The sequence below is a fragment of the Daphnia pulex genome, chromosome 9, assembly GCF_021134715.1.
Source record: "Daphnia pulex isolate KAP4 chromosome 9, ASM2113471v1".
Classification (NCBI taxonomy): Eukaryota; Metazoa; Arthropoda; class Branchiopoda; order Diplostraca; family Daphniidae; genus Daphnia; species Daphnia pulex.
In genome coordinates, this window is record NC_060025.1 from 4,669,780 (window position 1) to 4,808,034 (window position 138,255).

At 39.4% G+C, this 138,255-nt stretch overlaps 15 protein-coding genes, 5 long non-coding RNA genes and 1 other non-coding gene across 28 annotated transcripts in view; 10 read left to right on the forward strand and 11 right to left on the reverse strand.

Annotated features, from left to right (window-relative positions):
- Positions 1–260: 260 nt before the first annotated feature.
- LOC124202367 lies at positions 261–956 on the reverse strand. The gene is made up of 3 exons (XM_046598712.1): positions 819–956; positions 558–755; positions 261–481 (listed from the first exon to the last, which is right to left on the reverse strand). The coding sequence occupies exons 1-3, from the start codon at positions 923–925 to the stop codon at positions 325–327; spliced, it is 462 nt and encodes a 153-aa protein (XP_046454668.1). The 5' UTR covers positions 926–956; the 3' UTR covers positions 261–324.
- A 10,791-nt stretch (positions 957–11,747) lies between these two features.
- LOC124202948 lies at positions 11,748–13,628 on the forward strand. Its single transcript, XM_046599470.1, has 7 exons — positions 11,748–11,759; positions 12,145–12,301; positions 12,545–12,703; positions 12,763–12,861; positions 12,931–13,005; positions 13,068–13,313; positions 13,397–13,628. The coding sequence occupies exons 1-7, from the start codon at positions 11,748–11,750 to the stop codon at positions 13,546–13,548; spliced, it is 900 nt and encodes a 299-aa protein (XP_046455426.1). The 3' UTR covers positions 13,549–13,628.
- Positions 13,629–15,272: 1,644 nt separating this feature from the next.
- Positions 15,273–19,015, reverse strand: LOC124202949. The gene is made up of 6 exons (XM_046599471.1): positions 18,994–19,015; positions 16,198–16,356; positions 16,040–16,138; positions 15,896–15,970; positions 15,588–15,833; positions 15,273–15,504 (listed from the first exon to the last, which is right to left on the reverse strand). Exons 1-6 carry the CDS (start codon positions 19,013–19,015, stop codon positions 15,353–15,355), a joined length of 753 nt encoding a protein of 250 aa, XP_046455427.1. The 3' UTR covers positions 15,273–15,352.
- An 18,313-nt stretch (positions 19,016–37,328) lies between these two features.
- On the reverse strand, positions 37,329–41,711 carry LOC124202617 (opsin-2-like). The gene is made up of 4 exons (XM_046598969.1): positions 41,347–41,711; positions 39,569–39,699; positions 38,287–38,706; positions 37,329–38,211 (listed from the first exon to the last, which is right to left on the reverse strand). The coding sequence occupies exons 1-4, from the start codon at positions 41,631–41,633 to the stop codon at positions 37,406–37,408; spliced, it is 1,644 nt and encodes a 547-aa protein (XP_046454925.1). The 5' UTR covers positions 41,634–41,711; the 3' UTR covers positions 37,329–37,405.
- Positions 41,712–42,773: 1,062 nt separating this feature from the next.
- LOC124202607 (innexin unc-9-like) lies at positions 42,774–46,937 on the forward strand. Of its 2 annotated transcripts, none has more exons than XM_046598966.1 (5): positions 42,774–43,000; positions 44,427–44,505; positions 44,617–45,452; positions 45,560–46,025; positions 46,083–46,937. In XM_046598966.1, the coding sequence occupies exons 2-5, from the start codon at positions 44,431–44,433 to the stop codon at positions 46,284–46,286; spliced, it is 1,581 nt and encodes a 526-aa protein (XP_046454922.1). In that variant the 5' UTR covers positions 42,774–43,000; positions 44,427–44,430; the 3' UTR covers positions 46,287–46,937. The 2 variants fall into 2 exon arrangements, with proteins under 2 accessions (XP_046454922.1, XP_046454923.1); XM_046598967.1 differs by having other exon boundaries at positions 42,774–42,940.
- Positions 46,938–48,300: 1,363 nt separating this feature from the next.
- LOC124201637 (H/ACA ribonucleoprotein complex non-core subunit NAF1-like) lies at positions 48,301–50,035 on the forward strand. The gene is made up of 4 exons (XM_046597802.1): positions 48,301–48,497; positions 48,559–48,695; positions 48,842–49,277; positions 49,341–50,035. The coding sequence occupies exons 1-4, from the start codon at positions 48,384–48,386 to the stop codon at positions 49,983–49,985; spliced, it is 1,332 nt and encodes a 443-aa protein (XP_046453758.1). The 5' UTR covers positions 48,301–48,383; the 3' UTR covers positions 49,986–50,035.
- Positions 50,036–50,824: 789 nt separating this feature from the next.
- LOC124201638 (NEDD4 family-interacting protein 1-like) lies at positions 50,825–53,468 on the forward strand. The gene is made up of 5 exons (XM_046597803.1): positions 50,825–51,038; positions 51,313–51,408; positions 51,480–51,771; positions 52,188–52,373; positions 52,430–53,468. Exons 1-5 carry the CDS (start codon positions 50,997–50,999, stop codon positions 52,531–52,533), a joined length of 720 nt encoding a protein of 239 aa, XP_046453759.1. The 5' UTR covers positions 50,825–50,996; the 3' UTR covers positions 52,534–53,468.
- Positions 52,729–54,772, reverse strand: LOC124201639 (rab-like protein 2A). The gene is made up of 6 exons (XM_046597804.1): positions 54,591–54,772; positions 54,363–54,472; positions 54,157–54,235; positions 53,958–54,070; positions 53,766–53,863; positions 52,729–53,696 (listed from the first exon to the last, which is right to left on the reverse strand). Exons 1-6 carry the CDS (start codon positions 54,701–54,703, stop codon positions 53,601–53,603), a joined length of 609 nt encoding a protein of 202 aa, XP_046453760.1. The 5' UTR covers positions 54,704–54,772; the 3' UTR covers positions 52,729–53,600.
- Positions 54,773–66,867: 12,095 nt separating this feature from the next.
- On the forward strand, positions 66,868–67,771 carry LOC124202511. Its single transcript, XR_006878197.1, has 2 exons — positions 66,868–67,540; positions 67,619–67,771. It is a non-coding gene; the product is annotated as an uncharacterized LOC124202511 (long non-coding RNA).
- A 3,310-nt stretch (positions 67,772–71,081) lies between these two features.
- Positions 71,082–71,719, reverse strand: LOC124202616. Its single transcript, XR_006878266.1, has 3 exons — positions 71,662–71,719; positions 71,198–71,322; positions 71,082–71,138 (listed from the first exon to the last, which is right to left on the reverse strand). It is a non-coding gene; the product is annotated as an uncharacterized LOC124202616 (long non-coding RNA).
- Positions 71,720–91,583: 19,864 nt separating this feature from the next.
- LOC124202365 lies at positions 91,584–92,371 on the forward strand. Its single transcript, XR_006878054.1, has 3 exons — positions 91,584–91,699; positions 91,762–91,821; positions 91,879–92,371. It is a non-coding gene; the product is annotated as an uncharacterized LOC124202365 (long non-coding RNA).
- A 626-nt stretch (positions 92,372–92,997) lies between these two features.
- LOC124202364 lies at positions 92,998–94,647 on the forward strand. Of its 2 annotated transcripts, none has more exons than XR_006878052.1 (3): positions 92,998–93,260; positions 93,323–93,616; positions 93,687–94,647. It is a non-coding gene; the product is annotated as an uncharacterized LOC124202364 (long non-coding RNA). The 2 variants fall into 2 exon arrangements; XR_006878053.1 differs by having other exon boundaries at positions 93,003–93,260; positions 93,323–93,510.
- Positions 94,648–94,659: 12 nt separating this feature from the next.
- On the reverse strand, positions 94,660–95,399 carry LOC124202366. The gene is made up of 2 exons (XR_006878055.1): positions 95,221–95,399; positions 94,660–94,944 (listed from the first exon to the last, which is right to left on the reverse strand). It is a non-coding gene; the product is annotated as an uncharacterized LOC124202366 (long non-coding RNA).
- Positions 95,385–97,312, forward strand: LOC124202362 (DDB1- and CUL4-associated factor 7). Its single transcript, XM_046598708.1, has 7 exons — positions 95,385–95,691; positions 95,779–95,920; positions 95,983–96,081; positions 96,144–96,266; positions 96,332–96,613; positions 96,682–96,799; positions 96,910–97,312. Exons 1-7 carry the CDS (start codon positions 95,585–95,587, stop codon positions 97,083–97,085), a joined length of 1,047 nt encoding a protein of 348 aa, XP_046454664.1. The 5' UTR covers positions 95,385–95,584; the 3' UTR covers positions 97,086–97,312.
- LOC124202359 lies at positions 97,303–100,471 on the reverse strand. The gene is made up of 6 exons (XM_046598701.1): positions 99,750–100,471; positions 99,336–99,678; positions 98,573–99,252; positions 97,976–98,097; positions 97,696–97,832; positions 97,303–97,607 (listed from the first exon to the last, which is right to left on the reverse strand). The coding sequence occupies exons 1-6, from the start codon at positions 99,842–99,844 to the stop codon at positions 97,410–97,412; spliced, it is 1,575 nt and encodes a 524-aa protein (XP_046454657.1). The 5' UTR covers positions 99,845–100,471; the 3' UTR covers positions 97,303–97,409.
- A 1,324-nt stretch (positions 100,472–101,795) lies between these two features.
- On the forward strand, positions 101,796–104,424 carry LOC124202363 (exosome complex component RRP43-like). 2 transcript variants are annotated; one of them, XM_046598710.1, is made up of 7 exons: positions 101,796–101,931; positions 103,161–103,239; positions 103,299–103,473; positions 103,535–103,829; positions 103,896–104,016; positions 104,084–104,187; positions 104,246–104,424. In XM_046598710.1, the coding sequence occupies exons 2-7, from the start codon at positions 103,223–103,225 to the stop codon at positions 104,362–104,364; spliced, it is 831 nt and encodes a 276-aa protein (XP_046454666.1). In that variant the 5' UTR covers positions 101,796–101,931; positions 103,161–103,222; the 3' UTR covers positions 104,365–104,424. The 2 variants fall into 2 exon arrangements, with proteins under 2 accessions (XP_046454666.1, XP_046454665.1); XM_046598709.1 differs by lacking the exon at positions 101,796–101,931 and having other exon boundaries at positions 103,082–103,239.
- A 61-nt stretch (positions 104,425–104,485) lies between these two features.
- LOC124202357 (vacuolar protein sorting-associated protein 13B-like) lies at positions 104,486–116,530 on the reverse strand. The gene is made up of 13 exons (XM_046598698.1): positions 116,321–116,530; positions 116,082–116,259; positions 115,941–116,019; positions 115,689–115,873; positions 115,554–115,619; positions 115,458–115,495; positions 111,775–115,396; positions 109,933–111,714; positions 109,539–109,868; positions 108,762–109,481; positions 108,606–108,691; positions 105,706–108,523; positions 104,486–105,618 (listed from the first exon to the last, which is right to left on the reverse strand). The coding sequence occupies exons 1-13, from the start codon at positions 116,405–116,407 to the stop codon at positions 104,759–104,761; spliced, it is 10,851 nt and encodes a 3,616-aa protein (XP_046454654.1). The 5' UTR covers positions 116,408–116,530; the 3' UTR covers positions 104,486–104,758.
- A 359-nt stretch (positions 116,531–116,889) lies between these two features.
- LOC124202361 (protein phosphatase 1 regulatory subunit 3B-B-like) lies at positions 116,890–121,248 on the reverse strand. Of its 2 annotated transcripts, none has more exons than XM_046598707.1 (4): positions 120,835–121,248; positions 120,522–120,581; positions 120,010–120,467; positions 116,890–119,511 (listed from the first exon to the last, which is right to left on the reverse strand). In XM_046598707.1, the coding sequence occupies exon 4, from the start codon at positions 119,471–119,473 to the stop codon at positions 118,271–118,273; it is 1,203 nt and encodes a 400-aa protein (XP_046454663.1). In that variant the 5' UTR covers positions 119,474–119,511; positions 120,010–120,467; positions 120,522–120,581; positions 120,835–121,248; the 3' UTR covers positions 116,890–118,270. The 2 variants fall into 2 exon arrangements, with proteins under 2 accessions (XP_046454663.1, XP_046454662.1); XM_046598706.1 differs by having other exon boundaries at positions 120,010–120,464; positions 120,835–121,018.
- Positions 121,249–124,921: 3,673 nt separating this feature from the next.
- LOC124202360 (beta-1-syntrophin-like) lies at positions 124,922–128,572 on the reverse strand. 4 transcript variants are annotated; one of them, XM_046598702.1, is made up of 8 exons: positions 128,249–128,572; positions 127,334–127,683; positions 127,154–127,255; positions 126,299–126,596; positions 125,894–126,229; positions 125,635–125,822; positions 125,363–125,571; positions 124,922–125,287 (listed from the first exon to the last, which is right to left on the reverse strand). In XM_046598702.1, exons 2-8 carry the CDS (start codon positions 127,674–127,676, stop codon positions 125,195–125,197), a joined length of 1,569 nt encoding a protein of 522 aa, XP_046454658.1. In that variant the 5' UTR covers positions 127,677–127,683; positions 128,249–128,572; the 3' UTR covers positions 124,922–125,194. The 4 variants fall into 4 exon arrangements, with proteins under 4 accessions (XP_046454658.1, XP_046454660.1, XP_046454661.1 ...); XM_046598704.1 differs by having other exon boundaries at positions 126,299–126,572; positions 128,249–128,561; XM_046598705.1 differs by lacking the exon at positions 128,249–128,572 and adding an exon at positions 127,904–128,064 and having other exon boundaries at positions 126,299–126,572.
- A 4,779-nt stretch (positions 128,573–133,351) lies between these two features.
- LOC124202358 (ATP-dependent RNA helicase A protein-like) overlaps positions 133,352–138,255 on the forward strand; it is a 5,479-nt gene continuing 575 nt past the window's right edge. The window contains exons 1-13 of the mRNA XM_046598699.1: positions 133,352–133,877; positions 133,952–133,990; positions 134,053–134,223; positions 134,318–134,507; positions 134,585–134,625; positions 134,706–134,938; positions 135,302–135,475; positions 135,530–135,727; positions 135,793–136,053; positions 136,120–136,422; positions 136,480–137,150; positions 137,205–137,634; positions 137,698–138,237. Coding sequence (XP_046454655.1) covers positions 133,781–133,877; positions 133,952–133,990; positions 134,053–134,223; positions 134,318–134,507; positions 134,585–134,625; positions 134,706–134,938; positions 135,302–135,475; positions 135,530–135,727; positions 135,793–136,053; positions 136,120–136,422; positions 136,480–137,150; positions 137,205–137,634; positions 137,698–138,237 — 3,348 coding nt within the window. The 5' untranslated portion in view covers positions 133,352–133,780. The remainder of the gene's footprint in view (positions 133,878–133,951; positions 133,991–134,052; positions 134,224–134,317; positions 134,508–134,584; positions 134,626–134,705; positions 134,939–135,301; positions 135,476–135,529; positions 135,728–135,792; positions 136,054–136,119; positions 136,423–136,479; positions 137,151–137,204; positions 137,635–137,697; positions 138,238–138,255) is intronic.
- LOC124203364 lies at positions 135,005–135,121 on the reverse strand. The gene has a single exon (XR_006878528.1). It is a non-coding gene; the product is annotated as a U4atac minor spliceosomal RNA (small nuclear RNA).

Genomic DNA, 138,255 nt, shown 5'->3' on the forward strand with positions numbered 1-138,255 from the left:
TTCGCTCAAACTTTTTGGGCTGTGCGCACGAGGTTTTACACTCATTGAACCGCTTATTTCGCTATGACATCTAGCGGTAAAAATTTACACTTCTTTATGAAATGAGTCAAATGACACAATTGAATATTTGAATTATTGTTTTCTTAGACTACAAGTCTACACTACAACTCTACCAGCTTTCTTATTCTTAAATATTGAATGAAAGTATGACACGATTTAAAAACAACGTTTTTTATTGTTTATTAATGCATCGAGATCGAGTCACTTGTCAGTTGTCACATAGTATAAATCACCAGACAGCAATACGGTGATCTTAGTCAGCCGTTACCATTCCTTAAATACAGCATGATTTACTTTAAGAAACACCAACATTTCAAAGTTTAGGTCTGTTAGTTTTAAACGTTTGGGGGTGAAAATCAGTCCTCCCTGAATAAATAGTCGTTCAACTGCCGCCGACGAAGGAAGTGTTACGTTAAATCGCCTGAAAGAAAATGATTCTATTACATATTATAAAATAAAGATAGTGTTGGCTTGGCTTTCTATTATGTTGTACATACTTGTATATAGAAGTCATTGTTGGATAGTCCTGTAATTGATCCAAAGTCTGGCAGAAGTTCAAATATTTATTAAGTTCATCGTTAGTTATCTCTTTACTGATTTTCTTCGTTATTGAAGAAAAAAAATCATTTTTTCTACATTTCTCAGGGCTTGGGTCTGAACGAGACGATGACGTCCCATCACTACTGTCTTGCGATCTATTAAGAGAATTAAGAAATAAAATACGTACTTTTTTTGTTATGATAATTTAACACACTTACGAAATTGAAACTGCAATGCTTCCCTTCACTCGATTGAATTCATATATTAACAATGACTTAGCTCGATTGTACTGCTCCTCATTCTCCAACCACGACAGCTTGAACATTGGATTGGAAATGGTGGCTAATCGAAGCTCATTGTCGGTAAACATTTTGGAAAATCTAAGGAAGTTGAAATTTACAAAGTTAGAACAAGTAATCAAGCCATACAAATCAATAAAAAAATTTACCTCAGGTAAATAGCGTCCAACAGACCCGTTATTAACGACTGGCAGTGGATAATGGATGTGTCATCTTTAAGCGCTTTCAATTTATTTTTCAAAACAGAAAGAGTTGGGAGTAAAAAGCCCATCCCCACATTTTTCTCGCCCTGAAGAACGTCCAATGCCTCACAAACAGACTTCATTACTCTGACATATTCTTTCAAAAATTTTTCTTCATGAGGTGAAATGAAATCGATATTCAACTCTTCAAATAACTTTTTCATTTGACGGTAACTTTTCTTGAGTAGGCGGACGAGACAGCTAACTGCTGAATACTCCGAGTTCCATCGGGTATCGTTTTTTAAAACAAAAAGCCTGCCCAAGAAACGCATAATTATGTCGGAGCTTACCGAACTGGAGCTTTGCTTGTTCCACAGTTGTTGTAGTTTTCCGAAAACACTTGATCTCAGTTGTTCGAAAAAAGGATCTTGTATTTTGAGGATGTCGACTTTACAGATGAGGCTCAGAATGTGACATGCACATCTCCTGTGTACTGGAAGGGTAACGTTTTCATGTTGTGGTGTTGCGTTTAAGGGGAGATCAGACAATACATCGCCTATCTCAAAGTAGACCATGTCCTCGTCATCTTCTTCTTCTTGTAAATTGTCTTCCATTTCTGCATCGATTATGGCGTCGTAGTTGGGAAGTGAAGACGATGCACCGCTTTCTTTGAAGCACTTGAGGAAATTCGATCCACTATCTGTAGTGGCTCCCCTTAACTTGTCTGTAACGTGGTACTCATTGTGAATCGCTTCTATCAATTTAGACAGTACATCATAGGTATGACGTCCATGAATCCTTCGAACAGCCAGACATGCACTTTTTTTCTTCAGAGTTTTATTATAATATTAATAGTCCCAAGTAAGACCTGCGTCTACCTGTCCAAGCGTCTAGAGTTGAAGCTGCATTAGTGCAATTAAAAAGTGCATTCTTGAGTTGTCGTTTTCTTTCTTGGTACTTTTGAAGTAGCTTTGATGTGAAGAAAGTTCTACTTCTTATTTTCAAATGAGATGCCAAGCTTGAAACAAGAGCCTGGAATCCTGGCTTCTCAACAACTTGAATAGGCAGGACATCTACAATTATGAAATTCTAGAAAAAAAAGTTTACACAACGAATGCATTTGTGGAATAACAATAGTAACATACCATAATCCAATCATCTAAGTCACTTTGATGTACAATAAGCTTGACAGAAGGACCACGAGTGATATTAATTAAATTTTCTTTGCCAGACATCTTTAAGATAGCTACTCTCCATTTCTCTTCGTGGCCAAGGTTACCTGTGCGATCATGTGCCTAAACAAAATAACATTATTAAACTTGCACGATAAAAAAAAGAAGTAAACTATATAATACCATAATTCGCATTAGAATCTGGAATCATTTTTCACAATGAGGTGTTTTGGTGTGCCATCCTTCTTAATTTTTGGCTTGCAGCCTTCGAACTTACATTTGTAAAACCTAGCTTTCTTCCCCTGTACATCACCAAGGCATTCAAAAATTCAGCTGGAAGGTCTACCTTCTTATCACCATTACTATAAAAGGCACAAGTTAAAAAAAGTTAGGACAAACGACTTACACACTTTGACATTTTAACACGCAATCCAAAAACTATTTTTTTACCTAAGACTTCTGTCTGCAATTGGTGCCACATTTTCAATATCACTATCTCTTTCTTCAGAATCAGAACTAGACATTTTTAGTTGTCACTTCAATCAAGATACTTAACTATTAATTAATTTCAACACTCAGTGGTTTGACAGTTTCCACTTTTCAGGTGTATATGCTATAATTTCAAAATCCAATGCCACTGCAATGACAGCGTCTAAAAGAAATCTTTCTGTGTGAGGCCGCATGTTGGCGCTCATAAGTTTGGGCGGATGTTGAGCGTTCACAGCTCAAACTTTTTTGTTTGGCGCACCTTCCAAGCTCAAACTTAGTTCAGCTGTGCGCCGCTCGAAAGTTTGAGCTTGGGAGGTGCGCCGCACAAACTTTGAGCCGCTCGTTGCAAGACTGTCTTGAACCACCTCGGGTGGTTTATGACAAAGCATTTTTGTTTTGTCATACTATCTAAACATTTTATGTATCAGCTGATGGTTAAACATAACTTTTTGCTATATGTTAACATTTCTTCAGTATTAGCAAACCAAACTCCAGAGAATCCTGTCCAAAAACACAAAAAATTGAAATCCCTATAATGTTTAAAATTTCGAAGGTACAACATTGGGGAAAAATCAGGGGTGGTTGGGAAACAATTCCCCGTGTTTTTGAAAAAAAACTCTCTCTTTTGCAGAAGTAGATGGCAGATATTGGGTAAAATCTGGAAATGCTCAAGATGGGACCGGTCTTCCCTACACAGTATACACTACATGCACAGCATACACATATGTAGTATTCACAGTACACAGTACAATCGATTTATTTTTCTTTTGATTTGTTCTTGATATCTCTTGCGTTATTTGCGTTCTGTACCTGGGAAGCGTGCTATTACCAAATCTAAAGGAATGTAGAGCAAAAATCGATAAGAATAGATAATTAATCATAAAACGAAATGAAATGCCTATACCACATATATTCTCTAAGAGTACATTTTATGGGTCTCAGCATCTTTTTTATTATTTCCCCAACAACAACATATTTGGAGAGTATATCTTGATCAAAAGAACATTTCAAGCATGTGCGAGCAAAGAAAGAAGACTTGTTTTTCTCTGTTAGTTGTTTCAATTTTCCTGGACTCAGGTTCGGTTTGACTATAGAGATTTGACACACTTTAAACGATAACCAGGTAAAATAAATAAATTACGTACCACTGCACTCTGTACTTTTTTAAACCAACTTTCAGGCGCTTGCTCAGATTTGTAAGATTTGCTTATCGCATCTTCTTCTAGTTCAGGGAGTTCATTGAACAGTGGTGGGAGTTTCCGCCACTTTTGGAAGTGTCGGCGTGTTGAGTCGATGAACTGTATGATTGGTCTAAATATTGTTCCAAGCTCTTGCGAAATCATTCGTTGTAATAAGCGCCGAAACAATCACTGAAGATTTTCATTGGGCGTTTCTTACGCTGGTTCTGATATAGACGAAGATGTAATTTCACTTGTTTTTCCCCGACGTTCGATTGGCGTCTATTCTGATTCGTTGGTAATGTCAAGTATAGCATCGTGTTGAATTAAAACTTTTAATGTTGGTATATCTTTCGCTTAATGAGCACTGTAGCCATCAATGTTCAAGAGATCCACTAGAGCTCCATAATTGAGTAGTATGTTGGAACGTTGCTTCTTTACAATAAGGTGAATATAGGAGATCTATTTATGAGTTCTTTTGATAACGATGTATGGAAACTCATCTAGCTGCGCGAGGAGGAAAATGTCTGTATACTTCATTTCTGCGGATGACCACAGAAATAGGCCAGCTAACTTTTTTGGTAATTAGAAAATTTTGTGCTTTTGGTTTGAGGCTGAATTTGCAGTTGATACATTTTTGATCTTGGAGCCTTACAGCTCAAGTCAATGGAAACTCTGTGATGGTGAATAAATTTGATTACTTATGGTGAATAAAAGACTCAACGTCGCCTCTTTAAATTAATATCTCCGTTACGGTCATGTGATCTTGGGTCCGTATACTTATATACATCTTTAGAAATCAGGTCTTGAATTATCTGTGTTATGTTAAGCCGTACAACAATAACCAGTGCTGACTTATTTTGGGGGGTTTGATTCTGCAATGTTTGCAAACATCTCAAGTAGAATTGTAAAACATTCAAATGAGTCATGCTTCACAGCAACTAGTAGCCTTGTTTAGTGGCGAAAACGATTCTCAACGTCGTCAGGTGGTCGTCTAACGATTTAATCAACTCGCAATCACCGTTCGTTCATCAATACTCGTTCGTGCACTCTTGGAAGATCTTTTTCCATGGCATCTTTTTGCCATGGTGTAAGAAAATATCCGTGTGGTTTTCGGCTTCTGTGTACAGTCCGCAGTCCGCTGTAAAATCCTCTGAGTTTATTTTTGTGTTATATTATACAATATGCGTGATTAATTTTATGTAAGTAGACACGTGCTTGGTGTTGTATTAAAAGAACGTTGAGGTGGGTGCGATTTAGAAAACTATGGAATCGAGGCACTGTATCTAGTGGTGCACTTGGTGGTACGGTATAAGGATATATGTTCCCCCGTTATCATCACTTGTGGGGTCGCAGTTATAATAGGCTATAGTTGTTGTAATTCTTGTTGGTTGTTTCTACGTTTTGCTGTCTTTAAGATCGTCTAAGTCTAAATTAATCTACCAAGTTGGAAACGGGTTCACCCGAGTGAATATGTGCATTTCGAGGATAAACATTATTATAAAACCGACGGAAGCAAAGATAATGATTTTCAAAGCCATTCCGTGTGAACATGTCACCAAATAACTTAGTGTCCTATTTTTTTGACATTATCATGCCTGCCAAAGAATTGTCATATTTGTGTCTCCTCAATACGTCCGATTTGTTCATTTAACATGTTCAGTCTTTCTAGGCCAGCTATGGAATGGGAAGGATGTCCTTTAATAGCGTAGTCAAAATCTTTAAGAAGGAGTTCTTCGATTTCTGCAATTAGTCTTAGGATTGGCCTGTGGATGGAGGGTAGCTGTTAGATCCATTCGCCATTTGTCGAAGTCGACTTATTGTAGATTGATCGCTGATTTTCCTCCAGTGGGGTAAAGGGTTGAGCAGTTCTATTTTGTCTTATTTGGTCGAAGCAATGACGAAAAAGTTACAACATAATCCGTGCTACGACAGTCCAGCGACATCAGTCGATTGTGTTTTCCTTTTGACTTTGTCCAGATGTGAATGTTGTTTTTAAGTAGTAGCTTTATTTTTTTTTTCTTATGGAGGTTCTAATTCCTTTTATTTTACATAGTTACTTACCCTAATATCAATAGGGCCCTTGTATGTATAAGGGATTCCTTTTAAATAAATATCATTAGAATCAGTTTTTAACGCTGATTTCACACCATTTCTTTTTTAAGAGGGAATGCATAACCTCAGCAGTCCACCTTTTTCTACAAGTGATCGGCAATAATTTGCTCGTTTCGCCTTCACTGCCGGGAGTTTGGGTTGAACTCGTACACCACGTCGGCGGGAAAGCTAGGATTGTCACGACCCAACAGAAGATGATTCGGGGTCAGGGCTGCAAGGTCGTTTGGGTCCTACGAGCAACGGCCAATCTGGGGATTATTCATGATCGAATCCACTTTAATCAAAGCACAAAAAGAAGAAATTCGCCAGGAAATGCATGTTCTCGTAGAATGAAAAACGTTTTTTTGCGCTGATATTATTAGGCTTTCCCACGCTCCACCAAAATTAGGGGCGGACGAAGGGGAAAATATTCACTCGATATTTGACGATTTCACGATGGCTATTTGATTGAGACGATCCATTCCATTTTGCCAAGATGTAAGATTAGTGCCCTTTTTGGAATGTATTACATCTGTCCGGAATATTCTCCCATCTGCCAGAAAAAACGAGTAAGTGCCAAAGTAATACGTCATCTAGAAACGCACCACTCTGTTCATCAAACACGTAAAGATTATTTCCCACCTCTTCGTCAGCTGACAGTGGTCAGGATCGAATCAAAGTAATCTATTCATGAGGCGTAGGCGTGAGCCAAGTAATCTCAGGCTCATGAGTGGAATGACCGGTTTTGCCCGGAAGCGCCTGCAATCGAAACACTTCTTTAATGACGCGGTTGACGGACTTTCTGCACCACAGAATCCAATATTTTTTTGCACTCGTGCGTTTTCTCAACCGTCGCGTGCCCGAGGAGAATATGACATGAAGGATAAGATGAAGAAGAAGCCTATCAGATGAAGATCCCTATGGACGATTAATTTCGTTACAAGGTAGTCCACCGGCAATAACAGCGGGAGTATGATGGGTAGTGGAAAGTAGCAGTAGTACACCAAACGGCCGCATAGCAGATCAATTTTGCTCCACCATCGAAGAACGCCGTTAATGTGATGATTTAAGAGCCTAAGTCAAACTGTATTCCTTCGCCGATCCTTTTTTATTCGATTCCATACTCTTTACGTTGGGCAAGGCGAACAAGGATCGTTTTGGCTTCTCGTAGCTCAGGAATAATTTGAAACGGATTCAATTTTCTCTCATCGGCAGACCCAAATTTGTTTTGTATGAACTGCAGTACCCAAGTGACGATCCATTTTAATGAACAGAGATTGGAGCTCCACTGTATAACGGGAAGAAAGGGATGTGTACTTTAGGAGCGGGAAACGTTTCCCACCCATTTCAAGGATTTGATTTCAGGATCACCCGGCTGGACGAAATGTTCTGGAATCGCTGGCCAGCTACTCCAGGGATGGAGAAGGAAATCTGGGCCTGACCACCACTTATAATTTTGTGTCAGGTTGGATGCTTCAATACCACGGCTACAGTCGTCGACGGGGTTTAAAACGCTCGGCAATTGTCGCCATTACTGATAATTTTACTAACTCGGTTTTCTACCAGGTGTGGTACCTAAAATAAGTAGAATTAATCCAACGCTGAACGGTCAAATAGTATGACAAAAATATTTCAAAATCAATTTACAACCGAAGCTTGTTCTTGATGGTTTTAACCAGACGACCACTAAGTAGAGCGGCCGACAGTTCACTCTGTGGAATTCTTAGATGGTGGATTGAGGCGACTCTACACTTAGACATTACGAACTCTGTAGCTTTGGTTTTCGTAACAAGTTAGCCACCTCGCCGTAACTCGATTCACTTGAATAGACGACGGATAGATTGGTTGAAGACACCTTGCTACGGACAGCTACGGACGCAAAATGAAGATGGTCAGTGACTCATTTTCAAGTGTTTAACCAAAGAGTCCGGTTAAATTTCCTTCCTTAATGGTTTACATCGGCAAATATCTTGATGGAGTATTATCGCAGAGATAGGGACTGGGGTCTAAAACAATAGTGGAGCCATAATAGGCCGCAAATATCGCTCAAAATGGTCCTGTAAGTGTCGGAATGGGCCCTTAAATTCCACGTTGAAAGTAAAAGCGTCATTATTCTAATTAAGGGTGAAACCAAGCGTTTCTTAGCCAGAAGGCTGTCCAAATTTTAATTCAACTTCGGATAGGATCTGACTTCGCCTGGGTTAGATTTAAGCATTTTCCGCGACGTTCAGTGTGACACCTTGTTGTGTCCAGTGAAATCTGCCTTTCTTCAACCAACTTCGAAATTCTTTTCTTTCTTTCTCGATTCTGAAGGAGTCCTATTTATCGATGTAGCAGTTATTTTTTTTCGATTATGCTCGGAAATTCCTCTTCGTTGTTTGCAGCGACTCGATACAAGACGTATGGAACACACCGTAGAGGAAAACCCATCCTCGAATATTTGAACCTGCATTTCTTAAACGTCTAAAGGTCCAGTAAAGTCGGTAGGTCTCCAAAGGAAATGCAGTGCATGTTTACGCCCAGGCAAACACGTTTTTGGCGAAAAATCCTTTTTATGTCTCCGGAAATAACTACTGGTCCTTCTCGGAGGCCTAACAGCACTCCAACTAATGTGTCAGGAAGTCTGTGCTGGTCAGCAGATAATTAGTGTGGGAGGTTCCGTAAAATCCTGAAACACTGTCGAAAACCATCCGCCATTTTCCAGGCCTCGCGAATGGAATAAAGCCGCAAAACCCTTTTCTGTGTCTTTGGGTGGCGCTAGTGAAGCCCTGCCGCACCCAAAACGAACTAACTTGAATTCATAAATGATATATTTCAGTTTGATTTTTTTTTGTAATTTTTTTGTATCTTTTTAAACATTTAGCTGTTAATTCTTAAAGAAAAGGTAAATAAAGGAAATTTTATAATGGTTCAATTTTTAAATCTCTTTTTTCTTCAATCTTCCATTTAACAATTATTCCTATCATGTTCGTGATCGTATAAAATAACCACCGATTTTTCAACTTTCATAAATTCCAGAAACTCTCGTATATTCACAAATTCTTTTATTTTATCTCTTTTTTTATATAAATCTGGTTTAGCTTAAAGCAAAAAGGGGTGCAAATTGTAACTTATTTTTAAGTTTTGAATACTTAGGTAGGTTCAGACAGAAGCAATCTAGTAGTTCATTTGGTTTAATATAAAATATCTCTTGCTACAATTGGTTGGACAGAATCTGACGTCATGTGACCTAAGTCAATTGGTCAGTCAAGGCGGGGCAGGCTTTTGTGCAGACATCATCTTGACTAAAATGCTGCGTTGCCGCGATGGCAACAAATGTCAAAAAAGATGTCGAACAGCCCTTTAGTAGGGTCGTTGGGTAATGAAAGGGTGGATTGTTTTGATATGGCTGATATGCTTCCAAAAATGTTTCTTCATTTAGAACTAAGTAATATTTACAACATCTTTTCAATAAGACCCTTGAAGGGTCTGGAAGGGTCTGATTAAAGATTGCGGTCTGATGCGGTACCGTTTTATCAGTTCAAGAAGCAAAGTTTTTACTGTGCGCTCTACAGTGCAAGGTTCAGTAGGGTTTAAGTTCGTGAGATTAAGACATTGAACCGCAACATAGGATTTCAAATACCACGGGCATCTGGGTGGAATCGAACCACCAGCCTTCCGCTTTTTTTTATTATTTGAAATTATTTATTTTCTTAAGTATAATTTACATTGCTTTACATAAGTTGGAGCATTTGGGACATAAGTGAAACATGCTTCGGCCAAGAAGAAAAATTATGTAGATACAAATACATTTCAAGCCGGAATTGAACGAAGACAAATGATTTTGGTGGTAATGAAAAATAACAATATAAAATCTGGGGAGGGATTTAAGAATAATAATTTTAATGAGAGAACATTGTTGTAGGAAGATAAAAAGACATCTATGGAGAATTTAGGAAGGAATATTTAGGGTTTGGAAGCCGCTCTCTGAAAGGCTGACAATCTTTCTCTTGCTGCATTTTTTTTTTATAAAGGTGTATATTCGTCAAGGCGAATATTACCTGTATATTGACAGGAATAATATATGAGGAGGTACAACAATAAAACAACAAAGAGATAAGGAAGAACAAACAAACAAAGAGAGAAGAAGGATAAAACAGAGCTAAGATAAAATGTATGCAAATTACTATCCAAAATAAATATGCTGGTTGCCAGAGCGCATTGAAGCGTAATCAGATTCAATTAATTACACGAGTAGATTAGAATAGAGATAAGCATGTCGACAAGAAGGAAGACTAATTCCGAATCCAGCAGAAAAGCATACTGGGGCTGAGTGTACTCATCCAACCGTTCTGACCAGACTGACCCACTGGGTGGTCCGATTATTCGCAAGGCTGACTGGTTTAGGGCCAGACAAGCAAAACCTCAGACGTCCGTAATGGCCATGGTCCGATTAAGGTGCCCGCTATACGAGTGGGCGTCAGTGGGCGTCTCTTGCTGCATGGACCACATTTTCTCGAATAGTACTGACTACCATTAAGCAACCATTTAATAAGGGCTCCAACCTGGGTTAAACTCAATGCTAATCTAAAATCTATGAAACCATGCCAACAATTTACTTGACATCAATTGGCCACCAAAGTCCAAATCTAAAATGTTCACGATAAACAGTATTAATTATTTTTATCAAAAATAGATCAATTAAACTAAAGTGTGCGTACTTTTAACACAAAATAAGCGTCGGTATTTTATATTTACTTACGACATCTCGACGCAGTATTATGACAAGTATTCATGACAGATATACTTCATGTTGTCAAATCTGTACTTCATGGCCTTGTCGTCTGATACGCCTTCAGCTGCTTACGCTACCTATATTTCCCACCGTTACTATTGCGATAGTTTCGTAATGCTGTTTAATTCTATTGGACCATTTTATTACTGTCACATTTCTTTTTTAGACAAGAAGATAACTTTATCGAGCATCATTAACAGTTACAAAATTATGGCCTAATGTCTGGAAGTTTTGGAACTGTTAATAGGGAACGGCAGACGCCTTTCATTCCTAGTTGCTTCTTTTTAATTGCTAGTATGCCCGTAGGTGAGGGCGTAATTGTGCTTCTTCCGGTTGTTGTTTCTGATCGGACAACAATATACGGTCGTCTGACCATTTTTCCAAACTGTTCCTGGATCACAGCATTTTGTGCAACATGGTCGCGCACTATCTCGTCGATGCTTAGGAACGAATCGCGCAGTCACTTTTTCTAATGAGGAAAGTCGACTCTTATTGACTGTCTATAAGAGTCGACTTCTCCATTAGAGTGTGCCTTTTTGAATGCTAGCTTGTATTTTTGCTTTTTCTACTGAGGACAAGTCGACTCTTATCGACTAGTTTATAAGAGTCGACTTGTCCATTAGAGTGCGCCTTTTTGAATGCTAGCTTGTATTTTTGTAATGATTATTGTATTCAATCGTTTGAATCTAGGGTTTGAATGTGCATAATAAATTATTTTTAATTCTCGTGTATATTGTTGATGAACGCTTGATTTTAAAGGTAAATTTAAAAAAAGGCGATACTCTCATTTGGTGCTGGTTGCTGTCCTATAGTGATGCTTAGGATTAGGATACATTTACAAAATTGGTACAGGAATAGACATAACTGAAGCTTTATTTAATTAAAACGTAAACAGCATTTGTTAATAAATATTTAGATCTAATTTAATCTAGATTGTGCGAAAAATTGCTCGCTAACCAATGGAGAATGTGGTAATCGACTCTTATTGACTAGTCAATGCCTATGAAGTAGTCAATGCTTATGGACTAGTCGATGCTTATGGACTAGTTTGTATTCGGTTAATTGTTAATAATTATTATTACAAACTTTTAAACTAAATAAATACGGAATATTCTTTATAATATTTTGTAATATTATAAATTGATGTTAATTCTATAATTCTATAATAACCCCTTTCCGTTGCTCTTGGCAAAAACCATTGACGGACTTTAAACTTTGGCAACTCTGCATTGATCATCAAGAATTACAACAACAACAAGCACCGAATGATTCGAATCATGTTTCTTGAAATTAAATGAAAGCTGGAACATAATAGAGTTTACACAAAACGAAATAATCTACTTAAAAAAAAACTAGGTTAACCAGCTTGCCAGTGACGCCGGTGTTGAATTACTCATTTTTGGGTATTTCCCAAATATTACTGTGGGAAGTTGTGCAACATGGGCATTTGGTGAAGAGACTAAAAATAGTGTAACAAAACCAACAGCCCAATCTTTTCTTAAACATTGGAAAAGTATTTTCATTAAAAGAAGGTATATGGTGACAAATTTGTTATTCAATTATAGAGAGATAATAGAATTTTTTCTCCTAGATATACGTCAAAATCCAGCCAAGGCCAATGTTGATGTTGAAAATGAAGAACCACAAACTGAAAATGTTGAGTTAAACAAAGAAAAAGAAGTTGTCGGTGTTCATGTATCACACACAGGTTCAGAAGGTGAAAGTGTGGAGCCAACGAACAAAGAGTCAGTTTAAGCTGGTGGTGTGGAGTCATCGAACAAAGAGTCCTTTGAACCTGAGCAACAACATTTTCCATCACACTTGATTCCAGGAACACAGCATCCGTCCAGTACTGTTACCGTTACACTGACACAAAGTGAAGATGGCACATATTTCCCACCACCACATCTCATTGGTATTATGCATAAATTGTTGATTAAGTTGAGTAAATAGCAGCTTGACAATTATTTATAGATGAACTAGATGCCTGGGAATTGGGTGGGCCACCCTCACTCACGATTAATACACTTGCTCCACCATCATCAGGACAGCTGTTGCTTGAAATTGCAACAGGTAACACAATTTAATATCCCCTAGAAAAATTGAATTTCTTATGTTTTCTTATTGTTATGTAATTAACAGAATCGACATCCGATGGATTTTTCCGAACAGGGGCTTCAAATGAGGCTGCGTCTGAACTTCCAGTCCCAGTAAATGGTAAGAAAAAACGCCTAAATAATTCGCAAAAAAACTAAAAGCTAAAATTAAAGTTTCACTAGGCACAAAGTATAGGGTCCAGCAACAACTCCAGTTGAGTTCAATTCAACACCGACGCCATTTGGTCAAGCCGGATGAATTAACAACGATGACCGCTTCGAATCCTTCGTCGTTCCTTCCTGTAACTTTGAGTGAAACGCAAGTTCTTATCTCTTCTACTAGTCCGCCGGTTTCAGTTGTCACTATTCGCAGTGAAACACCCGAACTACCGACCCCTGAAACTGGACAATGGGGAACGGAAAATGGAGGTAAAGCAAGTTTAACTTAGTCTTTGTTTTTGTATTTTATAACCTTATTCTTGTATCATAGTCTATGATCCTTTTCAATGCAGTATTGGCGTCGTCGGATTCTGCATCCGCTTCAATTTTCAAGGAACAAAAGCGGAAGAAGTGTGTCGAAAGTGAAACAAGTACGAAAACAAAAACGCGCTGTTTCAAAAAATGTTGCCTCAACGATACAGCGGAAGTCAACAAGAACACCTAAACCAAAATTTTTTAACTGAGACGACTTAAAATTTATACAATCAATTATTGTACACTGAAATAAAGATAAATTTCACCAATTTTGTATATTTGTTCAATTGCTTTTCATTCATTTTTGCATAAGGTACTGAACTGATGGGTTGTTACACTTATAGATGATTGATTATCAATAGATGATTGCAGCCACAAGAAAACAAGTTCACCATTAATAAAGGTCGCGATTTTGGTTAGTTCGATACTACCGAAAAACTGTTACGACGTATCTTATATTTGAAGGCATTATAAAACCATAAAAAGCCCTAAAAAATACTCTACCTATTGCTCTCTCTCTCTCCCTATGTAGTTCTTTATCAAATCGTGGTCTGTTTATGATGAGTACTAAATCAATGAAATATAACGTACATTTGATTTCCTTGTATAAATGGTTGATTGATAAATTCATTAAAAAGATGAATAAAAAGATAACCTAGCCCTAAGTTTCATACTCCATTTGTAAAAACCGCGTAAAAAAATGGCCGTCGTCATGCTCGTCGAGGATTGGTCAATAGACATTTACAAATTAAACATAAAAAACACGTTATAAAATCCATTTCTTCGCATCAAAGCATTCTTCGTGACACAAGGATCTCAAAAATATAAATATTTACTATGTTTATTGGTGTTAAATGGGCAAACGAAGAGCCCAAAGTCTCGGTGTGTAAGCTTGTCTCCCCCCCCTCTAATAATGTAAAAAATTGAATCATTAATAACTCCTTCAATTGAAGTCGGAAAGTTTTTATTTTTACGGGAATCGAAAGATCTCGTTGAGCTCTTTCGATTTCTGTAAAATTTAATACGAAAAATATAAATGGAAAAAAGTTTCGAACAAGAATTTTATTTTCCGTTTTTTCGGTTGGATCCAGTTATAGTCCAGATCGAAAAACCGAAAAAGTTTTTCATGTTCGAAGATTTTTTTCCTTATAAATATTCGATATTAAATTTTACAGAAATCGAAAGAGCTCAACGAGATCTTTCGATTCCCGTAAAAATAAAAACTTTCCGACTTCAATTGAAGGAGTTATTAATGATTCAATTTTTTACATTATTAGAGGGGGGGGAGACAAGCTTACACACCGAGACTTTGGGCTCTTCGTTTGCCCATTTAACACCAATAAACATAGTAAATATTTATATTTTTGAGATCCTTGTGTCACGAAGAATGCTTTGATGCGAAGAAATGGATTTTATAACGTGTTTTTTATGTTTAATTTGTAAATGTCTATTGACCAATCCTCGACGAGCATGACGACGGCCATTTTTTTACGCGGTTTTTACAAATGGAGTATGAAACTTAGGGCTAGGTTATCTTTTTATTCATCTTTTTAATGAATTTATCAATCAACCATTTATACAAGGAAATCAAATGTACGTTATATTTCATTGATTTAGTACTCATCATAAACAGACCACGATTTGATAAAGAACTACATAGGGAGAGAGAGAGAGCAATAGGTAGAGTATTTTTTAGGGCTTTTTATGGTTTTATAATGCCTTCAAATATAAGATACGTCGTAACAGTTTTTCGGTAGTATCGAACTAACCAAAATCGCGACCTTTATTAATGGTGAACTTGTTTTCTTGTGGCTGCAATCATCTATTGATAATCAATCATCTATAAGTGTAACAACCCATCAGTTCAGTACCTTATGCAAAAATGAATGAAAAGCAATTGAACAAATATACAAAATTGGTGAAATTTATCTTTATTTCAGTGTACAATAATTGATTGTATAAATTTTAAGTCGTCTCAGTTAAAAAATTTTGGTTTAGGTGTTCTTGTTGACTTCCGCTGTATCGTTGAGGCAACATTTTTTGAAACAGCGCGTTTTTGTTTTCGTACTTGTTTCACTTTCGACACACTTCTTCCGCTTTTGTTCCTTGAAAATTGAAGCGGATGCAGAATCCGACGACGCCAATACTGCATTGAAAAGGATCATAGACTATGATACAAGAATAAGGTTATAAAATACAAAAACAAAGACTAAGTTAAACTTGCTTTACCTCCATTTTCCGTTCCCCATTGTCCAGTTTCAGGGGTCGGTAGTTCGGGTGTTTCACTGCGAATAGTGACAACTGAAACCGGCGGACTAGTAGAAGAGATAAGAACTTGCGTTTCACTCAAAGTTACAGGAAGGAACGACGAAGGATTCGAAGCGGTCATCGTTGTTAATTCATCCGGCTTGACCAAATGGCGTCGGTGTTGAATTGAACTCAACTGGAGTTGTTGCTGGACCCTATACTTTGTGCCTAGTGAAACTTTAATTTTAGCTTTTAGTTTTTTTGCGAATTATTTAGGCGTTTTTTCTTACCATTTACTGGGACTGGAAGTTCAGACGCAGCCTCATTTGAAGCCCCTGTTCGGAAAAATCCATCGGATGTCGATTCTGTTAATTACATAACAATAAGAAAACATAAGAAATTCAATTTTTCTAGGGGATATTAAATTGTGTTACCTGTTGCAATTTCAAGCAACAGCTGTCCTGATGATGGTGGAGCAAGTGTATTAATCGTGAGTGAGGGTGGCCCACCCAATTCCCAGGCATCTAGTTCATCTATAAATAATTGTCAAGCTGCTATTTACTCAACTTAATCAACAATTTATACATAATACCAATGAGATGTGGTGGTGGGAAATATGTGCCATCTTCACTTTGTGTCAGTGTAACGGTAACAGTACTGGACGGATGCTGTGTTCCTGGAATCAAGTGTGATGGAAAATGTTGTTGCTCAGGTTCAAAGGACTCTTTGTTCGATGACTCCACACCACCAGCTTAAACTGACTCTTTGTTCGTTGGCTCCACACTTTCACCTTCTGAACCTGTGTGTGATACATGAACACCGACAACTTCTTTTTCTTTGTTTAACTAAACATTTTCAGTTTGTGGTTCTTCATTTTCAACATCAACATTGGCCTTGGCTGGATTTTGACGTATATCTAGGAGAAAAAATTCTATTATCTCTCTATAATTGAATAACAAATTTGTCACCATATACCTTCTTTTAATGAAAATACTTTTCCAATGTTTAAGAAAAGATTGGGCTGTTGGTTTTGTTACACTATTTTTAGTCTCTTCACCAAATGCCCATGTTGCACAACTTCCCACAGTAATATTTGGGAAATACCCAAAAATGAGTAATTCAACACCGGCGTCACTGGCAAGCTGGTTAACCTAGTTTTTTTTTAAGTAGATTATTTCGTTTTGTGTAAACTCTATTATGTTCCAGCTTTCATTTAATTTCAAGAAACATGATTCGAATCATTCGGTGCTTGTTGTTGTTGTAATTCTTGATGATCAATGCAGAGTTGCCAAAGTTTAAAGTCCGTCAATGGTTTTTGCCAAGAGCAACGGAAAGGGGTTATTATAGAATTATAGAATTAACATCAATTTATAATATTACAAAATATTATAAAGAATATTCCGTATTTATTTAGTTTAAAAGTTTGTAATAATAATTATTAACAATTAACCGAATACAAACTAGTCCATAAGCATCGACTAGTCCATAAGCATTGACTACTTCATAGGCATTGACTAGTCAATAAGAGTCGATTACCACATTCTCCATTGGTTAGCGAGCAATTTTTCGCACAATCTAGATTAAATTAGATCTAAATATTTATTAACAAATGCTGTTTACGTTTTAATTAAATAAAGCTTCAGTTATGTCTATTCCTGTACCAATTTTGTAAATGTATCCTAATCCTAAGCATCACTATAGGACAGCAACCAGCACCAAATGAGAGTATCGCCTTTTTTTAAATTTACCTTTAAAATCAAGCGTTCATCAACAATATACACGAGAATTAAAAATAATTTATTATGCACATTCAAACCCTAGATTCAAACGATTGAATACAATAATCATTACAAAAATACAAGCTAGCATTCAAAAAGGCGCACTCTAATGGACAAGTCGACTCTTATAAACTAGTCGATAAGAGTCGACTTGTCCTCAGTAGAAAAAGCAAAAATACAAGCTAGCATTCAAAAAGGCACACTCTAATGGAGAAGTCGACTCTTATAGACAGTCAATAAGAGTCGACTTTCCTCATTAGAAAAAGTGACTGCGCGATTCGTTCCTAAGCATCGACGAGATAGTGCGCGACCAGCCTGATTTTGTGTTGGCTTATTCTAGTATAAGAAAATGTAACGAAAAGTTGCGAGACGTAATTAAATTTGTTCTTACCAAAGGAGCTTTGTGATTTCCAACCTCATAATTCGTGGACGTGGAAACCTTTTCATTTCGTTTTGTGCTGGGAGTCGTTTCTTCTTCAGAATCAAATAGACTAAGTGAAGAAGAAAGTTGTGATACTAGGCCACCAAAATCTGAACCTGAATTTGGATTTGAAGAAACCGTAAATTCTGGTACAACAAAGCAATGTTCAACACCGTCGTTGGATGAAACATTTTTAGTGATGGTTGGTAGTACGTCTGAATCAAGTACTGAGACGCGAGTCGAAGAAATGTTTGATTCTGCAGCTTTAAATAGATTGCGGCTGTCGAGTACAATTTCTCTTTTTCGCTTTCTGACAAGCGATGTCTTTTTTTTTAAAGTTGCATTACAAATAATTTGTTAATGAAATAAAATATGTCCAGTTATTCCGTTTTCAATGATTTTTCTTGAGATCACATTACATGCATGATGCATTTACACCAACAATAACTTCGTCAATGGTTTCGCCTGCTGTGTCATTTCCTGCGTATTGAGAGCAATCATCTGTATAGAATAGTCATCTGCAAGACATTCGTCAATGGGTTCAAGGATATTTTTTTCATATGTGTCCCCCACTCCATCAGCTTCCGTAGAGCAGATAAAGAGCCATCCCCCGAGCCCAAGAAGGAATAGCAGATTTTACAAAGCGATGCCTTGGTCGAGTGTTTGTCATCTTTAGCCGGGGCAACTGATAACAGATTGATGTCGCTGTCGGACAAAGAGATTAGCCGCGAGTGATTATTATTTCTCGATTCGCGCTCTCTGTTCAAGACGAGCTCCCAACTCGGTGAGTGTTGGCGGTGCTCCAAATAAGGATCGTGATCAACGTGCTATTGTGAAAGGACAACCAGGCACGTGAAGCACTGAGTGTGATCGCCCACTCCGCGATAGATAAAACCTGCCGACGATAACGCCTAAAGAGGACAAACCCAATCGATTAAATAAAACAATTAGATATTTAATGATTTTTATCTTTGTTGCTATATCCTCATCTGTCACTTTTACGTTACGTAAGACACGACTAAACATGCGAAAGTTCTCAGCTTTGGCACAGGCAAGAGGGATTTCTAACAGTCCCCCCTTATCATAAAAAAAACCAGATAGTCTACAAGAGGAGGCCAACATTGAAGTTCCTGACCTAATTTCCGCTTTAGTTTACTGTTACAAATATCAATTTAAAAATTATAAATACCTTTGTGGTAAAGGTATATCATTTCACTGTCATCTTCTGTATCAACCTACTGTTTAACCAATTTGGTATACGTCATCTTTTATTTAATTACATTTTTTTCTTCTCCTCTCCAGAAAGGAAGAAGTCGTGTTGATCAGAAGCTATGGTGCATTTCAGATATTCTCTGTATTTTTGCGTTATGCCACCATTGTTGGTGATTGATTTTTTCTTTGAATTCCGAATAGATGCCCTATAAAAATTTAAAATTTAAACAACTTAGAAATTGTACACTTATTAATTATTTCTTAATTTTTTAAGTCACCAAAAATTTTGAGAAGTTGAGTCTACAATGGCGCGTTCCTGAACCAATGCATGATGTGTCCTTCGATTACTCACTGCAGAAATTATTTGTTTTTTGCAATTTAAGGAAACTTTTCAGATTTCCGCTTTCCCTTAATTGATATAAGTTAAATAATTTTTTCATTCCAGGAAAAACATCATTGTCATCGCGGAAATACGAAAACCGCATCTAATTTGATTTTAACTTAAGTGATAACAAACAGAATTTTTTTCAAAAAGAATTACCTTTGCAACTACTTTAGTACCAGGACTGTGTATTCCAGCAATGGAAGGTCTCACAACTAAGTCTGTAACATTACGTTTTTTAATTGAAACGAAGTTGTCAAGTAAGAGTTCCGTAAATACACCAGCTATTGTTTGGCATTTCAGGTTTTCAATTTGAATTAACCATTTTTTCTTGTCTTCTCTTGCTGTCCTTTCCGCTTCCTCCTTCATTTCCCGTTTAATATACCGATTATGTTTTGTTAAATACTAAAAACTTGAAAAAAAATGTATTTACATACATTCATATCTTTATTTCATGCACTAATATATATCACGATCATTGAGCATTGATAAGCGACTTAAAAGATGGGAGTCTTTAAATTAATAATTTTTTCAAAAGTTTTGAATCGATATCTAATTTGATATGCACATTCGATTTTCACTTTGACAGAGTATAATTGTGCAAGGTGGGAATCGACATTTCTTAAAGACATACCAGTTTGCGTACACGCCCGTGGATCGCTTTAAGACAGAAAAAGTTGGATTACGAATCGGGGACAACAATAAAAACATAAATTTTCCCCGACTAAATAGAACGAAATGATTTATCGGATTGTGATGATTGAACTCAAACTAAAAAAGGTGTGCTTTGATATCACGACGTAATGGTCTTGACACAAGCATCGACTGGTTCGAAAATCGAATGTTCTGCTGGTAACGATTCTTGTAGTATTCTATGTAAGTAATGTCCCGATCTTCTTTCTTCAAATGCAATGTTGAATCCGCTCTGTATTCAAAAACCACGTCGTCGATCCGGCAGTGTGCCAGGTAATTAGATCGTCTAGCGTCATTCGTGCGTGGCTTTTTTGGTTCCCGAATCCAATAACAAAGTACGTAAATAACTTTTTGTTAATAGTTGATTGTTTTACATTCTAGTTAAATATACTGTTATTTTTAGATGCGCAACTCTTATTTGATTCTGGATGAAAGGGTAATCTGACATATAAGATTGAATTAATTAACATTATTTGTTCATTTAAATTTTCAGATGAGATTCTTTGATTGTAGGAAACGGGCCAAAAACTCCCTCACCGTCCGCGTTTTAAGGGTTGCTTTGTATTTGTCAGTGGATACAAATAGGATACAAATTCATATTTGAAAGAAAGTTTTACTCGTTAAAATTTTTTCTTACGTTTCTGTAACGGTTTTTCAATTGACTCTTTGGTACTAACGGAAGAGTCAATGTGACTGCTTTCGATATTTGGAAATGCAAATCCTCTGTCTTTTAATGTTCGTTTCCAATCGGAGAATGCCGATACTCTTGTATAAACACCTGGTTGTACAGCTAGTGCACAAAATTTCCGTCAACACCTGTCGAGATTTGGTGGCACATTAATTATGCACACGTACTTAATGTCTGAATCTATTTTTATTGCTGAATTTCTCCAGGAAACTACACACAAAGAATATAATAGAAAATCAGTTTATCGTTTGTGAGACAATGGCTTTTGCAGCACGAATGATTATGTCACGGCATTTGGGCATGGGCTCAAAAAATTCATTTAACCAAATCCCATTCAAGTCTTCTGGATGTCATGACGGGTTGAATCATACCTAGGCTGGGTGGTGATTCTTCAGATGTGGCCCCAACAAACAAACAGCTGCAGTTCTCTCAATAGCTCGGAATGGATTAAGGATTTTAAAATTTCACGCTTGAAAAGGGACCGGAAGAATTGAAAAAGTAAAGTGACACCAAGCCCACCTTGGAGCCGAGGTGGATCAAGACATTTATTGGTGGGTTCTCTCTTCATTGAGCCTAAAGGAATTTGTTGCGTTTTTGTTGAAGAGAAGGGCTAGGGTTTTGTTGAAAGGGAGTACGTGACCTATATGAACAAGTTGTGATAAAACATGTTGTTTAATGAATAGGACGCAACCATAAAAAGTGAAATGACGGTGTGTATGGCAATGTTTTTGATGATGTTAAACTGTTTTTGCCAATTGATTTTTCACGGTGGTTTTGGTTTCGGGAGAAAAAAAATTCCAAGGATTTTTAATTTTTCTACTTGAGTTATCCAATTATATGACGATGTACGTTTAGAAAATGTTTGATTTAAGTTTCTTCTATAATGAACGACTGCTACTACACCCACTGTGCAACTATGGTCTGCAAATTTTTATTTAGGCTCCAAGTGTCTAGACCAAGTAAATTTGTCTTTCCTCTTTTAATAGGTGCGTTCGTTCAGGCACAAAATTCCAGAATAATCTCGCACGCAAGGCGTACATTTTTCATTGATCAAACAAAAACTACCAGATCATCGGGAGAACTTTGATGCGTTTTCCACAGTGTGAATTCCGTCAATACCCCTTGACAAGCAAACCAAAAGTGGTTCAATATTGAGGGGGAATAAATGGACTGACAGAGAGCACCGGCACCCCTGCCGCACCGATTGCGCATTGTCCACAGTACCGACTCAATGGTCCAAAATGGTCCACAGTACCGACAATGTCATTACCGTTAAATTGGCATAGTTCAGTTATACTGTACAGTGTTTTTAACCAATAAAAAAACAGAGGGGAGAGTCCATGGCTGTCATCACTTCCCAGAGTACATCTCGATTGAGAAGGTCATATGCTTTCTCCAAATCGAAGGCGATAATGGCGGCTAGTTTGAGAGAAGAAACCTCTTTTGAATTACTACCTGTATTATCAATGACATCTCGAATTAAACATAAGCTGTCAAAGATATAGCGGCCAGGTACACCACCTCTTTGATGTGAATCTAGAGAATTTTGAAGAGATTTTCTCAGACCAACAGCCAATAATGACTCAATTAACTTGTAATCGGTATTTAACAATGAGATTGGTGGATAATCGGTGATTTTACTCGACGTTGGGATTGTTGAGACTAATCTAATTGCTGCCTTCCCGGCGACGGTTGAAGTTTTCTTTTGTCGAGGACGCAATTCATCATCTCCAAAAAATGAACACCAATAACGTCCAAGAAATGCTCGTTGACTTGTTCATATGAAAGGTAGATGGCTCTTCTTCGGCTGTACTTTGTACTCGTGAACGTATTGCAAATCCCCGCGATGCTTCTCGCTTCCAGGCTAGAAACTTAAGGTTAAACACCAACGTGCATGATTGAAATTTGCACTGTGCACAGTTTCTTTTAGTTGATGCTGGAGTAATTTCCGGAAATAGAATTGAAGTCTCCCCACCCAGGATCAAATCTTGAACCTCTAGAGTCGGGGACCCAAGTTCAACCAACTAGGCTACCCAAATTTCATTTTTCTCAGCTTCTTCGCTGAAGGAATGGGAAGAGGCAATTCGACTCACTTTTTTTTTGTTTTTGTTGGTCGCAGGATTCCCTCATCTCTTTCATCTTCTTTATTTTAACGAATTTAGACGCCACAGATGAAACCACACAGCTAGTGTCTTCTGCAGGAGCATCGTCGTCAGAAAATGTTTCAGCTCGGTTCAGCAGGGTTTCGAAATTGGATTCTCTGGGGTTTTACAACGAACGACAGCAATCACCTTCGTTGGCCTCTGGGCTAACTTGGAGAATGAATCTTCGTCAGTTGGAGCAATCGGTATTCTTCAATACCAATTGGGTTTGTCACCTGAGGTTTCCTAGCAGTTTTCCTAGGGCTATAGGGCAACTAGGGCACGATTTACTACTACACTACTATAAATTAAGTGTTCCAATGGGGCCTTTTGAATTAGTGCTGGTGGAGGTTAAACTAATGGGTTGTTTGTGGCAATTAGCTAAGACATGGGTGGGAGAATCGCACCTTTGCACACGTGTGCATTTGTTCTCCATAATAAACCATGGATGGGATTGGATCTTTGTAGTTTCCAAAGGGTGTAGAAGACGGAATGCCCTTGTGGATCTCCATTTTCACGTTGACAACTCCAGTCTTAATCTCGTTCCTCCTTGGAAGTTTCCTATCCTGATAGTGTCCCAAAAAATCGGAGACATGATTCCGTACTCGCGTAACCTCTTTTTTTACCAACAAGAAAAGGGGCAAAGAGACGGGGAAAAAACCAATGCATAAAAAATGGAGACAATAAAAATGGCGCTAAAAAACAACGATAGAAACAACGAAAGGAAAGCAACAATACAACAAAGAGAAAAAAAGGAACAAATAGTTTTTTACTCACAGCAAGAAGTCACCCTTGGGAGATCAGTTAGAAACGTCTAGCCACAGCCGAACGCACTAACCAATTGCGCCACAGAGGCACGTTCTATGGATTACGACACCCATGTTAAGTTCCACAGGGGAACCAAACATTATATTTTTACTATTGCCCAACACTAATAAAATGTTTGATTTAGTAGTGAGGCTTCCATAGTGTAATGGTTATCACGTCTGCTTTACACGCCGAAGATCTTCAGTTCAGCTCACTTTGGTCGTAGTTTACTCGGTTCGGTCCAACCAGTCAATCGTTCGGGTTGCCCATCACCGGGTGTCTCGTGCAGAAGGCAACGTTAACTTTGCGTAAATAAGAATGTACAAAGCAGGTGTATCCCAACGCCTGAATATCACAGCATGGGATGATGGAATAGGACCTCGGTCCGATTTTTTTTTTTTTGTCTTTTAATTTTGGACCCGAGGTAATGGTAAATAGAGACGGACGGGGGCATTCGTATTATTATTCCTGTTGTATATGGCCTAACACGCTGAAGGTCCTCGGATGCAGACGTGTTTTTAATTTACCCTGTCCCTTTGTTATCTAATACTTAAAGTGTTTTTGTTTGTTTTATTTGTTGTTTTTTTTATGTTATTTTTTTGTTAGTCGAAGTGTTTCGTTTGTTGAATTTTCTTTTTTTCCCGCTATCTGTGTTTTTTTTTGTTTGAAGTGGGGTCATTCTCCACCACTCTTACTTGGCTAGGGACGGATACCTTTTTTTGAAGGGGCAATGTCTGTCTTGAGGTTAAACTCTGTCGATCTGGATTTCGGGAATTAAACCTCGATATTGCCCATGCGAACGACACATGGGTTCGTTCGTACGCTTAACGTACCTCCGAGGAATTGCTGGGTTTGGTAGCTATATTGGACAGATGCAACCAGGTTGCTAGAGCTACATTCAAAAATTAAAAACTCGCACGAGAGAATATTTAAATAAGTTTGAAGGCACTACCAAATTCGTGACAGTAATGTTGAAGTGAAATGTGTTGGAATCGCTGGAATTCCACAGAATCTCGACTTAGGGGTTAAACAGACACGTCGGGAAATTGGAACAGTAATCGATATGCGTTGGGAACGTTACATTACCGTCGAGGGTGACGATGTTATGTACCCTGTCCTTGCTACTTGGATGATCGTCTGCATGACGGTGATAAAGAATATTCACTCATATATCAACATTGGCAGTTATCGTGCCATTTCAAAGTATGAGAGTCAACGTCCAACTTGCAGACTTTGCGATGGCAAATCCCACTTTAGAAAAACGCTCCAAAATCAGAGGAAATAGAGAGTTTGTCATTGTCGTGAACCCGAGAATCCTGACGTTTTCGTAGACAAGCCTCATGCTACCAACAATAAACAGTCGAGACAGAAATAGATGTTCCAACTTCATCTCCAGAATTGAACTTGAAAGAGTTGCCATCAGGAGGAAATGACACAAATAATAATGACTCTGGATGATGGAGACAATTAAAAAGGAAACGACACAGACGGAAAATGTGGCAACTTCACCGGAAATTCCGCTGGAAAGAATCCTCCTTTAAACTTTTCCCCGACAATAATGTCGGAAACATAGTTTGAACCAACTTTGCCACCCATTTACTCTATGGTTTTAACGGACTCCGAATCTGGGACCCTTGAATCTATGGAAACTGACGGTGACTCTCGAACGATAAATCCAAATTCAAACGACTTGAGAACATGGCAATCAGCCCCCAATAAGAGACCAAGAACACAACGATTCAAACCAACATTGACATCTAAGAACTCCCGGTCGTCGAAGACAGCTATAGCACCAGACCAAAAAAAAAATAAAATGACAAAACTTTAAGTCGTATCTATTATTACGGGGGGTTTAAAGTCAGTCAAGTGACGTCAACTTCTGAATTTGATATTGTGGGACTTCAAGAGTTTGCTTTTCATGTTTGTCCCATTATTGAAAGTAGCTACAACTTGTTTACAAATTTGGGTCCCAGCAAAAATGATACTGCCATTCTATTACCAACTATTCGCGACCTTTGCTAGATCCCAATGGAAGGCTGATCTCTATTGAATTGGAATCGTTTATATTTACCAAACATCTATGCTCCGTCGGATAAGCAAGCAAAGGAGGAACGAAACTATTTTCAGCGACGTATCGTCCTTGCTTATGCTCTTACGTAGGACTTCCACCTGTGTTGATTGGTGACTTTAACTGTGTGGACGACATCCAAGAAAAATCCCAAAACAAATCCCACCCCCGTCCGTCCCAAATTGTAAAAATTCCTTTGAAAGAGATGATTGCTGGAACTTTACAGACATCTGGCAAAAGTTAAAGAACGAGGAACTGGGCAACACTTTCCATCATCATGTCGGTTCATCACGACATAATAGAATCTATGCTAGTCAGACGTTTGCAGATAATTTTACAAAAATCTGCTAAAAACCTGTGCTGATTAGTGACCATTAGTCAATACAGTCCAAGTTTAAATGCAATCTGGATCTATTTGGTAGAAATAAGTCCAGTACTAGTTTATGGAAATTAAACACCTCCATACAACACCACGAATATTGTCAGAAGAATTTGGTCTGCACAAAATAACTCAATTCGTTTTACAATTCTCAAAGCATTCTCTTAGGGAAAGGAATGTAGCAAATTGGTGGGAGAGTGTTCTGAAACCATCAGGTATCTAACAATCTAAGACATTTCGATTGCTTACTAAAGGCAAAGGGCAAGGATGATTAAGGAGGCAAGGTCTTTCTATCAGACTTACATTCAAGAGATTTCACAAACAGATCCTTTTCACTGGGTTGACTTCCAAGAGTTGAGGAAATACATCGTGCATATATATCGTGCTTTGGTCATCTGAGTTTCCATTTTTTATGGTAGTTTGTGTCATTGTGATCCTGTTTATGTGCGATAAGTGGGACTTTTCGGTAACTATTTGCTAATTTTTGTTATTGTATTTGTCGGCCTATACCCCGCTCTATCTGCACTTTTCAACACTGCCTGAGGCGTACCCTAGAGCTAAACTTTTCTCTCTTTGTCTAAACACTACCTTCACACGCAAGAATCTCGGGAATGAGACTCTGTAAATTTTTAACGCACTGGAGATAAGCAGGAAGTGTGGTATGGGCTCTTGAATCTCAAGTCAAGTCAAGTCAAGTCAAGTCAAGTCAAACGTCCAACCCCTCGGGGTGTCCGAAGCGGGAAGGCGGCGAAGAAGGCGAGAGCCGAGAAAAAGTTTCTGCCTTTCGCCCTGATTAATGCTAGATCACTAAACAAGCGAACGAATGTCATCTGCCACCATCTCATCACCCATAACCTTGACCTACTGGCCGTGAAAGAGACTAGGCTGAACTAGGATAGTGGTGACGGTGACTTATTGAACGTTTGCCCGGCTGGTTACTCCGCCGTTCATTCTGTTAGGCTCACAAAGCGCGGCGGTTGCCTTGCTCTTATTCACCGCGACTCCATCCACTCGAAAGTGGTAACGAGATTCTCCTGCAATTCGTTTGAGCATATATGGTCGTCCTGCTGAGTCTTGACTACTGGATTTCATGTAGCTAAATTCATTGATGGTCTTACAAAAAAAGGAATTCTTTACCCATTCCAAAGGCTTAGTTTGTCAAAACAAGGCTTGCTTGGATACGAAAATTTATTTTAGGAAAAAAAAATGCAAAAAAATGCTGCGTTACTGGATACAAAACAAATTCTTGTGTGGAAATTTTCAGTTATTCTACCCAGTCCGTAGCCTTACGTTAAATCTGGTTACTTTAGTCGGACTACTTTCAAGGCATTCCAGAGGGTTACATGTTTCCACCAACTTATTCGTTCGACAAAGGGATGATCTTCAATAAAACAACGTAATTTCTTTTTTAATTTAAAAATCATGCTTTAAAGTTTATTGAAAATATTTTTCTCTATATAATCAAATTTTTTGGAAATATATACAACTGTTTGATTCAATATTCCTTTGAGAATCGTTGCGGAAGTTGCAGGCAATAGAAGTGCACATGACGAACCATGGACATTGCCATCTATTTGCTATATTTCTGAAAACGAAAAATAAAAAGCAAACTCCACTAGCGCATCTTCTGGATATTTTCACCATGCTGTACCGCCAAGGAGATTGGATTGCCTAGGTAATGTTTTGTCCGTGGGACTACACTGCAAAAATCCAAAATATTGTAAGAATTACATTACAATTTACTGTTTTTTCCCCATAGGATAGATTAGTAGTAATTATAGGCTAGTTGATATTATTGCTCTTCGGTGTCCGTTTTATTTAGCCATTTTATCTGGCACCACAGCGTGGTGAAGCAGATGCGTTATCGCGCTGCGTTGTCAGGGGTGCGTCCAAAGTAAAAAAAAGTTAGCTGGGCTTTCTAAGGTGAACGTTAAGACAGCCTGATCAGAGCTACGTGCTAGCTTGTCACGTGATTGCCTCAGCGACTGCCATTTGCTGGCACAAAGAATTTTCAGCTTCGAAATTCTGGTAGTTTGGCAACAGGGGATAACAGGAGAAAAAAGAAAAGAAAATTATTTAAATTTGCCTGTCGTTGTTTTGTTTTTTTCTTTTTTCTTGGGTATCTTACCTACCCTACTTTTTCTTTCTTCTTTTGTCGTTAGTGTCGACACCCCATGCAAAATATCAAACTGTTGCCAGACAGTTCAAATGAAAGCTTTTCAAATTTTCTGCGAAGCCACAATGCAATTACTAGGAAAACAAAATCGATGTTGTTGTCATCAAATGCAAACAACTTCTCTAGGTCGTCAATTTGACCGCAGTTTTTTTTTTTTAATGGCAGGTACATACAACACAGGAAGACCTGACTTTCTTTGTTGCATATACTGTTATTTGGCAAAATAGAAAATAATATTGGACACAAACGATAACAAATAATCGATTCCTTACATTGGGAAAATAGAAATTCAAGAAATCAGGATAACCAGGCTGTCTAAACGTTCACCTTAGATAGCTCAGCTAACTTTGGACGTTGGACGCACCCCAGATAAATCGGCTAAATAGAATAGCAAAGAGCACTATTTAAAAATCATGCTTGAAAATTTCATGAACATCTTTTTCTTTATTTAAGAAATCATGCTTGAAATGGAAAAATCCAATTGCCCTAATATGATTTCTTTTTTTTTCAATTTTAACATTTTGAAGATGGAAGCTCACAAAGAACTGGAAGAAAATGGGATTCCATTGTTTATATTTGTTACGGGACTGAAATAGGAAGAGTAGGTAACGGCTGGAGTACTATTGAGAATTTTACCATTTTCAGTGCGGCTCAATTCGATGATTTAATTACGCATCTCTTTTTTATCTCTTTATGAAAATTTAGATTTTGATGGACGCGATCATATAACGACACAAGGAAGATATGTTATGGCTAGAAAACCCCTCGTCTGAATTATATATTGTGCAAAATTCTAAAGAGCAATTTCTGCAAATTAATAGGCCACTTTTCTCTTTCCTTACAGATTTGCTTCTACACTACAAATAATCCATTGAAGATTAAACATCCATAACAACTTTTTTTATGTCACTTCCCAAAAGAAAAAAATTTGAACTTCTCTTAATTCAATTTCACTTTTAATTATTTATTTTCCTATGTGTCTTCAACTACACTGCAGACTCATATTGATTCAACCCGTTATTTCAGCTTCATGTTTCTCGAATAGACTTTAAAAAGTTGTTTTGTTTTCTTTTCGCAAGCTAATGTACTTATTCACTTTTACACAACTCATATTTTAGTGTGAACAAATTTTCAAGATTAATTTTCATCTAACTTGACTTTGAATTGGATATATTCGCCGTAAATGGTATTATTTTTAATGTCGCTTTGTTGAAAGAAATAATTCTTCGTTTAAGGATGTTATCGCTGCTGGTAAAGCCATACAGGAATGGGATGGAATGGAGTGGATATAATTGAATTAGGTAATGAAACGGTTATCCGAGAAGAAGATTGTGCCGATGTCTAGATCGTTGTGGACGACTAGAAATGATTTTAGTTGTGGATGACTAGAAATGAGCGACACTGAATAAACGACAATGATTAAAGAGAAAAACCATGAATGACTAGAAATGGGCGACCACCATATCCATTTCTGGAAATAGGAAGTCGCCACTTATCACGCCACACAGACTACTCAATTTCTTCATCAATCCATCAATATCTTACTGGATGACTAGGAATGGGCGACCTCCATATCCATTTCTGGAAATATGTAGTCACCACTTATCCCGTTACCCAGACTATTCAATTTCATCATCAATCCATCAATATCTTACTGGATGACTAGGAATGGGCGATCACCACATCCATTTCTGGAAATAGGTAGTCACCACTTATCACGCCACACAGACAACTCAATCCCATCATCAATCCATCAACATCTTACTGGATGACTAGAAATGGGCGACCTCCATATCCATTTCTGGAAATATGTAGTCACCACTTATCCCGTTACCCAGACTATTCAATTTCATCATCAATCCATCAATATCTTACTGGATGACTAGAAATGGGCGACCACCATATTCATTTCTGGAAATAGGTAGGCACCACTTATCCCGCCACCCAGACTACTCAATTTTATCATCAATCCATCAACATCTTACTGGATGACTAGAAATAGGCAACCACCATATCCATTTCTGGAAATAGGTAGTTAATTTTAAAAAGGTAAATACAATTTTGTTTCGAAATTCCAAAAGTACGTTCTATCGTGCTTTAAGTAGCCTTGTGTGCTTGATTAAAACACAACTAAAACATACAAGTCTTTTGATTATGTTAGCCCTCACCAATAACTGTATAGTGAAACTTCTTTTGGTATTTCTGGCGTGCCACATGGAGTAATTAGATGTGTTGCACATCCATAACCGCTGTTACCAAGCAGAAAACCATTGCCACAGTGGCTACGGACACCTCCCTATGCTGCTGTATTTAAAAACGTTTAAATCATAACTACTGCCAGGCTTTGTAGCATTAACAGATAAAAAACGATTTTTCGCATCACAAATTCCCTGCAAAACCAATTATTTATTTTAACGTTCACCCAAATGAGAGTTGCGCATTCACTATTACCTGAATGTTGATTGAATGATAGTTTTATCTGTTAACATAGGTTCTTTCGTGGTGCATTGGACGCACGATTCACACATGTGAACCATGAACACGCCCTATTATTCTGGGCATTCAAGCGATGTCATAAAAATCATTTTTTGCCTGAAAAAAAATTTGATTCGTATCACTATGAAATCTTATAGCTCGTGGAACGTATCGCCATTTCCGGGAAATTGATGTGGCACTGTGAAATAGCACATGTAGCTCATGTATCACATGTAGCTCGTTAAACTGATGGTTGGAGCAATCTTAAAACATATATCCAACCACTGTTTGAAATGCACCGCAAATAATGAAATGCCGCATACAATTACAAAGCAATCAAAACTTGATCAGGGGTCAAAATACGTCTAGCCCTTGTTTTTCTTCTCGTCAAATAAGGTGCTACTCTTCCTGGCTCAAAGAATTAAACATTAGCAAAGAAGATATACCTTTCAAAAAAATGAAAGACCTTTAAAGACTGTAATGAAGTTAATTGAATCACGGTCGAATCGAAAAATTTTCCACAGTTTTTCATCATCGAGTAGAGTAAAAGTATCTTTCCGATTCACATATAGAATGGACGAAGACGGTTACGATTAATGCGAATCCTCTGTCATTGGTAAATTCGTCCATTTCAACATTGAATGATGAATCGCTTTTCGTCCTACTTCCCATGTTTATTGTTAATCTGAATAATTTGGTCTGCAATTCATTTGAATCGCGGTGTAACCATGCAAAATTAGCATTGCTTAAGTACCACTTTGGGTCCTCAATCCAACAATTTGTTGGATTGACAAATCTATTAAGATAAGTCCAGAAACCTGTAAAGTAAAGTGTGGAAACGAACTTGACTTCCAAAATTTTATTTTCAGAGTTGGACTTGTAAAGTAAAGTACAGAAATTCCATTTTCTATGTTTTGGTGTTCGGAATTCGACCTCTGGTATTAGTGGTATTCCCTACGAGTTTTACTTAGTATTTTGGGACGTGATTGCCCCCCATTTCCTGGGTATGGTTAATCATGTCCTGGAAAGGGATTCCCTTACACCATCACAGGGACAAGCGGTAATAAGATGAATCCCCAAGTCTTCTGATGCTCGTAGAATTACGGAGTTTCGGCCCATTTATCTTCTTAACAGCGTAAAAAATCATGGCATCTGTTTCAGCGAGATGGTTAAGACGGTCCCTCGCATCTACAATAGGACCTCATAAAAAGGGTGGGATAGTGGGCTGACTAATTTCTGACAATTTATGTTTATTTTTGGGAAGTCGTTCAACACGTTGATGTTCATGATTCCGACTCTCCAACTACGGGGATGGTAGGCGCTATGGTAGCCATCAATTTTGAAACGGCCAACGATTTGGTAACAGGGATATCTTTTGGAAGATTCTGGATGTCATAGGTTATCATGCTCTCTTCGTCGGTTGGCTACAAACTATCTACTTAGTAGCAGATATTTCCCTTGTCGATGTATCTTTTTGTTTTGTATATCGAACCATAACTTGTTAGCTTGTCGCATGTTCTCCAGAGAATAAAGGTATTTGATCAAAACCTTACGTCAGAGCGTCAGAGCAGAACGTCAGAGCCTTTTTCGATGACGTCACATTGTTTTTGTCTTGCGATGAAGACGTTATCAAGGCTGGAGAGGTGCTAGATCTCTTCTGTCAATGGACAACGGCAAGGATGAACAAAAAGTAAACAAAAGCCCAAGAACTCGGAAACTGGAGAACCCCGATCGCTGTGGCCAATACTATGGCTTAAATCACCATCGACATTGTCCCTATTAGACATCAAATTTTCTTCGTCCTTTGTAGAGACAGCTGATGGTGTTTGGAAGGATGCCTTCGGTCACTTGAAAGGCATTTTGCGAGATAATGCTTCTCGTCGATTCACTCTCTATCAGATAGCGAATTTTATCAAGACATAGGCTCTCCTCAGAACTGTTTACCGCACAAATTCTTAGATGCAATGACAAGACGGCTGACCGGCCTTTTTTAGTCATGAAGAGACCAACTAACCTCCTGCAACCCCTGCATCACATCAAGAATTTTCTGTCATCATCTATGTTGGTACAACGAAACAACTATCGCCAGTGAATCCAGGAGGTGAGCAGTCCGAAGAAAATTGCAATCCTAAAACCCAACCTGGATTGGAAACGAATCTGGATGGAAACTACAGCCGTGCCTACACACATTAGAGAAATCATGTTCCTGTTCAACCAGTGACTACTACCTACGAAGAACCGATGCCATCGGATAGACTTCAACATAGATCAAAACTGTCTCTTCCGCAATCAGGATTCCAAAACCGATGAGCATCTGACACTACTTGGGACACTATTTGGAAGGAGAGATCCCGAAACCAGATCCCGAGAAAATAAGAAATATAGAACCTTTGGGCTTCCCTCTGTCCTCCTGTCCCAAACCAGTAAAATTAGAATAATTGTTTTCATTTTGTTTATTGCTTTTTATTTTGGCAGTTTCCCTCCTTATGTCATTGTTTATTTTCTATTTCCTTTGTTTGTTTTTTTAACTTCGTCTGCTCCCATACCTAAAATTGTGTTGTTACTTTCTTTTGTTTTGTTCGTGTATCAGTATCACTTTCCCAACATCGTCTGCTCCAGGTGTTACTAATCTATGGACTTGGACCATAGGCTATGGATTTATAAAATATGGACTCACCAGAAACTATGGACTCCGCTAGATGGCGCAGTCTGTCCGAAAGTAGGGTATATTACCCAAATGGCGTTGCTGTCTAAAATAATACTTTTGGTACTAAAAAAATATGACTTTTAGAAAAAAAACTAAAAGTATACGTTTCGTAAGATGACATTTGGGAGAAAAAATTGAAAGAAAAATTATTTTATGATTTCATTATTGTTTTTAAATTTTTTGATTGAGTCAACAATGAAAATTATTGGACGAACCACCAAATTTTTTTAATAGTTTTTATTAATGAGTTTTTATTAATTGTTTCACCATTGTAGAGCCATTTTAAAAATTAAAGGTATATTCTAAATTAGAGCAACATATTTTAAGAAAACTAACTGACAGAACAAAACCAAGACACTTGCACTCGATTGCCGACTGTGGTATATGCTCACATTCTTGGTGGAAATATGTTTTGCACATTTTGCACTGTTCCATGATTCAGAATTTTGTTGGAAGAAGGAGGTCTCCAAAGTCGGGGAGAGTCCAAAACGCAAGAGACTGGCAGATTAAATTTTTGTTATCTCCAGTTAGAGCGTACTCTCTTTCCAATGGTTGGAAACAGATCCAATGTACCCTTACTCACACAATGTACTGCGCAATTGTGATCCGTCAAAGCGCAACTCAAACAAAAGCAACTAAAACAATCTAAGTTAAGTCCGAGTAAAGTCGAGTTTTGAGCTAAAGTTAAAAACTTTCAATCTCAAGTCCGAGTATGATTCCGAACCAAAAAACCTCATTTTTTTCACTGGACTTAACTTAGATAGTGAACCATGTAGGCCCGTAAGTCAGTTTCAAGGCACCTAAAAGGTATTCTCACGAACAACAAACTCAACGTTCGGAATTCGACCTCAGGGGTCGAATTCCGAACGTTGAGTTGAAAATTGTTTCAGACTTTAACCGAAGTTGAATTCTGAACCAAAAAATGTCAAGTCAAGTAAGAAACTTGGACTTGAAAACTCAAAAGTCTAGCACTAAAACTAAGTTAAGTCTCTCAAATCTCAAGGTACCTTTTAGGTTATTTATTTGTATCGCGCCAGATTCCAGGGCCACTAACACTAGAGAACCTAGCGGCAGAAGTGAGAATGGTTACCGAAAGTTGTCACAGTTTTTTCCTCTCGCGTTTGCCCACCTCTCCAAATACATCCTGGTCTAAAGCAAAATTTTTACAAGGCTCAGTAGGGTTAAAAGTTCATGAGACAAAGTCATTGATCCACAACGTAGAAGTTTATTTATCACGCGCATCTGGTTAGGATTAAACCACAATCCTTCGTCGGTTAACAGCCGAATGCGCTAGCCAATTGCGACACCGATGCCTTACTTATAGATTACGACACCTACCCGAGGGAAGAAAGGAGAGAAGAGGAAAGTATGAAAAAAGGGGGGGGCACCCATACTTTCCTCTTCTCTCCTTTCTTCCCTCGGACTGATTCTCTGTGGATTCCGTCGCAAAAAAAGTAAACAACAAGGGAAAAAAATTTTTAAATACAAGAAATGCGATCTGGAATCACAAATTGCTACACGTACTAACCAAGATACGTGGCAATTACCTTCCACAAAAAAAAAATAAAAAAAATAACACACTGATTCACAAAATCCACTATGTATCGGGAAAAAACACTTTCAGCCCATACAGACAACGCAAAACATGCCGTAAACAACCAGAGAAAATGGCGGACATCGAAACAATTGACACTCGAAACCGCGAGGTGAATTGCCTCTATTTGAATATGACTCCCTGCAAACGTTCAGTAGATTCAACAGTCATGAGTTAAAGAGGTAAAGCTGTATGCGAAGTGCGAAGTATGCGAAGTGAATAAACCAAGATTTTATCAAACAAAAATGGTTTATCACTTATTTTATTTTACAAAAGGCGCGTAAAAAAGCGGCGTTGCCATGTAGGAAAATTGGTCGCAGGTGTCAAAATTGCGCTACACACCTGCATCTGGATGTCATTTCGCACCAATTGAAGACTTCTGGTCTTTTACCATTAAACACTAAACAGAGATTTTTTGGCTCTATTTTATGGTATTTTTTGTTTCCACCGGACTCGATTTTGCATTTTCACTTATATTTAGTGCTACAATAGCCCGCCCCGCTTTGTCTGACTTTGTCTGACCAATTGATGAAGGTCATATGACGTCAGAAAAATCCAACATCATGTGACCTACGCAGAGATAAGGAGATGGCTTACTGTGTAAAGTCCAGCAGTCGACATTTTGACCCCTCCCCCTCCTCAGAAGACGAATTCCGACGAATTCGACTGCGCTGCTCCTTCCGGCGAGCTCCGGAAGCTTTGCCTTACTTTGCGGTATGGGCGGTATCCCGGTATGGTTCAAATCCTGAAGGGGGAGAACTACTGGGAAATGCTAAATAGATATAAGATGCGAAAAAAGATGTCGAACATCTTTTTTGAGATTAGTGTATTAGTATTTTTTGGGGATTAGTATTAATCGTTTTTATATACCCAGGTAGCACACAGAGCTGTTACAGACTCATGTAACCGATCTGTTTCACATACTTGTGAAACAGGTCCGTATCAGGCTTGTTACATCTCTGTTTTACAGGAAATTTGTCTGGATTTGCTCTGTTTTACAGGATTTGGTAAAAGTTTGTTTCACAGATCTGGAACAGATCTGTTATCTTTCTGTAATACATAAATCCGGTTTTTAACTGTACTACAGACCTGTTACAGATCTGTTTTTTACTTGAGAAAATTGTTTCTGATTTAGCTTTGTTTCCCATGTTTGTCACTTGTCTGTTTTTACTCTGTATTACCGAGTACAATATGTTTCTGTTCTGTGTCTGTACTCCAGGTCTGGTACGGGTCTGTATTTCCCTTGTAAGACATAAGTCAGTAATAATCTGTTCTGAGTCTGTACCCCAGGTATGGTGCAGGTCTGTATTTTCTATGTAAAACTTAGTTCAGTGATTATCTGTTCTGTGTTTGTGCGCCAGGTATGTACGGGTCTGTATTTCCCTTGTAACACCTATAAGTCAGTAATCATCTTATCTGTGTCTGTATCCCAAGTATGGTACAAGTTTAGATTCCCAATGGAAAACTGAATAAAACGTTTTCTTATATGTGTAATATCACTGCAATACCATGCAGTAAGAAGTTACACTCTAATAGTCAATGCAGGGCTAATGGCTATGAGTTTAGTTCAGTAGGTCTACTCGAACAACAACAATAGTTGTTTATCCACCGGACGGAGAAGTATCACCTAAATAGGTATAATAAAGACTTGTAATTAGTGTGGGGCCAATCTTGGTCTTGTTACTATCGGAAGAAACCAGTGGTAGTCATATGAAGTAATCAGTTTCGTGAGAGAGACATGTCAGACTGTTTGTTGAATGTACAAGTGTAAAACTGTGAAATATAGATCATTATGAAATATATCTAGAAATTATTAATGAGTTACGGTGTAGTGGTTAGCGTATTGGCTTGTGGACTCAGAGGTTGATGGTTCGATTCCAGAGGAAGGCAAATCTTTTTTTTTCTTGAAAATCTGTTTTTGGTCTGTAAATCGTGATCCCGTTTTACGGATCTGTCACAGACCTGTATGACAGTCTGTAAAAGTGTGCCACTCCAAACAATTTACAGACTCTCAAAAACAGATCTGTAACAGACCTGAAACAGAGTCTGTGTGCTACCTGGGTATCCAAAAGGCAAAAACCTGTCTTGCTAGGGAAGTGTGCAAATTTCGCTTCTCGAAGCTTACAATAAAATTCGTCGCTTTCCATCGAAAACTTGTTTCATGGGATTTCTCCCCAATTCCCAAATGATACATTCAGATTATTAAACTGTATTATGTATTGCAAGGATCGGAAATATGCCAATAGAGGAGAACGAACAACGAGGTACAAGATGAAATCCTAGTTATTGTCATACAATAATGCATCGTTGTTCTGAATATTTGTGCTGCATTCTTCTTTGGATTGTTCAAATGTATCACTTGATGAGATCGAATTACCAGATACATTAATCGGTGGATCCTTAAACAAATCCAAATATCGACCCAGACAAGGATTCTGTAGATTATCATTGTGCACTGAAATTACTTTGGTTTTATACAAATCGATGGATTCAGGAGCAATGACAGAGAAACATGTTTCATTGTAACTTAATCTTTCGTCCATGTAGCTGTTTCCTGTTTTATCAGTGCAGTTCTGGCATGCTGTTTGTAAGGAATTGTCCCCGCGATCTGAATGATCATTAAGGGGAACTAATTCCTGTGGTTGGATGTCCGATCCAGTTTGGTCATTTTTATTTGCCGAAAAATTTTTCGAATTATGATGATGTGCAACAGGCGATACAGAACCTTTGTCTGAATTTGAATTTTGGCGCCAAACTGGATCTTGTCGTCCGACAGAGATACCACCTCCGTTTAAAGTTACATCGTTACCATTAGACGTGCCGGATGACATAAAACAGTACCAACGACGTAATATTTCTTTCTTTATCTTTGGGTGGGTCAATGTGTAGATTATAGGATTTACACAAGCAGAAAATTTTGCAAATAAAGCCGGGAACATTGTCATCCCTGGAGTGAGTCGTGTCTGGTTACCAGAGATTCCCAACAACGCCACAAATGCATAGGGTGTCCATGAAATCATCCACATCGCTACAAGCACCACAACAATTTTGGCGATTACCACCTCGATATTGCACTGACGCCATCCTGCATATTTATGTTGGATGATTATCAGGGGTCGTGCTGTATTTGTTGAACAAATATTAACGTAAGTTACATTACCTCTTTTACAATTTGTTATTGCAGCTTGTTGGTGATTGAGCTCTATCCTCGCTTTTCGGACGTACCAAACAATGGCAGTATAGCATGTCGTTATAATGCAAAACGGAAACAACCAAGCCGCCAAAAAGAAAGCCAATATGAAGCTGCGAGTTTTTACATTGTTCGAGAGATAGTCAAAGCTGCAACTCGTCAGGTAACCCTCCGGAACATACTTGCCAATTCCAAACAAAGGTAACGAAGCAAATATTGCCGAGTACAACCATATGAAACATGTTGTTAAATAGGCTCTTGTACGAGTAGATTTTCTATTGACGTTTAACGGCTGGCTGATGACCAGATAACGATCGACGGCGACGGTGGCTAACGACATTATTGAAGTTGTTCCCGTCAAGCCACTCATAAAACCATATATCTGACAACCTACAGAAATTAAATTTTAAAAAATATAGATTAATTAAATACTTAATATTATTTGCATGTCTTTATTAAATAACGTCCATTCATTCCGTTGCATGTCTTTCGTTATATAACGTCCTATAGGCCTATTATTTGTTTATTTCAATTTTTTTTCATTTCCTGTCAGGGTTCACATTTCTGCAAAGAAGCTCGTGTTTTTCTTAACACGTCATTTTCGTTTTCTTCTAGCTATATTTCATACGGTATTTATAGCTAATAGTTGCCCTGCAAATTAAATTATTTTATCAACAACGCGATTTAATTACTTTTTTTTCAATTTGGAAGTTATTTTCCTAAAACATTTGAAGGGAAAACGGGGTCACCCTTGACACGCGGGTCATTTTGACAGCTCATATTTTTTTACAAATTCTTTGATAAAATTAAGTTTCAGAATTGTGGACTTGAATGATTTTTCACTTGAAAGGTCATTTCATCTTCAAAGTTCAGAATTCAGACATTTTTTTAAAAGCAAGTGTTAAAAAAAATATGCGCCGTCGAATGCGCGATTCTGCACAGGACGGACCTAATCCGTATTTTCCCAATCCCTTTCAGGATTCCTTTCCAAAAACTGCCTTCACCAAAATAGGGGTATTTCGGATGCTGTTAGTGGGAGATCGCTTGTTTAAAAAAAAATAAAGAATTAAACTTTGTAAGCCTTTACAATTGTTTGAAAATCTTAGCTAGTCTCAGTTTGTACCGGTACATTCTTCGATAGGCTCCATTATACCATACTGTGACTTACATTAAATTAAAACCTTCAGCTACTGCTGTTAGTACCTACGAGATTTTTTACGACGTTTGTAACTTTGTAAGTAACGCAATTTACCTTTAATCCCAAGGGCAGGTCCTTGAAGCAGAGAGTTGTAAAGGAAGATTGGCATTTTGATCAGCATAAAGAAATCACTGATTGCCAAATTCATGATGATGATGTTGGCTGGAGTTCGCAGATGTCTCGAACTGAAGTTCATGCAGATTTAAATTAAGCAATTAATTGAAGTTTTATTCGTATCTGTTTTTGCTTTTTATTTATTAGATTTACTGGACCACCACAAGGCCATCACAAGCCCAAATGAAATTTAATCTTCGACCATATCTGTGTATTTATCGTGTTTAAATCGTTTGTATAATACCATTAGTATTTCTTTCGTGTACAAGTGCAGCAATTTATTTCGTTAAAAGTGCTATTATGCTGTTACATCCTGAAGGACAAGTGCATCAATCGAGCTTCGATGGTAGACCCTTCATTGTGTCCCATAATTTATAACAAAAACATGTTTTGATAACGGTAATCCCTTTAGAATCAAATTGCGATACCATATAAGAAGCCGAATAAATGTATACCTTTTTATAGGAATAAGAATAAGTGGGTACAACTCACAAACTCAATCAATTCTAATCAACTGCTTCTATACCGTGTGTGCATCACTAGTCATTGACTAGTAGTCAACATGAAATAGTCTCGTCAGAAACAGATAGAGAAGCTCGAGAGAAGTATCAAAAGAAAACTTATCATAAGAAATAACACACGACGACCCAATGTAATTACTGTGGCAGACGTGTGATGCATTCGAGGAACCTTTTTTGTTTCATTCCTTCCATCTGTTATAGTGGAATAGGGCTTTATTTATGGAATTGCATATTCCTTTTGAAAATCTACACAGCACACAGACCGCTCTATTTATAATCTGCTGTGAATGATTTTTCGATATTAGATTATTTATTTTTTATAACATTTGAATAGAGTAGCGCAGCTATTAGGATCGATATGCAACAAAACAGAATGGATTCAAATCAAAGAAAGCCTTTAACACTTGACGGAAAAAAAATAGGCCGTTGCCTGGTAGACTAAATAACCTACAGTATATTAGGCTAAAGTTTTGATATTGCAGAAGGGCGACAGCGTAGTTGTACTCTGTGCCCTGCCATATGTCGGCAGTAACCTGAGCCAGCATTTACGAGAAGGTTCAGCCGCAGCGGGTACTAGCAATTGGATCCCTACCGTGCTGGATACTGGTTGATCCGATTACTTCTAAATCCGAGAGCGACATATTCTCGGATTTAATGTCGTATAATAATTTTCAAACAGCAATGTGTGACTAACTAATAGTGCTGACTGTTAAGGAAGGACGACAACAAATAATCACTCCTTATACTTGCAGACTGCTGATGTTCTAATAGCTATTGATGACGAGACCCGACCAAAATGACGTAAAGGATTTATTTCGATGTTTCCTGATTGCCACTCAACAACCTTTGCCCGTCTAATGCCGAAATAATGATTTAGACGTTCGTACTGTACAAAGGAACTTTTAAAAGCTACAAAGGTCAATAGGATACCACAACTTCGGAAATCTGGTTGAACCTTGGAGTGTATCGCATAGCTATATTTGAATACAAAGCTCTGCAATGCTAATTTCATTAGTGTATAACTGTTACGAAGTGGAAAGATTTGCAAAAAACAAAGAAAGCTGCAAACAAGATTTCCTAAATTTTTTTAATTTTTGTTCAGGATTTGACGACACTACTGTTTAGGATATTCACTTAAATTAAGTAAAAAATTAGTATCCTTAAAAAATAACAAAACAAACTTAACAAATGTTGTACCTGGCAAATATGTAGATGACGATGATGTTGCACAAACATCCGGTCAATAAAATGAAAACGAAAATGCAAACCAGTAGCAGATGGTTGACTAAAGGAGCTGGTTCAAATTGGAGCCAGTGGCAGTTGATGTCGAGAAAGTCGTCGTCTTCAAAGAATCCACACAATTTCCAACGCTCGATAATCGCTGAGTGCCGTAACTGATATTCTGCCAGCCACGGGCAATTCAGGTCATCTGTCACCACATCAGTGGCGCAGTTCGTTTGGTTGCACATGTTAATTGCATTCATTTTTTCTTTTCTTTTTTTTTTGCCAAGTTTCTAGTTCTTGATGCTGCAGCCTCGAAAGGAAAAAGCTATTTGATTCTTTTGCTCTCATCCGCCCTCTCCTATACTCGAGAAACCCTCATCCGGTCTTTTGAGAGCGTCATCGATGCGCAGAACCTTCGCCGCGCAAGTTCAGCATCTTCGTTTCATCCAGCTTTACCATGTTTTACTTGCAACCTTTCAATATGCACGTGTTGCTTAGATTGATTTTTAATATGATTGTATGCCAATTGATGTGAAAAGCGAAGCTCTATTATTCCAATCCAATGAAAGACGTCAGTAAATAAAAAAAAAAAAGTGTTAGAAATTTTCCCCCATTCTAATACGTAAGCTTTTTCGGACACTTACGATCTATCGCTTTAAAAAATTAAAAAAAAAAAAAAAAAATAACTAAAAAGGAAGACTATCAAAGACAATGCCAGCACGTTACAGTTGTACACTTATATATTGTTGTAGCTAGTGTGGAGTATGCTTAGGCTATGTACACGCACTTTTTCTACTTACATTGGCTGGCAAAGCTATAAGTATATAATAACCACCCACCTACTCCCCTTATATACACCTTACTTTGGTGCACACCCAAATAGAATAGTGTGTGTATTCTCGTGTATTCTTATGGAAAAGTGAATCAAAATTAACTTGAACTATTTCTCCGTTTACAAATTATTTATATGCGCGCGTATAAATAACTTTTAAAAAAAATCCGAATTTTGAGGTACGTCTACACGATAATTCAATGAGATAGATCTAAATTTCATTATTCCAATGTTTGATCTCTCGGGTAATTTATTTTTTATTTGTTTTCTTTTTTATTGCGATGTTGTGGACTCAAGCAGTATAGCTACGACAGACTAGGACGGCGCATTATTTAAGACGAGTTTTCCTTTCGCTGACGCAAACTCACTGACTTATTGGTCCTGCTGTCCTGTGCTCATACGTTGCTGAGTATACATGTATAGACCAATATCTAATATGCAAAGAGAGAAAGGTAAGGGAGAAGGAGAAGGAAAATAAACTAAGGAAAAACAAAAAGAAAAAAAAGGAGAGCGAATCCATAGGAATTGTTTTTAGTTTTCTTGTCATTCCGTAGACAGCTGGCGCAGAAACGTTGGTTCTAGGCTGTCAAACCAATCGCGTGTCTCTTTGTCTCGCGTCCCGGTTCCCAGGGACACGACGGGTTTCTACTGGTTTCGAAATTAGTGCAAATCATTAATTAGGATACGGACTATACACTTGAACCGGAAGAGGTAATCAAGCGCGGCCAGCACCAGGTAATTTCCACTATAACTCATCAGAATCCACGTGTGCGCGTGTAAGAACGACAAACAATCGTGAGTAAATTAGAAAAAAGCCTAAATATGTTTTTCCTACCCCGTCGATATCCTGTGGATTCGTGTTCTTCATGTCGTAGGCACGGGGCATCACACACGTTCAGTGTCCTTATTTTTAATTCCGTATAATCTTGTCTATTTTTTGTTTTTCGTAGCTTATTGTCATTTCATCTTTCGTATAAATTATTGTGATGGCTCTTGTCGTGTTTCTTCGACATTAGTTTAGGGCGTCAGCTCGACATTAGTGTTTTTCCCAGTCCATTTGGAAGGCGGCCTTATATAAGCTCTCTAGCTCAGTCAGTGGGTTATTCAGTAGCCCTTAGTACACCAGTCATAATCTACGGTGTGCGTCAGGCACGCGTGTTCGTCCGTAGGCTATATAGGAAACCCTCTTGCTTCAAAGTCCACTGCCGCATCGTAAAAGTTGACATCCGTCCAATACGAGACGGAAAATTAAGATTGATGTGGCCTACCGATCTTCAGAAAAAATAAAAAGGTTAAAAAAAAACCAGAGGTTTTTGAGGAGAGATGGCAAGCGTAAAGGACAACCTTAAAAAAGAGAAAAGGTGCGCGATCGTCTTTCTACCACTGCATACAGGAAACTTGAAAACAAAGTTGTTGGCACCTTTCCGAATCCACCCCCATTTTTTTCCCTTTTAAGTTGTTTTTCTTCTTTGTTGTGAAGAGCTTCTCGCATATAGCCTTTTCGCTTTCCCTTCTTGCGGTGGTGGACTGGTGGTAACTGGTGTTGCGGATCGATTGTGTGAGCCTCCACGGGAATGTTTCGATTGACGTTGATGCCTTGATGGGCATGATACATTGTGTAATACACCCACGCTCTTCTCTAAATGGACCGCAAGCGTAGGTTAAAAAGCATTTACGATAGGAATAAGACAGGTCGTTGCGGACGAACAAAAACATCCCTGGCTGCTGGTCGTATGAGAGAATATAATGTAGTGCATTTGGGAAGCCCTTCAGGCCCTTCATGCCGTTTCTCCGTTCTATTAGGAATTCTATAAACCATTGTTGCTTTTAGAGAAAATGCTGCTCTTATATATAAAACGATGACCTGCACTCAGACAGTATTATTGTAGCTTTTTTCAGTAGGGGTTTCATCTCCGTAGATGTATTACATAACGCTCGAATGATTGCAAAGCGTGCTAGGTTTTTTCTGCATATACATCTAACGTCCACCAGAAGGAAATAGCTATATTGATCGATGTATATCGATTTACTGTATTGAGAGGAGACCATTTTTAATAGTAAGCCGCTTTGTATTTCTTTCAACTTTACATTTTGATGTTATACTAAACAAAAGCATCATCCATGTAAAATATCCTATACTAGCAGCAGTTCACCCCAATTAAAATAGACAGTGTATTGCTGTGTCACTCAATAACTTTCAACTTGGATTACATACACACAGGCAAATGTCTTTCCTATTTCACTTTGGCGATCTGCTATTGGATGGCAAAGACCCTGTTGACGACAGCGTAGACAAAATCGTAATCATGTTTTCTCTTTCTTGACACAACTACACCCCATCCGACGTAGCAAAAATATGATCAGGTTCTAAAACAAGATCAATATTCTTTGGTTCGATTCTCCGAATGCAGCATCGCCGTTGCACCATCGTCTTCCTACTGCTGCTGTCACTTCCACTCTTCACCAAGCAGTTCGCCGGCGAACCAATTGAGTGCTTCACGCCTACGTATTTCACGGAAGCGCAGTCACGCTACGTCAACTCTTATTGCTGGACTGTCTCCACTTTCTACATGGACCAAAACCAACCGCAGCCCTCGCAGCAGCCTCAACCGCCAAATTCAAATGGCGACAGCCTCGAAGCCAAACGGACAATTTACGAGAACGATTATGGAAATGGCCGAGTGCACTCGATCGACTACGTCGACGAATACGAAATTCCCATGACCGTCCAGCAGCAACAGTCGGGTCGGCGAGTGCAGGTCAAAGTCAGTTATTACCAATGGGCGCCCATGATTCTGTTAGCCAAAGCCATCACGTTTTACGTTCCCTTCGCCATCTGGAAATCTCTGGCTCGCCGGAGAGGGATTTCACTGCGCCAGTTGATGAAGCGCATCACTCGCTTAAGCCAGATCAGTCCGAGCCATCCCGATCGTTCTAATGTGTTGCACGAAATCCTGGAGCAAATCCAATTTCTTGTGCGAGGGCCGAATAGGTCAAAGCAGCAGTCGGGCACGGTCAATAATAAGCCGCAGCGCACAGTATCCCCAATCAAGCTGACGATGCAACAAAGCCAGCTGTTTATTACATTTCTCTTCATCAAGATCCTTTATTTGCTCAACGATCTACTTCAGTTCTACCTGCTGGTGACTTTCCTTGGCGACGATTACCTCACTCACGGCTGGGAAATCATCAGGCATTTGTGGACCAAGAGACAGTGGTGGTCCAGCCCGCGTTTCCCATTACAAACGTTAGTACTGCTGTGGTCCTTTTTTCAATAGCAACAAATTAAGATTGCATCAGACATTCAGACGTCATCATTTCATTTTGTGATTCATCCACAATTATTTGTTACAGGCTGTGCTCAGTCAGAGCTGCGCAACAAGGATCTCTACGCTTGTACCAGTGCCACTGCGTTTTGCCGATTAATTTATTCAACGAAAAGATCTGCTCCATTTGGTGGTTCTACATCGTAGCCCTGTTGCCACTCACAATTACGAGTTTATTGATCTGGTGCTACAGGAACTGTTTGGCTTCTGTACGCGTAGAATTCGTTGAGCATTACCTATACCCCAACATCAACATGAGCAGCGATGAAGAAGATGACAGTCTCCGACTCAATTGCCGCTCATTCACAATTGATTACTTGGGCTGTGATGGGGTTTTCGTCCTGCGATTGATTGAGATCAATCACGGGAGCACCACTCTTAGGACAATCGTTCAGGAGCTTTACAAACGCAGTGGCTACCTACAAAACGTAACCAACAATCCTGAAAGCAGGCCGTCGACCCCGATTCCTACCATCGCCGTCGCTATACCTCAGGTAACAAACCAAAACATATAAATTCATGGACAAATTATTCATTGCTGACATCTATAGACACAGAGTTATTCGCCTAGAAGTTTGAGACTTCCGGAAGGCCAGCCCAAAATCCATCCATCTAGTCCCGGCCCTCCTAGTCCTTCTACTGAGCCATTTTCTCGACGTCTGACTGTCCTCTCCTCAAAATCTGCGCCGTTTCCGCGAATGCGATCAAGACTTTCGTTGCAGAACCGCCCAACCCCCTCGACAAGTCCTGTTTGATCTGTCGTCTTTTATGTCGATTGTGATAAGTCAAAGTCGCGAATGGAGGACATCATGCACCTTGTATTGACGGAACCGTTTCTACCGATCCGAACTTCGTGTGGAACTCTTCTAGAGGGGAAAAAAGTTGAACAATCAAAGGCGGCTTCCATTGGGCCTCAGCAAGTTCTCGTGTAATTGCTCACATAACTTTTGTTCGCGTACGATATAGCACTGTGTATTGAAGTAACACATGACTTCTCGGACGAACTCTGAGTGCGTCGCTTATTTCTGTTTCCTTATTCTCATGAGGAGACGATGTTGCCCACTTTCTCAAATATAACATAGGCCATAATAACAAAGTTGAATTCACGTATTGATTTTGATCTTACCTTACCTTTTGAAGGCAATACGTCTTGCTTTCAATTTTATGCTTTTAATATTGTACGGAAAAATTGTATTAGAACTTTCCTGTAGATATGCCCCACTGCCCCTCCCTCGATGGAGTTATTCTGATGTAAACGAACCCGAACTTCGGTTTCCCATCGGCTGTCGATATAGTTGGCCGTACAGCACTCAACAATGCCTGCCATAAACAAAGATGGGCTACTGCACGCTACTGCATTGTTGCTCTTATGTTTAGTTAGGCCTGGAGCGTCAGAACCTTAATATCTTGTCATGATAATAATGATAATGTCTTGTCATATCAGCAAACTGGTAATCATTACTGTGTAAGCAACGGAAACCAGACATATTGATTTTTTCAGCCAAACTTTCAGGTTATTTATAGTTATTAATTATTATATTGACATTTGTAAAAGAGATCCGTATTTTTGGGCCACAATACAACGCCGGATCGATAATGTGGCCTTTGAACATCTCCTAGTGAAGGAAAACACGCAGGAGAAAACATGTGAAACGCGCTGTTTGTAAATGTACATGAGACACGAAAACCAATCAGCATAGGTAAAATTATTAATGCACTTTTACAGTTTCCCAGTCTATAATCATTCCCAGTCAACCAAGTATTCATTGTGTAATATGGCGAGTAGAAAATGTATTCAAAGATAATTGGAAACAAGGAAATAGTTGGTTTCGGTCTTTTACTTATAATAGCATCTTAAATATCAATTATGTAAAGACGACGATTCCACAGAAATGCTTCCAGTCAAAAGGTACAATCAAGAATCAACTATCAAAGCATATAATAGTCTTCGGTCTTATAGTTATTAAACGACCAAAAGGTACCTAAAAGATTTTTGCAATATATCTGCACGGTCTTCACTCTAATAGTTATTTCAACGACCAAAGGAAACCTGCGAGGTTTTTTGAAATATATCTGCACGGTCTCATCTCTCATGTCTCATCTTTCCGTCAAGTGGCGGAAAAATGAAAAACGGAACTATTAGTGCTATTAGTTCCGTTGATCACATTCTAGCCTAATTTTATTTGTCGTTTACCATGATAACTGTAACTCCGTATTATGAAATGAGAATCTAACTGATTGTATCTAGCTTCCTGGGTATAAAATTAAAATATAAAATTTCTATTTTTGCAAAAGAAATATACCCGTAGCTATGGAATCCTGTACCTGTGTAGCCACTGAGACCAAGTTGTTCTGTTCATTATTTTTTTTAGACGAAAACATACGAGACTCCAGAAAAAAAGGGAAAAGAACAAAAAAAAAAAACATTCGCATTTTGAAAATCTAAAGGTAAATTTAGTAATGCAATAAGTAACAATAATACTTCCAATGGCAATCAGCTATAAATTGGTTTAAGTAGCACTAATGCTAATGACAAACAACTCAGTAAAGATCGTTTGACATAATTAATTAAAGAAAGCACTATCCATCATTAGGGACCTTGTTAAGAATAGTGGTTGTCGCGCCTTATTAATTTAAGCTACAAAAATAGGTTAACACAAAATTAAACAGATAAGTCTGTCAAACATTTTTAAAAACGGTGCTGACTACGTCGACAGTTTTAAATTTGGTCAACAGATGTCTGAATTGTTAATACCAGACATTGGAAATTGGAAATTTAGCAGACGACATTGAAGAAGTTGGAAAAAGAAAAATTCAATCCACGTGTTTAGTTGATTTAGTAATTTACTGACATGGAGTCTAAAAGTTTCGGACTGTCCCTTTTACAGTGCTATTCTGATGACGAAAACTCAAATACAGACGATAAAAGTTCAATCCTGAATGTTTTGACGGAAAATCCCTCCACCGTATTAAAGATTTTCAGATTTTATACTTCTACAATTATTTATCAAACTTTTATATTTTTAGAGTGGTTCAGAACATGTTGCTAATTTTTCCAGTTTGGAGGCTGCCAACACAACTGAAAATGAAAAGAAAGATGTAAATACTAAGATTCTTGATGTACCATTGGGCTTGGAGAATCAATCTCATTCTCTTCATACCATGTAATAAGAATTCAGACATATTTTAAACTATAAATTTAACAGCATAACATACAGTCATAGTTGTAGACCCAGAAGGGAGTCTGGATGTTTGTTGAAAAGGATAGACAAGCAAATTATCGATTAACTTTTTTAAAATGTACTTTTAGGCAGGAACCTGTTGTGGAGTTCCCTCTCAATTACAGAGTAATCAATCATAACAGTGATTCAGAAAGTGAATCTAGTAGTGATGAGAGTGCCCTAACTGTTCCAATCGATTTTGATTTGAATGTCAGCGTGGAAGAGAATGAAAGTAATGTTGGAACATCCAACAAGGGAGTTCCACCTAATAACAAATCAAAAATGCTTGAGGATTTGGGTATTCTTGACTTGGCACCTCTCGAGGACTTAAAAATCTCTGTTCCAGAAGAAGAATGCATACCAATTGGGGTTGTGCATAAAATAATTGACCCTTTGGTGATTGTTTCAGCCAAGAAAGGGTGTCCAGCTATAGATTTAGATTCTGTCTTATTCTTAGATCATGGCAAAACATTCTTGGGACAGGTCTTCGATGTATTTGGCCAAGTCAGCGAACCGATGTACATGGTGAGCCACATTTATTTTTCATCCAAAACAATACGCAAATTAATCTTTTAAATTCTTTTGCAGGTTAGATTCAATTCTTTACAACACATTATTGAACAAGGCATTCAGGTTGGAATGGAAGTTTATTTTGCTCCGCGGACCCGTCATACGGCCTTCGTTTTCGTTGATGCCCTTTTCAAGCAGAAAGGAAGCGACGCGTCATGGGAAAATGATCAAGAACCACCAGAAGGGTGCTTGGACTATTCAGACGATGAACAAGAGCGTCGAGCTAAAGCTGCACATCGACTGAAAAAGAATCCTCGCGGTAATGCCGAGGACGCCGGCAATACCGTGAATCCTTGCAAGAAACGACAGACAAAGTTCCATCGCTCTAGGGGCCAAGAGCAAGAGCACCTAATAGAGCAACCACAAGTGAATCCATTTTACATGCTTCCATCTTCAGGCTATCCACCATATAACCCACCTCCTAATTCCAGTTATTCAACTGTAGCCCCTAATTCAAATCTCGTTGCCCCCGTTATTTCAACGACAGAAGATTCGGCAATTCCCTCACCTTATGTTTATCCACCATGCATCCCAATCACTCAAAACCTTACTCTTTCCTTACCTTCTGGTGAAGCAGAAAATCACACGATCAAGTCCGAACCGAATAATCAAGTTTCGCTTCCACAACCTGATAATTCCATTCAAAAACCGCCGATACTTTGATTTTATCGTTGAACAGTGAACGATAAAAAATAAACAAAAACAACTTTCTATTACAGTTTTCTTTCACTTTTAACTGGAATATTTGAAATAAAAATAATCCGTAAGATTGGAGTCAAGGTATTTTTTTTTTCTTCCTGTGGGTATTTAATTTATTACTATTATATATTTTCTTTTTACCGTACAGTACAGTGTATCTTTTTGCATACGGAGGGAAGTTAATTTTTTACCCTAATTGATGGCTTTCCGATTTTTTGAACTCAGTCTCTTCACTTACTAGTAGGCTCACTTGTGGCTTACTTGTGACGTAAATCGGTAAATGTATTTTCGTCATAATTGATTTTTTAGTTTTTAGTTTCTGATACAGTTTTTCATTATTTGAATACTAATCTGAGCTTAAATAAGAACAAAGTGCGACGTGGGGTGGCGGGGCGAACGGGAGTCACACAGTCACACCATTAGATACGCGAGCGCCGTCCAGCTATTAGTAAGCGGTCAGCCTATCATCATGTTCATGCCGTAACTGATGACTTTTTTTAAAAGATCAAATATCTTTTCCTTTTTAAAAATTTATTGTAAGATCAATTGATTGAAGTACTATATTTTCCGTATTTTTGTCTAAATTCAAGAATCATTTTATCCCGAAGTCGTAACCCAAAGGGGATGACACTAGGCTATGCCAGCATGTATGTGTGTATGCGCAAAGTAAAAAAGAAATAATAAAATTTATGTTTTTTGTCTTACATTATTATTTTTTTTCTTATTTTTTTTCTTATTTTTATTTTATTTTATTTTATTGCTTGGAAGTTCAAACGTATGTTTCTCATATTTGTCCGTAGATGGCTACGAGTCCAATGGCGCCTTGTCCTGAGGGGGTATTAGCAAACTTTCTCGCTGAGTCTGTCTGGTTGAGTGTAGAACACGTCGAAAAAATTTAGGTCTCCATCATAGAAACTAACAAAGTGTATCAACTCCTTATTAAAGTGAATACTGCTATTAGTGTCCTAGAAGATTATGGATCGAAATATGTCTGTCCCCACTTCAAATTCTTCTCAAGTAAGGATAGTTATTGGTTTTATTAGAAGTTATGCGTCTGTTATTCATTGTATATGTGTGTTGACTATCTACGGACGCAATCATTAATATATGATATCAATGTTCGATAGACCATTGCAGATTGATTATTCAATGCATTATCAATGTAGACTCTTATGTATTAAAGTTTTCATACCTTGCGTTTGTGATCCTCTGAATCACTTGATTTCATCACAAAAGCTGTGTTATTGATGTTTATTGTTTTATTATATAAATATATAACTTGTGTTAAAAGGGTGCTGATGGGACTGCTGAAGTTATTGAACCACTTCTTCCACCATCTGATGATCCACCACCACCTTTCACACTGACAGTTGCAAATGAAGGATTGGTAGATTTTAACTTTAACCTAAATTGTTCAACAGACTAGTATCTGAACTCTGAACTTGATCTTTGTCATAGGTGCAAGTACTAAGTGGCGCTGGTCCTTACAAAACTGAAGATATGGAACCACCATCTTATGATGTGGCAATCAAACTGCCTACTTATGAAGAGGCTCAACAGGAGAAAATGATTGCTGAACAGCAACATCGCTATCCACATTCTGTGGATCCACGTTGTGTACCCACTGGCTCTGGAAATTACAACTTCATGTCACCATTTTCTCATCCTGTGGGTGCTGAATCCCAGTTTGATTCTAATACTGCTGAGCTTGCTCTGGGAACTGATGTTTACTTCTTTGCATCATTTTTAAGTAAGTGGACTAAAGACATTCTTCCAACCCTTTTTTATATATATTTTATTTATCATTTACTTGCATGTTAAATCTAGTAAGTGTATGTGTCTGGTGGAAGCACTGATAAAGGGGAATTCTTTGTATCTTTTATTTGATCAAATGCTTTTGTAGATATTGATTATTATAAGATAACAAGTCTGGCCTTTGTAATATTAGTGTGATTACTGTGATAACAATGGCATAACAGTACTACTATTGATGTAATCTTGAAAGGGCAGTGTTTGGTTTTTACTTATGCTTGGAATTCAAGTTTCTTAATACTGTTTCCACTGACTATTGTAATGACATTTTTGAAACATTCTTAGCAATCTATAAGTGTTCGCATGCAGTAAAAAAATCATTATAACGATTAATATTGATATATTTTTCTGTAGTTGCATTTCTTTTCAACTGGATTGGATTTCTTTTGCTAATGTGTGCTTGTCACACTGTTGCTGGACGTTATGGTGCGCTTGCTGGATTTGGACTGTCTCTAGCCAAATGGACTTTGATTGTCAAACATTCCACGGACTTGGCGTCCAATGACAACAATTGGCTGTGGTGGCTAATTATGGCTTTTGGTGAGTAAATCTTTCAAATGAAGTCATCGTTATCCGCTATAACGTTCATTTTTCAGGTGTTCTGATCTGCGTACGGGCTGTTATTCAATACTTGTGTATCAAGAGAGAATGGCATCGTCTTTCACGTGCTGCCCAGGAACGTGTCGTTTTTTTTTACTAACTAAAATAAGACAGCCGAAATCTCAACAATATTTAGAAGCCGGGCGATGGGGATTCGTGCGTTTCCATCAGATTTTCATCGTCTTCAATGTCAATGGGCATCAACCGGTTTGATTTCTTTTTCACATCGCAAATTCAAATACGCAAAATTTTTTAATAATTTGTTTCTACCAACATGAGTTTTTCGATCGCCGTGCCGACTCGTATATATATACATATAGTTAGCCAGTATTAGTTAGGCGGGTCATGAATTTTTTAAATCTTGTTTAAAAAAGAGTTTCATTCAACAGGCGATCGTATTGAATCCTTCATGTTCAAATTTGTCGATAATGTCCACCGCTGTGTGGCTTCTGTTCAATCTTCAAACATCGCAGAATTTTCACAATCGTGACTGACGTAATTGAAGCCAACAGCGTTTTATTTGTGATTTTACCTTATCATTCAATTTGTAGTTCGACTATGGGCCAGTCAACTAAGACTGGGCCGTTTTGTTTTTTGGTGTCGTAACAATATATTGTTGTGGATAAAATTCGGAACAAAATTTGCGAATGTGTGGTTGTCATTGCTTTCATCACCTGATTTGCACGCCGTTGGTTGTTAAACTTCAATACTTTCTTAAAATTGTATTTAAGAAACAATAGTGCTTGAGCTGCATTAGTAGCCAGTACTGTTTAGTTTAACTCCCACTCTTATGGATTGCATTGGATTTTCTTCGCTTATCACTCATTAGCACATTTAAGATCTTGTATTAATATTCTTCACCCTGGAAATAACGTGCTGAATGTTGGAAAAACACGTTTTTTTTTAATGTTTTGATAAGTGGAAAATAGGTTTTAAGTTCGCTATATGAATATATACACTACACAACATGGAGCTTGATAGTGGAACAGAAGTTTATTGGCTGACAAAATATACGAATTCAATTGAGTCGACTAACAACTGGTTGAATATTTCACAAGTAAAGCAAAGGTTGTTTCTCACTTGAAAAATCAAGAAAATATTAATAGAAAAAAATTGTTTCCTATTAACTATGGCAAACCGTACTGGGCATATCAACTGATTTCACCTTTACTTTAACGCTTCAAGCTCGTCCATAATTTGATCACTTAAGTCCGTTGGATTGATACGATATGTGACTGCTGCATTAATTGCATCATTGAAAAGCTAGAAACATTAAAAATTAATTTTCTCTCTTATAGATTTTTAACGAATGGTTCTTCTGTAAATTAATACCTTTACAACATTTGTGCCATCAGACGCAGAAACGTAATAGAATGGCAATCGGTGTTTTGTCGGGAATGCGAAACTCTTGTGTGTGGCTTCAAAATTTTCTTTGATTAACAACAAAAAACCATTAGACAGTCATGTTTACCACTTTATATATATAATTGTATAAATGTAATAAAATAGGACATTTATAATCACCATCAATCTTGTTGGCCGCACAGAAACAGGGAATTTCAGGTCTATATTGACGCAGTTCATCGTACCACTTCTTTAAATTTTTATATGTGATCTTCCTAACCGTATCAAAAATTCTAAAAAAAGCAAACGTAGTACAAGAAAGTTGCATAAACTACAGTTGACCTCGATGACCCACATAACTCGGATAGGAAATACTTACAGAATTGCACAATTAGCTTGGTGATAGTAGGAAGGATGCAAAGATTCGAAACGTTCTTGGCCAGCAGTGTCCCAAAAATCTTAAGTTTTGTAGGAAATATTTACATTAAGGTTGAAAAACCAGGTAATAATTAAAAATAGAAATTTTTAAAATTTCGTCTCAAAAAAAAAAATAATAATAATTAAACAAACAATGAAAAGACTAACCGACTGATACAGATTTTTCCTGAATTTGAGTTTTATACCGGAACAGGGTTAAAGCATACGTTGACAACTGATGCGGTTTATAATCATCTAATAAAAACCGCTCAATCAATCTACAAATGGAGAAATTGCAAAACGTGCGTTAAATTGTGATTTTACAGTAATAAGCAACAACAAAAAAGAAAAAAATTTACTTCAAGGTGTAAATATAACGAAATCAACGATCCATACTTTGATTTTCCTACGGCGCTATCTCCAAGAAGAATTATTTTTACCGCCAAATCATTTGATTTACCAGTGGCTTCATAATCTATACCAATGTTGCTATCACACATGACTTCCATCGCGAATACAAATTGTTAATCCAAACCAACGATTTTGAAAAAACTTTTCCTGTGTTTACTTTCCACATTGCCATAGCAACATGTCCTTTAACAATAGCGCCAAACCGTTTTCCGTGTAAAAGAAGGAAATGTCTTGCGGCTGTGCGCGTCATTCCGATCATTCATTAACAATAATTATTTTTTTCCTGGAGCTAGCATTTGCTACATTGCAGACGTTTTTTAAAATATAAATTGATTAAATGAAAAGACGAGCGATTGGGGTCGTTACTGTAGTAGTAGGCCTTGTCGAGTGGCAAAATAATTCAACTGCGATTTCCATACATTTAATCCCACTAGATTGAGGGAGTTTTTTTTATGTATTATACTATGAGAAGTCTCATGTATGTGTACTAAATAATATGATTGGGACTGAGAGACAAGTTTACGCATTTTAAATGTATGGGCACAACTTATCTTACAATCTTTCTTGGCTATCTATAGGCATTTTGAACTTCCGATGAAATGCAAAGGGAAACAGACTTTGACTTATAAAGTCCACTCACAGACTAACTGAAGTTCTTGAATTTCACAATCAAAATCATTACTGGCATGATGTTTTAGTCAGAAACCTTAGGCCTAAATTACCTTAAACTTAAAGTGGCATTTATATCAGTAATAAAAAGACTTACCTAAATCCTGAGATTGATTGAGACACTTTCAGGATATGAAGTCACTCGACAATTTTTTACCTGAGGATCTTAAACCTTTGGGAATTGCTTTCGTTTAAGCATGGGTTTATACGATTTACTCATTTCGCTTTCAAGCCTGTGACTTCATTTATCTTCATTTCTTATTTATGCTCATTGTTCGTGCTTTTATCTTCATCTCACGACTCACATCCTCACTGTTCGTTCGTTGATATTTGATTCCCTTTAATCCTCAGTTTACACCATAACATTTTGTATTTCTATTGGTGCGGATCGTACATTGTGGAAGGGGGGGAGAGATGTTGTAATGTCTACCACCAGAATCAAGAATGCTACAGATGCTCCACTCCCATGTAGATATCCAGACCCGACTCAGCAATATACAACAGACACGACAGACACACTCAGAGTCTCAGACATTATACAACATAGTCCTTTCGTAATCTATCAATATTTCAGCCACCTTCAACCAAAAAATTTGAATTATAAATTAAATTTGGGCTATGTAAATGACATATTAAATTGCCTACCGTTGAAGCTGTTTTGGCAAATCGAAAAGCACCAATTGAGCAATCTTGGATCTCCTTGTTGTAAGCCTAATAGGCACCCAATGAAGCACCTATTAAAGCTACTCAGACTGTCTTGAAAATTCCTTTCTTATGCATTATCATACAGTTTGCAACGTTCAGTTAATAAGCAACAAACATTGTTCTTTGGTAGATGGTTGTGTTACTGCTGTCAATTCTCATCAGTGTGCCCTCACAAAAATATAATATACAACTAGTGGATACGAAACAAGTAAGATCCAATTTTGTTTCGGTACTTTTCTGGAGCTGGAGGAGATAATGGCAACTAGCGCAGCTTTCTACGACCCACAAAACCAAATTTCTAATGTTTGTTGCATGTTTCCTACAGAATTGTTTTTCGAATCGTTGGTGAAAGCCGAAAGCCCGAAAGGCGAAGCCGTATAAAAATGGAGCTAATAATTAAATAATAACATTTATTCCTAACACTAACCGCGAGTTTTTTTTAAATCTAGAACTATTGGGTGTAAAAAATGAAAAAAAAAGTCATTGAGCCATTTGAGGAAAGAAAAAAAAACCCGACGAAAATCCCTACGCATTTCTATTTTTTTGTGATATTTTTTAAGTAGGCCTATTTTGGTATAAAGGGAATAAATATAAAAGAACACACGTCTAATTGAAACTTCGTCTAATTGAGTGCATTGATTGGGCAAGGGATAAAACAAAAGAAGATTGCATCTATTCCGATAGAAGAGAAATAAAGTCTAAGAGTTTCAGATGTGTAAGAGAAGCGGACGGGGTTTTACGTGGCTGGATTTTGTGGGTGGAAAAATCAAAAATGTAATATTAAAAAAAAAAAGATGGACACGTTTGTTCGTCGGCCCTCAATGCCTTCTCGGTTTGCTACCGATCCAAACGAGCCCGTCGGCGTCAACGTGTCGGCGACGGCGGGTGGCCGCCAAGGACTTTTCTCAGCGTTGGCTCCGGCTGGCACTCCCGTGGATCGCACTCCATCATTCCGCCCTTGCCGCATCGAAACCACGTCGATAAATAAATAAATAAACAATTTTTCCGATCGTTCATTTTTTTTCTGACAAAACCAAACTGGAATCCGATTGACTTACCGGCACTCGAGGCCAGGGGCCGGAAGCGGGTCCGACGAGTTCACCATACCGGTAGAAATCGCCCTCTGATTTCGCATCCCTCCACTTCGACTTGATCGCCATCCTGGACGGAATCACTGAACTCGACGTTGAATCCTTGCGGAATGCTGGCCAGTCTGTGTGTGGGGCTATAACCGCTATATGAGGTGTCCTATGTCAAAGACTGTGTGGAGTAACATAATTTAAAAAAATGCCATTTAAAGAAAAAGCAAGGTAAACTACTACTAAAAAGGTAACAACTAAAAAAGAAAAATAAACCAAAAAGCGTCTCGAAAAAGGAATAACTGAAGGAAAATCTGAGCTTGCAACGCGCATACAAGTGCGTAACAATAATTTTTGTAGTTTTGGCAAAATTTGTCCATTTATGTTTCAAAATTTTTTGGGCGATGGTAAAGTAGCAAAAATAGCATTCCAAAATAGAGCATAATTTTTGTTTAATGAATTTATCTCGTCTTTTTTATATGTGTTAACACTATTCTTTTCGAATTTTTAAATTACCAAGAAAAACCCCGCGACTTTTTGCGGATAAATCGAGGACTGGACTCGCCTAGTGGTGCTTCTTTCGGTATCGAAAAGCGCTTTGACTCTTTGACGTAATATTTTACAATTTTCATTATTATTCAACGCAAGAATTACTATTAAAAAAATACTTTTTTTTTGGAACATTCGCCAAGAGGAACCTCGACGAAATCGATCGCAGTGATTTTAGTCGCTTTGTCAAGAAGAGAGAAACCATGGAAGGGGAAAGTTCTCAACAGCAGCACTAAACAGAATAATTCATAATTTGGGTGAAGTCCAATATGGATAGATTTTTTTTTTTTTTTTTTTTTATTGAAAGGCCTACTCAGTTTTGAGTGTTGCCTTAGCTCAGACCATACAGTTACAGTGCTCATGTGTCGTTGTGATTAACATATAAAATTATTACAAAGCTATACAATCAGTTTAAAACTATACGGGAGCAGAATAAAACAGCACGTTAGTACAGAGGTTTTGGAGTCACAAAAGAAGGAGCAAGAAATCATTTAAGAGATATCGTATAGGTTTTGCGCATTGACGAGTGACAGGGAGAAGGTAAGACCGGCAAGAAGACGGAGAAGAGAGAAGGAAGAGAGCGAGGGCAGAACGAGAGCAGACGAGCTGGAAAAGGCAATGGCTTGGAGGGCATTTGTTTGATTCGCTAGTGACGGGTAAGACGAATATTCGTGGTGGGCTTTATGTTTGTTGCGAGCTGAGAAGTTAAGAATGTTGTGAAGAGAGAGAAGTTAAGATTTGTGATGGGCTTTATGTTTGTTGCGATCTGAGACTTTGGGCGGTACTACATATTTTTATTTTTAACCTTTCGGTCTTCAGGATGAAGTCTTTAAACTCTTTCCATATGTGCCGGAACTTTGGGATGTCCTCTAGCGATGGTGGAAACGCTTTGTTGCAGCTTGAGCACGCCTGGATGAGGTGTGATCTTTGACTTGCGTATCGTGCACAGTGGAACAGGAAATGTTCCACTGTTTCGTCGCCATGGCCACACTCACACTGCGGTGATGAGGTTGTTTTGATGAGATGGAGATGGTGATTTAGTCTGCAATGCCCCGTTAGGACTTGGGTTATTTCCTGATGTATGTAGCTTCCATTTAGGCAGCTGGCGTCCGATGGTCGCGGGAAAAATCTTCTTGTGTGTGTTCCTGTTTTGCTGCCGGCCCACTCGTCACTCCACAGCTTTTGAATTTCCGTCTTGATATTATCTTTGAGAAGTTCTATTGACCAGGGTTGATCTTTAGTTACTTGAGAGCCAAGATCGAGGACAGCTTTTGCTGCTTCTTTTGCGAGGTCAATACCTTCTGCTTCTTTAGCGACTAGATTGAGATGAATGTGGTCCCGATTGTCGTAGCATAGCTTTCTACAGGTGATTGCTGCTTCGTTCAGTTTTTCATTTTTAGTGCAGTCCTTGAGGGCAGGGACAGATTTGCAAAAAATATTGCAGCTAGTATAGTTGCTCTTATTTGCAACAGCATATTGTAGTGCAGCTAGCAGGCCTAGGATTTCCGCCTGGTTTTCAGTTGTGTTTGCGGCTAACTTCTCTTGTGCGGTTTGGACGACTACCTTTGATGCACAACAGACAATCCCAAGTCCGACTCCTGCTGTAGATTTGTGGCTTTTAGTGTAGATGGCCAGGCCGTTTTCTTCTGGTGGAAGTGTAGTTTCATCTTCTGATCTGTAGTTCAGTTTGCTCAGCTCCCATGGTGGGTGACTTCGCGAGTGGAATTTTCGCGTGCTGTCCATTGTTTGATCGAGTTTTTGTTTATGCAGTACCGCACCAATAGTTGCGGCAGAGGAGGGAGAAAATTCGACATGTTTATGAGAAAGATAATAATTGACAGAAAATTCAAGGATTTTTAGCTCGATAGGTAAGAAATTTGAAATAATTAGAAGGGAATTTAAGGGCACATTTTTTATTTAGCGATCGTGTGATGCATTTGAGCATTGATCTTTGAACAGTTTGCAATTTGGTCTTGTATGATTTGATTAGAATAACACGACACCACACTGAGCATCCATAAAGGAGTTTGGGTACAATAATAGTTTTGTAGAGAGTGACCAGTTTTTTTGTGTCTAAACCCCAGGTGCGCCTTAAACATCTCCTCAGAATGTGGATTTGTCTTTGGGTTGCCCGACATTTTTCCTCAATATGTGACTTCCAACTGAGTTTGGTATCTAATTCGAAACCGACAAACTTGGAAGTCGCAGAGGGTGAGATAATGTTTTCTTTGATTTTAAAGTTACATGGCTCTATTGTTCTTTTGTTTGAGAAAATCATGAGAATTGTTTTGAGTGCGTTTATATCTAATAGATAGCGATCACATTTTGCCACGGTGTCGTTAGCTATTAGCTGTAAATTGCTTATGGCAATATCAATAACTTTGTGCCAGCAGACGATAGCAATATCGTCCGCATAGCCAATTATTTTATAGGGGAAAGGATACGACATACTTATGAGCTCTTCCGCCAGGATGATCCACAAGAATGGAGATAGGACTCCGCCCTGTGGGCACCCTATTTGTATTGAGCATTTGTAAAGTCCCTGATTTGTTTTGATTATCGCGGTCCGATCCTTGAGCAGGCTTGCGATTATGTCAATGAGATAGAGTGGGCACTTCCTTTTGGTCAGTGCTGCCAGTATCGCTGCCGGCCAAGCCCCATCAAACGCCCCGCTTATGTCCAGAAAAACCGCTGCTGTGTAACCTCTGATTTCACGGTTTGTCTCGATTGTGCTGACCAGAGAATGCATGGCACTCACTGTTGACCTTCCTTGACGAAATCCATGCTGACTCTCTCCAAACCATTTCTCTGTCACCGACATCCATGTTAGCCTATTGTAAATAATTTTCTCAAATATTTTACCAAGGGAATTCAGAACACTAATAGGTCGGAAGCTTTTAACATTTTTATATGACTCTTTATTGGGTTTTTTAAGTATAGTTACCTTCGCGTCCTTCCATTGCTTAGGATAGTATTTGAGGTCTAAGCACTTATTGTATAAGATCCGGAGGGTATCAGCTAGTAATGAATATACCTCTTGTATAATTGAGATTGAGATCCCATCTGTGCCCGGAGACGAGCTTGCGTTTAGTGCGAAGACTGCTGCTTCTACTTCTTCACTTGTAATGGTTGGTTGTACTTCATTTGCGCTTGCTTTCTTGTAGTTTGCATACGTGTTGATAATTTCTTCCTGCTCTGGGCCAATTGGTTTTGGGGCAGGAAAAAAGCTGTTACCTAGCTCTTTGATTATCTCTTCTTCTTCCGTCATAGACCTTCCATCCACAACAAGTTCCGTGGGCACTTGGCTGGTGTTCTGGCTATTGGACAAGATTTTTAGGCTCTTAAATAAGTCCTTATTCATGTTTATAGTGCAAAAGTTCTCGAACGCTTTTCCTTTGCTTTTTCTTAGCACTTTTTGATACATCCGTTTGGCTGAGCGGAAATTTGTTTCTTGCGGTGAACACTCTTTACTGGTACGTTTCCTCTCCTTGATGTTATTGGCTTTGAGAAATTTTTCATACTTGGCCGTTGCAGTGCGCATCTCCGCCTTCAGTTTATCCAGTTCCGGTGTCCAAAAATCTAGTTCGCTTTTGCTCTGTTTGTTTCTTGGCAGTTCCGATTTAATTGCACTATTACCTATAATTGAAGTTATATTATTAACGATGCCATCTAGGTCTGCTTCGCTTTGCAAACCGTCCCAATTTACATTTAGATTACACAGCTCACTATCCAATGTTGATCTTAGTTTACTTATCTATGTTGGTCAATTTTGGTACTTTTGGTTCTTTTGATTGTCGGTTTGGTCGGCCAACCATAAGTTCAAAGTGTATGTATGGGTGGTCGGAGAGGGATACAATGTTCAAGAATTTCCACCCCGAAATTTTTACCTTGTCTCCATAAAGTGTGACATCCACTTTAGAAATTTTTAAGGGAATATATTCTAGTTTGGAATTTGGGACGTTAGCAACATTCAAGTTATTTTTAATAATGAGGTGTTCAAGTTCTACTCCCTTCTTGTCTGTGCGACTACTTCCCCAGAGCTTATTTTTTGCATTGGCATCCATACCTATTATTGTTGTTTTGAAATGATTAAAATTAGGATTATTAAAAATGTTCATTACTGCGTCCAATTTGCTATTTGATGGCCTGCAGTAGATTGAAAAGATAAAGATTTGCTCATCAACATTTATTTTAATACCTATGCATTCATTGCTTACCGGGTTTGGGACTGTTTCCACCATAATCGTTCGTTTAGTTAGGATTATGGCTCCATAGGCATGATCTTTCCTATCAAGGTTTTGATGGACGATATAGTTATCGGGAACCGAAGGGACATGCAATTCATTATTAAAAATATTAATACACGCATAGGGTTCTTGGATAAGGGCAATGTCAATACGTAGGTCTACAAGAATTTTAAAAAAGTGTAGTGATGCCGTTTTGGAATGTTGTAGGTTAATTTGTATGCATTTTAGATTATTTAAGTTGTTAGGTTTCTCTGTCATTTATGATAAGAGTTTTTTGAGCCTATCTACTGCCTTAATCCGCTCCGGGCATTTTGGGTCATCCGATTTATGCTTACCATTTTTACAGTTAACACACTTGAACTTACTGTCCAGATGCTCACATTCTTTTGTTTTGTGTGTTTTCTCTGCGCACTTTCCACAGACTTCTGTCTTTGATGGGCAGTTGAGAGAGATGTGGTCTAGCTTATGGCACTTAAAACACGATCTTATTTCCCGGTTGAGATTCATTTCTTTAATGTTGAGTTTCTTGAAGCCATTGATATTTGTATGGATTATACCTGCTTTTAGGATTGCTACTTGCGTCTTCTTGGATGTCACATAAATTTTTACATGTCCCTTTTCTCTGGACAGAATTTTGATGCTGCTTATGTTGCCTCGCAACAGCTCGTTCCGGTATTCGATTTCAGTTTGAAGTTCCTCTAAATCATTTGTTCCGGTGGCAAAGGCAACAACCGGGTAATTAAATTTCTGTTCTGCGATTGATTTTACCGTCCCGGTTAGTTTAGGGTCTTCTTTTATAATCTGTTCTGCTTTCTTGGCATCTGCTGCATTGTTGAAAACTAGGCGGGCTTGGTTGTTCCTCTTTGAGAAGTGTTGGAGTGTCGGCCATTGTTCGTTGCTTTTAAAAAACTGATCCATTGACTTACCATCCAGATTGGTGGTATCTAATTCCGGGTCCAGCTTAGCTATTAACGTTACTGATTTGGCCGCTCCAGCGAAGGATGCTGGTTTCGAGGCCCCAAACGGAGTTATGCTGTCTTGTTGCCCTGTTTCGTCTTTCTTAAAAATCCAATCAAGAGTACCTTTGCCGATTTGGATGTGGATTTTGTCCATTTCAGTTTGTAGCTTGTTGTACTTTTCTGCTAGATCAACATTTTCTGCTTCTAGTTCTTGGATGATGCTAATAAAGTCTTCTGGAGCCATTTTGCTAAAATCTCTTTCACTTTCTGTTCGTTGTCTCTTCTGTGAAGTGCTACTGTTTGATCTGTCCCTTGATCGCAAAAGAGAGCAAATGTTTTTGCACTGTTTTGAGCAGTACTTGTAGTTACCTGGGCCTAATTGTATGAGTTTCTTCTGACAGTTCCTGTGCATGCATTTTTTCCCCCCACCGTTAACCTCCCCTGCTGTCCCTTCCAGATCCATTCCCTCGTCGTCTGGCATGCCAGTTAACGGGGACGTTCCAGGTAGACTAGCAAGGTATTCTCTGGCTTACCCACAACAATGAATTCTGCCTGAGGCAGAATATGAGTGGGTCTGTCAGAGTAGGCCTTCAGTTGGGAAGATTATTATTACACTGGCAGAAAGTATCCAAAGAGTCACACAATCGATGCACTTGGAATCTATCTCTTATTTGAGCCTAAGCTCACTATACAGGTGTCACTTTTTTATTTGAAAATTTACTGTAGATGAGAGCTAAAATATACGATATGTGTCTTATAGCAGACGACGTAAAGCCAATTTTCAAATATGGATAGATAAATAGATGTAAGCCGCTTTAACATAGACCTCACCGTCTTCAAACGAAAAGAACATAATACATTTCATCGTATTTCTGATGACAAAATCAACAGGGTTGGGACTATCGTTCCGATACTCGATGAAAACGTCATCGTAATTAGTTTTTTAAAATTTCCCGATTATCGGCCGATATATTTTTTAATTGTCATCGATCGATAATCGGAAAACTATCGATCAATGAAATAGCCAATACCGATAGTTTTTTTTTTTTAATTTACGAGTAGCAGACATAAAATTAGTTAGTATACGTGTTTCAACTCAGAATGAGTAAAACAAAAATTTATGTTCATCCTCAATTTTTTACCTATCATGGCCCAGCAGAAAAGGCTGGGAATTCGCATTTTTTTCCTGTGATTAAACTGAGCAGAGTGTCATGCATTTTTGGAAATTTTTATGTTTTTTTTTTTATTTTCATCGCAAAATCATCGTTCATCGCGATACCGATACTTTTTTTTGCATTATCGGCCGATAATCGAAAATAGAAAAAATGGTGGGTATCGGTATCGTTATCGAAAATAGTTTTTCGAAGTATCGGTTCCCAACCCTGAAAATTACAATGCCCACAGCACTTAGGACTACACGCGGCATTACATAGTTTTTCACCACGGCTCTTTTCTCATCATGTGTATCTATGGTGACTCCTTTCAATAAACAAACATATTTCAATCAAATCTTTCTGACATTCTCTGTTGCCAGATTTTTCTGGATCTTTCTTGTTGAGGACTAGAACAATTGATGTTTCAACTAGGGGAGACCGGACCCATCTTGGACAGTCGCGGTTTTTCCCGCATATCTCCCGATCCCCTTAGGCAAAAGAGTTTTTTTTTTGCTAAGGTCATTCTTTGGCCTTGCCCCCACCCCCTTGATTTTTTTAAAATGTGTAACTTTAAAATTTAAGAACTTACATTGATTTCCATTTTTCGGTATTTTTTTACCGATCCGGGGTGACATTAGACAGGGGCCTGTACCAAGTTGGACAGGGTATTAAAAGAGGGATAGTATGAATTAAAAATTATGAAAAAATCAGGAAATGTAGATGGTAATGTAGTTTAACCCCAAACAAATTTTGGAAATTATATCTTTAAAACTGAAAAAGTTTTCTTAAAGGGAAAGAATTACAACTTTTAAATGGGGCGAGATGGGGAAAAAATGTAGGTGGCGCTGAAGTCCATATATTACCCATTGTCCAATATTACCCCATGGAACTGTCCAAAATGGCCCCCTCATGCCCCCCGCAAATTCATTAATTGTAGGTACACCAAAGCACCTAAAAATAATTTTCTTACACACAATTATAAAGGATAAACTGTTTTACACACTGATGTGTTTTAAAATTTTTTTACTCAAACAAACTTGGAGCAAGATCAATAATTCGGGTGTAAAATTATGCAATAATTTATCGTGTTTTTTTCTCCTCCTATAACTCCCGTTCTACTGTCGGGAAATTAATTAAACTACACAGGATCCAGCATCATCACATCTAGAACAATTCGTGTGAAATCTAGAATTTTAAAGCAATTTTTACTATATTTTAAGAGTCTTAAAATATAGTAAAAAAGACACTGTCCAACTTGAAACAGTGTCCAACATGGGTCCGCCCTCCCCTACTTAATTTTGTTGGACATCCTGCGTTGTGCATTCTCCGCAAATGCGAAAATGAAATTTATGTCATTGCTGGTCTGTGTCGCCTACAGCGTCTTATGGAGAAACAAACTTCTTCTCGTTGAAAAAGTTGTTTTCTTACCTGTAACTTTGATTTTTTTCCCTTTTCTTCCTAACAGTGAGTACTTTATTCATTTCTCTATTAACTAATTTTTTTTTCTATCCCCAATTCCAACTGGTTAATTTGTAATTGATTTTTGTTTGTGACTGTTTTTTTTTGTTTCTTGAAGCAGAAGAATTTCGTTTTTGGCGTGGTCGATTCTGTCTAGAAACGTCTGCTACAGGAGACGAACAAATAAACCAGTCACAAACAAAAATTAATTAAAAATTAACGTGATTGAATTGGGGATAGAAATAAAAATTAGGTAATAAAGAAATGAATAAAGTATTCACTGTTTGGAAGAAAAGTGGGAAAATCAGAGTCATAGATAAGAAAAAAATTTTTTTACCGAGGAGAAGTTAGTTTTCCCATAAGACGCTGTAGGCGACACAGACCAACTTGGACACAAATTTGATTTTCGCATTTGCGGAGAAAGCGCAACGCAGGATGTCCAATTACTCTATAGCTTGGAAAAACAGGTGTTTTTACATGTAAAAAATTACCGAAAACAATTTGATTTTTGGTATCTTGCATTCAATTGTTGAGAGAATTCTTTGTTTCATAATGGATTGAAATATATGAGTTTGTTTGGTCCTAAAATACCGTAGTGTATTGTTGATGCTCTGACATATTCACGTATGCATTGAATGTGATGTTTTCGTAGTCTGTTATAAAAAATCTTTGAAAAGTAAATGTGTGGAAGTGTATATAATTATATTGTGATATTTATTACTGCAATTGTGCTCACAGCATCTTGAGACAACGGTTTTTCTGAAGTTTATATACTATATGAATAATTACTTTTCTCAATTTTCAAACGACTTTAAAATTTTTCTGCAAATAAATAACTTACTAACTTTATAACGCTTATACATAAACGGCATTATAGATTTGGATTTGGTTTTGTCAGTAATTTTCGTTGCGTAGCAGTTCTAATTTTCAAACAAAAATTTAAATTTATTATTTATTGGAACACGGTGAACGAACGCTTTTAGCGGGGGAAATGGCGGATCTACAGTTCTGCACACTCCAGATTACCAGGTTCACCGACTTCCCCAGCTGATTGTTCGAACGACCGTAGCGCCCCAAGTGTTCAGTCACATACAGAAAAGATGGTATTGAAAAATTGTTTTAAACTTGTATCTCAAAATTCTTTGTTTCATTACTTTTTTATTATGAATAATACGTACAATTTTTAGTATTGTATATTTATGTAGTATTAAGCTATTATCTTCAAATTGACGATATTATTTTATGAGAACTTAAATTGTAATTAATTGTGTAAAAATTAATAATGAACATCACCGACCAACTTATAACTGATTTAAAATTTAAATTTAAAAATAATGAATGCAACTTCACTATGTGCGTATGTGATAATCACCATTAATTCATAAATCTCATGGATGCTGTTTATCATAACTACGTATTTTTCTGATCTCAAAAATCAATTTCTCTTCTAAAATTCTCGATCAACTATCAAGTCTAATCTGCAATGGAATCGAATGACCATTGTGAACAAGATCAAACTGAAATGGTTAAGAGACTTAAAAAGAAAAAGAAAACTATCGGAAGAGTTTTGTCAAAACAAAAAGACAAAGCAAAAAAAAAAAGATTGGCAGCGATAAAGGAATGAATTTACAAGTTGTTGGCTGATACTTAAATTGAAAATCTATTTTTAAACTTTAGATTAAGTATGGGAATGTTACAAAGAAAAAGTCTTGTGGACCTCCAGCTGATTGGGATTTGCACTGGGGTAGTATGAGTGAAAAGGAGCAAAGAAATCTCTCTAGGCGTCAAAGTCATGCAGTAGCATCATTGTTAAAAAAGATGGAGGACATGGAAACCCAATTTGGAGCCAGTATTTTGGCAAACATACGTTTCCCAAATGGATCTCAACAATAACTTTATACAATGAAAGTTGGTGAAGGAATCAAGTTTACTGAAACCAGTGAAGGCTTGTTGTTTATTTTATCCTTCAAACGTTACTTCAATACGATTCAGAGTAAAATATAGTATGTCTTTAAAATTTCAGTATTTATTAATCATAATTTTGTCGACACTTTATAGAAAGGAGAATTGAGACTGTAGAGGAAGTAAGAGGACTTTCCACGAAGAAAAAAAAGTGTAAGGCTATAATTTATCTGTCAATTATTCTATAAATATATTAAATATTATTCAATCTACATTTATTTTTTCTTAAAGGTTTTGCAGACAAACGGGTAAGGAAGGAGCTCCGAAAGGATAAGACTACAACTCTACCTGAATATTCAGATTCAGAATCAGCATATGAATTCAAGAGTGATGAAGAAGGAAATAGTGTTCAAGAAGGAAATAGTCGTCAAGAAGTAAACAGTGGGCAAGAAGTAAACAGTGATCAAGAAGAATTGAGACTGTAGAGGAAGTAAGAGGACTTTCCACGAAGAAAAAAAAGTGTAAGGTATCTGTCAATTCTGCTATATGTATTTTAAATATTTTAAATATTATTCAATCTACATTTCTTTGTTCTCAAATGTTTTGCAGACAAACGACTAAGAAAGGAGCTCTGAAAGGGTAAAACTACAACTCTACCTGAACATTCAGAATCAGGAAATGAATTCAAGAGTGATGAAGAAGGAAATAGTCGTCAAGAAGTAAACAGTGGACAAGAAGTAAACAGTGACAAGAAAGAAGAATTGAGACTGTAGAGGAAGTAAGAGGACTTTCCACGAAGAAAAAAAGTGTAAGGCTATATTTTATTTTATCTGTCAATTCTTCTATATATTTGAAATATTTGAAATATTATTCAATCTACATTTCTTTTTTCTTAAAGGTTTTGCAGACAAACGACTAAGGAAGGAGCTCCGAAAGGGTAAGACTACAACTCTACCTGAACATTCACAATCTGCAAATGAATTCAAGAGTGATGAAGAAGGAAATAGTCGTCAAGAAGATCAACTTTTGCCGTCAACCCCCATGATGCACCTAATAGTTCTTGTAAAAAAGTTGGATTTGTCTTTGATTAATTTCCTCATTAATAATTGGAAAAAATAAAGTGTGTTTGGGATTTTTTATTCGTTAAATGAATCAAACTTATTTTCAGAATTGGCGGTTAAACTGTCATGTTTACTTTGAGGTCGCGACATTTATTATTAATATCATAGTACCAATGCTCTTTTATGATTATGCTCCTCTCGACTAGTGTTTGACAGTCTAACCGTCAGTATGTGGGCAAATCAAATTACATGTTTCCCTTGTTGATCAGCTCATCCGTCAAGTAAAAAGTTAAATGTAATCTATTGTTACTGATTGTATATTAACAAGGTTTTGTTTTTAGGAAAAAGTGAATACAAAGAACTCTTATAAATTAGAAACATCCAACGTAAATCTTACAGATAGTTACGGAAGTTTTTTTTTGCACTGAAAACTATCAAATATATATATGAACATTAAGTTGAGTGAGTAAGAACTCATATTAAGAGCATTTTATGTAGTTTATTTAAATATAGTAATTCTCTTATTTGTATAAGAATCTTTATTTTAGAATAGATCAAATATTGGACCATTCGCTGATAGGGCAAAGCTGAAAACTGTGGGCTATAAAGTTGCTGAGGATCGCTCCTTTCATCAATTTCAATCATAGCCTAAATAATTGGTTTTTCTTGAAGTTCTTTTAGAAATCTTTATAATAAACTGGCTTTTACATATGTATGTTCGCGTTTGGTGTATATTAGTTTATCTATAATGTTAGAATAAACGGCCTAAAAATAGAAGAAAGCGTCACGCTTGAACAGCAATACAGGCAATTTTGAGGTGGTTGAACTAATCGGAACTTATGCGTCATAAGCGGATAAGAAAGTTAATGAATGCATGATTCAATGCTAGCATCAATCTTTTATTAGGCTCATCATAATGAAATCCACTGTAATTAAGCAGCTTGTCTCCCGTTCGACCTGTTTTTAAATTTCTCATCAGATATTCAAATTACCCGCTATTTAAAAATGGCCTTCAGCTGCTAGTAGCTGATTGGGCGTTAATCATCTACATTTTTTCATAATAAAAACACCCTATAAAATTGATTATTATGCACCACTAGATGCACTGTTCTACGAGGATTCCAAAAAGCATAGTTTTAAGGAAAAATAACAACGATAAATGCCCAAACGAGCATGTCAAAATTTCGTTGTTTTGACTCATCCCCCCTCCTCCCAGATTTGGGCCGATGATAAATTAAAAAAAAAGCTCATAAGGAAGACACAAACGTACAACATATGGAGTTTATTATGATGAGCCTAATGAACAGATTGATAATATAGGTTTTGTAATGTATTACTTCACTTACTTTTCCACTTATGGCGCATTAGTTCAACCGGCTTGATTGCATTACCTCTCATTGATGTTCAACCGTGACGATATTAAAGACGGAGCTAGAAGTTTTTAATTTTTAGCACGGTATATTCTGACATCAGATATCTCTTCAGTACAAAACGCACCAACGATAGAATTCATCTTATTAACGTGATACATTTTGTTTTATTCGGAACCGTGTTTTACAATCTGATGTAACGTTTAAAAAATAGCTTAATTTTGGTCGCTATCAATAAACTCGAATGGTTCCTGGCTTTCTTCTTCAGTATCTTCATCCAATTCATCGGAATCTTCGGTCAGCGAGCTTTCAAAGTCATGTGGTTCCTCAGAAGTGTAAGACTCGAGGTCACTTTCGACCTTTCCTGCAGAATTAACTTCAATTGCTTCAAATTGGGTGAGACGAATAAAGTCGGCTTCTGAATACAGCTGAAATGTTTCCAGAGACTCTTGAATCTTAACATCTAATCTGGCGATTTCACATCGCATCAAGATTGCTTTACCAGCTATAAACTCATTAGTTTCCTCGCATGAAATGTTCTGGTCAATGAGATTTCTATTCAAGGAGAAGCGAGTTGAGTCAAGGTACAAGATATACTCTTTCATCTCCATTTTGCAGAGCTCGATCTCTTCCTCGGCTCTTTGCAGTAACATCCAAGTATCAACGAGTTCATACTTCTGACTAAGTGACACTGTTTACCAAGAACAATTAGATAACATTGCGTACCACTAGCGCAGAAAAAAATAAAGAACTTACAAGTTGAAGATTCATTCTCTGAATCATCTTCGGAGTTGACATCCCACGGGAAAATGCCCTTCTCAAAGTCATCCATCGAAATTATTCCATGTATTGCTCTGTATTTTGAATTAAGTAGTGAAAGTAATTTCACAGCTTTTCCTTTAATTTTTGTTAACACTCCCCGGAATTTGTACGAGTCTTGCAGGATTCTAATTGTTATTTTAAAATTAACTGTGGAAAATTATAAGTAAGAATTTTTTTTGTAAAGTCACCGGCTTGAGTGGAGATAAGAGACATTCTTCATTTGAATGAAAATCCCCTCAAGGTTTCGTTTCAGCTTATTAAAAGGAGTCTTTCTGTTTTGTCGTGATCCAAGATTAGCCAGGGCTTTTGTTTTCAATTCTTTTAAGATTTCTGGAAGATCTTCAATGTTACACTGATTGGAGTTCAACAGAGAGGTCAACTTATCATTATATACCGCTACACACTTCGAAGCCTTTAAAAAAAATAACCTGTAAATAGTTATACAAATTTATTTAAATATTTGTACCCTTTTTAATCGTTTGCTGAGAATCGAAGGCATTATTTCAATTTTACCCCAGTTCCAGTACAGAATTGCAGCAGAAAGTAAATCCATCCGGTCTTAGAACATACAATCGTAAATCAACGAAGAATAATAATGGATGGGAATGACTTATTACTTGCTTTGCTCATATGCTTCGTTACATAACCATACAGAGACAGTTTAGAAAAAAACTTGCTCGTGCTCCTCACCAACAGTGAGACCAGCTCCTTTCTGCCAGTGGGGATTATAGAGAATCTAGAACTTCAAAAATTGAATTAATCTGTATCTGAACTGTAACTGACACATTACGGTATCACCTGACACGGCCAATGATGAGCTTTGGCGTGTATTCTGGGTAAAATGCATTTCATTTTACTTGTCATCTGCTGATACTCCAGAAAAGCTATAGCCACTTTTCTTACAAATTTTTCCTATCCGCAAATGACATCATTGCAGAAAAATTTGCGGTTCAATCCAAATACAAGTTTTTGGAGAAACAAAATGTATATCATAGATTCCCCTTCGTGCATGTTGATTGCACCCAGCCCTATTCCATGACGGCAGACACTGAGAAGAAGACCGGTCTCATCGGATTTTGACCTTTTACAAGAATCCACCTTCGCAGCTTTAAAAGCTGAGCCTCCGCACATCTCCTTTTTTTGTGTCTGAAGAAAAAAATTCCTTTAATCAGCTGTGTTAAATAATTAAAAATTATTACTTTTTTAGTTTTGGTGTAAATTCTGTTTCGAAAATTTTCTACGTCCTTGTTCGATTTAATGACCAAGTCACCAAACCTCAGTGCTTCTTCTTGGATGCTAGATATCAAATTAAAGTTATTAATTGTATAAATGGATTTTTTAATTAACTAAAAATAAACCTTTCTCTTTCATTTTGTGGATTTAGAACCTTTCCAGCAGAGGCATGGCGTTTCAACTTGACATTCCCGTCTGAAGAGCCCATTACGGGAGATTTCCCACAAGAGGGACAAGACACTGTGCTCATATTCCTTTTTTTTACCTTGATATTTAAGCGACAAAGCTCCCATTCCTTAAAGGCCCTTGAGAACACAGGGTCATTCACAATTGAACTCTAAATAAAAAAAAATTATGATGTACTTTTTTATGAATCATATAGCTAATTTAAATTCTAAACAATTTACTCTCCCAGATTCCTTTGAAATTTCTTCTATAGTATTGATAAACATTTTTTCAGAATTAAAAGCATAAAAGGGGATTTATGCCTCAGATGACACCACATAGCAAATAATTCTTCGCAAAACAGATAACTGATAGATGTTGTGGCACGTGCAGGCCAAAATCCAGAAAAAAATATAGTCGTTTTGGTCAGCTTCTGTTATCTCTCTGCAATCCATGCACAAGAAGCTTGCAGCTCTTAAATCAAAACGGCCTTTTTCAAATAAGAAAGTAAAATATGTTTTATCATTAGACCAGATATATACATAGAAAATAAAACATCAAATACCTTGATGCATAACCACTGCTATTTGAAGATTTGGGTCAGGGTTAGGTATGAGTTTCATATTTCCTTTGCCGCTTCATTTCACACACTGAGTTGGAACAAAACAAGGAACACAAATATCTAAAAAAATGAAGTTGAAAAATATGAAATACATTTGGTTTAAAAATACATCACCTTTCAATACAGATTTCCAATCTTTGTCCCAAAACTCATAAGGTTTCAATAGCTGCAAAATTTCCTTATTGACCAAATATCTATGGTGAAATGGTTGTCGACAATGCAAAACATCATCACAATCCTAGCACAGGTGATTTTTGCAGGTCATGCATCTAACAGCAGCTAACTCCAAAATTCCATTCCCAGTGTACAAGCCGGAAGAATGTTTGGTTTTTAATGAGGTATTCAAGATGTTAGCGAGCCCAATTGCGCTAGTGTGTATCTTGATTTCGATGTTTTACCCCTGTGAAAACGTTATCACCGAAAGAACAGAAAAAATAAATTTTAATGTAACATTTAAAAAATACTTTCTGTGTACGATAAGATGACATGATTGCTTTCCACCAATTTTATTTGCCCGGATTTGAGCAAAAGTCTCTTCATATTTGGTTAAAAAAGGAAATAGCTTATCACGGATCTCTTTTTCATCTCTAGAAGACACTATCTAAAAGAACAAATATTGAAAAAAAAATTATCATAAGCAAAGTAGAAGAAAAATGTTAGGGAAAAATAATGGTTAACACATAATCTGCACTGCACTGTGAACGTTGAAAGTGCGGGCAAGAGTATGCATAAAAATAGCTAGTTTAAGTGCTGGTTAATTGCGTGAAAAACGGAGTCGTAACGGCTGAACGGCGGATGCTTAAAAGTGGTTTGGCTATTTTTTAAATGCCTCGTTGTTCGTTTCGCCAAGTAAGAACTTATTCCATGCCAGTGGTGTTAGTAGTATATGTGCCACCACTTAGCTCAAACTCTGTGAGAAGCAACACCTGTTTTGCGTTATCGCCTGAATTTGATGCTATTGCCAATAGTTATCAAATTAGAATATATTTTCCGGTGGTAGACTTTTAAAAAACAGATAAAGACATGTGCAGAAATGTCCGCGCAGGTATGGTATCATAATTTCTATCGTGTATAATCAGTAATCTAGTTTTGAGAATACCTTAAAATTGTCTAGATAAATTTTGTTCCATCTTGATTTCTTCTCGATCGCAATTGTATCGCAAAGGGAAACGTTTTCTTCTGCCACAGCAGAAGCCACGCAGTGGCTGTTAGCTGTTGATTTCAAATGTAAACAACATTCTTTTTTTAAAATTAATTTTAAGCAAACGAAACAGATATGGTGACTGAAAATCATTGTATTAAATAAGAAAAAAAAATTAAACTACAAATTAAATTATACATAGTTATGGAATTTGAATTTATCATAATTCTAGGAATTAAAAACAGGTTCTGATGAGAGGCCAAGATTGGAAAGAATCCACCAGTTGCCTTTTCCCAGTCTTCCAACGAGCAGCTCAAATTGCGTGCGGCGCACCTCCCAAGCTCAAACTTTTGAGCTGCGCACAGATCAACTAAGTTTGAGCGTGGGAGGTGCGCCGAACAAAAAAGTTTGAGCTGTGTTTGCTCAATTTTCTGCTCAAACATATCAGCAAATCAGCGCGATCTCCCTCTCTTCCGTGCTGCCTACAACCCTATTTTGCCCTAAGGGCCTAAAGGGGGAACATTAAAAGGGTGATTTTGATAAAGGTCACGTCGTCCACCAAAAATGGAGTGGGGTGCGTTTTTAAGTGGGGGAGTTTATCTCAAATATGAAAAGAAATTACTTGGGGAAATAATAATTTAAAAAAAAATACTGTGAGAATCACCGTGAAAAACTGATTCGAATTATATTGATTTCCACCTGATCTTCCCTTTTTATATGCAAACACCCTATTCTGTCATTTCACCAAAAGGTGTAAAAATTCAGCGCTAGATGTCATGGCGAAATAAGCGGTTCAATTCAGAGTGTAAAAAGTTGAGCGCCACTCCTCAAAATGTTTGTGCGCACGGCAAGACTGCCTTTGCCGGGATTGCGAGATCGCGCAACTCAGCATCCGCTACTCGACTATACATAAAAATTTAAAATTGTAATTGGTAATGCTGTATATTTTTCACCAGTAAACCCCAGTTGATTTAAAGAAATGGTCGGGAAAAGAGCTCACGTTTCATGGCATTCAATAGGGTCTTTGCATAAATAATGGATTGGGGTTTAATGTATGTTTAATGAACGATAAAATTTTATAGTTCCTTCCTTCTCCTAGTGTACTACATATATTTAATATAAATAATAATAAATGTATTATACACAAATAAAACATTTGAAATGCGAAATTTTGTTTCATAGGTTTCTCAATCCTTATCGATTTAATTTTAATCTTTCTGATCAATATAATCGATGATCCGTGCACTGATCGGCTGCACTGGCCAGCAAAGTAGGATAGATAGTCGACGAGCGTTGCCCAATCGGAATTTTCCTGAGCTGAAATAAAAGAGACCAACGTACAAATTGGACATAATGATTCTCCGCTAACAAATGTTAGTGCCGTACCACAATTATGCAAGATACAAGCCTATCAAAGCCTGCAAAATTTGGCTGACTGACAATACTCACACATGAATGAACTAGAAAATTTGTTTTAACAAATTACAATTGTTTGACAAATTAAATGTAATATTAAATTATAATTACTTTGGGTGGAACTCTTCATTGTGCAATTTCTTATCATGTTTCGTTGTAAAATCTTAATCGTATTTTTTGCATATAAGTCCTTTTTGGGATGTGTGCATCGTCAAATAATGGCGTTCAACATCAGTCTGGGACGACGATTTGTAAGAACACGAGGGACAAGCTATTTTTTTATCTTTTGGTTGGGGTGTAGTAGTCTTATTTAGATTTGAGTCTTTTGGTCGGGGTGTAGTAGGCCTATTTAGATTTGAGTGTTTTAGTACCATGTTATTTTCTTTTGTTATTTGTTCCGCCATTTCAAGTTCAAGTACTAGATCGGCAGCGTATTGAAACAAATTTTTTTTGGCTATATCCCGCGATTTGCACGCAGTGTTTGCTGCCCCATTGACATGGGAATACTCACAAAACAAAAAGGGTACATTGAAAAACGAATGACCGACGCACGTTCTGGCCGGCAGCTGTTCCCTATCATAGACGACTGTGAGGCGATGAGCGATTCGTCGACTACGATTTTGTTGCGCCCTTTCTGTGGCATGTTAAGGCGCTGACCAACACCTAGGTTTACCAGACATAAAGTTGGCAGTTATCTCACTTACACCATACGACGTCACGTTTGGGCAGTTTGCGACGACGTAAACCTGTTCGAAAAGGCAAAATGTAACTTTAGACTCTCCTAATTCAGCGGCTTATAAGTAAACGGAGACTGCTGGCCGAACACCATTCCAAACACACACATTCCATACCGCAGAATGTTTCCCAATATAGCGTCCCGCAACTCAGCGGCCAAGACGTTGGTTTCATAGTTTACTGTCGAGCCCTTGGATGAATTTAATCCGCGACCAAAGAAAAAAAGGACTTCTCGGAAATGCCTCGTTAAAAACCTCCCGGATTAATTGTTCCTAAAATGCAGATTCATGAAAAATTTAACTCGTTTGTGATTTAAAAGGTTGAAAGTGCTCAGTCGCCAAACTACCCACTCTACCACAAGTACTACAACCAAAAAATAACAAAAAAACCAACTCACCAATTCTTGGTGACCTTTGCAAATGCTAGTCAGCTGGCCCATGCAAACTAGAACGATATCGCCTGACCGGTATGTGTTGACTATAAAGTCTTGAAACATGTTGAGAGTAGCCACATCCTTCGGTTGCTGGTGTGTTGGGGTGCTCATCGCGGACATAGATGAACGGGCAGTTGACGCGCTTGCGAACTTATCCACAAGCAATATTTCCCTCGGATACCTGGGCCAATTCAAATCACCGTAAGGGCCGACATGTCTGTTAAAGAGAAAAATAAGCATAAAGTTACTTACGCTTACGCTTACGCACACACAAACAGACAAAAAAAACAGGAAAAATAATTAACGTTTCACTTTGCCTCATGGGATCCAGTAAAGTTTTAAAGCAGCCTTTGTCCAGTTTGCTGCTCACGCCTGACTTTCGGGCACACGGGAAAACAGAGTCCTTTCGCTCCTCTTCACAGTTCAGTCCCCTGGAAGTGGGTAGTCGATCACGTTCTGGGTAGTGATGTCATGATAGGCTGTTACGATGCGATGGACGCATGGATTGCAGGTTGGTGATCAAATTTCACCAATTCGTGAACGCATTGATTGCAAGAGGAACAAACGGGTCCGTCGTTGACGACGTACTGTGGGACTCTCCCAAATTCCACGTTACACGCTGGAAGAAGTCAGTCCATTGTGGAATAGTGGATCCGGGTTGAAAAGATGGTAGAATGATGAAGTCGAGAATGATGAGTATTCCATCGATTTCATAGGAAGATCTTATTAGATAGGTGGTCCTTTAAAAAATTGTGTTTTTATAGAAGATCAGAAAGTTTGGAATGAATAACGTGTGGTATGTTTTTAGTAAGAAAATGGAAATCGTTATTTCATAGGGGTAACCAGTCGTAAGGGCTTCGGAAACTTGATAGTTGTTTGTAGATGAAACGGAATGTAGGGCTGGACGATGGTCTAATGGGGGAGAAGTATAGAGAGTAATCTTTATAGTGGATCGTGTTTCCATTGGCGGATGGTTGTTGGTGCAAGACAAAGTATTTTATAAGGACTGGTCCTTGGAATCGGATGTAGAGGTTTTGCCAGAGAGGGTCAGAAGGTTGTGTAGTCCTACCTTGTTCTAGTATGTGGAACAATCTTACTTCTGTTTTAAGATAATGTGTTGAGAGGTTCATAGTGTAAGCCTGATAAAATGTGGTAATGGGCGTTGTTGTGTGTGAATGTTGATGTCGGATTGTTCTTTGATTGGTTCGTAAAGGGATGTCTTTCCTGTTCTAATATTCCAGGATAGTTTACGTGGGAAGTCAATTAATGTGGGGAGTATAGTAAGTTGTAGTGGGTGGAGGTCAGTTTTCTATATGAAAAAGCAAGTGAATTTATCAAATTTGATAGGGAGAGTAGGGGATAGTAAAGAAATGAGATGGTTAGGAGGGGAAAGGGACGTAGTAGTGATTTAAGAGAGTTCTTTTAATTCATTAAAGATGTGTTTCTTAAACGGACGGATGGGGAGGTATTTACGTGTTTTAAAGTTGGTTAGTGTGGGTAAAATTATTTTGAGTTTGAGTAAACCGTGGTTAGCCCGGTTTAATGAGTGGATAGCAGTGTCGACAAAGTAAACCGGATCTGGAGAGGTGTAGGTTAATCTAATAATGTGAGGGAACACCATAACATTATTGCGAAGGAGGATGGAGTCAGCAAGTGTAAAGGTGATCCTGAAGAGTAAAGGTTATGTTTTTAAGTTTTTAGATTTTTGGTGAAGTAAGAGGAAAGGTTGGGTTCATTGCTATGATTATCCTTATAGGCTACTTTTTTAAGAAAGGGGCTAATTCAATTTTTTATATGGGCCCATTGCAGAGTAATGATTAAAGATAGCTATATGTAGTTCGCTCAGATGTTCTTGTTCTTGTTTCCAATTGCGTGATGAATTATAGTTGGTGATTAATTTAAAGGCCGAAGTAATTGATGACATCTCTTTTTTTTAAATAAGTTCATTAAGGTTTTTAGAAAATAGTAATTTAATACAGTTGTTAATCAGGAATTTAGAGTAACCCATATTAAAAAAAAAAGTATTTTTTTTAGTTTTTTGGTGTGTTTCCGAAAAAGATATTTGTCAGATGAGATTCTTCGAATGCACAACAGTTGGGAGTAGAGGGTAGCTTTAAAAGTGTGGGGCGGGTGCATTGAGGAGGGATGTAAATATGATCCGGAAGCTGTTGCCTTGGAGTAAGCTTCAGTGATAATACATTTTTTTTTTGTTATTGTGTTAGTGGTGTCCAAGAAGTTTTGTGTTGGACCAGGTTTACTAAATTCATAATTAATGTTGGAGTTGGAAATAGTCGAGATGGTTGAGGAGAATGTAGGTTCATTATATTCTGTGGTGATAAAAAATAGATCGTCAATAAAGCGTAGGAAACAGATTAATAGCCAGTTGGGGGGTGATAAGATAAGGTTCCGGTGATGTAGAACATGTAGCTATTGGCAAAATAAACGGATATGCAACAGCTGTTCCTTTTATCTGGTGAAAGAATTTTTTATTTTTAAAGTGTATCATAGAATTGGTGAGAATGAGAGTGAATATGATCTCGAATAAAAGCGGTTGAGGGGGAGGGTGTATTTTGTTTTTGTTTCAGATTTAGTTTTTAGGGTTTCAAGGTTGTTTTTATAAAAGTCGGTTGCGGCTATGATTCCTTCATCCCATGGAATGTTAGGGTACAAGCTGGTGACATCGGCGGTGAGTAAGGTAGAGCCGGAGGGGAGGGGATTATCTGGTAGTTTGTGTAAGACGTCTTGAGTGTCAATAAGGGAGCCTGGTATGAGTGGTAAGAGGTGGCCAGTAATTTCGGTTATATATTTGTCAAGTAGATATGTTACGGAGGAATAAGTGGCTACGATCGGACGACCTGGGAAGGTTCTGCTGGATGTTTGTTAATTTTTGTGAATCTTGGGTAAGAAATAGATGGCAGACCTGGTGGGGGGTCTTTTACAAATATGTTCATCTTCAACGGGGGTAATAAGCTGAAGGCTGAGTAGATTTTCAGATATTTCATGTAATTGCTATTGTATAGCCAAAAGTTTTTTTATCGTATTCGTCCTTAGATAGTTCCAGGTAAGTATTCTTATCATTAAGTTGTCTCATGCCTTCTCTATCACAGTCATTAATAAGCCAAAGCACTGTATTACGCCCTTTGTCAGATTTTAAGATGTGAATGTCTTGTCTGTTTTTGAGTTTATCAAGTTCTGAAAGAATTTTTTTGTTACTTATGTCATGGCTGGTGATACCGGATTCCGGTAGTAGGTTAAGAAGATTAATGATTCTGGTATCTGTCATCCATGATTGTACTGTTGGGGTCCAGTTGCTACCATTAAATTGATAAAGCCAACCTTTTGGTGTGGTTAGGGGTATTTTTCTGGGCCAAAAAGAGTGATGTGTTAATGCTGTGGATTAGGCGGGAGATTGGTGGTTGTGGAAAGGGGGCTGCTGGGGATTCTGGAATAAAGTTAAGCTAATATTTCAATGGCTTCGTTAGACAATGGTTCAGGGGATTGGTAGATAAGGATGTTATTTTTTAAAAGATTGTTGATTATTTTGGTTGACTGGAATATCATAGGTGTGTAAGAACTGTCAATAGATTTGAGAAAATTCCTGTAAGGAACTGAAAAAAATTTTTATTCAATTACTTATGAGAAGAATACAAAAACATTTTTAATTTGTGGTACGTTGGGGAGTATAGGTAGCGCCAGGATGTGGGTTGTTCATAGCTGCTCCAAGGTACTCTATTGTATTTGTTGAGGTATGGGGGTCATTTGTTGGGGAATATAATATTGCTCTTGTGGGATTAGCTGTGGCCGTAGGTTTGGTTGTGGTGTTGGGGAACATGATTTTTACCGAGAGCGGCAGCATTTCATTACGAACATGGTTGGCGATTTGGTTAGGGATGCTGCGTAGTTGGTAGTTGATGGTTTGTCAAATCAGGGTTTCCATCCTGAAGAGATTACTGAGGGGCACCTGATTGTTATTGACCAACTGTTAAGCCCATAGGGAGTGTTGAATGTGGGCCAAAATACCAGTTTTAGTGGTTTCATTAGAAACAATTTCATCAGGGTCGCTACGGAATTGGAGCATTCTGATTTCCTCCCCTTCGACATTGTTGGGTCGTACTGAGGCCCATTGTAGCCAGAGACCACATTCGTCATCACTGAGATGGAATGGGCACCAAGGGTGGTAAGTATGTAATCCATTTGTTCCCAAGTCCAGGGTGTAATAATTTCTTGGTTTCTGTACGTCATTGATCCAATCAATACGACGAAAAAAGTTGGACCAAATGTTGCTGGAACTGGAGCTTTTAAGAATGATGAATGAAATGTTGTAGTTATCACCGTCTATTTCAACCGAGCCAAGGCTTACATGGGCACTCATTTTCTGGATAAAAGAGGGAAAAGACAGATTTTTTTCATTTAAGTTTTTTTATTATTGTGGCTTGTAGTTTCCTTTAACAAGGTTGGTAAAGAAAGGTGGGGTATGTATGAAGTTGATGAACAATGGATAGTCAGCATACACACAATGCTAATGGTTATTGATACTGATAGGTCTTGAGAATGTTCCGGTTGTTGGACAAAGAAAAAGTAGCCAACATGGCCAGAAAAGACAGTAAGGATCGTTAATATCGACAAAATTGTGTTTCCAGATTAAGAAATCATGAAGCTCCCTAGGGCTAAAACTAGGGAGGAATTCGGGGCAAAAATGGCGGAGGGTAACTCCCAAGTAGTTGGGTTACTGATCCATGTTAACTTTAAGGCGAGAATGCTGCATTCTGAGTGGATAAAGAAATTTTTTGAATTAATTTGTTGTGTGTAGGAATCAGAGCCAGTTTTGTGTTAAGTGATTTGGGGAGAAAAATCTTTGATGAGTTGTGCCAAGTGATTAGGAGAAAAAAGAATGTTTGAAAAAACTCTTGGAACAGATTGTTGACTCCATGGATAGTAAACAAATCGAAGCTATTCAGAAATATGTTCGAGATTAAGTTCCGAGTAGTCAATTTGCAGAACATAATGCATCAAAACAATAAAGTAAAGATTTGACTGAATTAGAAAGAGAGTTTAGAGCTCAAAATAGAAGACATCCAGAATCTAGATCTCAATGGTTTAATAGTCCACTATCAATTAACAAAACACAAAACTAGGAGTTTGGTTTGTCAAGATTCCAATATATACCGGATCCGAAGTTAGAAGGGTTTGGTTATTTCGTTTGGGGATACGTTGGAGAAGAAGATAGAATATATCCAATTATTTTAACAGAAGATCACTCTAGTGACATATCAGCTCGTTTTCCTATTGTCATCAGCAAATTCACAAATTATAACATATGTAAATATTGGAAGAGAACAGGTTTTTATTCCAAATTATATTAAATGAAATATAGAATCTATTAAATATCAAGAAGAAGATCGTGGATTACAACCTGACGGCTCTTTCAAAAACCAGGAACTGGAATATTAGCAAATGTAAATTTAAAACCTATTCATAAATTTTGGGCTATTCATGATGATTTCACCGGTCAAAATGTACATATTTAAGGATAATACAGAATATCAAGCTTATTTAGCCAAGGAATTGGGTCAGTCACCAGTTGTTGTTCCAGAAGACAATACAGAAAGTATAAAACATCTTGCAGAAGTTTCATTAATAGAAGAATTGGACGAGACTGAATTAAAAAATAATAATAGACAAAGAAGAGTTTGTTGAAGCAAAGCCTGAAACATTTGAAGTTAAACAGGAAACTGTAACTGAAGTTAAAAAAGAAGTTGTTGTACTACCAGATGGTACTGAATTTAATTTAACAGAAGAAATGCCAAATAAAAATACAAAAGAGTCTGGGCAACTCGTTGGTGGAGTTTCCATGAATTTATGACCACCACGATCATTGATTAGTCTTAAGAGACAAACATTCACTTGCGATGTTATTATATACGAGATTTTCATTTATTGGATTATGCATGCGGTTCATCAGTTTTCGAAGGAGGTTAGGTGGATCGAACTCCAATTACTTATAATTTGACAAGCGGAGCTGGGAAAATTGTATTGCATAGATTAACGAAAGGGAAAGAGTAGCTGCACAATGTATCCCATTTGATATTCCTTCTATGTGTTTGAATCATAGAGCTAGATATGATTTAGCAAATATGCCTTGGAACAAAATAAGTTCTTGGGAGGAAATTTAGCAGTTCATGCTATGAGACACAAAGAGAATCAAACAGTTAATCAAACACGACTTGCATATACTGATGGTGGCCCTCGTATGAATAATGTTGACAGAAAAATTATGTGGAAAATGTAGCTATGATCGAGAAAGAGACTATAATTGGATTTACGAAGCAACTCCATAACATCCATAGCTACCACTACTCCTATTACTGATTTACACACTGGTAGCGATGCAATTGAGATGACTATAATGCTGACCTTTTAACTGAGAAAACAGAAGACATACGTAAAATTCCTTTGGGATAAGCTATTACAGATTGGAAAAAGAATGGCTTGAAAAAATTCTTTCCTCAATTCTGCAAATTAACTACAGATATAGGAGCAAATGGAATAGGATCAATAAACGGAGATAGATTGTATGAATCTATGAATCATCTTGCATTGAGTTCGGGTCCCCTTGAATTTCCTATGAAGCGATGGCCGTATTATGTAAGAAATTCTACAAGAGACCTTGCATTTAATGATTTATGTACACCAAAAACAGCATATTATGCCGCAGAAGAAGTTGCAGATATATCTTTTGTAGGACTCATCTACCCTACCATGAAAAAAGTATGGGTATTAAATCGTGAATTAGGAGAATCGACATTAAGTGGAGCAAACTGGACATCAGCATCAAAGTTTGGGCTTATGCATTCTGCTCCATATAAGCACAGTGTTGCAGCATATTCTAAAGCAGACCCCAATACTTCTTATCATTGTGCTATGATTCATGTTCCTCCATTAACCTTATATGATGGAAAATCTAATTATTCTGCAATTGCTTGTGATGTAGTTGTTAAAGGTACATTTGAAATGCACTTTTACAACTGTTGAGTCACCGAGACTGCTTTCTGAATTTCTGAAACGTTGAAATAACTATCTTAAAATTTGATCATAAATTTGGTGGATCTACGATAAATATTCTTTATTTGATCCCATCCTAGATCCGAATAAATTTATACCTACGCTATACTACCGTCCCCCCCCCCCAATTACGACCTGGATCTATTGATCCCATATTTACCTACATCTTACATGAAGTGAATGGGCCGTGTTAGTAGTGTATTATAATCCAATTATCTTATTAGTCCATTTTATTGTATGTTTATGCCTCTAATTTCGATCTAATACAGAAATAATCCTGCGTAGCACTAATGGAAAGTCTTCTTTGAAACGCATGAGCAACATATATAATCGAATTGATAAAAAAGAAAAATAGCAAAAATTGACAAAAAATATGTATTACTTATTGATAACTTTAACGGTACTACATTACTGTCTAATTTTTACCAATATTAAGTTGAGGCGCATGTTTGATTGTAAAAATCAATCCATCTTACATATGTACCAATTTACTAACAAATTCTTTTAAATTGGAACAATCCATCTTACTGGGAGATCCTAGATACCGACCACACCAGGTGTCGGTAGGCACGTTCACCAAATGCAGTGGGTGTCTTAACTACTGTATTGACTTCAATTAGAGAGGAGTACTAGATAGAGAGTGCCGGGCGAGAAAGACATAAGGGAGAGAGAGCAATGGTTTATATATTGTTGGGATTGCTGGGTCAGCGCTCTTCTAGGCTGGACTGGCTGCCATGCAAGCCAGACCAGCCTCTGTAGCCAGCCCTCCCACTTCCGTAGGTGGTCCCTGAACCTTGCGCAAGGCTCTAATTTGCAAGAGTGCACGAAATGGGGCCCGACAAATAGGGCAGTTATTGGCTTGATACCGCAGACTCTCGGCGCATAGTTGACAGAGGCACAAGTGTCGATAAGGAAGAATGAGGGTATCTCGCGGTTCGAACATGCAAATAACGCATTCCCCACCACCTTCATCGTCGTCTTCTGGATCACAGTCTTCCAATACTGACCCAGTATCATCTACATCAGCCTCAGCTTCTGACTCTTCCAATTCCTATGTAAACTTTAAGTAAAGAAATTGCCTGAAACGTGAATAAAACATTTGTTACCCTGTAGTGTACAAGTTTGTTTTCAATGTCATAAATGTCCCAAAGTAGATAAGCTAAATTATCTACATACAGCTTCTGGTTAAAAGCTTTAAGCCCGTATGATGCATCTGAGGAGTGTTCTATTAGTCAATAAGTAGCTTGATGCTGTTTTGGATCTGGAAATAAACGTCATAATATTAATTTTGAATGTTGAAGTTTTTTATTTTAAGTTGTGTGGAAATTGGAAATATCGATCCGCCAGGTAGCACCCTAACAGGCTGCACCCACATATCAGTCTCGGTTTTTCTCAATATTTCATTGGTTTTTTGTGTTTGCGGAGTTGTTTTCGTGCAGTTTCCCACGCATAAGAGTGTCGTGCATCTCCCAGTGTCCTTTTCTCCTTTTTCCTGCTAGTTTTTCCCCATCTTTTTTCCAAGTTTTGAGTGGCCCATTATCTACTGTTTACGTGCAATGTTGCGCCAGTACTCACGGGAGGAGCTGATGTCGTTCAACCGGCCGGCGCCATCGTCCATCCCTCAAAGTCGTTTCATTCGCCTACGCCTCTCCGGTCTGTGCCTGTTTCGACCAACAAAGCGCCCCAAGAAGAGAAGACACCGTACTGATCAGAAGCAATACCAACCATCGCTGACGGCCAAACTCTGTCTTTTGAACGCCCGATCAATTGTCAACAAAATTGAGGCTCTAAACGAACTCGTCTCAGACGCCCGACCCGACATCCTAGCCATCACAGAAACTTGGCTCACACCGACAAACGGTGACCACGAACTTGCAGCATGCTGTCCGTCCGGATTCTCGGCTGTTCACCAACCTCGAGCGTCCAGAAGGGGAGGGGGAGTAGCAGTCATCTTCAAATCGACCATCAGTGTCCGTCGACATTCCCACCCAACGTTCAATTCGTTCGAACTGATCGACTGCTCACTCTGTCTCCGCCCAATCGCGATCCGCCTTCTCGTCGTCTACAGACCACCAGCGTCATCGCATTCTGTGTTTCGCGATGAATTCTCATCCCTCCTCGAACAAATTGCCCTTACTAATGAGAAGCTTCTCATTGTTGGTGATTTCAACCTGAGCATCCGAGACCAGCCTGACGATGCGGCACAACGATTACTCGACAGCACCGAAGCTTTCGGTCTCTCACAGCTCGTCACATCGGCGACCCACGAAGGCGGCTCAATTCTTGACCTTGTTTTCACTAGGTCGTCCGACGACCTCGTACGTGGCACAAGTGTTCTTGGTTTCTTCAGTGACCACCGGCCAGTGCTTGTCTCATTGTCCTGCCGGTCACCACGTTTTCCATCTATGCCGATCTCTTTCCGTCGGCTCCGCGACATCGATCCTGAAGCTTTCGTCCACGACATCGAACGTTTGAACCTCATCACCGATCCGTCCGACGCCCTTGACTGCCTCGTCGCCCAATACAACGATGGTCTTCGTTCCCTCATCGACAAACACGCACCAGTCGTCACGAAAAACGTCGTTCTCCGCCCATCCGCCCCATGGATCACGGAAGCAACACGGCAGACAAAACGAGCGAAGCGTCGCGCAGAGAGGACCTGGCTGAAACGCAGACTCACCGTCCATCTTGAACTTTACCGCGACAAGCGACGTCAGCACAACTACCTGCTTGCCTCCGAGCGCACGTCGTACGTCTCATCAAAGGTGGCGGACTGTCGGGGTGACAGCAAGAAGCTTTTTTCTCTCGTCAACTCTCTGATGGGCACTCAGACCACCCGGGCCGTACCAAATAGAGTTTCCGACGCCGTCGCAGCTGCTGAGCTAGCAAATTTCTTCGAAGCCAAGGTGTCTCAAATCCGTTTTAGCCTCGACACCGCAGCAGATGACGCCGGTCTTTCACCCATCCGGCCCCACGTACCTTCTCCAGTCGCTGATCCATCTACCCGCCTAGCCGATTTTCGCCAGCTCACCACCGAGGATGTCCGCGAACTAATTTCCTCTTCACCAAACAAGTCATGTTGCCTCGATCCAATTCCCACCGTGCTACTGAAGCGTTTTTTAGATTTTCTCGTCTCTCCGATAACAGCCATTCTCAATTTATCTCTCTCCTCTGGTACTTTCCCCAGTGCACTGAAACACGCTTCCATCTCTCCCCTACTTAAAAAGCCTAACCTTGATACCGACGACCCCAACAGCTACAGACCAGTTTCTAACCTCCCTTTTCTCTCAAAACTTATCGAGAGGGCCATCTTTTTTCAGCTTAGTGACCATCTCGCCCGTCACGACTTACTGCCAGACCGACAATCCGCCTACCGGCAGAACTATTCCACGGAAACAGCTCTTCTAAGCCTACGAGACGACTTGCTACGGGCCGCCGACGATGGAATCGGAACCGCAATAGTCCTCCTCGACTTGTCGGCCGCGTTCGACACTATCGACCATGACGTCCTCCTCGATCGCCTGAACCGACACTGCGGCCTCACTGGCCCAGCACTTAGCTGGTTCACGTCCTACCTCCGTGGCCGAACTCAAGTTGTCAAGATCGGCAGCGTCTCGTCACAGACGATCAACATTCGTTTCGGAGTTCCCCAAGGCTCAGTTCTCGGCGGGACTCTGTTCACCATCTATATCTGCCAGCTTCCTTTAGTGACAGCTACGGATGGCGTCATCATCGACGGTTTTTCTGACGACACTCAAGCCCGAATTAGACTACCTCTTGCTAAAAATCCCTCTCCTTCATCCCAGCCCACCACCTCTATCTCTTGTCTCTCCAAATGGTGCCTCAACTGCGAGCGTTTCTACCTCGAAAATCGTGTAAAACTCAACATCGACAAGACCGTCTATTTCCTCGCCGCGCCTAAAAACAAACTTCACCTCCTCCCCGACACCCCGTTAACAGTTGGCTCTTTGGAAATTTCCCGGTAACCAAGTGTCGCAACCTCGGAGTCCTATTCGACGCTGGGCTCACAATGGAGCGCCAAGTAAAAAGTGCAGCGAAATCAGACTTCTACCACCTCAGGCTCATCGCCCGCATTCGTCGCTTCCTTGACCAGTCAGCCACAAAAGCTCTCGTTCACGCATTCGTGATGTCGCGCCTCGACTACTGCAACTCCCTGTACGCCGGCTTACCTGACAAAACCATCATTTGCCTACAGAGGTTCCAAAATGCTGCCGCCCGGCTCATCCTGCGCAGACGCAAGCGTGACGGTGCCACTCCTCTCCTAAAGGAACTAAAATGGCTACCCGTCAAATTTCGCATCAATTTCAAAGCCACAACTCTCGCCTTCCGCTGTCGTCTCTCTCCCCCACTCGCACCCGTCTATCTCTCTTCTCTTCTTTCCGCTTACACCCCAGCACGATCCTTAAGGTCCTCTAGCACTACCTCCCTCCTGGTTCCCCGCGCCCGTCTTTCAACATACGGCGAAAGATCCTTCTCTTTTCTTGGTCCTACACTTCTCAACTCTCTCCCACCTACCATCACTAGCTCGACAACACTCTGCTCTTTCAAATCGAAACTTAAGACCCACCTCCTCAGTATCGCTAGTTTCCCAATGAAATTTGTTGCTCCAAAAACCGACGATTGTACTTCAGCGTCATTTGTAGCATGCTTGCATGATAAGTGCGCTATATAAATAAATTTTACATACATACATTACATACAATTATAATGGAAAATTTCAGACATGCTATCCCCTTCTTCAGCTTCACAAAACATGACTATATGTCTCCCTCTGTTCCTGGAGAATTATCTCCTATTCGTGTTGCCCACTGGCCAGAGGTGATAATACCTATTGGGACTTGAATTTGAGGTTGCTGGATATTACATGGGCTCCAGGTTACTGTAGGCTGACTAAAAACTTGTCCTGCCCCAGTTTTATAGTGGAATGTTTCTGGTACGCTACAAAACGGGAATGCATGACTGAATGTAGGTAGCCTAGTCTGTTTCATTTTTCGACTTTTTTTTATCGGATTTCTCTTTGAGATTGGGATGAGATTTCGTCTTTAAAAAATATCCTGGAAATTTGAATGGGTTTAAAAAATATTTAGATCACGCGCATCGAAAAAAAACACGAAAAATCGTGAATTTTTCGTTATTTTAATTCATAGAGCCACTTCCCTGGGGTATTTTTTATTTCTCTCTTCACATCTTTTAGGTAACTATATTATCTATATGCTCTGTTATTTTCAACCTTATCGGCCAAAAACTTAATCACGCGCAAGGGAAATTTATTTTTAAAAAGTCGTTGTACAACAATGCATGGGTTTTTATAATCTTTTCTTTTTATCGGAGAAAACGTCTGTGAACGCGAGAACGGGGGCGTATTAAGTGTTGGCCCAGGAAGTCTCTCGACACCACCCGAAACCGTCAACGGACCAGAATCGAACAAGCCGCAGCGTAAAATGCTGGTCAGGTTTTTGAAGATAAGCTGAACCATAAAAACGGGCTGTTCCAAGGTGAAGACCATGCCGGCGGCGACAATGTAATCTTGTAGCTTGTCTCCGACACGCAAGTACGCGATGACGGGAACATTTAACCCTTTCAAGTGTTCAGCCGGGCCAATTCCACTTAACATGAGAAGTTGTGGCGTGTGAAACCAGCAGATAAAACAATTTCTTATGAAGCCTGGATTATGTAGATTTTTCCTTTGCTTTTGAATTTGACAGCGTAGGCTTACGAGTCCTAGGATCAATAAGAATTTGCGTGACGTGTGAATGTATTGCGATGTGAAGGTTTTCTCGCTTTTGCTCGGGACGCAAAAATGCTTTGGCAGCAAAGCACCTCGATTCGCGCCGGATTGTTGTTTTGGCTAACATGAAACCCGTTTGGTAAGCTTCCCTGCCATCACGATTTCCGTAACCTGACAAAGAAAAAATTTATTGAATAACTATTCCCGTGCAGTAAACTAGCCAATCATAGCCAATCTGCTATTAACAGACAACTAGCCAATCATAGGGCATGGCCGGGGATAAGGCGCACCTCACAGCAGTCTTTTGTTTTTCAGCACGTGTCAAGAGAAGATGAAGGCGGCGTGATCAGCTGGTTGTGGAGTGATAACGATATGTGGTTGAAAGTAAAACCCAGCTGGACATCGGGCACCATGGATGCGTTGAAGTATGAATCAATTCAGTGCAGGCCACTAAACCTAGTTCATAAATTAATATTAATGAAAAACGAATCTTAGTTAATGTAATAAGATGAAATATTACTGGGCGGGGCAGCGATAATCTTCTTGGGCCGATTTTCCGGTAAATTTTCTTCGGTAAAATGCATAACGATTCGCCACATGTCAGAAAAAGCCACTTGCTTCTCCAAAAGTTCCCTCTCCGCTCTCCTCTCGTCATCCTGGACGTTGCGTGCTGTTTGATTCGTTGATATGCTGGGCAGAGGAACTCGAGTGAAACGAACTTCAGACAGTGAAAAGCGCCTCAGAATACGGAATTCTTGACTACAGTGATCCCAAAACTCCAAGGTACAATCAACCTGCTCAACTCCAGGTGCCGCATCTTGACCGGCTCCATCCGCTTTCATTAGAGGAATCGGATAAACATCAACCCGAGTCAGAGCTCTTGGTTGAGGGTATGCCCAGCACATGGAGGCGGGTTGAACGTTGAAAACTACCTGGTACGGACGTGGTTTCTCTTCTGCTTGCATCCATCCGGAAGAAGGACGGGAGGTGGTGTCCCGAACCTGGAAATCAAATGTACCAGTTCTAAAATCATCCTGATAATGTTGTTCATCCTTATCCACGACGACATCCTTTGGAGCTGGATCGTCATTTTGAGATGGGGAGTAATTTTGCAACATCCATTGCGTAAGAGCCGTGGCTACAGTCACTTGGCGAGGCCAAGCGTGAAGTCGAAGGTTGTCGGCTCGACAAAATGCACGTACCAAGACGCGCTTATTAGATAACCAGTGCGGCCACAACAACTGGATCCGACTATCGAGACTGAAAGGATCGCATAGTTGCAAATTAATGTTTTGATCCATTTCCGCTTTGACAGAGAAAGCATTCAGTATTAAATTAGCTTCTAGTTTCTCTCGTTTTTCTTCATTTGTGTCCAATTGGCAAGTCACATCCAGTAGCATATCGTTTAGACCGGCGATGATTACGGCGGAGGGAACCGGTATTTCCACTACCATTTGGCTCGTTTTCAAGCAGATATGCCGGTATAATGATGACTTCGAATCTTCTTGTTTGGTTTGGAAGGCTTCCAACTGTCGAGCCAAATACTGGAGATTCGAAATATTGTCTGCATGGAGAATGAATTTGAAAGGGCGTCCAAGTTCCACATTCAATTGGCGAGCAGAAATGATTTCAAGGCGGAAAAGAGAAGGTGGAACTCCAGTAATGATGGACGGCTGACCGAGTCGCGTTTCTATCAAACTGATTGGATACATGCTTTCATTCGGAAGCAAACAACTCTTGACAGGTGATCCATCGGCCCAGCAAGGTAGTTGTAACCGAATGTCGTAAACGGCGATTTCGTGTACTTCTTGATCAGCCGTTTTGATCAATACGTGAGGCTGGATGAGATTGATCAAGGCAAACGGCAGAAATTCGTCTGGCTGCGACGTGTAGATGATGACACAAACTCGGTTAGAAGTAAAAAATGAATGAGCTGGAAATCCGGCCACTTGTTGCTCTTTCGAAGACAAGTTCGTAGCTGCCGAAAGAAGAATATTCATCCATTGAATGTAATAATCGATTTGCTTGGCATCAATTAGCAACTGGATATCGCTGGAAGCGTTGACCTCAATGGCTTGCCCGGCAACGAGACATTGCTGTTCCAGGCTGACAATCGGAGGAGCGTAGATCACTCGCAAAGAGCAGCGAGCTAAAATTGGAGTCATTCCAACACTTGGCTCCGATGGTTGCTCTTGACGAGCGTTCCATTCCAGGGCTGGATTTTCCGCCATAAGTCATTTAAGATTTTACATTAGATTGCTGTGATAAGCTTGTACCCTGGGACTTATGGATGTTGCGCATTTCTTTCTGGGTCGTAGGAACTTGTTGTCTGCTAGGAGACAACTAGCCAATCATAGGGCTCGGCCGGGGATAAGGGCGCGCCTCACAGCAGTCTTTTGTTTTTCAGCACGTGTGGCATTTGCTACGCGCTCGAGCATCGCACGAGCGGCACGTTTTCGTCACGACACACATTTTGTAGCACACTTTCCTTTCCATTTTTATCTACTTTGGATCCATTTTCATCATGACAGGGGCTTCTGAAACCACGACAACAGAGCTAAATGTAAGTTAAAGAAAATCTGTAAAACATAGAAAGGATATATCCTAATTTTTTTTTAAATTTAGGCTACAAGTTCTAAAACTTAAATATCTCCCCCGCCACCACAACCCCGAGACCCAGAGACCGTGAGTTACTTAAATTGTTTTAATTTTCTTAGAATTTACTTTAATTTTTATCAATAGATCAATCCTAACTATCCACGGAACAATACAGCCCAAAGCATGATGGCAGTAGCTGCCTTTGCCAAGTCATGCGAGGCCTTCACTTACGCCATTCTCAACATAATCGGGGGACTGACTGGCTGGGGGCTGGGCATCAGCATTTTTCACTGCGCTTTCTTGATCTTTCAGATGGTGATCTGTGCCTACAGCACCCTGATTAACATTGATGTTAAGGATCATCAAAAGAAATTTCTACCCTTGGCCACAATCTTGATGCTCTTTACGTCCATCGACCTTTTCTTTTCTGGGGTGACCGGGTCCATGATAAGAGAAAGTATCTTTTATGCTCGTCGGACCTAAGTTTCCCTTTTTTTTCTTCCCCCCCAAATAAAAATGAATGTCTTTTTTTCTCGTCTCCTTTTTTTCTTTTCTTTTTCTCTCTTTGTTCTTTTCTTTAATGTTCTGTTTTAATTGTCATTTTCCTTGTCTGATAATAAACAAGAATTAATCTCTCTTTGTTCTTTTCTTTAATGTTCTGTTTTAATTGTCATTTTCCTTGTCTGATAATAAACAAGAATTAAACATTTACTATTCAATCATTACAAGGTTAGGATTAGTGAAGCGTATGTACTTGTCAATTAAAGCTACTGAAATGCTGGCCAACACAACACAGGCACAGACAAATCAGTGGCCTTCACTTTTAGTACTTTGTGAACAAATTGAGATGATTAAGATTTGGAATGAGAAGACAATGTCAATAGCTACGGAAGAAGCCAATAATCTTTAACAGATAGGCTTCAGATAATTCAAAATTTCTAACCTGATTTTAGATAGAAGCAATTGTCTCATCTTTGAGTTCAATGTTGGTCTGCTGATTCTTGTCCATATGGACCTTGATCGCTAGGTTGCCAAGTGAGTTCTTTGTTGGAGATTGAGGCATTGAGCAGGCCCTCGGGGGATTTTGTCTGGGATTCCCAAATGCTTTTACTTATTTAATGAAAAAGTATTATAAAAATGAATTGATTAATGATTTTTATTTTAAATTAAAAAAAGATGTGATTAATAAACATATTCAAATCAAAACTATGTGTTATAAATTTATTTAACACACCTGTGCATTGTTTGGGAAAAACTACCTTGTGCATAAGTGCATTATTGTCTGATCATTGTCTGTGTGTGTAGTCTGCTAATCCTGTTTGAAATTGACTTGACTGGCTTGACTGTTCATGTTTTCGTGCATGTTAGTAGATTTCTGTATGTTTCAAATATTCTAAACTATGTAAAGTTTTTGATGATTAGACGTATAATTCAATCTTTAGTTTCTAGCCTCAATAAATTTTCTATTCATGAGGAAATGTCGTTTTACGCAGTTGCCAGGGGAAGGAGAGTGGGCATCTATCCGAGTTTGTATATTAAGTTATCACGTAATAAGAAATTTTCAGTAAAAAGGGAAAACATTTTTCAGGGCTGAATGTCAATCTCAAATACAATGCTACCCTGGTGCACAGTCCTTCCCCACAAGCTGCAAGCTGAAGGTTTCATCCAACAATGTAACTCAAGCATGACACTCAAGAAATACTGCCAGTTAAACCCAGGGCATCCTAACTTCCAAAGATTTCTGATGGTTTGAAGAAATTTGAAATCTCATTTTCTGTAAGTGGAAGTCAATCTCCTACTGCAAAAGCATTTACTTCTGGATCTCAGTTAAAGTATTATTATGCTGTAGCCATTGGTAAAATGTTGGCATTTATTCTGCTTGGTAGGAAAATGATTAAAATCATTGGGATTTGAAAAATAATTTATACAACTCTTTTTTTTTCAAATTACAGGGCAGAGTACAAGGCGCAGTTAGATGGTTGTGGATTTACCAGATATAGAAAGTTTTAAATGCACAGAAAGAAGCTGAACAGTTCATTCATGGAAATCAAATTCAAAAGGGAGTCAGAGCCTCCAATTCTCAATATAGAAAATCTCTATTTTCAATTGAGTAATATTCCTGCCATTCCTAGTATTAAAGGCATTTGTGTTCAAAATTTATCGTCAGTTTCTTTTGGATACCATACTATCCAACAAGATGAAGATGGCTTCATATACCCATCGCTCAATCAATCTACAAATCCATACTTTGATTTTCCTACGGCGCTATCTCCAAGAAGAATTATTTTTACCGCCAAATCATTTGATTTACCAGTGGCTTCATAATCTATACCAATGTTGCTATCACACATGATTTCCATCGCGAATACAAATTGTTAATCCAAACCAACGATTTTGAAAAAACTTTTCCTGTGTTTACTTTCCACATTGCCATAGCAACATGTCCTTTAACAATAGCGCCAAACCGTTTTCCGTGTAAAAGAAGGAAATGTCTTGCGGCTGTGCGCGTCATTCCGATCATTCATTAACAATAATTATTTTTTTCCTGGAGCTAGCATTTGCTACATTGCAGACGTTTTTTAAAATATAAATTGATTAAATGAAAAGACGAGCGATTGGGGTCGTTACTGTAGTAGTAGGCCTTGTCGAGTGGCAAAATAATTCAACTGCGATTTCCATACATTTAATCCCACTAGATTGAGGGAGTTTTTTTTTTATGTATTATACTATGAGAAGTCTCATGTATGTGTACTAAATAATATGATACATTGGGACTGAGAGACAAGTTTACACATTTTCTTTCACATTTGCAACACCAACTCCAACCATAAGGCCAACAACTGTAAATCCTTGTGCTGCAATCCTGAGCCTCATCATTTTTTGTGACATTTGGGGTCTCCTAATGAATCAATTCAAACAATTACAGATTTAAAAAAAATATATTATGGTCAATAACCACACAACAATCAATTTGTAAAGTTATACCCATGACGAAAGGACCACAGGCCATATGTCAATGCAGCTGCAGTTGCTAGACACCCAATAGGAACAAAAGGATTTTCAGAAAATTTTCTGTTGAATTTTTCTTTGAATGTCTCCTGGTTCTTCAAACTTTCTGATCCAATTTCCTCTCTTAACTGAATCCAGTTTAATTCTTCAGCATTTAAAGACTCAATTTCATTGTTTATTTTGCTTGATGTTTCCATTTCTCTGTACACAATCAAAGAGGAATTGTTAATAGTGTAATATAAATTGTTGAAGCAATGTACACATAACTGATCATGAATGCCAAAATATTTTAGATTTCTAAATATTTTGATAATTCACCAATTCGGTCATGAGAAGTCGATTGTGTTTATTAAATTAAAAAGGAATAATAACATACGGAGTATGATGTTTCGTTCGTTCTATAGTATCGCAATTACTTTAAATCTAAAAGTATTAAGACCGAGACTGAAAAGTTGTCAAGAAATTCCGAGTTATTACATAACAATATTCACAAATTGTAGTTGCGACGTTACTACTTGAAGGTTGAACGGTTGAACGTTGAAGCACTGCAGCGATCGGTAGCAGACAATATTTAGCGGTGGTGGCGCTCTTCTTCAAAATATCGTATCTATTTTGCCTGTATTTGATTTTGACTCTGACTTTCGTTTCAGACTTCTACCGCTTGGTGTACAGCTTCAGTGTGAGAAAATTTAATGGTTGTCTTGTCTGGCCTAAGTTAATAGATAGGTTTATTTGTTTGCGTGGGTCCACTGTCATTCCGGTTAAAATTGCCAACATAAGAAATTCTAACACTTCTGCATATTTGATCACGATTCCCGGGAATTGTGTCGTTTTCTAAAAAATGGCGGGGCTAAATGTTGCTCCCAAACGAAAGGAAATTTACAAGTACGAAGCACCATGGACTCTTTACAGTATGAATTGGTCAGTGCGTCCAGATAAGAGATTCAGGTGAGGGAGGAAGTTTAAAATTATGTATTTTATGTTTAAGAAATGTAATATTCAACTTGACTAACCTCAAATTCCTTTACAAATTAGATTGGCTATTGGAAGTTTTGTAGAAGAATACAACAACAAAGTTCAAGTAATTTCATTAGATGAAGATTCAGCAGAATTCAGTGCCAAAAGTACTTTTGATCATCCATATCCTACTACAAAAATTATGTGGATTCCTGATGCGGTATGGAACTATCCTGTTTCAAATATGGTTAAAGAAATGTTAATAATTAAGTGTGTTATCAGAAAGGTGTTTTTCCTGATTTACTGGCTACAAGTGGGGACTATCTACGCATATGGAAAGCAGGAGAACCAGACACAAGATTAGAATGCCTCCTTAACAATGTAATTTTTACATGAATTATTATTATTTACAAGAAATTTAATTCATTGAAAACAATTTCTAGAACAAAAACTCAGACTTCTGTGCTCCTCTTACAAGTTTTGATTGGAATGAAGTTGAACCTAACCTTATTGGAACATCTAGTATTGACACCACATGTACCATATGGGGTTTGGAAACTGGACAGGTAAAGCAATATCTTTAAAACTTCTTTAAATCTTATTATTCTATAACAAACTATTTATCTTAAAGGTTGTTGGTCGAGTTGGTGGCCCTGGTGTAGCAGGACACGTAAAAACTCAGTTAATCGCACATGATAAAGAGGTCTATGATATCGCATTCAGCCGGGCAGGAGGCGGGCGAGATATGTTTGCATCTGTTGGCGCTGATGGCTCCGTGAGAATGTTTGACCTTAGACACCTAGAACATTCAACAATCATATATGAAGATCCTCAGCATCGTCCTCTGTTAAGACTAGCATGGAATAGACAGGACCCTTCTTATTTAGCAACGATATCCATGGATGCTTGTGAAGTATTTTCGGTTTTTCACCTCATTTCAAATAGAGAACACGTTACAAATTTCTTTGTTACAAATGTTAGGTGGTAATACTCGATGTAAGAGTGCCGTGTACTCCCGTCGCTCGTTTGAGTAATCACAGGGCATGTGTAAATGGCATCGCTTGGGCCCCACATTCTTCCTGTCATATTTGCACAGCTGGTAAATATTTTTTATTTGTAACTAGAATTGTGCAAGTACCGTGTGCACGATGTATGCTGCCAATTGCTGTATATAATTGATCCGATTTGATCTGGTTTGTAATAATTTAGGTGATGACCATCAAGCCTTGATATGGGATATCCAGCAAATGCCGCGAGCCATTGAAGATCCCATACTTGCTTACACAGCGGCTGAAGGTGAAATCAACCAAATCCAGTGGGGAGCAACACAACCTGATTGGATTGCCATTTGCTACAATCGATCCCTTGAAATTTTACGAGTTTAATGCTTTAATACCTATATATATCAAAACTGAGTATGACTAATGTCTGAAAACTTCTCATCAGGTTATCTTAGATCGTGTTTTTTTAATAATTCGTATCCTCTCGTGAATCGGATCGTTGATTTGTAATTAAAATAAGGAAAATATCATAAGAATGTGACATTTGAGATTTTGAATTTGTCTGTACTACTAAGCAAAAACTTGGAAAAGAATGACTGAATTTGAATCAACAACATTGTTTTATTAGCTTTCTATCACAGCACTCGGATTCTGTATAAGATCAGCAGGTATTAACATCATATATATTTTTATGTTTCTCTTTAAAATTCAATTTGAGACTGCTAAGTGGTTGGTTTGATTACTTGAAATGCTTTTGTAAGCTGTTGGATTCGAAAGTTGCATAGTTTCTCGTAGCCGCTCGTTAAGTAGTTGGTATCTCTCGCGAATCTGCATTTCGTGATTTTTCTCTTCACGTTCCAAAACCTTAAGGAAACTTGATAGTTCAGCCACTGTAAATTCCTCCCACTGAAATATAGAAAGAAGAAAAAATGGGTGCGCTTATAGTTTAGCGATGGAATATGTCGAAAATTAGAGCCCCGCAATGGTATTTTACCGGAATGTCTCCATTTTGGCTTTCTTGAAGGATTAGAGTTTTGGCACAGCTAGAGGCATCGAGATTGGTATCATCGGCCTGCCAATGTTGGGCAAGTAGAAGCGGACAATCGAAATCATTCAAGCGACGAAGTCGAGCTAAATAATAGCAAATACAACATGATTTGGTATTCTGGAATTTAGTACGATCGAGTCCGACTCGTTTGAGAGAGGGAAGGTAAAAAGTATGACGAAAGAAGGATTCAAACAGATAACGAACGAACGCAAGTATGACTACGTACCTCGACTGGTTTTTCCCGGTTGCCAGCTTTTTTCATAGATGGCCAGTTTTTTTGGTTCCCAACCTGAAAGATGAGGATGGGCTTCTACGATTTGTTGTACCAGTTCGATGCACGCAATATCTCTGAAACGGGGATAAGGAGTTACAAAAGCATGTGTAAGAACGTTGACTCTGTGGGCACCCTCGTTTTAAAATTCAAACTCCCCAAGGAAATCAATACAAAAAGGACCCTGAAAAACTAGAGGCTATGACGAGAATATTGATGGAGTCTAGTTCGATCCACCTACAAATGGTAAAGAAATCGATGCAGGAGTACAAAGAATTCGCGGAAATAGGAAGAAAATTTCAACCTATTCGAGGCAGGTGCCAATTGACTAGCGTAACGAAGTAGTTCACCTCAAGAAATCGTTCTCGATTTGACCAGATTCTGTAAAGCCTCGAGAACGTGACGCTCGTCTGAGCCGACGATGTGATGATTTAGATTTACAGTGTAGCTCCCCCTCTAGCCATTTTCTAGAGACCGGTTGTATCCGGTTTGATGAAAACCGGACATTGGTTACGACTTACGAATGGTTATTTGAGACGAACGCACTTTTACCTCGGAAATGAAGTCTGGGGGCCGGGGCTTCCGTCTTGAAATACAAGAGCATACATTTGTCGCTCACGAACCACCGCGTTGTCAGAAACACCCGCAGCGATGTCATAGGTCGGACGAGGGATAGGACGGAAATCAATAAATGAGGGTAACTTGTTTTTTTGTCGGCAAAAGAAGTGCAAGTAAATTCGAATCGTTTCTGACGACGACTCGGTAGCAGCTAGAAATGAATCTTCCTCGGTTGGACGCATTTCTCCGAGGGACGAAGTTCCGGAATCGTTCAGGACGGATTGGTTATTATTAACGGCCTTGCTTTCAAATGACTGCTGGCTGGAGGAGGCGTCGCTCATCAAGTCGCAAGAATCGGCTTCAAACATCCAACGAAGAGTCACTTCATAAAGGCTTGAAAACCTCCAATCATCGTTTGAATCTTCGGGGACCACCAGATGACCGCCCGCCGTTGTGATGGCGACCGATGCAGTTGAGGGCTCAGCTATTCTTTTGATCGCAGACGGTGAACTGGAAGCAGAGGCATAGCCGCTGCTACGACGTGATCTCTGACCATTGATTCCAGTCACAATTCGAGTTTCGTCGATGTGCAGGATATCCACCATTTTGCCCACAGCGCAGTCCAGTAGAACATCTTCTTCGATGACCGTTTCTACTGGAATGCTAGCGACTCCCTTGATTTTAAATAAACGACAAAAGAAACTCCGATAAGTCATTATAGATTATACATTAGATTGCTGTGATAAGCGTGTTGTACCATGGGACTTATGGATGTTGCGCATTTCTTTCTGGGTCGTAGGAAGATCCATTTATCCTTGTCGACTTGAATCACGCGGCCGCTCCCGTCATCGGTAGCGACAGTGGATGGATTAACAGTTTCGGGAGCGATGTCGGCGATCCAGCCTCTTCGTTTGGCCCAAGTCGGCCACTGATGTTGGGCAAACTCTTCGAAATTCTTCAGCATCGAATCAAACGACAGAGGCGATTTGCTAGGCGATTCGAGTTGTTCGTGCTGAGGATCGGCGCTAACAGCTCTTCTGCGGAAGGAAGGCGAAGCGGGCAACGAAATGCTGGTTCTTTTCCCATCTCCGACTTCTTCACTGTAAATCGAGCAGCAAATTGAGAATAAACAAATTGAAAAATGAAAGTCTCCCAAAAACGACAGCCTTACCTGTGTACGCGCTTAAGGGATTGTCGGTGAGAGGTCGGAGAAGTCAGTCGGCTATTGGGGGGTTGATGATTGTTTAAGCTTAGTGATTGTCCCATCTCGAGACCATTCGTCTTTGTTGCTTGATCGATATATAGTCTTGGCAGCAGGCAGACTTTTCCAGGCTGAGTCGCACGATATATCGACCAACGCCGCCGATATGTAGCGTTTAGAGATAAAACACGTTACGACAATCAATCCACGAACGACTGACTCTTCATTTTCGCAACCACACCAAGACAATGTGTCATACTCACAAGCGAGTCGTCAACAACACCGACTGCACAAGATAAAAATATAAGCTGCTGGCCAGATAAGAAAGTTGCGCACGTCACAGATTTGTTTCACGAATCGTCAGAGGAATTCTAGCAAAATGTTGGGGGGAAAACCTTTTTTTCTCCACGCTGTCGTGAATTGTAGCGTCTGCGCAGAATGAACAACACTCTAGTAAAAAGGTCAGCAATGCTCAATTTCTTTCGGTCGAAATCCTACGACGGCTTCAGTTCGATAGTTGGCACTGAGTCAAAGCGTTCCCGACAACTCGGTCGATACAATTGAAGATCATATCGTCGTTCAGCCAGCGTTCGGTCGTGACGGTGGCTGGAAGGAGACTAGTGGGAGAGCCAGTAACTGCCCCTTGTGTAACTCTCACAAAAACGGGTGTGTGTGTATCAAAGAGAGAGAGAGCCACCTGAAAGAAAAAAATGAATCGATTGGTTGTCCACCTAGTGGAGGACTTGGGTAGTTGACAAAACCTGTTTTAATCAAATCTTTGGCTGTCCAAAATGATGATGATAAGAAAGGTGTAAATAAATCAAATCAAATCGAGTTTGAGCTTGATCATTTATGGGTCGAAATAAAGCTCAACCATGACTAAAGCAATCGACGAAAGCTTTTGCGTTTTTAACTCGACCTTGGCAGCTTCTACTAACTCACTTTCTATAAAGTAAAGACGTCTTTGGTTCGGTAGCTATGTGCTGATTTTCTCTTTTATGAATTTTTTTTCCTCGGACGGCGAAGGTGTTGTTACATGCAAACTTAAAAAGAGCTAACGTCCCCGTCATCAATAAAGGGTTTTCTCAAGAACGACCATGAGGACTTTCCTGAATAACAGACAAAGAATGTCCTTGGGGTTCGATATGACTGAACACAGCAGACCTCGCCTATTCCACCCGAGGACGTTTAAAATTACATTTCGAAACCCTCCACCGAAAAATTTCAATTTCTACTCCATATTAATTCGCTAAGAGTATATATTAATCGGCCGGCGTATGCGACGGGAAATTTTATTTTAAGGCTGTTGCGGTACGCGCCTCATATTCTGAACAATAGCACTACACGCGTGTACTGTCGCGGGATTGCGAGAGATTCCATCCCTTGGATTTATTTTAAGAATGAACAGGCCAAGTGGATACAGTTCACTTTGAACTGTGGAATGTCACCTTTCCTAAGGTACTAAAACGGTACGCACGATTGAAAAATCATAACATCTAATGTTACTGATGGCATCTGTAGACATTAGTCCACAAATTGTTTTTTATTTCACGACATTTTTCCCTGACACCATTTTCACTCAAGCATTCTTTATGCACAAATTGTTTTGTAAAAAAATAAATAAGTAAAATAACTCCTGACTTGAGCTAGTTAACAGTTTACTAAATGAGGTACATAAATGAGGTTTTTGGATTTGAAAGGCAACCTACTAATTGTGCGATATGAACCGTTGTTGTACTGATTTTCGGTATTTTCCAAACTTTTTTACCTTTTGGGTTTTACGATATCAAGTTATCTTGTTCCCACAGAATTTACCGATTTTTTGCCGTCAGACAGAACTATTTCTGTCTACAACCCCATTACCATATTGATGCCAAAAAAGTTCATTAAATTCTAAAGGTGACCGGTATTTCGAGAGTCGAACGTTTTTTTCTATATATTTAGGAAAAATATCCTTCAAGTGTTATCTGCTGATTTTCTGCCAATCGGTTTTATTTAATCTCGCAAACAGGAAACAGCAGCAAACAGGAAGCAACTAAGCAAGTAAGCAACACACACTTTTTAATTTCTGACAACGTTGCTTGGCCATGCTTTTAGATTTTACGTCGTCTGCTACCTACTATTATTGTTTGAACCTTTGAAATTCAATTTGGTAGTGATGTTTCGTTAACGATAACGGATAACGTGAAAAGTCCGTTAACGGACCTTTTTTGGGGTTCGTTAACTTAACGGATAACGCTAACGTTTGGCATTTTTCAGACGTTATTTTCAGACGTTATTTTTGTTTTTAACAGCGCTGCCAAATATGAAATTTTTGGATTTTTCAAAATGAAATTTGTATTTTTTGCGCGCTTCCAACATTTTACTGTAGTAGGTTGACTATGAAAACGAATTTAAATAGCCAATGACAGTGAGCAGTAGTCTTCTTAGCTTCTCTGAGGTTTTTTTTTGCTTTCAAAACGTGGCAAACGAAACTGTATAAGTAGAGTAGGGAAACAACTAGAATCAGAGTGTAAATCTTTAATGTCAGATTCAGACTCTGATGCTCCTGTTGACGGTGAATAAGCGTGGCATCTGCGATGTTAGAAGATCTCGAAAGAAGATTTAATTTCATGACAGATTAAAGAGATCCTGATTTCGACTGCTCCTACCTTCTAGCCACTTCCCTCGACTGCATTGAAACTGAACTTTTAGACAACTTCCACTTTGCAAGTCATGAATTTGATCCTTCTAAGGATCCACCAGTTCAAGATGTGATCTCTTACTGGAAGGATTTGTCTGGTCGTTTCCCCTAATTATCCAAAATGGCCTATAATTTACTGGTTATACCAGTTTCTTCGGCATCATCTGAACGCGAATTTTCCATTGCCGGATGGCACTGTCTAGGACACAAAAATAGGACGGCGGAAGAAGTTTTGGCCGCAAAAGTCTTCCTCACTTGCAATAAGGATTTATTGAGGCCTTTACTTTTTTAGTTGGAACTTGTTTTTTTTTCTTTTGTCTGTGCGTTTATTTAATCCGCAGTTTCTGTTTTTTTTAGTTGATCATTGCTTCATTGTGACATTGTTCAACGCCAGCAGCAATTTAAATATAAGTAATCAAGACCGTGACTGATTTCAGTGATTTGATAGTGCAATTTTTTTATTAAATAACGGTAAAAATAACGTCGAATTTTCGTTAACGGAGACATTTTTAACGGCGTTAATTAACGGCGTTAACGAACGTGAAAAAATTGGACATCGTTAACTTAACGGATAACGCTAACGTTTAGAAAAAGCACTAACGAAACATCACTACAATTTGGTAATGAATTATTTCACTTACGTCAGTGTAAACTCAGTACTCCAAAACTAATATATGTTCTGTTTAATTACAATTTAGTGTTTCCGATTACGCATCACGTCACTGTATGCGTTGATTCTATTTCCAATACAAATTTAAACATGGCAACTGACCACAAGTAAGTCATGTTTTATGAAGTTTTTTTGCGGGCACTTTGATATCAACCTCTTAATTCAGAACACTGCAACCATTGGAATTTTACAAGACTTTCCTTGATCGCAAGTCACGCCCAGACGGTCGGAAACTGCTGGAATTCAGAAAAATGACTCTAAATGCTGGTTCCATAGGAACAGCTGATGGCTCAGCTATTGTCAAATGTGGAAATACTACTGTCATTTGTGGCATCAAAGCTGTAAAACACTCATAACTATTTTTTTCAAAAACTATTATCAACAATAATCTATCAAATCCAGGAACTAGCTGCTCCAGAAAGAGAGGAGCCTTCTAAAGGCTTCATCATCCCAAATGTGACACTGCCATCCTTATGTTCTTCACAAATAAAATCTGGCCCTCCTGGAGAAACAGCTCAAGCTGCTACCCAGTTTATAGCTGAATTAGTCAATAACAATATTATTATGGACTTGGAAACATTGTGCATAAAGGTTTCAAAATGGGCTTGGGTTCTTCATTGTGATCTACTCTGCATTAACCTTGATGGGAGTTTACTAGATGCTTGTGTGATGGCATTAGTAGCTGCACTGAAAAATTGTAATTCTATTCTAAAGTTTTATGTTTTATTTTCTATAATCTAATTCATTCACTGATTCATTACAGTGAAACTTCCCATTGTGAGTTATGATGAGGAGATGGACAAACTAGTTTCCAACCCAAATGAAAAAATGAGTTTTGACACAATTAAGCAGCCAGTTACATCAACATTCTCCTTATTTGATAAGTATGTGCTTAAAAAAAAAACATGAAGAAACTTCTATGAAATCATGATTTCTCATTATTTTGAACAGTGGTATTTTGATCAGTGATCCTACATTTGAAGAGGAGCAGTTGGCTGCTGGATTAACATCTATTACCATGGAGGGTACTTCAGTTACACATATGTATAAGCCAGGTAAAAAAATTTCTATGATGTTCTTAAATTTGGACATAACCTTCCCTTGACTTTACAGGAGGATGTACTTTAGATGAGAAACAGGTGAAAAAACTTATTCAGCAATCAGAATTGAAAACAAAGGAGGTTGCAAGATTGATTGAAGAGGCTTGTTCATCATCTATTGCTGAACGATGAAATTGTTCGTCATTCCTTGTTTGGTATTGAAAATAATACAGTTTCAAATGTCAGTTTCAATTCAAAGTTTTCTCAATCTAAATTTTTTACTTCATGATTAAAAACATTCAACTACTTTCAATTTTACGTAACCGATGTATTTAACTCGCGTGAGCTATCATCACAGGAATGATTCATACAACATGTTAATAATAATCCTGGAGGCACTAGCCGAAACAAGTAATTAACAGTATTAAAAAAATCGATACCAAGTAGAATATATAAATAGCCTGCATTAACCAACAGATAAGGTTGAATCTATTCAGAATTTTGAAATTGACAATTTTTTTTTACTGAACAGGGAAATAAACAGTCACAACTTATTTTAAGGCGCGTTTACGTAGCAAGAAAACCATCAGAGCAGAGCAAAGCCAACCCCTTTTCTTTGCTGTTTGGCCATTTGAAAGCATTGGATAAAGAAATCCTTGGTAGTGGGATTGAGGAAAAACTCCATTGTGGCGATAGAAGATGTTTGATTGGTCGTCACATCTTGAACCGTCTCTACTGCAGCTTCCGGTAGGAAATATGGTGTTGTAAGCCTAACAAACTCGCTGACTCGCTGATAATCATAATGGGGATTGAAATCATCGTCGCGCCTAGCTTCCACGAGCACTGGGGCGCTCAAAGGAGTAGGTCTGACCAGGATCAGAGTTGGGTCAGTTTTGTGAGCCCAGCAGTCAACTTCATTCAAATCTAGGACCACTTGTACTTCTCCATCTTCAGCGTTGAGAACACAAAAATTCTGGGTGGAAACGAGCAATATCACAGGCGCTAATTGCTCGCGAATGGGCAGAGCATCATTAACACGTGCTCTCATCGCCTCTAAACAGCAGCAGATCCGACTAGCTTTGGTATGGTGGCCTGTCAACGGTGGCGTCTCGTCGTTCAATTTCCATAAAATTTTGGTCGGTCCAGAGCATATTAAATCCAGCTGATTGGAAGCGAGCAATTGAGGTCGCCGAGCTTGAAAGGGTTCACTCCATTGGGTTGCGCTCAAGAGTCCTTGACCAGTTTGGGCAACCAGATCGGCTGCTCCTGAAATAGGTTTGGCGACCACGCCTACAATTCCTTTAGTTAGTCCGACTGCCAGACCGCGCGGACTTACTGTTCCGTCTTCAATCAGCGATTGAAGTGGATGATGAGCCAATCCACCTAAAGCTCCAAGTAAGCTCAATCCCAATGCGCTGAGACCCCAGCCGATTCCTTGAACCAAACCTAAAAAAATAGTTAAAAAAAAAATATATATATATATTTTTATTTATCGCACATCACCGCAAAATAAATAAATAGCAAAATAGTTACCTTGCGGTTTTTTCCTTCTTCCTTCTTCGCTTCGCTGTTGAAAATCCAAGTCGAAGGAGAGTCGATCAACGTTACGAGCCACGCTACTTGCTAATTGGGTGACGGATGTCACAGTTCCGGCTGTTACGTGACTGACCAAAGAAGCCGAACCATTGAAAATTCCGGCGAGGAACCCTCTTGGACCTCGCCAAATACCCTGATACGGTAACCGAACGAAATCTTTCAAGCCAAGGGTAACCGTTCGAGCCAAGGCGGTGGGCGATCCAAGCAATTCCATAGATCCTACAACCCATCCGGCTTTGAAGAGAGCACTGGACACGTAATGCATGGCTAATGTCTGGCCCAGTCTGTATGGTGTTGTCAATACTAACGAGCGTTCAAAAGCGTCCAGCCGGAGTGGGGAATGATCCAGAGCGATGTAGAGTTTGACAGAACTGCGGAGACTCAAGTCAAGCGAAATGGCGCGCACTTTCAATTGATCTAAATTGACTGAGACTGAGAGGCTGGATAACACTTCAGCGACTCGATCCGGAAATGAGACAAGCTCGGATGATTGATTGGATCCTTTCTTCAAAGTCGGCGTGCTGAATGAAAAAGTATTCAGGTAATCCATGGCGGCCACGATGAATCGATCTTCAATAAAGAGAAAAATGGGATCCAATTGGAAATCCAGCGAAGTAGGGCGACCAGAGTCGGTCAAGCCCAGTTCCAAGACAACCAACGCACTTTGTCGGAGTGCATCCAATAATTTCGCCAGCGATTTCTGTTGCCAGGTGGGAGGATTCTGGGCTAAAAATATGACGGGGAAATCGAAACCTTGAACTTCTTCATCTCGTGATCTTGCTTCCGGCGTATTTGACTGCGGCTGGTACAATTGATTATCCATTTGAACATGTCCACAGCGAGACGTGATTCGTCGGACCGAAGAATTTTGAAAGTAATCCACCAGAAAGTGATCCACAGTCAGCCGAGACATTTCTCGGCGTTGGGCAGTCGTGTCATCGCGAAAGCAAACGCTAATTTCAGGCCAGTAAACCGTCAAATTCAAATCCTTCTCTTCGGAAACAGCATTGGTAATTCTGGCCAACTGATTGCCAGCCAAATCATGAAGAACTTTACATTCATTTTCCGTTTTACAGGGTGAACGTAGAGCGGGTCGTGGTGGTCGGATTGCAACGTCTTGTACTGGTGAGGGCGGAGCGACGGGAGGCGGAATTTCAATTCGCCCTCTGATATCAGAAGCAGATATCTCAACCCGACTAACCGGTTCAATGTAAATGGCCGTTTGATTAGGTGTACTCGTCCGAACCATCCGGACCATCACGTCGATACTTGGAGACAAGCAAAGGAATTGATCGTAGGTGTGACTTGGATGAACAGGATTGCTCCACTTCGGGCTAGTCTCTTCTAAAGCCAACAACAATCTGGGAAGATTTACAGGTGGTGAGACGTCAGTGTAGCGCAGCTGACCCCAGGGTGGCGTGTAAAAAGCAGCTTCATTAGAGCGAATCACTCCGTGCCAATTAAAGTTGGGGCAATCCGGTTCCGGATGACCGGGAACGCTATCAGAAGCCTGGCCGTATGCCAAAGTCAATTCGGTTCGATTGATGAGAACCCACAATGGATCAGGGTCGACATTTACAGACAGATAGACTAGTCCACTTTGTTCCAGCCGAGTAATGACGAGAGGACAATTGTCGGATGTTTCGGATTCAAGACTCCCACAAGACAACGGGACAGAAACGGAGTAGCGTTGCGGGTTGATATGATGAGAATTTGAATTTCGCGAACTATGACCAGGATGGTAAAGTTGGATTGGACAACTCCAGTCGGAACAAAGTCGAATGGATAAGTAGAGACTCTCTGAATGTTTTCCTGTGCTCTGCCAAAATAACAGAGGAATGGCACGGGACTCATCTTTGGGTTCTACAAGGGTCGCTTTGCAAGCCAAAAGGCTGTCCCCAATTAAACATCCGATTTTTAACAGACTGGGCGTGGCGTTGTGGATGCGGAACGTTGGCTGGATGGACAGGATGCGGATTCCTTCGTGCATTTTTGACGTCAACGTCAAATAGCACATTGCTCCATTGCTTTTAGTTATTTGAACCGTACAGAATCCTTCCAAGGGGATGGCACCTTCGACTCTCGGTCGGTACATGAAATGAAAGTGATCCTGATCCTGTAAAAGTAGTGGCTGAGAATAGAACACGGAATCAAGTTGTCCATCTTCAATAAAGCCAATCTGGAAGGTGTCGTCGTTCATAGGTGGTGGCGCCATGACTGCCCGATTGGGAAGAGTCCAACATCCGGCGGAATCATTGACTCGTTTCAATACTAAATCGATGCCAGAGTGGTTGACCACCAACGCCCAAGGTTTCAGTTCGACAAGTAGCGAATGGCAGCGTTGGTGTAAGCTGGAGAAGGTGACTCGAACGTCCGTTTTGGGTTGTGGTATATCGGCCGAGCAGTCGATAAAATCCACATTCTCAGCGAAGGGCCATTTCTCAAGTTGGTCGTTTGTGAATAGTTCTTCAAGCAAATCGTTGATATACGGAGTTTGCTGACCGGATAGTGTGACGTTTTGCGAGGCCATCGTCCATGACAGCGGAACCGGTGGAGTAGATTCCGGCAGAGTGGAGCTCAGTTGAAAGCTCAGCTGATGGCCGTGATCAACACTGCCCGGGCATTCAAGGACGGATTGACTACCACGTCCTTCAATCTCTGAGAAAAGTGACGAGTTGAGTCCGGGCGTTCGCAAATGTAGTCGTAGCGGTTGTGGCAAATACGATCGTACCATGTAGAGTGGAGAGAAGAGAACCTGTTTAAAAAAACCTTTTGTTCTTAGTTCTGCTTTTGGCCTAAATTTTTAAATTTTAGGTTCAGAACTTAAAAGAATTTACCAATAATCTTGAATGATGCTGATCAACTTTTTCTGTCCACATGTGGCACCACAAATTCAGCGAATCACCTTTGTCCTTTTGAGCCACTATAATCAATAAAAAACATTCAAATCTTTTTTTTTTTTTTAATGATTAAATAAATTCATAAAAACATACCTCGAACTAATAAAACATTTCTTGTTTTGGTTTCGACCTGAACGAGAGGAATCAATCCGGACCACGTATTGCCCGGCAAGCGTACTTTAACAGCATGCAGATGTTCCAGTGGAAAAACAAATGAAGGAGCAATCGACGAAGCGCTGACTTGACCTCTCATTTCTCCTACTACGATGGCACCACTTGGTTCCATTTTGGATGGAACCAATTTGACTTCAAGGGCGTGGGGCAACAGATTTGCGACTTGCACCTGGCCACGAATGGTGACCTCTTTTTGGAGACTATTGAGCCCTTTCACGGTCCAGATGAGTGGCAGTTTAGGTCGACTGTCAACCACCGAACGGATACTAGTACCAAGGCGGTCAATAGAACAAGGTTGGCACCAACGCCATCTTCCACCTTCCATACATGCGTGCAATTGATTATTTTCGCCCATCACCTTCCAGGCGTACTGGTGAGCTTGGCGTGAGGCCAACAAAATAGATTCACCCGTCCCGGATTGACCGATACGCAAAACATTTTGGGTGTCATTCCGTATTACGTAGTGCGTGTACAATGTGCACAAATGGCTGTCGGCGTTCAAAAGGGCGTTCCACGAATTCAAACACGACGTCAGCGTGTGAACGCTACACTGGCCAATATTGAAATCCAGAGATCTATGACTCGAAATCAAAGCGGTCACGGATTTACTCTCATCCACCAGGATTTTGACATCAACACCTAGACATGAGATATTTTTAGAGAAAGACTAAATGGAATTGTAATCGAATTAAATACTTGTTGGCTCGAGGATAGCCTCGTCGACGAGGAAGCGAAAATTGATGAGATTCGCTTGAACTTGAGTAGAGAAATCCAAAGAGGCAGTCACCGTCTCATCCAATCGACATCGTAAATTGGCAGAAATGGAACTGCAATTTATAGTTGCGAAAGGAAAATCAGTTGGCATCGTTCCATCCAGATGGAATTGGCCATCAAGAGAAGATGAAGGCGGCGTGATCAGCTGGTTGCGGAGTGATAACGATATGTGGTTGAAAGTAAAACCCAGCTGGACATCGGGCACCATGGAAGCGTTGAAGTATGAATCAATTCTAGTGCAGGCCACTAAACCTAGTTCATAAATTAATATTAATAAAAAACGAATCTTAGTCAAAGTGATAAGATGAAATATTACTGGGCGGAGCAGCGATAATTTTCTTGGGCCGATTTTCCGGCAAATTTTCTTCCGTAAAATGCATAACGATTCGCCACATGTCAGAAAAAGCCACTTGCTTCTCCAAAAGTTCCCTCTCCGCTCTCCTCTCGTCATCCTGGACGTTGCGTGCTGTTTGATTCGTTGATATGCTGGGCAGAGGAACTCGAGTGAAACGAATTTCAGACAGTGAAAAACGCCTCAGAATACGAAATTCTTGACTACAGTGATCCCAAAACTCCAAGGTACAATCAACCTGCTCAACTCCAGGTGCCGCATCTTGACCGGCTCCATCCGCTTTCATTAGAGGAATCGGATAAACATCAACCCGAGTCAGAGCTCTTGGTTGAGGATATGCCCAGCACATGGAGGCTGGTTGAACGTTAAAAACTACCTGGTACGGACGTGGTTTCTCTTCTGCTTGCATCCATCCGGAAGAAGGACGGGAGGTGGTGTCCCGAACCTGGAAATCAAATGTACCAGTTCTCAAATCATCCTGATAATGTTGTTCATCCTTATCCACGACGACATCCTTTGGAGCTGGATCGTCATTTTGAGATGGGGAGTAATTTTGCAACATCCATTGCGTAAGAGCCGTGGCTACAGTCACTTGGCGAGGCCCAGCGTGAAGTCGAAGGTTGTCGGCTCGACAAAATGCACGTACCAAGACGCGCTTATTAGATAACCAGTGCGGCCACAACAACTGGATCCGACTATCGAGACTGAAAGGATCGCATAGTTGCAAATTAATGTTTTGATCCATTTCCGCTTTGATAGAGAAAGCATTCAGTATTAAATTAGCTTCTAGTTTCTCTCGTTTTTCTTCATTTGTGTCCAATTGGCAAGTCACATCCAGTAGCATATCGTTTAGACCGGCGATGATTACGGCGGAGGGAACCGGTATTTCTACTACCATTTGGCTCGTTTTCAAGCAGATATGCCGGTATAATGATGACTTCGAATCTTCTTGTTTGGTTTGGAAGGCTTCCAACTGTCGAGCCAAATACTGGAGATTCGAAATATTGTCTGCATGGAGAATGAATTTGAAAGGGCGTCCAAGTTCCACATTCAATTGGCGAGCAGAAATGATTTCAAGGCGGAAAAGAGAAGGTGGAACTCCAGTAATGATGGACGGCTGACCGAGTCGCGTTTCTATCAAACTGATTGGATACATGCTTTCATCCGGAAGCAAACAACTCTTGACAGGTGATCCATCGGCCCAGCAAGGTAGCTGTAACCGAATGTCGTAAACGGCGATTTCGTGTACTTCTTGATCAGCCGTTTTGATCAATACGTGAGGCTGGATGAGATTGATCAAGGCAAACGGCAGAAATTCGTCTGGCTGCGACGTGTAGATAATGACACAAACTCGGTTAGAAGTAAAAAATGAATGAGCTGGAAATCCGGCCACTTGTTGCTCTTTCGAAGACAAGTTCGTAGCTGCCGAAAGAAGAATATTCATCCATTGAATGTAATAATCGATTTGCTTGGCATCAATTAGCAACTGGATGTCGCTGGAAGCGTTGACCTCAATGGCTTGCCCGGCAACGAGACATTGCTGTTCCAGGCTGACAATCGGAGGAGCGTAGATAACTCGCAAAGAACAGCGAGCTAAAATTGGAGTCAATCCAACACTTGGCTCCGATGGTTGCTCTTGACGAGCGTTCCATTCGAGAGCTGGATTTTCCGCCATTGTATGAAGAGTGGAAGCCGGATTGAGCGTCCGCCAAACCCAGCTGGCTCGTTCAACTTCCCTCCAACATCCTGCAAATAATTTATTATTAATATAGTACATTCCTTTAAAAATAATTTTTGGCAAATAACCTGAACTGAAAGAGAGGCCAGACAAATCAATTTGATATTGACGATCTTCAACATCGTGGCCAGGAATAAAAAGCAGTCCTTGTCGTTCTGCTTCGTCGTACAAATCCGGTTTGAGCTGGACACTCCGGCCAACGGGATTCTGAACATGAGGGGATAGTTCGGCACCATCCAAATTCAAAAGAAGGAACTTTTCTTGGACCAAAAATACTCGAAGTCCTTTGCTGGTGGCGAAAATCAACGGAAGAGTATGGCTGCTGGCCGGAAGAGTACAAGTGGGCGTCAAGATTCGAGATAAAGAGTTAAGAGCTGGTTGGGCTAGCTGTATAAGATGGTCCAAGAGGATTTCCGTCAATACAACATCGATAGCTTCCAAGGCGATATCAACTTCGTGTAAATAACGGTCAGATGGCGATACGACCTCTTCGACCTCCTCTTCAGTTTGATTGCTCTTCCGGCGACCTCTGGAATGCCACTTTGAGTGTACGTCCTGACGCTGAGCTCGGGTCCATGTCAGGGTCAATATTCCTCCAGCATTTCCTCCCACACTATTTTTGCTGGCTGGTTGCGGCTGGAAGGCATCTGATGGAGCGGTCGATATCGACGGAACGGCCACTGTTTTCCCCACTGCACCGGATGGTAACAAGTCACGGGTAATATCGTCAACGCAAGACATTACGATGCCGTTCGTCTTGCTTTCCAATATCCAAGTCTCTTGGGTTTTCGTGAACAATTTCACCGAAACCGATGTCAACCGCGACTTAATTTTGGCGTACTGGCGATGTTGATAATCCACAGAAGTTGTGACGTCTTCCATATCGAGGACAGTTCTACTGGACGGTGTTTCTAATGCCAGGACAAACCTGGGCATGGCCCACTGAAGCCACAACCCAATTTCGAAATTGGATCGACTGGTTGTTATGGTTGGACTGTTGGACGTGGAAACACCCAACCAATTTGATAAATCAGCAAATTTATCGCATAAGAGTTGCAACTGCTGAACGTCGAGCGATATCTCAATGGCATTCATGTCGATGTGGATGCACAAATCGATGCTTGGTGGTCGAATATCGGTACACTTGACTGGGTCAACTGGACTATTGGCAGTTGATGGATTCAAAGCTATCGTCATTTTCAGAGAAATGGGTTCCAAAATGGGACGTAGGCTGTCGAAGTGAAGGCCGGAAGAAAATCCAAAATGTTGAAAGCTGACTGTCCACGGAAAAGAAGAAACTAACGATCCACTTTCTCGGAATGGAAGGTCCTCCAATGTTAACGAAGATGTGCGGATGTGCGGACAAGAGACATATACGGCAGGTAACTGGAACTGGAGTCGCAATTCTCCTGAATCCCCCGAAAGCACAAGACTGCTGGGCTGGATGTCGATGTGGAGAATCGAACGCTGAAGTAGTCTCCGGATGGCTATCCAGTCGACTGGTTCATAAGTTGATGAAGTTTCTTCGGCCGATTTGGTTAAAGTCGATTGCTGGAAGCTGGATGCTCGCCAAGTTTGACCATCCATCGAACTGCTCAATCCCGAATCGCGAGCGCAATTGGATTGATTACTGCGGAAGGAAGTCGGTTGTAGCGTTTCAGTTTCTTCTTCCGGCCCTATGGAAGTGGCATTCTCCACCAACGCATCCGAACGGTAATTCAACCATTTCAGCCAACCGGCATCCAGCAGAACATCGAAGGAGGACATTTTGAAAACAAAAACCGGTGCAGCACTATGGACTTCTACTTTGCGCTGGATAAGACTATGTGGGAATTGAATCAACCATTCGGTGAAGTTGTTACGATGCGGATCTGAAGTGTGAGAAAAAAAAGGCACGGCATTCGTTTGCACGATGGAAGCATTCAGCGATCTGATGGACGATCCCGCGCATACCATAGATGCTGTTCGGATGTAATCCATTCTGAAACCGTTTAGGTTCAGCTGCAAAGTTGGATGGGCTGCCTGATTTAGAACCTCGAACAATACAATTCTATTAGGGGTAGTTAATGTAACCGGATCCGTCAACGTCTTCCAGACTGATGCCACGAAATCGATTTGGGGTCGACTGGCCAGCAATTCCAGTTTTTCCGATTCCAACTTGCAGGAGAAAATGACACGTTCCGTTTGCCACAATTCCGGCAACAACAGTAGTTTTAGACTGGCGGAAGCGTTGCACGGCTTCAACAGAGGAAGATGGAACTCTTCCATCACTAATTCAGTTGATAGTTCTTGGAATTTGAGCTGGACCATGGTGTGGCCTTGCTGAACTAGACTGGCTGGAGGTGAAGGAAGCGATTGCAATGCCATTGTCAAGCGGATAGGATACATCGGCCGGACAACTTGGAGGTCAGCACAGGTGCAAGCAAACTTCAAGACGGGCAACGATACCGTTGGAGTGCAATTCACGTTATCTCTCATCCGGATGACTCTGCGCTCAACAAGTCGCTGTAAATCGAAAGTCGGATGAGGCGGAGTTACCGAAATGAAAACGAGAGGCCGCAACACAGCCACTTGGTACGTTCTGCTGGGCAAATTACTACCCAAGTTTAACAATTGGTCAGTGTCCGGGGGGATTGATGAACGACGAATAATTTCCAATTCGGGGTCAGCGTAATCTGGATAGTTGTAGTTATGAGCTGCATGAAGTAAGGCGCTAAGACGGTGGACTAATCCATAGGAGACTTTTAGCTGCAGTGGACTGACGGCAAGACGGAAAAGAGCTTTTTCTGGCAGATTGCTGTACTCGAATTCTGATCCCAATTGTGACAGGTATTCGGACGTTATGTCTCCTGGTAATTCCAACCGATATAGGTAATCAAATCCTAATGCTGGAGTGCGTTCCAGGAGGGTGGCTTCTGTAATTCTTTGAACGTGATCCTCCCATTGAAAGTTGGGCTTGGATTCCACAGTCTGTTCCACCTTTTCAATTGGATCGTAGAGTGATTCGTTAAGGAAAGCAGAGCGTTCGCATCCTTGCAGGTAATAGAGAGTGGTATCTTCTTGAACTCCACACAGGCAGCACGATGAAGAAGGCTCTAGCATCAAATGGCTGACACCTCCTTGGACGTCGACCCACTCGACTCCGGCCACTGTTACTTGGAGAAAGCAACCTTGCATTCGAGCTGTCAAGAAAGGCTGGAATCGAAGCCGACTTGGTGCGGATGAGATGGAGACGTCGCGAATTAATTCGGCCCATTTGAAAGTCCAGTTGACACGTTCAATAAAGACGCCAAATTGAAAGATTCTTTCCCGATCAGAAGGTAAGACTTCGCCACTCTCTGCCGCATCGTTTTCCCAGACGGGTAAAATAGCCGGGACATAACCCCAAGCCCAGCCTGCCCACGACTGATTTTCGGAGTTTTCTTCTTCAACGTTGGTGTCATCGACGACGGTGGACGTGTTATCATCTGCTTCTTCTTTCTTGTCCGGTTTGTTCTTAAAGTCACCAAGGTATAATGCAAGGGCCAAGTTGAAAAGTCGGATGAACATGGGAATTTGTTGATCTGACAAAGAAAAATCCAGTTTGGGGAAAAGAAAATCTATGCGCGTTTTTAATGCTCGTGCTCCAATGGCATTCGGATACGTTGAGCTCAATCGCACGCTCAACGAGCATCTATATAGAAACGGTTCCTGTCAAATATAAATTGAATTAGAGGAAGGTGGTAAATAAGCTTGATCAAAGATATGAAACCTGATATGTGGGAATTTTTCCTTGAGCGTTGCATTGGTCTACAAATTTAAATGTAGTTAATAAAGTACAACACAAACCAATTTAATAAGAACTTACCCAAACAAATAGTCAAATCAGACACTGTTATTGCCTTTCTCGACGTGAAATCTGGGGAGGCCAATTCTGTAAAAGATGGCGAAAAATGTAACATAAATTCGATTTTTATGTTTAAAATAACGGTCGTGAAATTACCTGTAAAGGCCGTCTCCCATTTACCATCTACGGAGGTGAGGGAAACTGTGCGAGCATTGAGTGACAGGACTATGTCTTCTTCCAAATATTTCAGAATTACATTATTGCAGACAATACTAATGTTGTTAATTATTTTTGACATGAGGGATTGAATGTAACCAGGAGGACTTACAGCCACTTCTTGCCTGTAATTAAGTTGAAAAGTTATTAAAGTTTAAAACTACATTGAGAAGGTAATATTAATGGGCAGACCTTTTTGATTTCACTCTTTGGCTCTGACTGGATTTTTCTGACACACGATCCTCTGTGCTTTTTAATTTGAGTGTACATTCTGGGAGATGAATCAAGTTAATAATTGTAATTAACAGAAAATGTAACTTTATTTTAAGCTACCTATGGTATTTATAGTAATGACAATAGATTCAGATGCTAGTTTCGTCCAAGGAACATGGATTCTCAGTTCATGAATGTGTCCACTAGAAAACGTGAAAGGAGAATGTAATTCAGCCTCAAGTACATCCAATCTCAAATCCAAGTTGTGAAACACAGCATCTCCTCCCCATAGAGAAACCTGTGGCAATTAAAAACAGTTCAAGTATCTGAAACTGGCTATCTTAATGTTGACATTTTACCTGTGAATCCTCGGGTTTTATGTTTTTTATGTACTTGTCCACGTAGCTCAAAATGAGCGGCGTGACGTACGATTCAATTTTAAACATGATCGTCACTGATGAACGGTGGTAATCAGAGGTTCGTCCATCTACATCAAATTTGCTTTCGATTTTGTACACGCGTCAACTGCGCCGATCTGCCAAAGGCTATTTTCTTTTAACAGCTGTTTATGACGTTTGAGTATATCGATTGATATCAAAAATCGATTAATAGTAAAAATGAGCACGCAAGGGTAAAATTTTTGTTTTTGAAGGCCCCAGACAAAAATTATCTATACGGAAATGGTTGCATACATTTAAAAAGTTGTATGGGATTCAACGTGTTCGGATGTAATTAGTAACACCCACCTTATACCGTATAATTTTATCTTAACAACGATCCATCATCCACCACTCAAGATTAGGCTTCAAGGCTTCATGATAACCGTTTTCTCTCGTATGTTTTGTATATAAAGGACGTGTTTCTCCGAATAAGTGAATATAGCTCGGAGGGTATTAGCTTTTCGATCGAGAGAGAAAAAGAAACTCGGTATGTGTAACTGTATATTTTTTTATTATTATTGCGGGCTGAACGAAGTGCAAGAACAATCCACCCCGGGGGGGGGGGGGGGAAAGGAGAGAAAAACATGTTGTTGTTGTATCACAAAATGAATCATGACAACGATATATAATATATACTCCATCCATACTAGATAGCGCACTGTGTGACACATACAAAAATAGAGTCGGCTCCCCAAAAAATCCACAAATACACCAGTGATCGGCTTGTTATGTATCGTAATAGACGTAAATTGATTCGCTAGAAGAGCTTCACTTCGCTGGAAGATTATTTCTGTACACGGAAAAAAGCATCGTCAATATAAGGCTCTCTTTTCTGATTTAAAACAACAAATGATCCCGATTGGTTGATTTAGCCTCGTACATGGTCACAAGCACGCAATATTCAGACGCGTAAGAGATGAGCATGGGAGGACGGTTGTAAATAGTGATGATGAAAACATCAAATTGATTGCTATGATGACGCATGTAAATTAATATTTATAATGAATGTATATGTAAAGTTGGTATTGCCCTGTGCAGATAAACAGCCCATATTTGACACACAATTGGAGACCATTTCTGCCATGAAATCCGAAACAAATTCATTGAACATTATCTACCACCAAATGAAATCATCGTCATCCAAAAGAAAAAATTGGGGGGCGAAAAAACAAAATCTACAAGACACAAGTATTTTAAAAAAAAAAGTATAAACAAGGAGAGACACACACTAACAGCAGGAGCAGCAGGCAGGTGGGATGAGAGATTTTCGGGATTCCAAAACAAGCACAAACTGCACGAAATATACACTCACCTACCCACAGACATTGTGATGGTTCAGCGAAAAATGGGGCGGTAGGGAGAGACAGAAAAACTTGAAAATGGCCATATACACACACACTGACATCCTCTTACATACATGAGCCAAAAAAAAACAAAATAACTTTTTTTTTGGCACGACGGATATAACATAACACAATTGAATAACGTGAATAATTGTTTTCCCTTTTTCATTTCGTAATTCAGAGGCTAAGGCTAACGGAATCCCGCGCAGGAAGAGGGTCTCTCCAAGTCGTTCAAAACTATGCACTCTTGCTTCATTGTGTGTGTGTGTGTTTGTGTGTGATGAAAGAAGATGTGTCGGGGGTGAGAAGAAGATGAGAGAGCTGTTTTTGTTTTGTTTTTTTTTCAAGTGAAGAGTTCAGGTACGTTGGGGGATCCTCGACCGGGAACACCATTGGCTAGTTAAGTGTGAATTTCCGTGGTCTCGGGCCACACACATACACTCGTGAAACTTTATTGTTTTTCTTTTTTCTATTGTTAAAACACTTAAATAGCCCCGTATAGGCAATTGTTTTCTTTTTGTAAATTTCACCAATAGGGGGAATCGTTGACTAAGTGGTTCCAGCTGGCGAATTCGGCCCAGTAGTCGATTTTTGAATTGGGCGACATCAGGTCCGAGTATTTGCCGGAAACGGCCCGCCTCGAGTTGGCCGTCAGACCGTTAATGAACCCGGCATTGTTCAAGCTGAGGGCCGGGTTGGTTCCGCTAATCTTGATGGACTCGATAATGGGCTTGATGACCACGTAGTTCTTGCCCATGTTGTTGTCCCAGAATTCTCCCGCGTCGCTCTTGAAGCGGATGCAAAACTGGATACGGTTAGAAGGCACCACCACCGGAATCGAGATTTTGAATGAGAAGGTGTCGAATAAGTTGATGGCCGCCAGCGAGGTCGCACCTTGAGGCCCACTGGGCACGAACGTAGCCTCCACGTCCGTCTGTGTTGCCCAGTTGTCGAAAGTCACTCGGATCGTCACCTGCTTGGAAAAGGACAGATTCTTGACTTTGACGGTGCCCACCAGTTGCTGGTCCGCCTCCTGGACTAGGACATTTTCCAACGAGATATTCTGCTTGTCCAGCCGGGATCGGAAGTCTAAGTAATCGCAGGCCGGCTGAGCAAAAGTCAGTTCCCATCTGTCGGCTGCAACTTCCGCCGAGGCACCACCCGTCACCTGTTCCAGAAATTCGGCCGTCCATCTTGGCGGGCAATCGCTGGGTTCCGTCATCATTTTGACTTGTGTCAGCGAGAGTCCCTTAGCATCGGCAAAGACGACCCGTTTCTTCAACTTGGTGGGCGACGCCGGTTCGGCCGCATCTTCGCTGACGGGCGACGATGGCTCCGAAATGGCTGCATCCTCCTGTGATGATGATGGTGATTCCGCCGCATCAGTCCGGACCACCAGACAGGACCGGAGTGGAGCGTTGGCCACCACCGAAGCGCCGCGGATTTGGCTGCACGTGAGGGGTGAGTTGCGGCGGCCAATGGATCCGGCAGCAGCTGCGCTCCTCATCAATGCCGGCGACAGCGTCATGGCGCTAAAATCGAAACCGAGACTGTTGATTCCGTTCAACGAGCTGACGACGGTGGTGGTGGTGGTGGTGGGTTGGCGAAGGCGATAAGACGACGTAAAGGGTTGGCGACGGCGAGCAGTGCTGACATCTAGCGGACCCATGAGCGGACTGACGAAAAGGGGGGGACTAGCAGCGAGATACATTTTAGCATCCACTTGCATAACTTCCCGTCTTCCACGTCCTTTTGGCAACTGTCGATCTATTTCCAGAAAAAACACAATACAGACAAAAGAGAATATGGATCAATATTTTGAGCATGATTATTATTAAATTAGAATATCGAAGGCCGACCCTGGCCGAAAATGTGACATGGCGAGTAAATTGCACACTACTTTCTCTCGTGTGTGTGTCTTGTCTACTATATTGTCTTCTAGGAAAAAAACACACACACAAGAGTAGACCGGCTGAAACGTAATTCTCTACCGTTTTCGCACAGTCGACCGTGACATGAATTCACGCACCTTGGGTTGTCTAAAATCGGACTTATCACGTCCGGATTTGACAAATGTCAGTCAAGGTCATGCAAAAATATCCCTCCCCCCCCCCCCGCCTACCTCTCTTTTCACAGAATCTACCCTCTCCCCTCCTGCCCAGCCATGAAACACGTAGGCCTCCAAACAGCATCTTTTTATCTTTACTTTACTTCTCGTCAAATAAATAAAAGTCTACTATTGTTCAAGAGTCAAAGAATACTTACATCCACATGAATGTTGGGGTTTTAAAACTGGGCAAGGACAATGTCCTGACCATTCAAACACACTGGTGTCGACTAGTACAAGTTGGGAGGGATGATGTCTGCCGTGTGTGTTTTGTCGCGGTGATTTTGTGTGTCGCACACGAAAAAATGGCGTCCCGATTTTTGTAAATTTTCAATTTTGACAACCAAGACACTAACGCACTTCGACACACACACGACCAACACGTCCCGAAGACGGGAGACGAACTGACACACTGAGAGCACACGAAAAAAAGTTTCGTTTTGGCTCTGCCCTCAGGTTCAGTGACGTCACACGAGAAGATCACGTGAACCGAGCCAGTCGACCAATCAGAGAGCGTCTCACATGCGTGGACATTTCCCCCCTTCCCAGACTTCTTCCTCGTTTTTCAATTGTCGAGTCCACCAGTCGAGGGACCCGAAAACATTCTCGAAATCTACTAGAAAATTCAAAATAAATAATATTAAAGTCGTGGTTGTTGTAAGGTACCTACTGGCGGTTGTTATGTGCTGCGCGGACCAATGACCAGCAGACGCACGATAAGATTACACATCTGTTGACAATATGTCAATAATTGTGTTATTAAACAGATTGAATCATGTGTGAATCAACTCAATCAATTTATTTGAAAATAACAAATGAAATAAATGTATAAACACAATCAGTAAATTTAGGCGTATTGCCATTGCCAATGCAACAAAGTCTTCTATTATTCTTTTTTTATCGAATTTCTTGGCTCGTGAAAAATTAAAAACAAAATCAACTCGGCCAAAAATAAAAACAAGCTACTACTACACTACTACTACCTTGCCGTGCAACAATTTGAGCGTCGGTTCGGAATCAAAAGATGTAAGCAGATTTCCTGCAAAGATTTTTCAGCGGAAAATCATCATGCACATGCACATGACGTGGATTTTGATAGATTGGACAATTTCAAAACAATAACACAGCACGTTGCCTGACGCAATGCTGTCGAGTTGTTCCAACTAAATAGTGGCATTTCTTCGCTACCGAATAATGTCGGCTCCAATTGGCGAAGGTGAACGTCCCTATTAAGAGGTGGGAAAAAAGGAAAAAACACGCACGTGTGGACCGGTTGCGCGAAAGTCTCTCCCGCAGCTGCTGCTGTTGCTATGGTTCAATTGATCACGTGATCCCTCCGTGGTCCGCCGTGTGAGGCGCCGAAGAAGAGAAATCCGCCCCACTTGATAAATATTGTACTGATGCCGAGTTTCTCTCGTCGTCGTGGGTTAGCGAACCGATAATCTCAAATGAATCAAATATACGATCAAGATAAAAGCCAAGACTAGGGGAATTGATCCCAATAGTAGTATAGTTTGAATCACGTGATTTTCATGTGCAGCAGTATAGGGCGTTTTGCTGAATTAGCAAGGCCGTTCCGAATCTTTTGGCCTCCAAATTTTCTGCACAACCCGTCTTGTTACCAGGAGCCAATCACGTGATGTTCTATTACATTCCCGATTAGGAATTGTTGAAAAACCGTTGTTTGAACGAAATTGAGTCAAATTCAAAAAATTCCCATATGTACGTTGATGTCTGTCTGGCTGGTGGGGTTGCCTGGTGGTAGAGGCACAGAATTTCCAACACTCAGCGAAGAAGAAATCACAGCAGCATTCAAAATTCAAAATTCAAAATTGTTGGGGTGGAGGTGTAGGATTTGGGTGGGACCGAACAAAATCTCCCCCGGCCCTCTGGACAAAGCCTCTTTGAAAGTCAAAACATTCCTCCACATCTTTTCCCTAGCTCTTTCCAACCACCACGGGGAGTCTAAACGGAAGAACAAGGTCATTAAAAGGTCAACCCAAAAAATGTTTTCTCCCCTACCACCACAGAAAGATCTTCATCACTGCAAGTGTTGTTATGTTTTTCGCATTTGAAAATAAGAAAAAAAGGTCGTCCTGTCAGGGACGGACACTCATCATCAGAGTCTTCTTCTTCTTCGGTTGGTTAAATTCTACAGATGTTGTAACCTAATTTGAATCTATATAACTTTTTTGTTGCCGTGCCAGCCGTGCCATTGAATTGCGACACGTGACCGATCAGCACATGTGCTGCAGGATCTGCACGTCCACACACGATATAGACGGAGGAGAGTACAACATAGTCTGCGCTTCAAAAATAGCTGGGATGCTGCTGGAATTATTTCTAGTTCGATAGACATAAAATGACGAGCCGTTATATACCTACGTTCTTCTTTTGCTGGGTCCATTTTGCTCATCCATCAGCCGGGACAAGGATCGATTATATTCCAACCCCAAAATAGTTCCCAGCTCAAAACTCTATATTTTCTGGTCCTATACGATGATGCCTTATAATTTGGTTCTTTTACAGTTCTTTTTAGACTTTCTATTGCTGCAAGTTGCGCATGGATTGCCTTTTAATTGGAAAGACCCTCGTGACTCGCCTTGCGCGATATCGCCAGGCACAACCGAAAAACTGACATCCACGCAACTCCAGCGTATCGACATATCAATCGAGTTATTCCAAGAAAAAGCTAATCACTTCAATGTGATGACGACGGGTTCAGAAGAATAACTCGAGCACGTGTCGCCACTTTTTGAATCACTCGCAAGCAACCCCAAACCCTGGAAAAATGAAAAAGTCTAGAATATCGATTACCATCTTCTATACGCATTTATTTATTCAAACGTCGCTAGAAACTCCATCCAGGCTCATCCCTCGTCGGACGGAATGATTTTCATCTTTTTATGGAGATGCTATTGACCTAAAGTCTTTGGTACGAACTTTTCTCCCCCTCTCGGAAAAAAAGGAGAGAAAGAGAGAGAGAGATGCCCAAATAAGGATAGGCCAGCATATCACCTGTAAGCAGGCCGGCTGTATAACCGAACCCGTCTCGTGTGTTTGTTATCTCGCTTTGGGATCCGTCTCTCTGTTTTCAGTTTTCAGGCTATATACACTTATAATACTAAGACAAACTCGATTTTCCTATTTTAGGCCTAAAGGACCAACTGGCTCGAATGGTTCAAAAACCTGCATCAACTGATTCTTCGAACTACGGCAATTAATAACAGCAGACAAGTTCTGTTGAATCTCAAACAACCGAATTTCTAAATCAGGGAAATAATCATTCGCCCCCCAGACTTTTGAAAAAATTTTAAAAAGAAACGAACAATGGCTTTTAATGGGGGCGACCAAGTAATATACTGCAGCATGTTAACACAAAATTGCTGAGACGGTGTAACCGGGACTTTCGCACAGTTAGCAACAAAGTTGGCAATACACACACACACATGCATAGAGCAGACAAACGGGAGAAACGGGACCCAGCAACAGACTGGCTCCCGACCGCTGGTATGGCCGCAAAACAGCAGTCATGACGGCGCCTTAATTCCTTGTATCCAAGTGCTTATACGTTATATATCCCCTTGTCTAGATAATATTAGTACTCAAAAGTTTTCTCCTGTCAGACGACCGATTGGACAGAAAATATACTCGGAAGAAATACAAAAAGAAAAAAAGGGAATTGGATGTGGAATGAATGACTGGAGGTAATTCATTTTAATATTTTGCATGGCAAAAATGAGTGCAAATATTCCAATAAAAATATGATGATCGATTATATATGGCGTTCCTGCGAATTGAAAGGAATTGTTGCTTCGGAAATTTGTCGCCTTGCTGTCGACGTCATTGAAATTCCCGAATTTAACAAAAAATTTCTTTCATTTGGTTTATATAGAGATAAGTATAAAGGCACGAACTCTGACACGTGAACGATACTGCTGGGGAAGTACGTAACTTTGATTTGACATTCACTATAACAGAATTTAGAAATCACGAGATATAGAGCCTGATGTTCGTGACTATCAAGGACGGGATGAGTAGTACCACACCAAATGAGTAAACCTTGGTCGGTATATGAAATACATACATGGAATGATCAAATCCATTTTGACTCACTCCACATTAGTTGTCTTTATTGTCCGGTTTTGGTATTTTTAGTTATTTTACTTTTAGGCATCAGACGATAAAATGTCTGGCGCTTCTACGTTTTCGTATTTCCGTTCCCGTCGATTTAACAGGATGCGGATCTATTTCTAGGTGAAAAAAAAAGGAACTGCCACGTGTAGCTCGTTTCTATTCATAAGCTGAGCTGACCTTCCTGCTTGTCCTATCTGGTTTGAACTAATAGTGAGCAATCAAACAAGCATGCTACCCAGTTGTTGAAAAATTCATATTTGTTCAGTGCAAATGATCTTAAAAAAGTCTTTATCAAATCAACCGCAAAAAACCAGTTTAAGGAATGCGAATTTTTCGATTATATCAGCTCGAGCCGGTTTGCTCCTGTTTCTAGATGGTTCATATAACATTTGCGTGATATTGCCAAAAGCGATAGGAATTGCTAAAAGGCCCCAATAGCTTGTGGGCGCATCCTTTCCATTTCAGTTTTCATCTTGTTCTGACTTTGCATAATCATTTGAAATGTTCGTCTTGTCTATCTAACAGCAAGAATCTCCGAAATCCAAGTACGTACTTTCAAAGACAGATCTGATGGCGGTGCTCCAAGCTATATGCTCACAATTGTTCCTTTTCAAACCTACTCGACAACAAATGCCATCTAGTTAGACGGCCAGCAACACTAATAATGTAAATTTTTCAGAATATTCAACAACAATTTACAAGTTCGTAGTAGTAAAAATGCTTGGGTTCGGAGAAAACATTCCACGAAGAATATTATATACTATATATTTTTTCCTATGCATACACACGCCTCAAAGTCAAATTCCCTTCATTTTCTCTACGTGACCGGGGATTTAATCTTGAGATGTCTGGAAATCAGGAGCGTGATTGACCCATATATAATAAACTACCAATGACACTCTTTTTTCTTTATCAAAATATAAGATAACCTAATTAGAGGTGTTGAGAAAAACTTGTAAATTTTCTCAGACAGTGTATTAAAGATATAAAGTGTTGTAAACAAAATGATATAGACCAATCTAACTTTGACAAGTAGACTGATCCTTTAGCTGTATGTTTCTCTCACACAGTAGCTGACAAGAAATAGAATATTTACTTCTCGTAACTGGCGTCTTCGCTCTTGGTATAAACTTTTGTCTTCGGCAGGCATAAACGGAATTATGATTGATGGAAAGAAATAGTTGCAAAAGATCTTTCGCCGGAAAATCACGTGATCATCCCCATACGATTGATTTTACCGGATAAAAAAGAATGTAAAGTAAACACAAACGGCTTCGGGCATGTTAACATGTCCAACTCCTGGAGATAAAACAAATTTGGCGGGATTAAAGCTATTTCTTATCTTCAAACTAATATTTTTCTCTGATGACTTACCATTTCCCCTTCTTCATTTCCGATATCAAGCCACAAAATGCGCACGCCATCATCGGCTGAATGGCGTAAATTGCCAAAGGAAGCTTTCCAAAATGGAACAGGCAACGTGTTAGATCGTTCAGCAGACTGCATCTCGCTAGCTGGATACAGTTTCAAGCCGTCTTCATAGTGCAGATAAAGGCGAGCCTCTTGTCCTCGCCACAAACAATCTAAATAATATTCAATCAATTACGATCCTAGAATTTTTAATAATGATGTAAAACTTATAATACCCCAAGCAGCTTCTCTGATGGCAACGACACAGTTATGTGTTCCTGTAACAAGGCCACGGGCCCACAAAGTTAAATCGCGTTCGCATTCCGCACGGAATACGCGATTGACTACTCCTTTTGATGTTCCAGTACGAATGCAAAAGGTGCAGTACTCTCCCTCCGAATTGCTCTTGTTGCTGCTTACCAACCTAATTATAAAAGATAAATATCGTTCAAATAGATTAGGAGATGGAATTAGAAATAATAATAATAATAATACCTGGTCATTAGAAGTGGTATGCGAGCACTCGGCTTTGTCCAGCCATCAATACTCCACGGTACCGAGTCATAAAGCAAGACATCACGATCGGTCAAGGCCACAAATACCGGTTGCCAATTTTCGCTCATCAGGGATGATGGCTCATTGCCATGACTGTTCAAACTTCCATTATCCATATTGACACTATTCTGGGCGTCTTTAGGTCGGTGACCCAAGAGAGCCAGCCAACCCCACATCCGTATGGAAGCCGTGTTCAATGCTTTCGCAATCCGATGCCCATTCTCGGCTAAACCACGTGAAGATAACACCGAAAGGGTCGTGTGCAAGGATACAAACCTGACAGTAATAATGGTTTTTATTTAAAAAACAAAATTCAATCATTAAAAAATGATTAGAAATTTTTACCATTGGGATGCTTGCGTGGTGTCTGGTGCACGAAGAAGGCAAGATTGTAATCCATCGGGTGAATGAATTTCCAAAATACGGTGATCATTTTTCTTGGCCGCTTTCAGCCGCCTGGCTAGGTAACAAAAGAGAAGAGGGACCGATCGCGTATCCGGTTTGGTCGATGTTTGGGCGACGTGGGAAAAGCCCAGGAATTGGCGCTGCAACTCCCATCCGATGTCGCTGAGAAGCGAAGCTTTTCGAATGTACGGCGTCACCTCGCGGAGATACTTCACTGCAATGTAGAATGATGTCACCACTAAGCCACAACACAAACGGCCAGCGAGGGAGTCGATCGTGGAGGTAATAAAAAACGAGAAAGGGATCATGCATCAAACAAGTCATCTATATGACGGATACTGGTGATCAACCTAGCAGGGAAGCAGGCGGTGAAACTTAATAAAAATAAAATAAAATAAAAACGAAATGGGCAGAAACTGAAAAAAAAAAAAGCTAACTCGGAAACTTGCACAAAAACTAAAACAAAAACAAACCAACAAGAAATGTGAAAGAAAAAAGCCAACTAAATTACTTTTCAAGGAATACTTGATAATGCGAGGTGTGACGGAATAATAATACACGCAACCGAGCAAAAAAATGCCAGAGCAATGCAAGCAGACACTCTTTCAATATGATCAAACCTGTTTTATACGATATTACATGGTCGTTGAGAGATGGACAGGTTCTGATAGAGCTAACGGAATGAAAGAAGTAAGGGAAGAAAATGAGTCTATCCACGACAACTTTCTCCAGTTCATCAATAAAAGAAAAGTTGATGTGGATAACTCCAACAGTATCCGTCTATGTACACGGTACCTTCCAATTCAACAGTATTTTCAGCGGTCTTCAAAGCAGAAACGGCCTCGTCGTGCGTTGCGTTATGTAAATCTTCTCCATTGACAGACAGAATAGCATCCCCTATTTAAGAAGAAAAATTATATTGAGTCGATTATTACTCTCATTAGAACTAGAACAGTAAAAGTTTAAGGATATTACCAACATAAAGCTGTTCAGTTCGATCAGCTGGCAATCCCTTGAAAATTTTAGAAATCAAAATGGGCATTCGGTTTTCTCGGCCGCCTTTAATTGATATGCCTAAACCAGTATTGTCCGATTTAACTATACGGACGATTCGTTTCTGATTGGCCAATGAATCTCGATATTGTTCAGCTGAAATTGCTGATGTGTTGAGAGTTTCTGCGCCATCTCTTTGGTTTGTTGAAGGATTTTCTAGTGTAATAAACAAACACCCGGCATCACCATTTAAAGTTGCAGTCGCTGGGTGCCATTCCTCTTTAGCCCATACTTCCACCTGACCGCTTCTGTCATAATTGGTCATTTCTATTCTGTAAATAATAGAAATAGAATTACTAACACCACCTGAGAAGAATATAACCAATAGTAACAATTATTGAAAGCTACATAATATCTAACGATAACAACGAAATAAATTAATAGCTTCGAGAAACGTTTAGTGAAAATATGGTCGCGCCTGCTCATCTTTAACTACATCCATCTGTTTCTAATTTGCTGCTCTAGATGCACATACACATGAACTAACCTTACCTTTTATTACACGCGTGGAACTTGTAATCACATCACTGTATTTTGTTTCTAAATTTGTATCTAATTGTTCTATATCTATAATAACAATCAGTCACTTTCGAGACTGAATCGTGTCTGAACTGTAAACACACACTTGTGGTTACCTAATAATCACTAGAGACATCTAACGTGATAACTATCAAGTAACCAAATCAGCCACGCCCGGTATGTGCTCCTTGACTTCTTGCTCGAAGGCTTCCTGCTGTTACTGTTTTCATAATATAAAAATACTGCCATTTCTATCTTTTTGTTGTTGCTGTCACTATTTAGTTGATAGAAGTTTAAGCGTAGTTTGAGTGAACTTACCTTTATTTTACAGTTCTTGCATAGCACAGCTACATATATAACATCCAGATTCGGTTAAATTTTGTGAGGTTCAGTGCTCCACTGCCTAGTGGTCGGTGTAACTCCTTCAGTAACATTAACCAGGCTTCTCCTCTATAATAAAATGTACACTCGACAAATTCTTGGGACGTAGCCCAACAGTTTACCCATATCACGTTTCTTCTCTATCCTTTACCTCTACTCTTGCTTAAAACGAAACGGCTGAACCAAGGTTTCGTTATGACGTTAGTCGGCAAAAGAATGGGTCAATTTCAAGCTTGACATTGCTTGAAGTCCCTTAGGTTTTTACTGCCGATACTGCCGCTTTGACTTTGTGTTGATTCGTGGGTTCAATGCGGGCCCGCATGATTTTTTTTCCCGGATGTCTTTTCGTAATACTTTTCAGTGGATACATTGTATATACTAGGGCTCGCGTTGCAAGCGTTGGCCTTCGGCTAAGTGACAGAGCTATCTTGGAAGAATTTTGGAATTAGGCAGTCTTGTTCTTGTGCTTCATTTTCTTGTCGTTATTTTTTATTTTACTCTGTAATTTTTTATTTTATTGTACTCTGTATACTCTTCTACTTTTTTAAAACACTGACCATAAAAAAAAAAAAGAACGACGTTGCATTTATAAATTTTCATTTCGACAAAAATAAACAAATAAGGAAGAAGGACAAATTAACATTTTTAGCGGAAGTAAAATAAACTTTTTGTCTGGGAATTCCAAACCTGGTCGGTATATACCTCATTTCTCGAAGTTTGGTGATACTTGATGAATACACTTTTCTGCCGTGTAATCAACCTCAGCTTCGGTGGTGAATCGCCCAATTCCAAATCGAATAGAAGAATGCGCCAAATCTTCTTCAGCGCCAATGGTCCGCAAAATATATGAAAGTTCCAGCAATGCTGAGGTGCAAGTACTTCCGCTTGAGAGTGCCACGTCTTACGTAATAAAAAGAATTAGTTAAAATGAAAGGTAGTGGAAGTTGCCTTTAAAGTTACCTTTCAGGGCCATGAAAAGACTTTCTCCCTCGACGTAGGCGAAAGAAAGGTTTACACAACCTGGGTAGGAGTGTTCAGGATCTCAATTTCGTACGACATGTGTTAAACTATTACCAATCTGATCGATCAAGCGTTGCGATAGTTTACTAATCTGGCATGATTATACTAAAACATGGTTTTGATCAATTAGTTATGTATGGATACTACTATGACATGAACTAAAACCTTAAGTTCTTGCTGAGCTACTTCACATGCTGCGCCAAAACCAACTGTCACTCTGTCAGTGGAGTAGGAACTGTTCCACCACGTATCCCTCATTCCTGACCACCTCCAGATTGCAGAGCTTCAATCCTAACCCGTGGTCGGCCTATCACGTAAAGAGCACCAACACCTTTTGTTCAAGTTCAAGAAAATAATGATGCGAAAAAAGAGTGAATTACATCGAAATAACAATCATATATTAAATTGTAAAATACCTTTATAAATCAATTGACATCGATTCAACATCAATTGGAATTTTACCTAGAGCTTGGGCTCCATCACAGTGGAAAAACACTTTAGCTTTTCGACACATAGCATCTAATGATGAAAAAATTATGTATAGAAATAGAACATTAGACTCTACAATGATTATGTGTGTGTCTCACCTATTTCTGCTATGGAATAATTTGCCATGTCAGGAAGCATTGCAACTAATACCCTTGTAAGTATCGACTCTAGCCACAAGTTGGTAACTGGAAGTTGGTCACTGGAAGTTGGTCACTGGAAGTTGGTCATTGTAAGTTGGTCACTGTAAGTTGATCCATGCTACATTTACTCCTGTAGAACAAATTCAGTTTAAAGATTAAACTTTTCTGCATCTGGGCGATTACGAATTACCAGTTGTAAACATGTAGTTTGGCACAGGTGGGTTGGCACTGTTTCGATATACTGAAGAACATGCTGAGTTCCTGAAATGACTTAATTTAGTAAGAGACCAATTATTTAACTGTTGACACAAGTTGCTGAATGTTTAATCGTTTTTTTTTCAATGGAAGCAACTGTTGGTATGTGTCTGTGGACTAGGACTAGGACATAACAAAAAGCTGAATGAATACAGTGAAACTTGGGAATACCGAAACATTAAATATTAACTTAAATAAAATTCGGAAGTAAACGCCAATTTTTGTTAGGCATGGAAAACATTTTGAATTACTTTTCCTTTGATAATATAATACACGAATCTTCGAATGCATTCTAAATCTGTTGTTTGTTTACATTTACATTTCTATCACAAAAACTACCCCTGGGTATACCACGCAATTCCATTTTCAGGTTTCGGCGGTGACTGAAAAATGTGGGACCGTGAGTTGAAAATCGCGTGGCAGGGAGTATAGGCTTCACTGAATTTCCGATTTTATATCGATCGGTAAATCGAGACGGGAGCCAATAGCAAGGCCAGATTTCGGTCACGTGGGGGTAGTTTTTCTCTCTAAGCTCCGCCTTTTCCCATTTCCTTCCAGGGAGACTTTTGAGCTCTACGGGAACCCTGTTAAGGCCCTCGGCAGGCTAAAGCCTTAGCCTCAGGGACCAACGTATACACCTCAACTACCTTGTTCTTGTCTGGAATAATGGTGTACTTGTGCCGAGAGAGAATCCTTATTATTCACCCGTATTCACGGTAATATTTCGGGTCGTTCAAGCTTAATCGATTCAAAATTAAGCTCCTTTTTTAAACCACCAAAGAGTATACAGTATCCTCTCACGTATATCTCCAGTTAAATGAATTAAACCTTATTTACTAATAAATCTACGATGCGTAATTAATCTAACGAATAATGTCCCAAAACGATTTTTTTTTTCAATGTAATAAATACAATTTTTAAATCGGATCTCGCCATATGGATCGCAAGAAAACTGAAACAAGAATACCCGATATTTGAACTAGAAATAATTATTTCGAAAGTTTTGCCGTGTTTAAAACGAAATGTACCTCGTCAATACAGTAATCAATTCATGATTAAAACGCACCAGAAAAAAACAAGCAATGAATCTTCACGTGTGTACTTAGCAAGATGAAAATCTAAAAATCACAAACCATAGAAATAGGATAGGGTAAAAAAAAAAACATTAATGCAAATGGCACATTTCTGGAATATCTGTTAACTGATTAACATTATTGAAAAAAAAACCTATAACTAAGTCGGCACTGGTCTTGGGTTAATAATCGTAATAAAACAGAACACCGAAATTAATTCATAAACATATATATTCCTAATTAAATTTTAGGGGGTTCGCAAATATTACCTATCCCAAATAATTAATATTTGCTAACCTCTAATGATCCTTAATCAACCATAGCAAAATATATTTAAAGTCAATTTCCAGCATTATTAGACCGTTCCACGTTCATAAACAGGATGCAGACTTGTTTCAATGTCGTCAATCTCAAGTGGGCACGGTACGGTTCTATTAATCTCCAGCGCTTGGCTGGATTGGGTGTAGCCATAGTGCTACACCCAATGATTCAGGCTACAATAAGGCACATCATTCCACTTATGCTGTATTTGTGTAACACATTCAGATCATGGGATTCTTGTTGCTGGTTTATTATTATTTGTTTTGCATTGTTTTTCCTTGGGTGAGACTATGGTCGGGAATTGGCTTCAATTCAGATAATCAGTTTCAAATTTAAAATTTCCGTTTCAATTAACGTGATATTTAAAGACAGGATGTGGCAAGACATGAACCAGCTGCCGTTGGAGCCTTCTTATAAACTCAATTGGTATATTTCAATTTAAGAATGATGAAGACAATTGTAAATTTTATTAAACTGTAATTTTATTGAACTGTTTAGAAATTCAGAGAAAAGAATCTTGATGGTTTGTGCCTTTGTGGGTGGACAAGGAGGCCCTTGCTTTCAAAGCTCTTGAACTCACCATTTTCTAGTCAAAGGCGGTCAAAGGGCCATTCACAGTTTCCCAACGAACGAACCCGTGAAGCGACTTCTATTCCAGCCCTGGCTGCCCCGGCTCCCGCAACTGATAACGTGGCTATCCCACTGCCGCTAAATGAAAGCGTGAATGCTCTGGCTTCGTCTACTCTTTCCTAAGAAACTTAAAATACCTCAATGCATCAGAAGGCTCTGTGTGATTCGATTAAAAAAAAAAAAAAAATGAAAAACTGTTGAACAACCCGGAACAGACAGCGTATAATTTTAGTTTTTTTTATAACCTTCTGTGTTGAGAGAGACTGGTGTTAGACCTTCGTCAATAAATTAGTAGCCTTCCCCGGAAGCAATCATATGTTACTGCATCTAGCGACTTAGTCGAAAACTGTACAGTAATCGATTTTTTGGCAAGTAACAACAGGTTACCGAGAATATAACACCAGCTCGGGGGGGGGGGGGGATTTGATATTATCCCTTCTTTTCAAGGTTAATTACATTGATTGATTAGGTATGCCTGTGTTGCCTCGGCAGCTTTTTCTGGATTTTGGTCTTCTTCTCAGCATGTTCATTTGCAATCCCTATATAGGACCAGAAAATCCGACCCCTCGCTTTTGCTCGCGAATTTCCTCTAGGTCCTACCTTTTTTTTACTTTTTTTATTTATTTATTTTTATTTATTAAATGAATAAAAATAATTTTGTTCTTATTACATGCTGTTATTTCCCTCCCTGTTTTTAATTAGATATATCTGTAGCAATGACGGCTAAGGTGCAGCGCCCTTGCAACTCTATAACTCTATAGGTGAATAGGTCCGACCTTTTATAAATTTTTTAAAATACTTTTTTTTATGTGATATGTTTTTATTTCCCCCTCTATTTTTAACTATTTAATCATATCAGAAACAAGGGCGGGTAATTATGGCCTCGTTCAGACTAGCCTAGTAGCGGAGACTCTATAGAATACTGGCATAACCACTCATTTGGCGAGCGCGATGAGAGAGCCCTTCATTGTCATTTTCAGCCATTGCCATAAGCCTAAGCCAAAAGCCATTGCCTTTTTTTCTCTAGAAGCCTGCCCAGACGCTTCGTGAAAGGCGCCACAGCGGTGTGTAGGGCAGCGGGAATAGAGGGTGTTGGGAGTAGCCGAGGGGTAGGGCAACGCGGAGGTAGGGTTAGTGTCAATATCGATATCTTAGCTCCGTTTTTCACTTATCGGTCGCGATATTGGGAACAGCTTCGACTCTGAGAAAATTTCCGAGAGGGGGGAGTTAACATGGCAGTGGTTCCTTCTTTACTCTACTAGAACGAGAAGGAGAACTAGAAGCAGAAGGGAGGGAAGTTAACTCACCACTCTCTTCTGCTGTTTAGCCCTAAACCCTAAACACTGACTTGCTTGCAGTCTTGCAGACGACTCTAGAGAACAATCAAAGCATTCTTTTCTTTTGATCTTTTCTACACTTGTGACAGTTGTAGTTTTCGGTTAAGAAGGAATTCGTTATCAAACTATTTAATGTGTTTTGAAGAGTGATTAGTGGTTCAAACTTGTAACGATTCTTGGATATACATACATTTTTGAGAAAAGATGGAGAACAAAGGGGAACGAGATATTAAAGAGTTTTTGTATGCTTACCTGATGAAAAAGTTTAGAATTCCACCAGTTTACGTCGTTAATTCAATGGGTAACCCTATATTTACAGTCTAGAATAAAACAGCAGTGGTCTAATGATTTGCTTAATTTTTGCTGTGTCATCAGGAGATCAGAGTGGATACTACTGTGAGCTGCGTGTGAGAGGTGAGCACTATACAAGTGTGTGGATCTTCTTTTAATTACATTTCTTTGGTTTTTCATTCAAGGATTCAGTTTTGTTGCAACTGGAAGGTCAAGTTCGAAAAGAAATGCCCAAGCCAATGCTGCCAACAGCTTTGTTGCACATTTGGTTTGCCAACAAATCATGAGAGAAGAAGAAATTCCAAATAGGAATACACTTACTATAATAAAACAAATGGGACCATATGGATGTTCAGGTATGTACATTCCTTGGATAAATAATCCTAATACATATAACATGTACACACAGCAAAGTTTGAATTGTCAAAATGTCAACATTTCATGGAAAAGGTAACACAGTCATCAGTGGAAGACATGTTCAGAGAACAGATGGAGATTCCCGATTAGGGAGGGAAGCAGCTCCATTCAATCCTGGAGGATACTCTGTAGAAAATGCGAAAGCTAAACTGCATCCATTTTTAACGGAAAATAGAATCAAAACAGATTATGTGTACCAATCTTATGGGCCTGATCATCAAAAGTAATTATTGTTAATGCTTGAAATTGGGCGTGTTTGAATTAACCTAGACAGGTACAAAAAATTAAATATTTTTACAGGAGTTTTTTCGCCGAACTTCATTTTGTCTTCCGTGGCAGAGGTAAATTGAAATCATTTGCCCTAAACTTATCTTATTTTAATACTTAATGTTTATCTATTCTAAATGTTTATCTATTCTAGAAATATATGCTCGTGAAAGAGCTTGTACAAAGGTTCTGGCTTCTAAAGCTTGCGCCCTTTCGATCGTCCAACAATTATTCCAAATGAAATTTATCGGACCGGCTGGGTCTCTGGTTAGTGGTAGCAAAAAAAACCAATTGGAAACCAGACCCTTCACCGTCATTGTTCGCGATGAATTGGAGAGGGAACTCAATCGCACCATTTTGGAACACCGTCTGTTACCTAAAATAGTAGTATGTATTATTTTTTCATTGTAGTTTTTATAAGGTTTCTTTCGCCCTCCTGTTAAGTAAGGAGGGCTTTCCAAAAATTGTACCGTGGACGAATTGCCGGGTACGTTGGTTGTTAATGGTTTCAGCAGCAATACTCTCACCATTCGTTCATTGAGTATAGGCCTCCCACTTGATAAGGACAAACAGTAAAATGTGTTTTACAATCCTTTATACTTTGGTGCGCCAGAAACTAGATTGTGAATGGCGGTACTATTTGCGAACGAGATCTTTTTTGTTGTTCAATCTACATTTATAATTATCATAGAAAACGATAGTCTTTGCTTTAGAAAACAAAGCTCACGATTAGTTTTTGGTATATTTTAGAAACAGGGTTTATCCGAACCGCAAACTCTGTGGGATGAGCGACTTGCACCAAAATCTATGCGCCTTGGTGATATTGATTCCCGCCATGGGTCAATTGACATTCCGTGGTCTCCTCCTACTGCCAACTGGAACACATGGACCGCTAGTAGAATCGAACGAGGATATTACGCCACGGTATTATTCAAATTATCTCGGTTCTGAATGTACAGTATAATTTTTCCCCCTTAGAATTCATTGGATACGATTAGTCAAGACTTGTGGCAGAGACAAGAGCGTCTTTTACAATCAGATCAGAATTTTCAAAAGGCACTAGAAGAGCGCAAATCTTTACCTATTTATGCCTTCAAGAATGATGTTATGGATGCTCTTTACAATAATTCTGTCGTCGTAATTCGTGGTAATACGGGTTCTGGCAAAACAACACAGGTCAGCGTGATACCACAAGTTAAATTAGGATGCAATTATTTTTATAGCAATTTTTCTGTAAATAGGTATGCCAGTACATTCTGGACGATTATTTACGTTGTAAGGAAGGCGCCCAGTGTTCTGTTATTGTAACGCAACCACGAAGAATTTCAGCCATATCCGTCGCCGAACGTGTAGCGTCGGAGCGTCGGGAAGAAGTGGGAGAATCAGTTGGATTTAGCGTCCGGTTTGAAAGCACACTGCCTCGTCCATACGGATCAATCCTCTTCTGTACTGTTGGAGTACTTCTCCGGAGATTAGAACGGGGTCTTCAAGGCGTATCTCATGTACGTTATGTGATGTTTACCATATTTACTAACGCCCGGAAATAATGGCTTATTTAAAATATCTAGGTTATTGTTGATGAGGTTCACGAACGCGATACAAATACTGATTTCTTACTCATTATGCTGCGTGATTTGGTGACCCAGCACCCAGAACTTCGCATCATTTTGATGTCAGCAACTATTGATACTTCGCTTTTCAGTCGCTACTTTGGCAATTGTCCAGTAGTTGATATTCCTGGCAGAGTTCACCCTGTGAAATTACATTACTTGGAGGATTGTGTTGAGATGCTTCGATTTCGGCCTAGACAGGACACAAAGAAAACTTTCATACGCAAAGATGATGACGACGAAGAGAATATGAATTTGAAGGTAATCGGATGTTCATGTCGTTCTTCTTTATCTAAAAACTAACAATCGAGTTTGTAGGTGATCGGGAAATACTCCTTGGATACTCAAAGAGCTATGGCTCTTCTCGACGAGAAAGATATTTGTTTAGAGCTGGTGGAAGAATTACTTGTTCACATCAAGCAAATGAAAGTTCCTGGCGCAGTGCTTATTTTCTTACCTGGATGGAGCACCATTTTCGCATTACTTCGACATTTGCAGCAAAGTCGATATGCTAGCGATTATCTACTTCTGCCGTTGCACTCCATGTTGCCGCGAGAAGATCAGCGACGTGTTTTTCAGCCTGCTCCCGAGCGTAAGATCAAGGTCATTTTGGCGACAAACATCGCGGAATCTTCCATAACCATCGACGATGTCGTCTTTGTCATCGATTCCTGTCTCGCAAATGTCAAGCTTTTTACGTCGCACAACAATATGCACAACTACGCTACTGTTTGGGCAGCTCAGGACAATTTAGAACAACGTCGGGGTCGTGCCGGCCGCGTCCGTCCAGGATATACCTTTCGATTGTGCAGCTACCGTCGCTACCAACATTTAGAAAAGAGTTTAAAGGCCGAAATACTCCGTTCACCACTTCACGAAACTGCATTGGCTATTAAACTTCTTCGTCTTGGTTCAATTGCTCAATTCCTAAGTAAAGCTCTAGAGCCACCTCCGATCGACGCAATCATCGAAGCGGAAGTCATGCTCAGGTAAAACCAACAAACTTTAACCAATTACACATTTAAACTGTTCATTTTATTTAGGGAGATGAAGTGCCTCGACGGTAAAGAGGAACTGACAGCCCTTGGTCGATTAGTAGCCCGAATCCCTGTAGAGCCATCTTTAGCTAAAATGATTATTGTCGGTGCACTATTTGGGCATGGTGATGCCATGTGCATTCTTGCTGCTGGTGAGTCTGTTAGTGCAGACGTTTTCTTCCTTGGTCTCAATAAGCGACTTAGCGATACTCAGCGATCCTTTGCCGGTCAGCGTTATTCTGATCACGTGGCTTTGCTCTCTGCGTTTTACGCTTATGAGCAGGTGCGGATCGAGTCTGGACCTCGTTCACTGCATTCTTTTTGTGAAGCAAATGGTTTATCGTATTCCTCACTTCGCACCTTGTACGATGCCCGCTGCCAACTTCAAGATATACTGCTCAGTTTCGGATTTCCTAAATCCTGTCTTGCACCTAAGGTATTGAACGGCATTTTAAAAATTTCTTAAATTCTGTATTTATTTAAATTTGCTATTCTAAAGGTTTATCGAGTCAACGGTAATGATCCCGAATTGGATGTGGTGATTGGTCTTATCGGAATCGGTCATTACCCTAATATATGCGTCCACAGAGAAAAACGAAAAGTACAAATGGCTGATGCTCGCTCAGGACCTTCTCTGATCCATAAGTCTTCCGTCAACTGCCCAGATTCAGATGAAATTGAATTCCCGCTACCCTATTTCGTTTTCAGCGAAAAAATTCGTGCTGGAGCAGTCGTTTGCAAGAACGTGACTCTAGTCACACCAATTCACCTCATTTTGTTTGGCTCCAAACGAATTCAAATGATTCCAGAAGCTTCTGGAATGGATATAATACGACTAGATGGATGGATCAATTTCCAGATAAATCCACAGACCGTGGCGAATATTTTATCTCTCAAACCTGCTCTTGATGAAACCATTGCCAGACTATCGGCTGACCCGGAGTCCATAATCGATTATTTTCGAAGTCCGGTTGTTAAGTTGATCATGCGACTGTGCGATTTTCATGCAGCCGAATACCCGAGCTCGCCTGCCTGTCAGGTACTCTCATGGTCCTTT

What these genes read in the sequence shown, in the direction of transcription:
- LOC124202948 (XM_046599470.1), top strand. An exon ending in CCCACCACCACATCTCATTG is followed by an intron (nt 12,704 to 12,762) that starts GTATTATGCATA and finishes AATTATTTATAG; the next exon opens with ATGAACTAGATGCCTGGGAA. An exon ending in ATGGGGAACGGAAAATGGAG is followed by an intron (nt 13,314 to 13,396) that starts GTAAAGCAAGTT and finishes TTTTCAATGCAG; the next exon opens with TATTGGCGTCGTCGGATTCT.
- LOC124201638 (XM_046597803.1), top strand. Translation starts at nt 50,997, where the DNA reads ATGGATCGAAATATGTCTGTCCCCACTTCAAATTCTTCTCAA. An exon ending in CCACTTCAAATTCTTCTCAA is followed by an intron (nt 51,039 to 51,312) that starts GTAAGGATAGTT and finishes TTGTGTTAAAAG; the next exon opens with GGTGCTGATGGGACTGCTGA. An exon ending in CTTCTTTGCATCATTTTTAA is followed by an intron (nt 51,772 to 52,187) that starts GTAAGTGGACTA and finishes ATTTTTCTGTAG; the next exon opens with TTGCATTTCTTTTCAACTGG.
- LOC124201637 (XM_046597802.1), top strand. Translation starts at nt 48,384, where the DNA reads ATGGAGTCTAAAAGTTTCGGACTGTCCCTTTTACAGTGCTATTCTGAT. An exon ending in TGACGGAAAATCCCTCCACC is followed by an intron (nt 48,498 to 48,558) that starts GTATTAAAGATT and finishes TTATATTTTTAG; the next exon opens with AGTGGTTCAGAACATGTTGC. An exon ending in TCTCATTCTCTTCATACCAT is followed by an intron (nt 48,696 to 48,841) that starts GTAATAAGAATT and finishes ATGTACTTTTAG; the next exon opens with GCAGGAACCTGTTGTGGAGT.
- LOC124202949 (XM_046599471.1), bottom strand. Translation starts at nt 19,015, where the DNA reads ATGATATACCTTTACCACAAAG. An exon ending in ACTTCCAGTCCCAGTAAATG is followed by an intron (nt 15,834 to 15,895) that starts GTAAGAAAAAAC and finishes AAGTTTCACTAG; the next exon opens with GCACAAAGTATAGGGTCCAG. An exon ending in ATGGGGAACGGAAAATGGAG is followed by an intron (nt 15,505 to 15,587) that starts GTAAAGCAAGTT and finishes TTTTCAATGCAG; the next exon opens with TATTGGCGTCGTCGGATTCT.
- LOC124201639 (XM_046597804.1), bottom strand. Translation starts at nt 54,703, where the DNA reads ATGGAAGTCATGTGTGATAGCAACATTGGTATAGATTATGAAGCCACT. An exon ending in AGCGCCGTAGGAAAATCAAA is followed by an intron (nt 54,473 to 54,590) that starts GTATGGATCGTT and finishes CTCCATTTGTAG; the next exon opens with ATTGATTGAGCGGTTTTTAT. An exon ending in TGCGGCCAACAAGATTGATG is followed by an intron (nt 53,864 to 53,957) that starts GTGATTATAAAT and finishes TGTTAATCAAAG; the next exon opens with AAAATTTTGAAGCCACACAC.
- LOC124202367 (XM_046598712.1), bottom strand. Translation starts at nt 925, where the DNA reads ATGTTCAAGCTGTCGTGGTTGGAGAATGAGGAGCAGTACAATCGAGCT. An exon ending in AGCATTGCAGTTTCAATTTC is followed by an intron (nt 756 to 818) that starts GTAAGTGTGTTA and finishes TTCTCTTAATAG; the next exon opens with ATCGCAAGACAGTAGTGATG. An exon ending in ACAATGACTTCTATATACAA is followed by an intron (nt 482 to 557) that starts GTATGTACAACA and finishes ATTTTCTTTCAG; the next exon opens with GCGATTTAACGTAACACTTC.
- LOC124202617 (XM_046598969.1), bottom strand. Translation starts at nt 41,633, where the DNA reads ATGAATGCAATTAACATGTGCAACCAAACGAACTGCGCCACTGATGTG. An exon ending in ACCTGCCCTTGGGATTAAAG is followed by an intron (nt 38,707 to 39,568) that starts GTAAATTGCGTT and finishes TAATTTCTGTAG; the next exon opens with GTTGTCAGATATATGGTTTT. An exon ending in AATAACAAATTGTAAAAGAG is followed by an intron (nt 38,212 to 38,286) that starts GTAATGTAACTT and finishes ATAAATATGCAG; the next exon opens with GATGGCGTCAGTGCAATATC.
- LOC124202357 (XM_046598698.1), bottom strand. Translation starts at nt 116,407, where the DNA reads ATGTTTAAAATTGAATCGTACGTCACGCCGCTCATTTTGAGCTACGTG. An exon ending in GGCTATCCTCGAGCCAACAA is followed by an intron (nt 109,482 to 109,538) that starts GTATTTAATTCG and finishes TCTCATGTCTAG; the next exon opens with GTGTTGATGTCAAAATCCTG. An exon ending in AGCATCATTCAAGATTATTG is followed by an intron (nt 108,524 to 108,605) that starts GTAAATTCTTTT and finishes TTTTTTAAACAG; the next exon opens with GTTCTCTTCTCTCCACTCTA.
- LOC124202360 (XM_046598702.1), bottom strand. Translation starts at nt 127,676, where the DNA reads ATGACCAATTATGACAGAAGCGGTCAGGTGGAAGTATGGGCTAAAGAG. An exon ending in AACTGAACAGCTTTATGTTG is followed by an intron (nt 127,256 to 127,333) that starts GTAATATCCTTA and finishes CTTCTTAAATAG; the next exon opens with GGGATGCTATTCTGTCTGTC. An exon ending in AAATACTGTTGAATTGGAAG is followed by an intron (nt 126,597 to 127,153) that starts GTACCGTGTACA and finishes GTTGTGGCTTAG; the next exon opens with TGGTGACATCATTCTACATT.
- LOC124202359 (XM_046598701.1), bottom strand. Translation starts at nt 99,844, where the DNA reads ATGGGACAATCACTAAGCTTAAACAATCATCAACCCCCCAATAGCCGA. An exon ending in TCCCTTAAGCGCGTACACAG is followed by an intron (nt 99,679 to 99,749) that starts GTAAGGCTGTCG and finishes CTCGATTTACAG; the next exon opens with TGAAGAAGTCGGAGATGGGA. An exon ending in CAACATCCATAAGTCCCATG is followed by an intron (nt 99,253 to 99,335) that starts GTACAACACGCT and finishes TTTAAAATCAAG; the next exon opens with GGAGTCGCTAGCATTCCAGT.
- LOC124202361 (XM_046598707.1), bottom strand. Translation starts at nt 119,473, where the DNA reads ATGCAAGTGGATGCTAAAATGTATCTCGCTGCTAGTCCCCCCCTTTTC.
- LOC124202363 (XM_046598710.1), top strand. An exon ending in ACATTCTCCTTATTTGATAA is followed by an intron (nt 104,017 to 104,083) that starts GTATGTGCTTAA and finishes TATTTTGAACAG; the next exon opens with TGGTATTTTGATCAGTGATC. An exon ending in TACACATATGTATAAGCCAG is followed by an intron (nt 104,188 to 104,245) that starts GTAAAAAAATTT and finishes TTGACTTTACAG; the next exon opens with GAGGATGTACTTTAGATGAG.
- LOC124202607 (XM_046598966.1), top strand. Translation starts at nt 44,431, where the DNA reads ATGTCTTTCCTATTTCACTTTGGCGATCTGCTATTGGATGGCAAAGAC. An exon ending in CCGCGTTTCCCATTACAAAC is followed by an intron (nt 45,453 to 45,559) that starts GTTAGTACTGCT and finishes TATTTGTTACAG; the next exon opens with GCTGTGCTCAGTCAGAGCTG. An exon ending in TCGCCGTCGCTATACCTCAG is followed by an intron (nt 46,026 to 46,082) that starts GTAACAAACCAA and finishes TGACATCTATAG; the next exon opens with ACACAGAGTTATTCGCCTAG.
- LOC124202362 (XM_046598708.1), top strand. Translation starts at nt 95,585, where the DNA reads ATGGCGGGGCTAAATGTTGCTCCCAAACGAAAGGAAATTTACAAGTAC. An exon ending in CGTCCAGATAAGAGATTCAG is followed by an intron (nt 95,692 to 95,778) that starts GTGAGGGAGGAA and finishes TTTACAAATTAG; the next exon opens with ATTGGCTATTGGAAGTTTTG. An exon ending in TATCCATGGATGCTTGTGAA is followed by an intron (nt 96,614 to 96,681) that starts GTATTTTCGGTT and finishes TACAAATGTTAG; the next exon opens with GTGGTAATACTCGATGTAAG.